Source organism: Populus nigra, chromosome 2 (genome assembly GCF_951802175.1).
Source record: "Populus nigra chromosome 2, ddPopNigr1.1, whole genome shotgun sequence".
Classification (NCBI taxonomy): domain Eukaryota; kingdom Viridiplantae; phylum Streptophyta; class Magnoliopsida; order Malpighiales; family Salicaceae; genus Populus; species Populus nigra.
In genome coordinates, this window is record NC_084853.1 from 45081095 (window position 1) to 45202962 (window position 121868).

At 33.7% G+C, this 121868-nt stretch overlaps 10 protein-coding genes and 1 long non-coding RNA gene across 18 annotated transcripts; 5 read left to right on the top strand and 6 right to left on the bottom strand.

The window, feature by feature from the left end:
- Positions 1-11734: 11734 nt before the first annotated feature.
- On the top strand, positions 11735-13857 carry LOC133681647 (uncharacterized). Its single transcript, XM_062104739.1, has 2 exons — positions 11735-11907; positions 12510-13857. Exon 2 carries the CDS (start codon positions 12567-12569, stop codon positions 13563-13565), a length of 999 nt encoding a protein of 332 aa, XP_061960723.1. The 5' UTR covers positions 11735-11907; positions 12510-12566; the 3' UTR covers positions 13566-13857.
- A 2149-nt stretch (positions 13858-16006) lies between these two features.
- Positions 16007-19487, top strand: LOC133681504 (vesicle-associated protein 1-2-like). The gene is made up of 8 exons (XM_062104555.1): positions 16007-16360; positions 16448-16518; positions 16605-16686; positions 16798-16913; positions 17002-17166; positions 17278-17328; positions 18305-18382; positions 19126-19487. Exons 1-8 carry the CDS (start codon positions 16309-16311, stop codon positions 19234-19236), a joined length of 726 nt encoding a protein of 241 aa, XP_061960539.1. The 5' UTR covers positions 16007-16308; the 3' UTR covers positions 19237-19487.
- Positions 19488-20206: 719 nt separating this feature from the next.
- On the bottom strand, positions 20207-25485 carry LOC133681501 (probable plastidic glucose transporter 1). 2 transcript variants are annotated; one of them, XM_062104552.1, is made up of 11 exons: positions 25102-25485; positions 24501-24701; positions 24249-24348; positions 23822-23934; positions 23392-23485; positions 23129-23302; positions 22740-22848; positions 22578-22651; positions 22280-22368; positions 20951-21065; positions 20207-20679 (listed from the first exon to the last, which is right to left on the bottom strand). In XM_062104552.1, exons 1-11 carry the CDS (start codon positions 25368-25370, stop codon positions 20476-20478), a joined length of 1542 nt encoding a protein of 513 aa, XP_061960536.1. In that variant the 5' UTR covers positions 25371-25485; the 3' UTR covers positions 20207-20475. The 2 variants fall into 2 exon arrangements, with proteins under 2 accessions (XP_061960536.1, XP_061960535.1); XM_062104551.1 differs by having other exon boundaries at positions 22740-22886; positions 23146-23302; positions 25102-25484.
- An 815-nt stretch (positions 25486-26300) lies between these two features.
- LOC133681503 (uncharacterized) lies at positions 26301-30335 on the bottom strand. Of its 3 annotated transcripts, none has more exons than XR_009836530.1 (7): positions 29846-30335; positions 28117-28212; positions 27903-28010; positions 27743-27803; positions 27246-27370; positions 27064-27178; positions 26301-26657 (listed from the first exon to the last, which is right to left on the bottom strand). XR_009836530.1 is itself a non-coding variant. In XM_062104554.1 (7 exons), exons 1-6 carry the CDS (start codon positions 30194-30196, stop codon positions 27119-27121), a joined length of 801 nt encoding a protein of 266 aa, XP_061960538.1. In that variant the 5' UTR covers positions 30197-30335; the 3' UTR covers positions 26301-26657; positions 27083-27118. The 3 variants fall into 3 exon arrangements, 2 of the variants coding, with proteins under 2 accessions (XP_061960538.1, XP_061960537.1); XM_062104554.1 differs by having other exon boundaries at positions 27083-27178; XM_062104553.1 differs by lacking the exon at positions 27064-27178 and having other exon boundaries at positions 29846-30327.
- Positions 30336-46599: 16264 nt separating this feature from the next.
- Positions 46600-49736, bottom strand: LOC133682253 (scarecrow-like protein 6). Its single transcript, XM_062105539.1, has 3 exons — positions 49453-49736; positions 48477-49198; positions 46600-48386 (listed from the first exon to the last, which is right to left on the bottom strand). Exons 2-3 carry the CDS (start codon positions 49072-49074, stop codon positions 46879-46881), a joined length of 2106 nt encoding a protein of 701 aa, XP_061961523.1. The 5' UTR covers positions 49075-49198; positions 49453-49736; the 3' UTR covers positions 46600-46878.
- A 21615-nt stretch (positions 49737-71351) lies between these two features.
- On the bottom strand, positions 71352-73916 carry LOC133681553 (autophagy-related protein 8f-like). Of its 2 annotated transcripts, XM_062104628.1 has the most exons (6): positions 73651-73916; positions 73467-73520; positions 73332-73387; positions 72609-72661; positions 72249-72367; positions 71352-71665 (listed from the first exon to the last, which is right to left on the bottom strand). In XM_062104628.1, exons 2-6 carry the CDS (start codon positions 73501-73503, stop codon positions 71562-71564), a joined length of 369 nt encoding a protein of 122 aa, XP_061960612.1. In that variant the 5' UTR covers positions 73504-73520; positions 73651-73916; the 3' UTR covers positions 71352-71561. The 2 variants fall into 2 exon arrangements, with proteins under 2 accessions (XP_061960612.1, XP_061960613.1); XM_062104629.1 differs by lacking the exon at positions 73651-73916 and having other exon boundaries at positions 73332-73382; positions 73467-73644.
- A 12235-nt stretch (positions 73917-86151) lies between these two features.
- LOC133681721 (scarecrow-like protein 6) lies at positions 86152-89298 on the top strand. Of its 3 annotated transcripts, XM_062104835.1 has the most exons (3): positions 86153-86554; positions 86801-87525; positions 87616-89298. In XM_062104835.1, exons 2-3 carry the CDS (start codon positions 86925-86927, stop codon positions 89124-89126), a joined length of 2112 nt encoding a protein of 703 aa, XP_061960819.1. In that variant the 5' UTR covers positions 86153-86554; positions 86801-86924; the 3' UTR covers positions 89127-89298. The 3 variants fall into 3 exon arrangements, with proteins under 3 accessions (XP_061960820.1, XP_061960819.1, XP_061960818.1); XM_062104836.1 differs by having other exon boundaries at positions 86152-87525; positions 87634-89298; XM_062104834.1 differs by having other exon boundaries at positions 86153-87525.
- Positions 89299-93709: 4411 nt separating this feature from the next.
- On the top strand, positions 93710-94247 carry LOC133681824 (uncharacterized). Its single transcript, XR_009836564.1, has 2 exons — positions 93710-93829; positions 93913-94247. It is a non-coding gene; the product is annotated as an uncharacterized LOC133681824 (long non-coding RNA).
- A 6282-nt stretch (positions 94248-100529) lies between these two features.
- LOC133683081 (phosphatidate cytidylyltransferase 4, chloroplastic) lies at positions 100530-106629 on the bottom strand. Of its 2 annotated transcripts, none has more exons than XM_062106594.1 (7): positions 106208-106629; positions 104643-104944; positions 104325-104515; positions 103556-103680; positions 102733-102866; positions 101718-101836; positions 100530-101042 (listed from the first exon to the last, which is right to left on the bottom strand). In XM_062106594.1, exons 1-7 carry the CDS (start codon positions 106463-106465, stop codon positions 100951-100953), a joined length of 1221 nt encoding a protein of 406 aa, XP_061962578.1. In that variant the 5' UTR covers positions 106466-106629; the 3' UTR covers positions 100530-100950. The 2 variants fall into 2 exon arrangements, with proteins under 2 accessions (XP_061962578.1, XP_061962580.1); XM_062106596.1 differs by having other exon boundaries at positions 101721-101836; positions 106208-106623.
- Positions 106630-111243: 4614 nt separating this feature from the next.
- Positions 111244-114514, top strand: LOC133681814 (spindle and kinetochore-associated protein 1 homolog). The gene is made up of 9 exons (XM_062104969.1): positions 111244-111534; positions 111624-111748; positions 112272-112375; positions 112462-112537; positions 112815-112882; positions 113299-113404; positions 113493-113522; positions 113794-113907; positions 114225-114514. Exons 1-9 carry the CDS (start codon positions 111438-111440, stop codon positions 114303-114305), a joined length of 801 nt encoding a protein of 266 aa, XP_061960953.1. The 5' UTR covers positions 111244-111437; the 3' UTR covers positions 114306-114514.
- A 2629-nt stretch (positions 114515-117143) lies between these two features.
- LOC133681815 (putative lipid-binding protein At4g00165) lies at positions 117144-117778 on the bottom strand. The gene has a single exon (XM_062104971.1). It carries the CDS (start codon positions 117659-117661, stop codon positions 117266-117268), a length of 396 nt encoding a protein of 131 aa, XP_061960955.1. The 5' UTR covers positions 117662-117778; the 3' UTR covers positions 117144-117265.
- Positions 117779-121868: the final 4090 nt, after the last annotated feature.

Consider the following 121868-nt stretch of genomic DNA (forward strand, 5'->3'; position numbering starts at 1 on the left):
TTATTTTCTGATTTTCAAGTTTAATAGCTCAAGTTGTGATGAGCTTGTACTGTTTTGTAAATTTTGGCAATATTTTATTTTCAAATGATTCTATATCAACTCACTGTACTCGGTTATTGTCTTGTAAAATTCTCGAGAGACAATTGTCGTGGTGTCTGGAGTTTATGGTTGCTGTGTGATTCAGCTGCTTGGAGATGTTAAAATAATTTGTTAGCTGGTAGAAATTATGGTGGCTGTATGGGAAATTTTTTAAAAACAAATGTGCAGTTAGTTTAAACCATAGAGAAGTCACTGGTTTGTGAATTGTGATCTTCTTTGATTTGGCAAATGTTCTTATGGCCTTTGTTTTTGTGTTTCGGAGATTGAAACCATATCTTACATGCAAACTTGGTAAACCATATCTTGTATGCATTAGGGTGCTAGAGTTGGCTCAATAAAAATTCTGATCTGAATCATTTAGCGTTCAAAGAATGTGTGGTTAGATTATTATTAACCATTTTTCTTATCTTGATTAGGGTTAATTGATCTATTTATCGAGATATATCGAGTGTCTTTTTCCATGTCTTTTTAGTGAATTTATCCTTTTACATTTATATTTTCTCCCATATGAAAAAGGCCTTCATCACTCCATATGGATGGTTTTATGTTTCCCGAAATCATTAGATGAAGGAAAGCTTGTTTGAGAAGAAGGAGAAGCAATAACGGTTGCGGGAGAAGGGATTTTCAGGAACACAATTGCAGCTCTAATGACTATGCAAGAAATTAGAAGAGGCAGCTCTACTTACAACCATTTCTCTCTGCCTCCTCTGAACTTGCCAGATTCTGATCTTATTCAGTCACTCCACCTCAATTCTCCTATACCCATTGTCTTATAAAAATGGATTTTTTGAAATACTTGATACTGTCGTAGTTACACAACAATATGATGATTGATTAATAATTTATTTCTCTCTCTTTTTTGTATACAATAGTGTCAATGCAGTTCCTAGTGATGATTAACGAATTCAGATTCAATTACGAGTCTGGTGGTACATTAAGTTGAGGAGATTTGGGCCATATGCTTATTTTATTCAGGAAATATATTTTGTTATAAGAATTTGTACTGTAAGTAGACGATAAACTGAGTCATCTTGACAATCCTACTTAATAAATGACCGAAGAAAGCTCCTGTGACTGGGGCTTACGTCAAAACCTTGTCTCGGTGTGCTACTTTGGCATATGTGCTGCTTTAACATATTTCTTAGTTTTTCCGGTTTGTCCAAAACTTGAACTCATCGGAGGTTTGTCAAGTCCCGGGCTCCACAATAAGCAGAAACTTGTTAGCAATTAGCTAACTTTGTCTGCCCAACACTCAGAGAAATGGCATCCATACAGTTCCATTCCTCACCCTTTTTCATTAGATCGACATTTGGGAAAAAATGGTATTAATATAGGATTGTTTGCAATAGGATAATCCTCTTGCCATTGATTAATTTAAGTTTATGCATAGCTGCAAAGGGGCATGGACAGGGATTCTTAAAGGGAAGCTTGCGGATGAGTTATCCAGAAGGGAATTGTATAATTTGATTATTGGGTAAACTTCATTTCTTCCCCTAAAGATTCATCAATGTTTAACTTCTATCCTTCAAGTTTAGAATTTCTCAAAATCACCCTTCTAGTTTTAAAAAAGTAATAACTTACTCCTGATCATTGAATAAGCTACCATTTGGATTTGTTTTCTTGAATTCTTTGAAGTTTTTTCCTGGATATTATAACATGTATGGAGATTTGAGAGGAGTGAGAAAAAATAAAATATGAAAAAGCTAACTTTTTATTTGATAGTATGAACAAAATTGAAGCTTTTTAAAAAAACTTGTCGGAGTAATATCCGAAAGTAGAGCTTCTACCATGGAACACAATTAATTGGAAATAATAATCTCCACGGGGTATTCTGGTTGTTCCTCAACCGAGATGTCATCCAGGAACCGATACCAAAAGCCAAGTATTTTGAATATTAACATCATGATTCTTTGGTAGATCCACAGACAAATGAATTGGACGAAATTACGAGCAACCATGATTGGCAAAATAATCCACGCATCAAAAATAAGACGCCCTAGCAGGGCTGGGAGCAGGACCGATACCAATGAGATCGATGAAAAAGATCCTGCGAAGAAAGCAGCATGACCTGAAAGTCGAGAGTACCAAGTGCACTTAAATCTCATGTTGGCAGCAAATGCAAAGCAATAGATGATTGTTGCCAGCAGAAAAGCCCACATGCTTGGTAAGCTTGTTTGAAATGGAGACTGAGCTGTGCCTTGGAATTTAACTTGAATGACAGCAATTAGCAAGGGATTGAGAAAGGCAAAGACAGCATGGTATGGTGCTGAGAAAATAAACCCTTGCAAACTGCAAAACAGAGTAACCTCATCAAAATGTCTTACAATCTTAATGCACGTCAACATATTGCCTTAGGAAGCGATAAAAGTGGGTGAAAGATTAGTAAAGATGTATGTAACCTTTCCTCACAGCGGCAAAGATTAGCATCGTAGTGACAGCCGAAGTTGTGCTTGCCTTGTCCTTTTCTTTTACGAGTTCTTTGGGAGGACTTGCCAAGCCTTCCAACTGGATAGCCAGAGTCCCGCTGTTTCCTCATCTCAAAGTAGCATGCCTCTTCTCCACGATTGTAAATCATGTTTCGAGACCAGGGGTTTATATAATTAACCTTGATAAATTTGCCGACGTCATGTAGAACTTGTGTCTCGAAGAGCCCAAGACACGTTTTTTTCTCTACAGGGGACCCAGGGACACTTTTTTTTTTTTTTTGCAAAGAGGACGTCTATTTCCCGTTTGCATTGCTGAGGTCGTCACAAGTTCACAATAATACATTCTCATTACACGTCAAAGAATCTTATCAATTAAATTAACAAATGTGACCAAGTGATTTGATACTTACACTCCTCCTCATAAAACATTATTTATTCCATAATTTATAATTTTCCTTTTCCTTGTAGTAAAATACTATTCATTTCATAATTCATTGTAAAATACATATCCTAAGGTACTTTCGTGATGACTTCCTAACCTCTTCCTTTTTGGTTTTGACTAAAATGGATTTTTAGCGTAGTGTTCCTTGTAGCAAGTGAAGCCTTATGGTGATTTTTTAGCGTAGTATTCCTTATGCTAGTAAAATAATTAAATTATTTATAACATTTATAAAACTTTATTTAAAAATAATTTAATCGAACGGGTTTTAAAATTTATTGGACAATTCTAGTTAAATGAAATTTTAAAACCACTAGCTGATTATTAAAAAAAAAGGCTCATTAAGTCCAAATGTTTAAGTAGTTAACCTTTGTAAATTTGCCGACTTAAGCCAGTTACTGTCGTCAACTTTTTTTTGTGTCAACATTTCGAGGTACTTTACTTAAACGACTTTTACCAAGTCAATCACTTGAACCTTTTCCTTTTGGTGAAGAAGTTTTTTGGCTTTATACAAATTTTAAAATAATTGAAATATTTTTTTACTCTTAGATAAGCTAAAATAGTTTTTATGGTATCCTCGCTTTTTCAACGGTGCGTGTGCGCCATCAATTATCTTGAAATTGCCTCCTGCCATGTCAGTGAATACCTCACCACATTCTCTTCCTTTTAAGATGGGAGACCACATTCTCTTGAAATTTGTCGACCATTTTTTTTTATTCTTCAAACTTTTCCCTCTCTTCCATTAAATTATAAGTTTGTCTTCTTTTATTTTTTATTTTTTATTTTTTATTTTTTATTTCAATTTTTATGTTTTTTATTATTTATTTTCATCTTTGATCCTTTTAAAAAAAAAATTATGTGATTGATTTTTTCCCGGTTACATCCTTCGGTATTTGATTTATTTAGGATTGGGCTTCATGGTTTTTTTATTTGTCATGCTTTCAATTTAATGACACGGATCACAAGTTTTAAATGTTAATACGGTTATGAATTTTTTTTCCTCTTTTTTTTTACAATTTTATCATTCTATTTTGTTTTTTTTTTAATGTTTTATGGTTACCTTCATATTCTTTTTTATCGGTTTGTCTCAGTCTCATTATCTAAACAACGAGTTTTGCAAGCTGTTTTTTGATAAAGGTTTTTTGAAAATAATTGTTTTGTTTTGTGTTTAATTTTTGCTGATTTTTTATTTTACTTTATACAAGTAGATTTTGTTTTGTAAAAAAATAATTATTTTGAAATAATATTTCTAATATGTTTGTCCATGCATTTTTTTTCCATTCACTCTATCTCATATATGTTTTTATTTATATTATCTTTTATTGATTTCAATGAACAAATTTAGTGGACACAAATAGATAAATATCTCATTTTGTGAAATCAAATATCTTGATTTATATTTATCTCTCAATTTTTTTTTATTTTTCCTTTTAGTTATTGTTAACAAATTTTTGTATTTATTTACTTAGATGATTAATAGATATTTAGATAAACTTTTTTTATTTACACTTATAATTTTTATTATGTAAAAAGCAATCAAAATAATTTGTATACTCAAGTTTTTTTAGAAAAAAAATTATGACCCACTATGGGGCACAAATGGAACGCAGATCAAATCAAATTTTTAGTTTCCCTTTAATTAATGTTTTTTTAACTCCTATTTTTTTAGATCCTTTTGTGTAATTGATTTTATTTTTTTATTTCATCTTTTGACATTTGATTTGTTAGAGATTCGGTTTCGTACGCTTTTATCATTGTGTATTTGTTTTTTTATTTAAAAATATTGGTTTTATATTTATTTTTAATTTATTTTCTATGAGTTTATCCCAGTATCATAATCCAGGTCACAGGTTTTGCATGCTATTTTTTAATATAAGTTTTTTTAGAGTTGTTTTATTTGTGTTTGATTTTTCAAGATGTTATGCTAATTCATTTAGAATTTTTTTTTTTTTGGTTTTGTACAAATGAAGTTGATTTTAAAAATAAAAAATATTTATTTTTAAATAATATTGTTGATGTTTTTGGTATTGAATAATATTTTTTTAAGGCATGAGTTTATTTAGCTAGTTTCATTTGTGTTTATCTTTTAAGTCATGAGATTTTTAGATTTTGAGTTTATCTTCTATTGATTTTAATAAATAAGTTCAATAAATATAATAGAATGTCTAATTTTATATAGGTACATATTTTAATTTATATTTTTAACAATTTTTATTTTGATTATTGTTAACTATTTTTTTTATCAAATAATTTTATCAAGTTCAATAAACACAGGTACTTGATACTTGACTACCCTGACAAAGCTACGCAGTGATCACCCCCTACTTTTAAAACATCGACTATATTCCTGGAAACAGACTAATAACATATGATTTAATGAACAATTGTGATAAATTAATTATACCAACAGAATCCGTTCTCGTGAGCTAATGTCGAAAGGGCCGCTCATCTTTATCCTTACGATCTCTTACTCAATGAGCCTGTGGCTCAGAGTTACTCTTATATATGTAAACGGGGTGAGATTTCAGTTTCGAGTCTCATTTCTATGTAAAAAGAAAACCCTAACAAAATTTGTCTAGAAAAAAAAAACCAGAGGGAGAGAGAAGAAACTATACCACCCCCCTTGTCCCTGAGCGGCTTAGCCCCTTTAGGCATCAAGGATTGAAATGTTCATGTGTTAATTATGGAATATAATTAAAATTAAAATCAAATTTTAATGTAGGATTGGCCAAGATATTGAAGAAGTATGACAAGAGAACAGGTGGGTTATTGCGCTTTCCATTCATTCAAAAGGTGTTGGAGCAACTTTAACTTTTTTTTATTACTGATGTCATAACCTAATTTTTTACTATTTTATTTTAATTATTATTATTATTTTATTTACTAAAAAGGATAAAAAAAATGATGATAATGATGGAAAAAAAAAGTAAAATGAAATAAATAAAGAATGAATTAAAATTTGGATTAAGGGCAACATGGTAGGAACTTTTGGGGTTTAATTAAACTTTGAAATTAATCTAATTAATCCAATCAAGGGTTTAATTAGAGAATTAATAAGTTTTGAGACACAATTAAGCTTGTAATTAATTTAATTAATCCAATTAAAGGTTTAATTGGAGAATTGATAAGTTTAGAGACTTAAATGAGCTTATAATTAATTTAATTAATCCAATTAAGGATTTAATTAGAGAATTGATAAGTTTTGAAACTTAATTGGACTTGGATTTAATTAAATTAATGAAATCAGGGACTTACTTGAAACATTATCAAAGTATAGGGCTGATTCTTGTCAAATTTGAAAGAAATTAAAACCCAAGGACCCACTTGTAAATGGCGCTAAGACGCAGGGGTTCAATTAAAATTTACCCAAGGACTGGACTGAAAATATTCAAAATGTCAAGGATCAAAACACAAAACACCAAAAACGGTGCCGTTTCTCAGCACTGTTCATCTTCTTCAACGCTTCAGCTGCCGGCCGCCACCGTTACTCCTGCAATAACAGTCGATTGATTACCTGGTAAGGGTGGAATTCTGTGGCTATAAAGCCGGAGAAAACAAAGAACGCGAAAAAGGAGAGGAAAATAAAAGAGGAATCACAGAGGGGGAAAAGAAAGGGCAGAACCAAGGGGGGACGGAGAGAAAAAGACACGAGAACAAAAGGAACAGAAAAAACAGAAGAGCGAGCAGTGCTAGAAACCTTAAACAGAGGGAGAAGAAAGGGCAGAACCGAGGGGCTAACGGGGAGCATGAACGAAAACAGAGAGGGGACCTAAAAACAGAGAAATAGGGAGAGAGCAAAAGGACAGCAGGCCTGCTTTGCCTTTGTTCTCAAAACGCAGTTGAAGTGCAGGGAAAATGCAAGCGTTGGTCAGCTAATTATTCGTCTCCAGCTACACACTCCAAACCATCGGAAGAGAGAACTGAGAAAAACAAGAGAAAAGGCGGAAAAAAAACCAGGAGACAGAGGACGAATGAGCAGAAAAAACCAAAGGAGAAAACACGAAAAAAACCATTAGAGAAAGAGGAAAGCCCAGGAAATAAACACACAGAGAGAACAAGAGAACAACCCAGAAGGACGAGCCCGAATAGCAGGACTATTATTCCCCTGTTTCTTCTCAAAGAAACAGAGGAACGCGTAGACAGTGACGAAAGAGAAAGAACAAACACGGGGAAGAAGGACTAGGGAGCACATAACAGAGGAAGCCAGAGTAGAAAGCAAATAAAAAAACAGAAAGGAAGAGAGGAGAATCTTCCAAAGCCAGTGTTATTCCCAGTCTTTCGCCTCCAGCAACGCCTGCAGATCAGGTAAGTTTTTCGTTCCCTCCTCTTTCATTTTTCATTACAAAGTCATGCAGCTTGAATTTAATTACTCCGCACACACACGTTGCGTGTGCCTGCTGCTGGCCAGCCGGGTCACTGGCTTGGGCCAGTGACCCGGGCTGGCTGGGTCCAGCCCAGTCCCCATTGGGCTGAGCTGGGCCCAGCCCAAAAAAAATAAAAAAACAGAAAGTAAAAAAAGTGGAAAAAATAAAAAAAAATGTATGCATAAATAAAAATAATATAAATTTATTGGTTTATTCATTGACGTCAGAATCAGGAATAAAAATATTTTTATTCATTGTATTTTATTTTATTTAGCTAGAAAATAAAAAAATATGTGCATACGTAAAAAATAATTTTTTTATGTGAATATTCACTGGCGTTAGAGTCATGAATATTATAAGCAAATTATCATAGTATAAACTAATAAATATTTAGCAATTTAAGACAAAACCAGCAATGCATTCTGTCTCACGCATAATGTTTAAAAGGTGATAATATCTTTCCTTTTACGTAACCAATCCCGAGTCATAGAATCTTTAATGACCAATTAAAGCTCATAGTGACCGTAATATTAGGTGGCGACTCTTTAGATAAGACTTTTTCCCCTAAAAGAACAAGATGTCAGATATATGTTCTTTTTCTAGTAATCGAGATTATTTGTGGGTCGTCGCGATGTCGGGTGCGACAACTGATTTAGTATCAAAGCTTGTCAAGCAATGCGAATACATGATAGATACAGTATTTCATGTAGAGGAAGAAGAAAGAGTGAAAGAAGGAAGAGAAGCAATAACAGTTGCGGGAGAAGGGATTTTCAGGAACACAATTGCAGCTCTAATGACCATGCAAGAAATTAGAAGAGGCAGCTCTACTTACAACCATTTCTCTCTGCCTCCTCTGAACTTGCCAGATTCTGATCTTATTCAGTCACTCCAACTCAATTCTCCTATACCCATTGTCTTATAAAAATGGATTTTTTGAAATACTTGATACTGTCGTAGCTACACAACAATATGATGGTTGACAATCCTACTTAGAGGGAGTTTGGCTATGCGGCAGCTGCTGCTTTTTTTTTTCTAAATCAGTAATATAGTGTTTGGTTATAAGTAGTGGTTGTGTTTTAATGGATGGGACCCATAAAAATTGAGGTGTAACCGTAGGTTCAACTGAAACAATATTTTTATGCTTCTTCCTGTTGTGCTGTGTCTTTGTACAGTGAAGAACAAACTCTCCACTGTTCACTTAATTAAGTGAACAGTGGAGAGTAAAACTCCACTGTTCACATGAACAGTGGAGTCACTCTTCACTGTTCCGGCCGGTCCGGGTCCGGTCCAAAGCTAAATGCATTAAACCGTGTCCGACCTAGTAAAAAAAATTAATTTTTATTATTTTTAATTGTGTTTTATTCAAAAAATTAGAAGGCAATCCCAATTTTATTCTTGCCGGGTCCGACTTGGTTAAAAAAAATTTAATTTTAATTCTAATTTTTAATTGTGTTTTATTAAAAAAAATTAGAAGTAAATCGTTTAATGATGTAGCATTTGCAGAATTTAATCACAACCTCAATTTTGTTCTTGATGATATCTTACCTGATGTTGTTGCGCGCTTAAGAAACCATGAAAAATATAGTCATTGTTGGATAGATTTCGTACGTTATGAAATTGCACATAGTTTAATGGAACAATAAAAAATATTTGATATCAATATTATTTATTTCATGATGTAATAACAGTAGTTAAATCTACAATATTTAAATTAAAAACCATCAATATTAATAAATATTTTTTTAATTATTTTATATCCTCAATTTGAAAAGCATTCTTTTAACCAAACACATTAAACTACTTTTTGTTCAACCTCAATTTCAACCACAGTTTTAACCAAACATATATTTTTCCAAACCAACCTCAACTAAAAATACTTTTATAAAACAATTTTTTTTAAACCATAACTAGAACCACTACCACAATACAAAACACACCCTTAATAAATGACCGAATAAAGCTCTGTGACTGGGGCTTACGTCAAAACCTTGTCTCGGTGTGCTACTTTGGCATATGTGCTGCTTTAACATGTTTCTTAGTTTTTCCGGTCTGTCCAAAACTTGAACTCATCGGAGGTTTGTGAAGTCCCGGGCTACACAGTAAGCAGAAGCTTGTTAGCAATTAGCTAACTTTGTCTGCCCAACACTCAGAGAAATGGCATCCATACAGTTCCATTCCTCACCTTTTTCATTAGATGGACACAGTGATAGAGTCAAAAAAATTTAAAATAAAATAATAAATTACTAATAAATATTTGATATTATTTATTGTATAGATATATATTATATAAAGAAATTAATTTGAAATATATGTACCAACTCAAGTCATGTAAAATTAATTTAAAAATATTTTTAAAATAAAAAAACTTACATTATAATTATTCTCTTCGAGATTTTATATTTTAAAACTGCTTTATAATTATTTTATTTTTAGTCTCATTAAAAATATTTTTCTCAATATATATATATAACAAACTTTCATTTATCTATTTTTAAATCTTCGAAAAACTAGAAAAATTCTTGACAACAATTCTATGCTAACATATAGTACATAACATCTAAAATCATAACTTAAAAGGATTGTCACAAATTATGTTGTTCTTGCTGACTTGTTATTTTGTAGAAGTATATTAAATATAAATATTAAATGTATTCTTTTTAATTTATATATTATGTTCCTATTTTTTTAAGTTGTCATGTACTTCATTTTTAATCACTAGTAAATTCATCACCATTATTTTTCATATGAAAATCATAGCAAAATACATATCGAGTCATCAAAACTTATTTTCAATTCATATTCATTAGCATATAATATTACTCTTATTAATTTAACAAACCCATAAATTATTACAAACCCCAATATTTTTAATTTATTTTGGGATAGAATTTCTTCTTCTTTCATCACTTGGCTTTATTTAAAAGAAGTTTCTTTTTTCTTTTTTTAATTTATCCTGTATGAAGCCATTATAGTTTCACAACTCATATCATGAGTTAGACTAGTTTACTTAAGTTAACCCGTGTTTTTTAAATGTTCTTTTAAAATTATTTTTTTTATTTTCATTCTTGTTTTTTGGTATTTGGTTAATCAGAACTAACTTTCATAATTTATTTTGATTTATATTTTATATGGTTATTAGAGTTTCATTATCCGAGTTATAAGTTTTGCAAATTAACAAAGATTAACTTTAACATATACAATATATTGTTCTTTCAATAATTTTTTTAAATTATATCATCAAAAATAGGACATTCTTAGTGTTTTAAAGTCCGTTTCCTAGTATGTATCAAATTTTGGGCTTGTACTATCATTTTTTTTATATAGTTATAAAAAAGATTATCCCACTCGTAGCATAGCAAATATTCAATTTTATTTAAGATTATTTAAAATAAATCAATTAAATATATGCATCAACTTCTCAATTTGAATTTCTAATAATAAAAAAGCAATGTACTCGCTTGCACATTTATTTTTTCCCGTTAAAAGCCATCTAAGATTCCGTTTGTTTTTCACTAGCTTTTGTATTTGCGGTGAAACAAATGTAGAAAGATGTTTGATAACAAACTAAACTGTGTTTTGTATTGTAGGGCCCATTAAAAAATTAAGTTTGAAATACAGTTTTTACATGTTTTTTAACCGAGTTTCATAAAACTCTGTTTGTTTTTGCGTTTCAAAAGTACTTTTTTAAAAAAATTGATTTTTTTTATTTTTTTCTTTGCTTCAAATTGATATATTTTTGATGTTTTCAGATCATTTTTAATGTGCTGATATCAAAAATAATTTTTAAAAAATAATTTTTTTAATGCATTTTCAAATAAAAAACTTTTTAAAAAGCAACCGCAACCATATTTCCACATAACATTTTGTATATATTTTTTGCTATAAATAAATTCTAATAACAATTTTTACAAAATATGTATCTAAATTCAACTAATCACAACTAATTACACTTTTTTTAAAACTTATTTTTTTTAAAATCACAACCATAAAAACTACCTAAAAAAACATACACATTCTAACTAACTAGTTGTGTATAAATTTCATGAAACGGACCAAAGCAATGTAATTAACGTCGGCTTATCGAATACAGGGATGAAAGTGAAAAGGAGTGAACTTAATATTTTTTCCTTATAAATATCTATCAATATTCCCCTTCTATCTTATAGTTCAGAATTTCTTGACGTTATCATCCCTCTTTTCAAAGAGTACCGGTATGATCGCCAAGCATTACATAGTAATATTTTTTCAATAACTTCTACATGTAGGCTATATTTATTCAAAATAGAAGCAAAGCATGGTATAACTCCGTGAAACCACAATCTATCCGAATGAAGATTTGGGTCGCAAGTCAAGTGGGCTGACCCAAACTAACTTTTTTTTTTGTTTAAAAAAATCTGAAATTACATGGGAAACAAAATCGGATTTTTTCGTCTACCCTGTCTCGGCCAAGTTTCATTTCACGAGTTAGTCAGGCCAGGAACTCGGTCCTTCAGAGATTTGAGCTCATAAAAAAAAAACTCTACTGCACATTTCTTTACATCATCAACACAGCAAGGTTTCTCTTCCTTTCTCTCAGAAGGTAAACCTCAATTTCAAGTTTCTTTTCTTTTTCTTTATCTTGATTACATGTTTTTACTTCTTAGATGTCTCTTTTTTCAACGATTGCTTATTATTCGATAAAATCTGTTTCTTTCTAGTTTTTAGAGCGCTTATGGTAGTTGTATTGTAGATTGTAGTTGAAGTTGGTGAGTTGAGATATGGAAGCTGCTTTCTTATTGGGCTTTCAATTCTCTAACTTTTATGGTGGATATTGTTGTTAATTTCTGATTTTGAAGTTTAATAGCTCAAGTTGTGATGAGCTTGACGGTGCTACTGTTTTGTAAATTTTGGCAATGTTTTATTTTCAAATGATTCTATATTAATTCACTGTAATCTGTTACTGTCTTGTAAAATTCTCGAGAGTCAATTGTTGTGGTGTCTGGAATATATGGTTGCTGTGTGATTAAGCTGCTTGGAGATGTTAAAATAATTTGTTAGCTGGAAGAAATTATCGTGGCTGTATAGGAAATTTTTTAAAACAAATATGCAGTTAGTTTAAACCACAAAGAACTCACTGGTTTGTGAATTGTGATCTTCTTTGATCTGGCAAATGTTCTTATGGCCTTTGTTTCCGTGTTTCAGAGATTGAGACCATATCGTATATGTAAACTTGGTAAAGCTTCGATTGCAAATCAAGCTATGGCATCACTAGTTAAAGCTCCTCCTACAATGTCTACTATTAATGCTCACCAAGTCCATCTCAGGAAGCTAAAATTGCTAAGCAACCTAAACATGCATCATGGTCTCAGATTTCCTAGAATTCATGTTAATCAAACCACTGTTTGCTGCACTAAATTGACTCCATGGGAACCTTCACCTGTCACGTATGCTCCTACCATTGATGCTTCTGGTAACTTATTGAAGAAAACTAGCAACATATTTGAAACCTTGAAGTCTGAAGACACAGCTGAAGCACCAGCAACCAACAGTGAAGAGCTTACAGATACAAAGAATCAGTCATTGGTGCAATTTCAGTTTCTTAAATGGCCGATGTGGCTTCTGGGCCCTTCTCTTCTCCTGACTACAGGCATGGTACCGACATTATGGCTGCCCCTATCTTCTGTATTCCTTGGTCCCAATATAGCCAGCCTCCTTTCCTTGATTGGACTGGATTGCATCTTCAATCTTGGTGCTACCCTTTTTCTTCTAATGGCCGATTCCTGTTCTCGGTCCAAAAACCAGGCACAAACCTGTAATAGCAAGCCTCCTTTGAGTTACAAATTTTGGAACATGGTTGCAACTGTATCTGGTTTTGTGATTCCCTTGATGGCGTTATTGGGATCTCAAAAGGGCACCCTCCAACCCCAGCTGCCTTTTATCCCATTTGCAGTTCTATTGGGTCCTTACATGCTGCTTTTATCTGTACAAATTCTGACTGAGCTGCTCACCTGGCACTGGCAGTCACCAGTATGGTTGGTAACCCCAGTTGTGTATGAGTCTTATCGGCTGTTACAGCTGATGAGGGGGTTGAAGCTTGGGGCTGAGCTCAGTGCTCCAACATGGATGTTGCATATGATTAGGGGGCTGGTATCTTGGTGGATTCTAATCCTTGGTGTTCAGCTCATGAGTGTTGCTTGGTTTGCCGGTTTCGCAGCTCGATCACAGCAGCAACACTCTGCTGCTGCTTCCGGTGGTTAATATCATTCACTGTCACCGAAGACTCCATTAAGAGTTGTGGCTTCAAATATGTATTTGGGAGTATACATAATCAAATAATTCCTGGTATAATGGCACCGTTTTCTTCTCTGTTCACAGTAAATGTGTGTTCTTATCTGTAGCGAGCTATGTACATTTGAGCTCCTAGCTCTGGCAGCTTAATATGGGCTGCTAATTTTACACTCAGCTTATAACTGTTTGCCAAATATGTGAATACATTAGTTGTAAGATGTCAATCGTTCAGAACTAAATAAATACAGAGGATATCTATGTAGGCGATGTTCCACTTTCTAGATGCTTGACATGATTAGTAATTAGATATTGACATGGATAGGGAGATTTGTATATTTGGAGTAATGGACTCGGGACAAACAAGTTCAGCTGTAATTAGAAATTCTAGATTTTGGAGCAGTGAACTTGGGATGGGACAAGCAATTCTCAGCATTTCTAAATACACGCGTGTAAAACTTTAAGGTTCCTTCGTCGCGCTCGTTTGAGAATTAACTCAAATTTATGAAACAATGGTAAAAGACGAGAGATATATGCGTGTGGGTCCTGTGTACTCGCAGGATTCACATGCTTGTGCTATTGGTGGTGCATGTGGTTGTGATAAAAATTGTATTTTAAAATATTTTTTATTTAAAAATATATTAAAATAATTTAATTTAATTTTTTTAAAATTTATTTTTAACATCATATTAAAATAAAAAAATTCAAAATTTTATAAAACTTGCACGCTATCCGGAACACACACACCTACGCCATCATCCCTAGCAATGATTCTCAACATTTATTTATTTTTTAATTGTGATGATTCCTTTTTATTTTCGCTGTTGATAGAGATGATTTTCAACTTTATATTATTGTCTTTATTGTTCCAGTTTCCGGAATAAAAATAAAATAAAATAAAATGGGGAAGGCAACGAGGCATGTATTATTAATAACATACCATTCTTTTAGGTCCACATCCGCAATCAACTTAAAGACTAGCTAGAGGGTAGGACCAAAACGACGCTTTCTTCAAGGCAATAAAACTAAATTTACCTTTCCTGTGGTGTCATTTATCTATTTCAAATATTATTAAAATATATTTATTTATAATCCTGTATTTTTTAACTTGATTAATTAATAAGTGTGTTTTTAAAACTTGTCAAGATAACCATTGTGTTTTCTAAATCTGTTTAGTTAATCAAGTAGTTAACTTTTAATCTTAATAGTAATTATGCATGCTAAAGTGGCATTATTAAATATATTTTTTTATTTATGAGATGATAAACAGGGTTTATACCATCATATAAATTATCTTGAGACATTAAAGATATATATAAATCAAGCCGATATAACTTGTATATGTCGTGCAGTAATTTTTTTAAAAGCTAAATAAACTTAAAATAACCACAAATATATATAAATAAATGTACACAAATTTAGCTCAATTCAATGTTGAGACTTGATAGAAGTTAGTTATTAAATTAAAGTAAATCATGAGAATACAAGAATCAACTAGGTAAATTAAAAAAATAAATAAAAACTAATTGAACAAATTAAAAATACAAGAATAAAAATAACAAGGATGGAATTCTGAAAACAGAATATTTTGCCTCCAAGTTTAGAATATTCCTCTGAGGAGATTTGCTCAAATTCACTTCAAAGCTGAGGATATTTTTTCCAGGCAGGCTGGTTAGATACGGGTGTTCTATCATCCTCAGCTGAATCGAAGAAGAACAAGGGCTCTCGAGCTTGTTGACTATTTCACCAACCATTCTCCTTTATCGATAAGAAAAACTTGTCCCAAGGCTTTTTGAATCTTTTATAAAGGAACCTTTTGGTAATGCATTATCTTGTTTTTTTTTTTTTTAAAAAAGGTATTTTTGAAATGAAAGATAGTAAATTGATATTATTTTGGGTTTTTATGTCTTGATGTAAAAATAATAATATATTTTTAATCAAAAATATATTATTTTAAAATATAATGCACCCAAATACCAAACAAACACAAACAATTTTATTAAAAAGTCATAATATTATTTTTCAATTATAAATAATCAATTAAATTACATTTTACTTGAATATGCAACATAATTGTTAAACTTGGATTGATTTTATCAACTTTACTTGAAAGAATTCAAATCTGAAATCTAATATAGGATGAGTTTTTATTTGGATTATATAAGATATTGATTTGATAAAACCTAAATTTTTAATAATTTAATTGACTTGATGAAATTCAATTCAAACCCAATAAAGTCTATTTTAAAGAAAAAAAATGAAATAATACCATTTTAGAAAAATAATTAACATGATATATACAAGTTAGTGGATCCATAATTCATACCCTTTTCAGGATGAATATCCGAATCCGCCATTACAATAATGATATATACAATGCAGAATGGCAGACGCCTTGGAGTTGGATCCATCGGTAGCGATACCCTAACAAAAATTAAGGCAATGTTTGGTTTGGTGTAACGGCAAATATTTTTCAAAGTGCATGCAAGTTAAAAAAAAACAATCAAATTTATGTATTTCCGAGGAAAATCACTTCCATTTGGCGTTACCAAACACCCACCGGCTGTGAGCAACAGGGAAAGTAAAAAAACGCTGTTACTTTACTATTTCTACTTCTCGTCGACTAATCTCTTTCTCTCTCTCATTTGCTCCTCTCTCTCTCTCTCTAACCGTAAAACCAAACTATCCCCTCCTCTCTGTCGCCGATCCCATCAAAATGGTTATCGAAGATCTTCTCAGCATCGAGCCTCAAGAGCTCCAATTCCCTTGTACGAACCGTCTTGTAAAGAACTTATATTTCTTTCCTTTTCTTAGAAGATCTTTTTTTTCTTTTAACTTTTTTATGATTTTTGTAGTTGAATTAAAGAAGCAGATCTCGTGTTCTCTACAGTTGCGAAATAAAAGTGACAATTATGTTGCTTTTAAGGTAATGATTAGTTAATCTCAATTTTTTTTTTTTTATAATAACTGGGTTTGTATAATAAAATTGATTTGCATGTTTAATTATTATAGGTCAAGACAACAAATCCAAAGAAGTATTGTGTTAGGCCTAACACAGGAGTTGTGTTGCCAAGGCTTTCCTGTGATGTTATTGGTTTCTCTCTCTTTCTCTCTTCAACTCTTGTGCTTTAATTATTATTAATTTCGCTTTTCGTATCTTGCTAAATTTGTGTTTATTTAACGACGGGCTGTTTGTTCATGTTAGTCACAATGCAAGCACAGAAGGAGATGCCACTCGATATGCAATGCAAGGACAAGTTTTTACTTCAGAGTGTAATTACAAGTCCTGGAGCTACAGTCAAGGATATTACTCCAGAGATGGTAGTGATATAATTTTCCTGAGTATTTCTGTTTCTGGTTTAATTTTATGGGTTATGCAAATGGGTTTTCAATGTATTGTGTTTTGCAGTTTAATAAGGAGGCGGGGCATGAAGTTGAAGAGTGCAAATTGAGGGTTGTTTATGTTGCTCCACCTGGACCACCGTCACCGGTGCGTGAAGAATCAGAGGAAGGTTCTTCTCCTAGAGCTTCCGTGTCAGATAATGGGAATTTTAGCACTTCCGAACAGTCAGCTGTGAGTGTCTGATGCCCTGGTCTTTGAATTGAATTATGTTCAGGTTTTGTCTTTATGTTTGCCCTCCTAGGTTTAATAGATTGTTTCTCTATCATGTGATCATTTTTGTAGGTTTCAAGGTCTTATGTCCAGAGACCACAGCCTGAAGATAACTCACCTGAGGTATGTCATTCTTTTTCTTCTGTCAATAAATTTTGAACCCAAATTGTTGGAAAAACTTTGTGATGAATGGTTGGTTGGACATGCTAAATGTGCAATCCCTGGTTTCATTTGTTTATCAAGTACTGTTAGACTAATAAGGTCAATTTTCTTATTTTTCTGTTTGACGAGTGTCATTATATTTAAAAAATAGATTCCTTTATTTATGAAGCAGCTATTTTTGGCAGCATTCCTACCCTGTAGGTGTCTTGGTAAACTGTTGTTTTCCTATTTAATCCCAATTCTTAAATTTTTCTTTGTTTTGTTTTTCAATTGCATCAACTTTCAAGTATCTCCCGACTGGGGGCGAATGTGTTAGGGTGAAAAAATGTTGCTGTTATTAGAAGGGGGGACTCTACTTCCTTTTTTGATAGGAGGAGAGAATCCTCTTATTTTGGTTGATTGGTGAATCCCTATGAATGATGGAGCCACTCAGATTCCCCATCTATTCTGTAGTTCGAACCAGTTTTAATAATGAGGGAGTCCTGCCTCATTAGATTCTAGAAGCACGACATTAGATGTTCAGCCAAGCCAGTTCAAACCTTTTTAATAATTACATAGTCCTGCCTCGAATTAGATTCTAAAACACCTCGCCATCAGATGTTCAGCCAAGCCATTTATGAAAGCCAACTTCTCAGCTGCTTATGTTCCCCACTCATTGACAATTATGTAACTAGGATTTGGCCACTATTCTTGATTTCTTACACAACCTCTGGATGATTTTGGTGAGTTTGCACACTTAAGACTCACTACATCATGGGATATATCACAGAGACACCCTCTTCTTGGGTGTTATCTCAGCATCACATGCACAAAAATAAAAAATTTATATAAGTTTGTAATTTTGTTTCCTTGACATTGACCGGACTTTAGAGTTTCTTGTTAAGATATTTGATTGGGAAACTTGGTCATATGCTTGAAATGATAATTCTGATTTCAGGCAAAGGCTCTCATTTCCAAGCTGACTGAGGAGAAAAATTCCGCTGTTCAGCAAAATAAGCAACTTCAGCAAGAACTGGTAAGGCACTCAGCATGTGAATATAGCATGTTAGTGCATGTGCTGAAATGCTTTTAGAGCTACCCTTTACTTTTAGATCAGCTCTCACTGCAAGAAATATTAGGTGCTGAGAAAACAATATACTATAAGGAACCCATATTCTTAGATGAATGCAGTCGGGGAAAGTAAGAGGAAACATATCTGGCAAATGCCACAAATTATACAAGAATAAAAAAATCGTTTCATGACCTTTATCACTTGATTACCTGAGCTGCTATTTACTAGGTAAATTTCATTTAAAAGGAGACAGTGAATATAGTGTTTAATCATGCCTGGCTATTAATGCCAGTAAATTCAGTACATGCGAATAAATGAGTTTTTTTAAGTGGTTATGCTTGATCTTGTTGCTTTTCATGCACTTTTCTCATTATGTAAACAATTTCGTACTTAAGTATGATACCTCGTCATTTCTTGTGTGAGGAAATATCTGCATAAGCCAACACTTTTTATTCTATCTCACATTCAACTGTGAAATGTTATATGAAAGACAACAACCATGATAAAGTTTGTATTTTCCTGTTTATCATCATCATATCTACACCCCCCCCCCCCCCCCAACCCAATATATAAATGAAAAAACTAAAACAAACAAAATCACAGGCTATAGTTTCTGTTATAGAAAATAGATTACCGTGCAGGATGACATTAGTAGCGGTATCAGCAGAGCCCGTGTTAAAAATGACTCTGTGTGCAATTGTATGCAGGAGCTGTTGAGGCACCATTCTAGCAGAAGTCGAGGAGGTATCCCTTTCATATACACCATTCTTGTTGCCATGGTAGGCATCATTTTGGGATACCTCATGAAAAGGACATGACCAAGTGGATCTGCCTGTCAATCCTTCCGCCTCGCGTACCTGGGTTGAAATGTAGAATACTGAAGACATTAGATGTGTGATTGATAGGATGTTACTCCTTTCTATTTTATTGGCTGTATCAACCCTAGGGAGCACATGTCAAATGTGACTGGTGAGAGGGAGCTGCTGTTCCTTTAATTACCCTCACCAGAAATTGACATTAAGGAATTGATTGTAATTGCCGACTCCTAGATTTCTCGATTGCGTGACCAGCTTCTGTCTCGAGGAACCTCATGGGAAACTCTCCAATACCACAATCATCGGTGCATAAAAAAACAAAGAATTAGAGGTAAATACTTAGGGTTTTGAAACATGAGTAAAGACGAGATAATATTGATCCTCGACCTTTCAGACCGCTCCAAAACAGTCTGGCCACCGATGAGAGGTGCAATCAGCTCAATGGACGCACCATCTCATCAGCTCAATGACCAGACCACCAGACTGTTGTCATGGGTAAAACTTTAAGAATGTGGTATTAATTGTTTTTTAAATTTTTTTTATTTTTTAAAAAATTTCGTGGAACCGTAGAGAATTAAAGCTTAACTAGTTATAACTGTATTTTTATATGCCCTTAATAGGTCGAAATTGTCCAGAACGAAATGAAGTTGGGTGCCCTTTTTTCCCCATTATATATAATGCATAAACTCGTCATATGCTAAAGAACATGCGATTACCATTTACATGTCATGCAATTTGGAATCATAAATCATTCAAGGAGAAAGTCTTACTAATAGGACAGGTAGAGGTTTCTTACACTTTCAGTTTAGAAGTGAAAGTTACTAATAGGACAGGCAGAGGTTTAATACACTTTCAGTTTAGAAGTCATCCAGTTTAAAATATATTAAAATAATATCTTTTAATTTTTAAAAAATTAATTTTTAATAAAAATATTTTTAAAAAACACGAGATAAACACTCTAAGCAAATTAAAGTTGGCACCAAATGAAATTTGATTGATGTTACATGAAAGAGCTCCCTGCACAAAATTGGCAAAATGTGAGAAGAAAACCAGATGATTTTTCTTCCGGTCACTTGTGGTATGTAAAACTGTTGCGTACACAGAAATAAGAGTTTACTCGAACACAACTTCACTACATTAGCATCAAGGATCACCAATCACAACCTTCCAAAGAAACATATGTGCAATTGTCCCAGCATTACAATCCCATCTTTTGCCGTCTGTCTTAGCTTTGAAATCAATTTAAGGTCCCTTGTCTCTGACAGAGAAATCGGGGTTCAGAGACATTTCAATCTCTTCAAGAGAGCGTCCTTTAGTTTCAACTAAGAAATACTTGGCATATATTGCTGCTAACAAGGACACACTGCCAAAGCCGGTATAAACAGGAGCAACTCCAAAAATCTCCACCAAGTCGAGAAATAATAGACCCACCAGGAAATTGCAAACCTGAAAGAAGGTACATCAAATGACCAAGGTGAATTCACAAGGGGTGTAAAGAAGCTGAAATTACATGATTCGAAGATCAAAATATATAAGAATGGAAACAGCAATGGTGCTATATCTTTCCCATTCTCTCTTCCAAATCCAATTAGAAACATGGGAAATGGCCAGACAGTACAAATGCTAGATATTTGACCTAAACATCAACAAGACTTGGCAGAACTTGCCTTTTCCTTTCTCTGGGGAATAAATTATGGAAAATGATTTGAGTACCTACCCAATGAACAGAAAAACTGAACCCCATAATCTTCCCTCGCATCTTGGCGCTGCTCAGTTCTGGTATGATGAGACCAGTTACAGGGCCAGCTCCGATGGCAAATGTGAAAATGTACCTATATGCAAGAGCCAAAAGAGTTATCAATGAAGATCTCATTAATGCATAATACTCCTATATTCCAGATTAGTAGGAAAGGATTTTGGACACCTTAAAACACCCTAGTGTCTAGCAATATCAGGATGGTGCTATATGTCATGCTTTGACATCGTCGCGTAGCGATTCATTTCTAATTCTCAAGAGAAAAGGGCAGTACATGTTCAAAAGCAATCAATGCAAGATTCATTTCAAGTTTTCACTCACTATTGCAAAAATCCACCTAGAAATGAATGCAGCAAACCCTGAAGGTAGAGTTGTATTCTGGAGGACAACAGATTCACTTGGGATGTCTGTTAAAAGGGAATACAAGTAGATATTTTATGTATGAATTATTACATATGCATATCCATACTATATGATGCTATGAAGCAAAGCATCCAGAACAATTGCACATCGAAAAAAGATACTGCATGTACTGGAAAAGGTTATAACATGTTCCAAATGCTTATATGCATGGATAAGATAACCATGACATGGCCTTATTAATATAACATTCACTTGTTGATAGGTTGATAGTGATGCAAGCAATATATGGCTGTTCAGCATAGTTCTATATGTCTCACTTGTAGCTCAGCTTTTATTTGGATCACAATACCATGTTGAACAGGCATGCAAACAAAATGCAGGGTTTCAAATATGCAGTGGGTTTTTTCATAGTTTCATTAAGGTAGAATAATGAGCTTTTGAAATAAGAAAATTGCTAAATAAAAGTCACGCTGAATAACCAGCAATCAGGTGGAATCTTTTTCTCTCATCAGGTCATATCTGTAAGCCACAAAAGTGCCTTTTCTTGAGTCATCAATCTAGCATTGCTGGTCATAGGTGGCCCAAGTTCACTTCATATGCCAAACTTATTAACTAATTTAGAAAGTGACAAATAAACCAAGCAAAGGCTAAATCTTCAATTAATTGGGTAGTACTAAGTACTAAATGCAATGGCTTTCAAAACTCTCAGACTGTTGACCAACAAGATGAAACTGCTAAATATGGAGAGGCAGCAAAAGTAAACAGCGAGGCAGCTCTCTATGTTGCTCCGTTCAAAGAACTTTAAATTAATTGGAGTCAGTTAAATGGAACTGTTTTCTCCTTGCAAAACTACCATGGGCTAAAACTTTGTCTAATCTCTTCCCAGATTTTAAAATTATGTGGGGATTCTAGGGAAAAGTTACTTACATCAGAGTTCCTAGTATTGACAAATTGTGACTGAGTTCTTCATCTACTGGAAAACCGATAGCACAAGCAATAAGAAACATTGAAACTGCCTGCATAAAGAAAAATAATTCATAACTTAGATTATCCATGCTGCTATCTTTTTTTTGTAAGTTTTGGTGCATCAGTGGACCAACAAACTAATAATACCATAAAATAGCTGAAATTTCAAACCTCAAAAGAAGATAAAGAACAATGATCATGATGATATTATTTTTTCCAGTCACTTGCTTTTGTACAGGCATATATCATCCACACTCACCATTCCCAAGTAACTGCCAATCAGGAGCTTTTGTCTCCCTTCCTTATCCATTAGGTATACAGCACAAAGTGCACCTGAAGATGACCACCAACTCAAAAACTTCAGACTCAAATGAGAAACATGTCTCAATATAGAAAAGACAAATAGCCTTAGATTTCAAACCTGCAAAGTTGGCAAGTCCAACAAATAAGCTTGCTAAACTGCTACTTGTTATACCGACATCTTTAAAAGTCAACGATGAAAAATAAAGGACTCCATTTATCCCAGCAAACTGTTGCAGTACAAAAAGGGCACCTCCGATAAATGCAACTGCAACAACACAACTACATCAATGTCTACAGACTGAATTTTGTGTGTCACAGACTCAAAATTGAAATATGAAATGATCTAGCTATTTAATAATGCGGAAGAGAAAATGCATGAATTACAAATGTTATTGAAATGTTTCTAGAGAAAGTATATCACACAAACTGTCACACTAACACAACAAGTCCTATGACCCATATTGTATTTCACTATAAATATAACTGAATGAGATATCCAAGAACAACCTTCATAGTCATACAACCTCTAGAATGTGGTTCCTCCAGGAGTTCCAACCATCCACTACCCACATTAACGCCATTATTCTTGATGACTGATTGGAAATCTTGGATTGCCGTTTCAACTTCAGATGATCCCCAAATATTACGAATAACTGTTTTAGCATCATCTAGCCTCCCTACCTACACAAACAAATCATAAAAGCTTCAGGAATGAAATGACAAGAAGCAACATCTAAAGATGTTTGCACAGAAAAGAAAGAGACCCCTACTTTACATAGCCAGCGGGGGCTTTCCACAGCAAACTGCATACCGAGTGCAAGAATAAATCCAGGAGCACTTGCAATGTAGAGTACTGTCCTCCACCTGAAAAAAAGATATTTTGTTAAGCAAGAAAGATCAAAGCCTCCTCCATATCAAGTAAAAGAATAATAATGACTCCTTTGAAAATCTATGAGACAAGCAGATGCCTATGAATGCAAGGCTAAAAAGCAAACTGCAGACGCCAAGTCCTGCTAAATCATGCAAAACTGACTTCCATTGGCTTCCTACTTTATATCATAAAACTTAATTCTAAAGAATGACATCCGCTAAAAGAAAACCTGCACATGAAATTAAGAGAGAGAGCAAGCATATGAAAGTAGATTATCAATCAAACCCAGGCCCGGAACCAACAAGGACCAAAGAGGAAAAGAACCTCACCAGTGTGGATCAGTTTCAGAAGGAATATCAAGGAACAATGATGCAATGATTCCAAGACATGTCCCAATCTGACACAAGGTTCCCAATGAACCTCTGTATTTTGTTGGTGCAACCTATAACATATATAATGCGGAGTTAGATGAGCAAAAATGATTGGGAGTTACTGTCAACACCAATAACATATCTTCTTGCCACATCCTACAAACCATAATAGAAAAATTCAATATATTACAAGCTTCAATGAATGAAAAAATAAATTTGAAAGAACATTGTTCTCATATTCTCAAGATTGGATAAAGAGAGAAATCCCAAGTCTTTCCTCTCACTTCTTCGACACCTTTGAATTGACCAACCCTTGTAACTAACATAAAAAACTGGGAGTTTAACAAATGAAATCAGTAAACGTAGCGCATTGAAAGTAAAGTACCTCTGAAATATAGATTGGAACAAGAACAGTGTTCACACCAATCCCAAGCCCAACAAGAAATCTTCCCCAGAGTATTTCATCCAAAGAGTGCGCTTGCGCACTGTCACATCATGCAAAGTGCCATAGATTAGACTAAACTTTAGAATTATGTACAGTATAAGATCAGAAAATCTACAAACTTCGAGCATGACACAATCTGCAAATGGTAGGCATATCTTCATCATCAAATTATTTACACATACGAATCATTACCTTATAAGTGCACCCAGAATTAATGGTATTGTGTCAAGCTGAAACGTGCGACGACATCCAAGTTTATCAACTAGTGAACCTGATGCCACGCTTCCAAGAAATGCACCAGCAATAAAAATGCTAACCACAAGACCCTCAAGAGTTGAATTTCCTTCAAAACCCAACTCTTTTGCAACAGAAACAATAGGACCATTCATTACCCTGCATATAATCAACAACAATCAAGACCGTTGATCATATATAATGCAAATCATCACAAAAAGCGAGATTAAGATAACATTTGGCACACGGGACTAGACTGGAACATTTTCATTCTTTGTGTTGGTGTTTGGTGTGTACATTGGATAGAACCACTGTCCTGACTCTCCTATCCTATCCTGTCCCGTCTTGTCCAATCTTCAGTCACCTCTTGATCAACAAGACGATTTGGCACAAGGAACTGGACATGAACGGACAAGCAAATTTCATTTGTACTAGTGTTTGGTTGCAAATGGAACGGAACAACTGCCCCGTCTCTTGTGCTGTCTCATCCAGTCTAGTCCCATCATCAAGATAATTTGAGCATAAATATTGTAAAACATGATAAGAGAGAGATACAAACCCTATATGATAACCAAATAGAAAATTTGACATAGAGGCAATCAAGACGTGAGGAAAAGCAGGGAGCCATCCTAAATCAGAACTACTTGGGTTTTTTTTATCAGCCTTCGGCTCGGGAAGCTGCTGCTGCTGCTTTGTTGCTGAAACTTTAAGGTTTAAAGGTCGATACGAGAACCGGAAATGAAAAGAACTTTGTTTAGGGTTTCTTGAAGAAGTGAGAACGGAAAGAACCGGAGGAACCGGTTTAGGAAGTACCGTAGCCACCCACATAGGTTAGGAAGCACCGTAGCCACCCACATAGGATTAGAGAGTGAGTGTGAGGACGGGGTTACTCCTCTTCTTTTCAGATTTTTTTTTTAAAAATCTCTGTGGCTTTTTTTGGATGAAAAGTTGAAATGTGTGCCAATTTTGTAGCTTTCAAGATACTCATTCATCTATCATAAATATCCTAATAAAAAATTAATTTCTCAATAATATCTTGGTCGTTGTAGTAAATCATCGCCAACCACCAACTAGTTGAATATTATTTGAAAAATAACAACTTTTGGAATTATTATTATTATTATTATTATGCATTTAATATGAGCTAATTTTATGTGTTGGGCCTGACCCGGGGGGGTTTACCAAGTCATGAATCTAATGTCATTGCAAGTTACTGGAGCTACGAACGACACCAATGAAACACCTGAAACAGTAATGACAGAATCACTTGTACATGCCTCCTTCGGTTCCATGGAGCTCATTCATTGGATCGTGAAATGGGGTTATTCCTGAGTTGTTAAATAACCAGATAAACCTGGTGCGGTTGCACTGGCTTGGCTTTAGAGCAGCAGCATTTGACAGCTTAACCTAGCTGTTGCAGATAAAACCAGCACCACCCTAAAAAACCTATGGCTATTTTCATAAAGCTAATATCGAAACCATTCAATCAAGGACAGCACATTCACAATAAACAAGGTCCCCAAAAGTGATTAGCATGAGATTGTTTCCTCAGATAAGCTTAGGCACTATATTCTGAAAGGGCCACGCACAGCGTGCAGATTGTCAAGGATCAGCTTTGTATTATAGGTTTGCAGCTGATGCTGTTGTATACAGAAGGAGAATGCTTGCACTCTTAGCTGCCAAAAGTCAGTCTACCAAAACGCTAAAAGGCCTACCGAACTGGAAAACTCACTCCATCTACTTTGCTTACAGAGAAAATTGAAAATATAAACAACGTGCTTTTAGAGAAAATTTATACCATCATATATATACAACATTGCGGGAAGCTACGGTAATTCTTCACATTTTAATACATAGCCCAGATGCAGATTGTATCTGCAAAAGGCCAATCAGAACAAATTCTTAAAGTAGCCATCACTTACAAAGACAAAAAAGAAAACAGAAAGTACCTTAGAAACACAATAAAGAACTCAGAAAGTTATGAAGAGTCAGAGATGCACTTCCTCACATATCTCCACAATGAATGTGATGCCAATATTGTATCCATCATTGATTTTCAGAACTCTGAATCATGTTGCATCGACCAGCAATCTTTCGAAAATCATCAAGACTTAGCTGCAATGGAGCCAGTTAACAATAGATAAGCATCATGCTACTCAATTGGAAATCTTCAAACAACATCGATTAGCATGAGAACATTACAAGTAAATATGGAAAGTTTAACATATGAATTGAGACCTCATCCACCAATGTATTGGGCAGTTTTGATGAAACAATGATAAGAAAGCCATGACAGCAAAGTATAATTCACTTTGAAGCAAGTGTTGAACAGATGGAGAATCAAGCTCTTGAAATAGTCACATGCAAAATGCAATCTTTGAATGTGTAGAAAGTTATCAAGTGATTCGCTAGGCCTAGATAATGTAATTAACAAATAAGGGAAAGAAGTTCTTTGATCATTGATTCAAGATTAAAGTGAGCGGCATAAGAGTACTTGATAATAAGACAAGTTTCCAATTACATGAATATCCTTGACTCACAATGCATCCACTTCGAGCAACAGATCAGCAAACTGTTCAAAGTTCCAAACTAAAACACTCAAAAAGTGCCACGGCATTTGGAAAGAGTCCTTGAGCCTGCCCACAACCACATACTTTTAAGCCCCTTTTCACAACAAAAAGAATGAAGACTGCAAGAACTGACCTTCCCATCTCCATCACCATCAAAGCAATGTATCATATCAGCCAATTCCTTGTCTGTCCATGTAAAATCATGAGCAATTGCTACTCTTCGGAGATCTCTCATCGTTATTGCCCCTTTTCCTGCCTCTGCAATAACATTATCCACCTAAATCACTCCAAGACTCTTTCAGAATATCAAGAAATAATACAGACAGAATATTGCTTTCAAAACATTAAAGTGATAAAGCTTTAAAGTTTAAACAAGGGTGGCCTGATAAAAGATTTAAGGTCCAGAAGCTTAGTCATCTTACAAGGAGTGAGGCATCTTTGTAAAATCAAGCCTTCTGGAGTGATGATAATGTAAACACTTGCTAAACCAGATTGTTCCTCTCTATCTCAATCCCCTTTCTTCCAAAGCTAATGTCAAAACTCACAAAGAAATAAAATTCCCAACTTTCGGTTTATCCCTCTCCCTTCCCCTACAATCCACACACACAGAAGACAGGTTCGCAAAATTACCATCAAACTGAAAGAAATGCAAGATAAGGTCATCCTCAGTCATCTGCACCCGACTACTGAACTGCTGACACGAAAGAGAAATAAAGAAGAAACATAAGAGGAAAGAGAAATAAGTAAAAAAATCTGCTCATCATAAACAACGATCCGAGTGAAAACAAACCGCTTTTTTCCTCTTCTTCCTTCCTGCATCTTCTTGAACCTGAGCATCTACCTTTCTCTCTTTAGGAGTTGCATCATTTGCAGAATCATGCAATGACAGAGCAATTGCCTGTATAAGAGCGCTGAAGAGTTAATTTACCACCATCTCTACAATAATGTGAAGCAGAAATAGTATAACCTGGCAATAAAAGTCCACCATACTCATCAAAATTTACCTGCATTAATTCATCATCATCCCCATAAATGTAATCTGCACCACTAACATGCTTCTGAACAGGAATTTTTTTAGGTTTTGAACTTTTCCTCTTATCCTGAATAAAAAAGATAAGCAAATAGAGTTCCCAACATATCAATCAAAGTATTTCAAGGGAAAGCTCAAAGGTCATGGCCTTGCATATCTAAACCTGAAACACGCTAGACAACACAATCAAATAGTTTCTGACAAGGGTGAAAAATGAAATGTATGCAGGTTCTTTTATGTATATTAGGGTGAGGTACTGAGGTAGAGTTGTGTACAAACAACTCTCAGATAGAGAGGCAGATAGATTAGTACGAGGAGTGAGATGAGAAGTGGACAATCTTAATTGTTATTGGGATTGGATGTACTTGAATGGGAAGGACAAAGCGCACGGATGGTTGTAAGCAAATAAATTTTGAAATGATCGATCTTGGGAGTAAGAAAAAAAACAAATAAATATAGGATGTTGTGACATCAAAACTATTTTGATATGAAGAGAGAGTTAAATGTAAGACCATTTCATTTTAACTTATAGATTATTATTGTAAGGAAAGAGGGAGGTTACATGTGGGAACAAAGATACACACCATGTTTACTAGAGGAGGAGTACATGTCATCTGTCTGAGAAAAGCCTCCAAAGGTAAGTGTAGGTAGTAGCAAAACGTAGAAAAAAATGTACTTAAGATAAATGAAGTGAGGCACACACCGAAAGCATAAAGACCTACCACTGCTCATCTCAAGTTGAGAAGTTCATACCTCAAAATGAGACATGTGGGTGCATGTCTCACAAAGTGATGTGCTCTTCAATTCTTAAATGAGATATGTAAGCTATGTTTTTTCAAGGGTGTATTAGAACATTCTTAAATTCGTAGATTTTTTCTTCCAAGGGTGTACAATCAAAAAATGAAAATAGAGGGTGACATCACACTAGCCTTGTTATTAAAAGGAGGCAAAAATGGATCCACTTCATACAATATCAACGTACTGCTAAGAATGCATAAGAAATAGAATCACTTGTGAGGCACCACTGTATTGCCTGCATGTCTCAAACAAAAAATAGATTGTTCCACAAACATGCACAGATTAAACAAAATTACAAGATGGTTTAACATATGATGATCCATCCAATTTATTGGAACTCATTGAGCACCAAGGCATCTCATCACTGCACAGAGTATGCATAAGCCCAAACATGCATTCCCGGAGCCTCTTTTCACAAGTGCCACACATGTCTATGATTACCTCGTACCTAATAATTCAACACGCACTTGATATGCCACCACGTGACTAATCTTGTGTTAGTCACCCCTTCCCTTTTTTTGGTTTCTCACCCTCCATCACTTTAAAAGTCGAGTGATAATAAGATGTTGACCCGTTTACTCTGTCAGTCAGTTGTAGGTCTCATTATTCAGTCTCTGCATCAACTCATTTTCCTTGTAGAATAATTTTTTCTTCTAAATTTTGTTACCATTTTCACTCATTTTTTTAAGACTTTTCTCAAACAAGTAGTGTGCATTCCTCTTCTACTCGAGTTGGTGTTCACCTTCTGGTTAAATGGCCCATTTTGCATTTCTCTTACTATCAATGAGAAAAAGGACAGCTCCCATTTTCACCCTCCACGGTCCCAATATCATCCATTAACATTAAAATCAAGAAAATGTGAATAAAAACTTGAAACGATTCTTATCAAGGGAAATTCACAATACCTTACTTCTCCGAGACTTCGAAGAAGATTGACCTCCCACAAAATCTTCGTCATCAAAATCATCGCCATCGTCATCACTAGCAGTCTCATCAATGGGCCTATATTCCTCGTCATCAACAAATTTTTGTTTCCCTTTTCGCTGCCTTGACTTCTGAACCGAACCCATCAAAGAAGTTGCCATTTTATTAAGACCCAGAGCCTCCATTCTAGCTTTATTCTCCGCGATTCTCGATAGTCTCTGTTTCTCATACTCCGTTATCCCCTTCAGCTTCCCCACTTCTTCTCCTTCTTCTTCCGAACTTGAATTCTCGCTTTCATCGGGCTCCGAACCCGACAAATCTCGCTTCGCCATTCTGATTTTCAACTCTCTGTTAAAGATCTCAGCCACAGGCGTAGCGAGGGTTTATTTAGGGTGCACTTGCTGAAGGTTTTTTCCCATTGACAAAAATTGCCCTAAAAAAACCGCCGTTTTGGCAACTCGTTAACGATATTTTCGAACTTGCCGCGAGGCAAAGCTTAAACAAGTCCCCCAATTATAGAAAAGGTCTCGCTTAAGTTCCTAAAAGGATTTTTAGTCTCTCAAAAGGTTTTTGTAAATACTTTAGTTGAGCCTCCCATTCAATCCTGCCAAAGAACATAAATCAATCCAATTTAACAACATCGTATTTGGGAAAATTGAGGTTATCTCTTACGAAATTGTGAAGAGTATAGACGGAAAACTCAAAACTCATGATGTCTGAATACCTTGGGAACTCAATTGAAAGAAATAATCATCTGAAGACTCAGTTAATACCATCTCTATAGTTGGGGGGTTCTTGTTTAGGTTTGCCCAAGAACTAAACTTTGGATTTTACTCGGCACGCGGGCACGGAAAGCATTTTCGACCCGCCATCTCTACCAAACAATGCAACACGTATAAAAACCAAAAAAGTTCTCCATCTGCTATCATTCTCTCTCAAAAAATTCCAAAAATATCAGCATTCTTCTAAATTTTTTACCTGATTTTTTTATTGTTCATCATGACTTAGCATTGCAATGAATAAGTATGATTTAATCCTCAAGCTCAGTTTATCCCAATGTGTTAACTTGATAATTTCAAGATTCGAGTTCTAATCCAAGATAAAAATTTAATTAAATCAATTGAAATATTAATCTAATTAAAATCTCCATCCAATTAATTTGATTAAACTCAGATGATGATGTATTGGGATTAAGAAGAAACTAGTGAAGTCAGAATTTCAAGATACTTGAAAGTAAATTTGCAAATTTACCCTTATTTATTTTGTTCTTATTTTGCTTGTATGTGAGAGGTGAAATGGAATTGTTGAAATGGTTATGTTGTGGGGAATCAAGAAAAGTTATTATATTTCAATTGGAAAAAAGGATTCTGTTCCCCAGATCAGTACAGCTTCAGCGGAGAGTGAGTTAATTCAGGAAAAGAGTCATTTTTGGACTTGGGAATTTATATTTTTTCATGCAAGGCCCATGTCAGGCCTTACTGGTGTTGCTTTGCAACGATGAAGTTCATAGTCCACTCAATCTTGTAGGCCCAACACCATTGCCATTTGACATGATGCTACGTTAATTTATGCTGCATTTTCGAATTATCAACATCCCCATTCATACTCATATGAACAGTGAACTCATCTGCTGATTGATTTTAATTTGATTTTCTTTAAAATAATGAACTGGAAGCCTGCAAATGGTGTCCGTTTCTGAACTCAAGGGGATATTCCAGCTGAAAAATCGAATTTCAATTCTCTTGTTCATTACTCCTGCACTAGTTTACCAGGAGCTTAGAAATCATGTCATATGAAATACATTAATTAATCCAGATGATAATCAATAAAAATTGGGATAAGGTAATATGTTGAATTCAAGTAATTATTGTGAAGATGATATTCAGATGACTCACTCACTTCTCTACACCGCGGGATGGTCCAACACATTACTAGAAAATATTGATGGAATATCTCGTCGGCAAGTAAACATCATTATATTGATAATATGAATTTATTGATGGAAACACATCGTCAAACAAGATTTTATTCAGGATTTATTGTCTATCGATATTTTTATTTTAATTGGTAATTAATTAATAATGTGGGTATAAACGTTAATGGAATATATATCAAATCTAAAAAAATAAAATACACCTACTAGTTTTCATTTGTAAATAAATTGCGTTGTCGCGTGTTCTTTGAATTTAAACATTTCACTCTCATGGGTCTAATTATTTTCAATCCATACCTAACTAGTACTTATTTCTACCTTTGACATGCAAAAGTATGGTGTAATCACTTCTCACTTCTCTTATGTCCGTCCTTTTGTTTTAGGATTCAAACCTAAAAAGAGATGGTAAAAAACAAATCCTCATAAATACAGCTATGTAAATGATTAAAGCTCACTGTGATGGAATTTAATATTAACGTGAGAAAACTGGTCTAAGAATACATTGGGCATGCTCCAAACCCTAAAAGTATGGTCTTATGTAACTATCTTATACCTATTATAGTAATAATAATTATGGTTTAATTAATGCACATATCTCTTTCTTATCTTGATGGTTTTGATAATGACTTTGACAAAACAGAACAAGGCCATGCCGTCCACTCGACTATGGCGTCGGCCCCATCCTCAATTACACCAGTTATATCACACTGTCACTCAGCTTCGAGCTGTTGGCCATCAATTTTTTGTTATGCTGTACATTTCTCTTTTAAAGAATATGGCCTCAACAACGCCAAACTTAACTAGTCCAGGAAGAAATTAAAGAGGCCCAGGAACGACAAACGCAAAAAGAAATTAAACCCACCAACCAGCACTTGTTTAGTGGTTTTCAGTGGCAAAATGCAGTCAATATCATTGCTACTTCAACCTTTTTGTGCCGTCCGAACTATCATAAAAGTGAGGAAAACCAAGTCATGATGACTTGATCTCTTATCCCATAGCCGAAAGAGTTCAAATTGTATAATAATCCATAGTTATCCAATTATTTCTCAAGGGCAACCACCACATAAAGACATGGTCCAAAGAGGTTTGAGAGTACTTGCAAGTTCTTGTGATTTCATGTGGACTTGTTTGTGTAATTTCTCCTTCTTGGCCTTTTGTATGCTTCTGCTTTTAATCTTCTATCCAATAATAGATAACACACGGCATGCCTGAAATGTCTAACCCACGGTATGTTCGTCTGCATCCTTTTATTTCCTTTCTCTTTCTCTTTTTTTACTTTTAAAACTTGGCCACAAAATAAAAGACTTCCAAAACCCAGTGGTTCATTGCGCTAGCTGGCTTACGCTCCTGTTAGTTTTTTATGGACTCAATTTATCAACTCTTTTGAGATATTGGAAGAATTGTCACACATGCATGTTGTAGTACTGAATCCTCATGATACTTTTTTTTTCTTTATATGTTCTCAATTTTTTCTATATTTTTATTAAAATAGACCTGACAAGATTTGATATAGTGGGCGTGGCAATTTGCATTGATTTAAGGGATTGACATATATCTAACTAATTTCCAAAGCTCCAGTCATGTATTTGAAAAGAAAAAAAATGTGCATTCACTTCACAAAAATAAAGAATAAAAAAGAAATCCCGGAAGCAAGCTTACGAATCGCAATGGACAAAAGTTTTGTTTGGATGCATTCAGATGACCTCGTCAATATTTAAAACATACATTTCCCTTTGATTTTATTAAGGCATTGGCAAAAACAAGGAAGAAACAATTAGAACGAACCATACTTGACCAAGTTTTATTTCTTAGGAGAAATTAAGAATGACAAACAGCAAGGAGGAGGAGAAGAAAGGAAAGAAATTATGAAAAAGACATGAGAAGTGATGTTGAGTTGACCTTGATGAGACAACCATAAATCAAAAGGACGGCCATAAGAGAAGAAGATAGGGATAGAAAGAAAAACTAAAACCCTTGGTTTTGAAACTAGCCAACAAATCCATGCAAAAGTCCCCGTGGAGCCAAATCTCCACCAAATATATGAGACAGAGAGTCTTGAGCATGAAGAGAGGCGGGAGACCAATAAGATCATTTGGGTTTCTGTTATTGGAGGGCCTACCAACTATGAGTGCTTACTTTAGGGTTTTGGATAGAAAAAGAAAAAGAAAATATAGCAAGAAAATGTGTGGGATTCAAAGAATGCGTTGTTTCTAAGTTGCACAAAGAAAAGGATAGAAAGAGTGAAAATAAAAACAGCGAAGGAAACTTAAAGGAGAGTTTGGGAAGATATGGTTGGCAAGCATCTATAAAAGTATAGAAAGAGATCAAAGCCAAGGAAAAAATTGCATGAACTTTTCTTGCACACGCACACCCATACGCACCTCAAGACCTCGTAAATAAAATGGAGAAATTCTATAGAGGTCTTGGATTTATCCAACGATTTTAATAAATTGCCGCGTGCTTGATGAGATTTTCAGCTATAACATGATTTATCATGCTATTCATTTTGGGGAGCTCAATCCCAACATAACTGCACTAGCTGGCAAGAGATAAAACTAGTATAGGCCAAATGGATTTTGAATTCGACTAGAGGGAAAGGATGTGATTAAACATTTCTCGTGAATATATATCCTTATTTAAACGCAAATGATTGTTTGAAAATTGTCTCGGAAATATACTGATGATTGTAACAAATAGTATTACTAGCTAGATATATGAATAAAGGCTGCAATTATTATTATGCCCGATAAGGAATATATGACAATGAGTTCCTTTGTGAAATTATTTAAGCTAGAATATTAATATTATGCATTCTGTGTATATACAGTTCATCAGTCGATAAACGTTTGGGATGCAAAACAGAACAATCTAGTGGTACCATTAACAGATACTCATCAGCACCCCCAATAAAATAATGATAAGAAGTTCTCGATCAATGAGATAGGGAGAAGGATAAGATTCAGGCAGTGCAGCTCTAGCTCAAGGAACCTCTGTGAAAAAAAGAGGTTAAGAAAGTAAAGATCATAATCGTAACTTTGATTCTAGAGGAAAAAATAAATTTAGGAAATTTTAGAGCCTTCACTAATTATGTATAAATACCCAACAAATCAACAAGAGATGAGAATGCATTTCTAAAGGGGTAGATCCATGAGTAATTATAATTAATTATGATTTGTGATTCAACTGAAACCGTGTTTTTGTACTTAATTATAATAATTTCATATATGGGATCCTTTTTTTTTGTGATTTATGTTGGGCATAAAGGGTTATGCCTGATTGTGCTTTTAGATTAATCAAAAATGGATGTCCAATGAGGGTTTGGTTAATGACCCACCAAACAATTTTTTAGGAGAACAAAAGTTGTTGGTGTTCGTGTCTTTGGCATATTTTTGTTCTTCAAATTTATGAGCTGATCATTCTCTCACCTCCGAGGATGCTTCTTGAAGACGAAAGTGCTTACCTCAATGCCTTAATGAAAAGTTGTTTTTCATTATAGGAAGGGTGTTTTTCTTTTCTCTCCTTTTTATTTAGAACTTCGAAAAAGCCTGCTGCTTTTTTAGGCTTCCATATCTACAAGATGCTCTCATGGTGCTCTCTCCCTTGGCCTCCGAATCTGCTTTCAGCTCTTGAAGTGACCCGAGACACAACACTGCTTAAGAGGTCCATGCAAGGGGACTTTGAATTTGGTTTTGTGAGAGAATGACAGGGGCAAAGCCTTTTTTATAGACGTTTTCCCATGTTCTTTCCCCTTCTGCTGATCTTGAATGGGCCACGTACGCCTCGAAAAAACAATGCATAAAGCTCATGCTGCACTTACTACTTGAGGACGAGCCGTTGCCACCTTTCTAATTGACGAAGAGAGCAAGCATTTCTTGATGGAAAATAATATCACATCAAATAAAACATAAATACAAGCAAAGATTATAAGACATCTGCTTTCCTGTTGTTGCTCAACTTATATTAATATTTTTTATTAATTTATTAAAAGATCTTTGTAGCATAAAATGAAATATTGAGAATGAATTACCACCACACATGTAGTAGTATAGAAAACTTGTAAAATCTTTCAAAAGTAATTAACCCAAACATAACAAATAGATTCGATATTTCTAAGCTTTTGATCGAACTCTCTCGAGAATGATACGATATTTTATTTTTCTCCCACCATGACTCTTCACATAACCACTTATTATGACTTTTTTTCTTGAACTTAATCACTGTTTTTTATTTAATTTTTTTGTTGGAAACTTAATTAATCAATGTTTAATTGGACAAGATGGACAAGTTCTTATCTTCGCTTTGCGTATGATCAAACTCTACTAATTAGGATCAAAATTCGTGTGGGATGCGCAAGAATTGTGCGGAGGGAGATGGTTCCTGCTGTTTCGAGCACTCTATTTAAAGGCATTATTTAATCTGATAATGACTCTAAATTCTTCTTCTTTTTTCTGGAAGAAGTCGAACTCTAAAATCTACATTGCCTTTTAAACGCCTGCTGATATATAGTTATCAGGATTATGATTCCCTTTGTTGCTAGCTACGGCCATAAACAATTGTTCCCCAAATTAATTAACATAATTTTTCTTGGTTTTAATTTCTGATAGAACTTGGATAATTATGAGATACCACACACATATATATCCTTACGATCATCCCTCGAATTTATGTTTGTAGGAAATCATCAATACAAATAAATCTCGTTCGGATGTGATCGGAAGAGTATACACATAGGTATTGAAATTAATTAAGTAATATATGTCTGTCATCGAATATTGATAATGAGTCATAAAATACTACTCAATTAAACTAGAATTATTTTTCAATAATTATAGAATTAGCATTCCCTTTCTCACTTGAGTATGCCATCCATCAAATAACTATGTATTTATCCCCGCCTGTTTGTAAGTCAACTAATTAACTAGTCACATTAGAAAATTAAAATAATTTAAACGAGAAAAATGATAGCCATCTTCTTCAGCATTTGCTTGGACTTTTGGGAATAGCCAGTAGAAATAAACTGGAACTGGGACCGATCGAGCAGAGTTGATGAAAGAAGAAATGTCAAAAGAAAAATCATCACACCCACCAAATGGCCAAACCCGCTCCTTAAAAGTTTTTCCAAGTATAGAAATTGGAATCTCTAAAAGAGAACGTTGCTAGAAAACACCACCTAGTTTAACTTAAACAAGATCAAAGACATGAAGAAAGCAAAAAAAAAAAAAAACCCACAAACTTGAATTTAGTGTGAAATAGTACACCACATAAACATAGAGGAAACCAACTCATTCTTGATCGTCTGGGGCATGAAGAGGACAAGAGAAATTATGGAAATTAAATTTTCAGGGCCATTATCCTTGTCTGAACCACAAACCTTCCAATTCTAAAGGGAAAAGGGTCACCTTGTACGCTTAAACATGGCTGGACTGTGTCTGCTGTTATCACCTGACATTGACAAATGAAAAATAAAAGGACAAAACAAATCTGTGTTCAATTGCAAATCAGCCGCTATCTAAACGGGGGTTGCATTCGGGTGGCTAGATTCTTAACATAAAACAACAAATTAGGCTGTGATGACTACAAACTAATCGGGATTTTATTAGAATTAGAAGAATAAATTATCAGATACTCTGCAAGTTGTACTTCCATTCTAACATAAATTGAAACCTGATGTAATAAATATCGAGAATAAGATTTTAGAATAACGAAAATATACTCTTAGAATGAACTTCATTGCTTTAATTATAATTATATATTTGGAAAAAAATAAAGTTATAATTCTTAATTTTTTTTTTATTTCTTGAACCATCTTGTATATGTCAATTCATACTAAGAAATCTTTTTTCAACAAAAATATATTTCAAATCGGTATGATATATTTAGAAGAATAAATTGTTTTAAATCTTGATCTTTACTTCTAGATTATCAAACTCATAAAATATAAAAAAATTAATAAACTTTTTTAACTATTCAGTACACTGTTTATTCGCTGGGATTAAAGTAATTCTTAAACTAAAATGATATTTTGACCAAGCATGGGGCCAGGTATATATTAAATAGTAAGCACTCATTATTTCTCCACGTAGACTATTAACTAATCCAGTTATTTTAATCAAATGTGTCAATTTTGAAAATTAATAACCAACTTCAATCAAGGAATGAACTTGTGATTTTTTTATTAAAAAAATAGAATGACTGACTTAAGAAATCATAAAAAAAACATAGGGAATAAATTATATAATTTACTATTTTTTAATAAGTCTTCTCTTTTCTTTCATCCTAATTATGCATTATGTATATTTCTAAAAAAAAACAATTATACAATATATATGTTCTTAACTAATTTCTTTCTTGCCGTCGCCATTTAGTTCGAAGCAATAGGCGGATTATTTATAGTCATCTTAAACCGGTTCTGTGTGAAATTGCAAGTATTTCTAATTTTATTTATAGTTAGAAAATAAATTTTAAGTTTTATCCCAAAAGCTTAAGTGGTGGTGAAGATTTAAGATATAATTTATATTATTCTTTAACATACCCCCTCAAATAAAAATCTTTTGAGCTTAAAACTTGTACAAGCTTATATTATTTAATTTTTATCAAATAAATAGAGATTGTGAGATTCGAACTCATGATCGTTTGAATATTATATCAAAAAACCATCTCAACTTAAAAATTTAAACAGTTAGGTAAAGTCGATTTATATTATTCTCTAATAATAATCATATGTTAATTTTTATTAAACATTTAGGAATGTTGTAAACTTTAAATTTTATTTTTAGATGATTATTATTTTGTTTGTGTTTTGTTATTCAAAACTAGTTTATTTTTAGATCTGAGTTGAAAATTATATATCTTGAAATATTATTTTAAATTATTTTTTTATATGTTATATATAAGAACTAGTTCGAAACAAAACATCGAGATGCTCTGGCAACGAGATATCGTATATCAATAAGAAAAACAGAATTTAGAATGGTATCCGAAATGGGATTGAAAATCATAGTTTTAACAGATGGGAGCAGAGAGGTTCTGGTCCAAAATTTATTTATAGCATTTATCATAACTCCCTTTCTGTTATTTTGAAAAAAATCCTTCAAAAACCATCCCAGAGCAGCAGAGATCATTTGGTCAGGATCACTTGATCGTGACCTTTCACCATGGAGGGGTAAAGCTGTAGTCGGACTGTAAAATGAACACGTATCCATCTTCAATCTACAATGGTGGACAGGCACATGGGGAAGCCACAATCTGTTCCTTCTTCTTTTTTCTCCGTAGATTTTGGATTTTAATGATCAAAGCATATGTACTCTTCACCGTACACGTGGCACCCGTAGGATTGTGACCATTCGTTCTTCTTTTTCCGGGTCCCGATTTGCTCACCGAAGGAGGGAAGGAGGTGTCTTTCCCACTTGTCATTTTTCAATGTCATTGTCCCCTAGCAATGGCAATGCATGAGACAACGAGTCACAATCGTTGGATCCATGTTTGGTACTCCCGAAGGACTATGGTCATTTTCTTTTAATTATACGAGATCTAGGTGGTGGTGTGGTGGTGGATTTCTTTTCCTTTCACCCCATCAATGATTAATTTTATTCAGAAAATGCGTAGACAAGTATTTTTTTTTTAAAAAATTTATTTTGCTACAAGCTTGCCATGTAAGAATGATGGGTGTTAGGAGAGGCTTGTGTTGTTTGCATATCACATGTTAGCCGAGCCCGTTGGAGACACCCCCTCGACAATTCCAGCTATTTCAGGTACTTTTTTTTAGCCAAAAAAGAAGAAGGAAGACTCTGAAGTTCTTGGCAATGGAAGCATTGTTAGTGTTGGAGAATGGAGACAGCCATCTTGGAAACTCTAAAATTGTTGGCTGATGGCTATACTTAATTGATGATTGGAACAGGAAAAACCCTTTTTTTTTTATAGGGCGGCGATGTTAGCTCAAAGCGGGCCCTAATTTGCTAGATGCATGGAAGGTAACTTGGCAGCCATTGCTACGCAAGGAATAAATTTATCTAAAGCCATTCGTTTGGCTCAGTTTACTCTGGAAGGCAAGTATACTAATATTTTTGGAATTCAACTGTCCTTTTGAATTCTCCATTTACTCATTTCAATTTATAACATAACAAAAATTATAGTTTCCCATCAACTGAAAGGTTGGATGAAAGGAAATACGTATACATTATAGCATTTGATTAAAAAAAAAACGACAATTAATATTTTATTGCTCCACAAATTATAGTATTGTTTCTGGTTTTTTAAAAGAAATGAAAAGGAATTGCTTTTTGTCCAGAACAATTGTGTAGTTATCATGCCACACATAACAGCTAATAACGTGGATAAACAACAGTCTCGATCATTTTCATAATTAAATAAAGACAACAGAACTTGTATGGATGTTCTCTAGTATAATTGTGTTGCGTGCTCGATCTTATATATTTGCAAATTGCAATTATGTCGATTTTTCTGGCTACCCCATAACTTTTTTAATAATAGGGTGCCCTCTTGTTATGGTGAAATGGTAGTAATGCTTTCCCAATTGGAACGCCTCTTTCCTCAAACATTGGACCAAAGTGCACAATTAAAATGGTGTTCGGAAGAGTGATGACTTATGTGTTTTCTTCCACCTATAATTTATCATTGTTTGGTTACAACTTAAATCATAGGTCCAATGAATGGTGTCAAAGAACTAATTCAATCCAAAAGTTTAAGTTGTTAGGTGAGGTCTCAATATATGATTTATATTATTTTCTAACGCACCCCCCAAGTGAAAGTCTTTTAGGCTTGAAACTTGCATAGACTCACATTACCCTGTGCTTGGTTTTTATTAAATAAATAGGGATAGTGAGATTTGAACTCGTGACTGCTTGATTATTAAAGCACTGATACCATATCAAAGAATCAATTCAACCTAAAAGTTTAAGCTATTAGGTGAGGTCACAAGATATAATTTATATTATTTTCTAACAAGTGGACCTTATGATTAAAGTGAGGTCTGGTTTACGTTAATGAGAAGCATCTTTGAGTTGCTTTTCATGTGAAAAAATGGTGAACCATGCACTTAATCAAACAATGAAATTAGTGGTTGCTTATTATCATTGACAAAGTTGGACAAAATTAGTCTCTCCATCCTAAGAGAAGATCGAAACACTACAACCTATCTGTCCCGAGATGTTTTTTGCTATATCGTCTCCTCCAACCTTGCTTCGTGGTCCCCTCCCTACAAATCTATCTTTCTTGTTTGAAGATCTACAAACTCATCAAAATTTCATAACAAAAGGTGGGAGAACCCGGTTGAGCCATCATTATCCCAAACCCACTCTATAGTTCACTATATTTCTGGTAATCCTATTTTGATTTAGTTATTTTTTAGAACTAAGGGTTTTTTTTTCGGGTTTTTAACAAGAAAGATAGATTTGCATTTGTAATCAAGTGTTAAATACTGATACCAACTAATTTTATATTGGAAATTTAACAAGAAAGATAGATTTGCATTTGTAAACAAGGGATCCATCGGTTTTTAACAAGAAATTTTTCCATGGATCTTACTTATCGTTTAATATCTCTTATAATTGTGAAGACCTTGTTAATGACCATTAAAACCGATGGATCCTTTGTTTATATTGGATCACTTACATTCCTAAATATTAGGTTTCTAGTTTCTTCTTTTTTTTTGCTATCAAAACTAACCTTGATTGCCTTATTCTGTGGTTTCATATAATAAGAACATTATTTAAATTGGATATAGATAATAACATGTGTTTGTTTTGGTCATCTTGATCATCTTTAATTTTTATGGATAGTTGTACCAAAATCAAATTTATGTCATGATCGTGGATATATATCCAGTTGCATAATAACCAAATGTAAAGTATAAGGTTGTTCAAAAACCAATTAGGGATATATATGGTACCAATACAATAACATGATTTTCATTTGGTTATATTAACTAGTATCAATCTTTTGATGTGTATTGTGCACATCTTTAATATTTATTGCCACTCTTAAATGCTCATGTGCCTCTTTGAGGTTGATGAATAAGGATAGGAAACAAAACAATGGAAGGTCCTAAAAGCTCGAATAAAGCACCTTAGACTAATGACATGCTGCATATATTTTGTGATATTTGTATCGTAGCTATTGATAAAGGAAGGAGACTAAACACTTATTTTGATAAAGTTGTTGAAAATTTGTTATGGTTGCCTTCAAAGATAAAACCGTTCATGCCTACACTAAGACCTAACTTAAAAACAAATGGGATGGTGCGAAAAAGAACTTGAGGATTTGGGGAAAAATGATTTCTAAAACTGGTGTAGGGTAGAAAAGTGAATTAGGAACTATTTATTCTAGTGATGAATGGTGGAAAAACAAAAGGTTCAGGTTAGTTATTGAGAAATTATTTGTTTGAAATCCTAATTGTCTTGTCTAGGTTCTTTAAATATTGAGCATGCTCCATATGATATCTTGATTTGATATTTACTATTTCTTTTTATGTAGGGAATGAGAGGGTCCAAAAAGTTTAGGCGTGCTGGCATCAAACCATCACTTTGTATTAAATTTAAAAGAATATTCAGCGATTCAGTGGCCACTGGATAGTACATCTGGACTCCATCTTTAAAAGTGTTATTCGATGATGATACTGGGGTTCATGACACTCAAGATGGTAATGCTGCTGATGATGAAAATTTAGAGAGAAAAAATGGTGATACAGAGGAGGATGACATTATTAATTATACATAGGATGTTTGTAACTTGGTTATTGGAGTTAATATGTCAAACAATAGTACCATACACAGTAGTGGAAAGAGAAAAATAAAAGAACAATGTGATGGGACAAGGTAGAAAGAAAAGAAAAAAACCCTTCTAGATTTGGAGCTCAATTACTTTCATGTTAGGATCAACTAGTTGATAATATTTTGACCAAGAACAATTCCACCTCTAGTAGTAAAGATAAGAAAGGGTGTAGCATTTATGAGATGATTGAGGAGTTACATTCCATAACTAGAATTATTTTTTGTGATAACTTATTGTTTTGCTACTAAGTAATTGTCTTTGAGGAGTAAGAGAGATGTGGGCATCAATTGAAGATATTGATAGGAAGTTTCTTTGGCTTCAAAGAATATAATACAAAGTCAAAAACCTTAGACCAAGAGGTTCATATTGTTTTATTGATGCTTCTAATGATTGTTATGTTTAAAACATTTATTTCATGGTTTATCTAAATTGTTACTGATCTTTTTTTATATATACATTTACCCTAACAGATGAATGTTATGGGTGTGTTATGGTGGTGCCAAATAGAGTACTTTTTTGGACTAATTAGACACCAACTCTTGAGGTAGATGTGTTAAAGTATAAGATCTATGTTGTTGCAAATAAAAAAAGATTTGATGATCATGTTTGTGTTTGATACTAATTAACTTTCTTGAAAATAGGAAAATCTACTTACTAGCTTACTAGAACCATTGTTGTAGCTACATGAACCATTAACGTTCTTTTACTAGTTCAGCACAACATCCAATTACACAAACAAATAAAAAGGAACATTAATTGAATTATAGTTCATTGGCTAGAAACCTTTATTTTTGGGTCATGACAACAATAATGAAAGAATAAAAAAAATGATAATGCATTCCTTATAACCCCATCAAAGCATCAAAATAAGATGATTGTACATAACTAAATTCCAAGGGGATGACTTGTACACACATGGGAAGAGTGGCAATAAAACAATATACTAAGTGCATGAAAAGATGACAAAACACACACACACACACACACACACACACACATATATATATATATATATATGCATTATTGTCAAGGTAGTTCCATAATGGAGCTCGCATATGGTATGAGTATCTTTTGTTATTTATGAAAAATATTTTTACACCAAGTGTTGGCAGGCTTTTATTTATATATCATTTGTTTGATTATAATAATTTGCTAAAATTTGCACATACCACTTTTTTTGTAATATTATTATTTGAAAATTCCTATACAACACATGTTGTAACTCCAATATAACAATCACTTTTAAGAATGTTTCCATAAACTATTACAGGCAAAATTTAGACTTGGGAGCTCCTATATAAAAAAAGTATTGTTACTCTTTTCTTCTTATAATAATTGTTTAAACAAGTTATTATTATATACAATCTTTGTTGTGGTCACCTGTAAGGTTTTTTTTATTAGCAACATCTTAATAGATTATATTTTTTTAATTGAATTTCTACATGTAGATACGACAAATGAATGAGTTAATGCTATGTTAGGTGGAAATTATGACGAGAATTATGATGTCGTATTGAATCGTGTTGTTGATCATATTAATTATGATGATGCTAGTAGTAATGGTGGAGATGACAGTGTTTGTGATGATGTAGATGGTGCTAATGGAAATGATGATGATAATGATGACTAGTGATGATGATGTTGATTCATCTTGGTAATGAGAGTTTAATCGTAAAAAACTATTTGTAAGCATAGTTGGAGCTTTACACGTGTATTATGTTAGTTATATGCATAAGAAAACTTGTATAGTTTCTTATAACACATGAATGAGATGGTTAACTGAAGTATTAGGATAGAAACGATGTCTTAACATGTTTAGGATGGATGCATTAACATTACAAAACCTATATTATGATTTAGAAATGCAATATGGGTTAAAAGCATAAAAAAGATGAATGTTATTGAAAAAGTGTCCATTTAGGTGCTTCAAATAGGCAAGTTCATGAAAGATTTTAATATTTTACCAAAAATGTTAGTGGATCTTTAAATGAAGTGTTGAAGACAATTTGTTCACTTGCAGTTCATATTATTGAACTAGAAGACCCTGAGTTTATAAACACTCCATGAGAAATATTGATAAATCCAAGATACATACCTCATTTTAAAGTCAATAAAATGATGTTTTGAGTCATTAGTGACAAATAAAAATTATTTTGAAAATTTTATGCCTTATTTATGATATGTTGTTTATTGTTTTGTCAAGTAAAGTTTTGTTGGTGTGATTGATGGCACACACATGCGTGCTTGTGTATCTCAAGAAAATCAAATAAAATTTGCCAATAAAAAAGATGTACCAATGTAAAATGTAATGGTTGCATATAACTTTAACATGCAATTCAGGTTTGTTTAGGTAGTAGGATGGGAAGATAGTTCATGATACTCATATTTTTATGAAGCCTATTGACTTATAAAATTTTCGAAACCACCTGAAGGTAAATAAATGACACTAATTAAGTGTTATTTAACTAAAATTAAGTTTATTCAAAATTACTTACAATATTCTTACTTGTTATCGAAGAGAAATATTATTTGGTTGATATTGGATACCCGAATGAGTATGAATATCTAAGTCCATATAAAGGTGAGGGATATTACTTCCAAGATTTTTAGCGTCGAGGACAATCAACAAGTTAGGAAGAAGAATGATTCAATCATGCACACTTGTCACTATGCAATGTGATTGAATGTGCCTTTGGAGTATGGAAACAAAAAAGAAGAATTTTATAGAACATGCTCGCGTATCCTTACAAATCACAAATTCAGATCCTTACAAATCACAAATTCAGATTGTAGTGGCATCAATTGCACAATACAACTATATTAGGAGGAAGTTGCAAAAAGATGTGACATTTATAAAATAGGATCGCAATCCTAATTTTTTTCTAGTGATTTTTTAACCAACATCGTTTCATGTTCACAGAGGCAAGAAAACTAGAGGCCTTGAATGGATTATGTATGTGATGAAATTATAAGTAATTTAATAAAATAATGGAAGTACATCAATGATGTCATTTTTTTTATGATGTACAAAAAAATACAATGCACACTAATATCATTCTCAACTACAAAATTCAATGTAACATACCAAATTAATAATGGGTCCAACCATCTCCCTCACTCCTTTTCAAATGCAACATGCAATGTGATTGGTGTTCAACTAAAAGTGTGGTTAATAACTTGCGTGTTTATGAAGATGACGAAAAAGAAACGGGCTTAAAATAATCAAGCAATGGTACAAGACCCATGTGACTTCATGAGGGGTGGGAATAAAAAACCAAGGGCAAATTCAGTGTATAATAACAAGTGTTAGGATGATTACATAAATATCATGATAAAAAAAATAAAAATCATAGCCCTTAATACTAAATTAAGTATGGATTGCACCGTCACAACAGACATTTGGTGAATAATATAATACTCATTGATGAAGTTGTGTTAAGCATCCATTGGAGAGAATTTAGGCCACCATCCAACCTCTGTGGCCTTCAATGACACAAATCTATGAACCTGGTACACTGTAATTTTATCAACTAAATATCATATTGGTAAGCTGTATAAACACACATGGAAAATAATTTACATGCACATCCGCCTTGCGTTAAATTATAAGGCGGCTAAGGTTACCGTTAACCACAACATGAAAAGATGTCCGGTCCAGTGAAATCTCTAATCAAAAGTGGAGATTTGATGCATACCATATGAATAATAATAATAAAAAACATTCAGATTCTGATAACATTCACTAAAGATCATGGAAGATTCTATAGCATTAACCAAGGATTCTGGTGGTAGTTTGAGAGCAGAGCTGATTATTATGTGGCATGGTATTACAACGTAAATGAAGTGTATAAGCTATAGAGATCAAGAATCGGTGTCTCAACTCTCAATGCTTCCTCAAAACAAGGCATGTAAGAATATAATAATTATGAACATCAGAAACAAGAGTAGCTGCAAGTAGAACTGCTTGTATCAGGAAACTTGGGACAAATTGTTAAAACTAACGAGGGAAAAAACTTGAAAAGGGGTAATCATGTGTTCCACATCTTGTTTTGCCTTGTTGTGAGGTGTCCAACAAACAATTACCACAGCAATAACTAAAGTGACAGAAAATAAGAACTGTACACCCATCCGGTTACAAGAATGTTCAGTTTCTTGATTGGAAATAATAAGCCTAGAGCACATAGACAATTAGCGAAAGAGAACCTGAGCCAATACAAAAGTCAAAAAGATCAGAAATTAAAACCCGGTGTTAGGAGCATGGCGCACCTTATCCAAAATGTTAGTTCTCGTTTCTTAACACCTCCAAGCAGAAGCTGCTATGAGGTCCTTGCGTTGCCAGCAAAGAACAAGCGAAGATTGCCTCTTTTCGACATGGAAGCCCCTAACTGGAGTACGTTGCACCAAATACTCGGCTTGTGACTCGGTAAAGTTACTGAAAGGCAATGGAGTGAAACCAGACTGTAAAAAGAGACTCCTCCAAGGAGAAGTCCTATCAGGGCAACGATGACGACCCAATACAATTTTCTCAATACCTGGCTGCACCAAAAAACTCTCAATCTTTTGCAATGCATCTAGGTTCACATTCACGGCATCCAGTGATTCCAGCAGGGTTGAATAAGATTGAATGGCATGATTTACATGGTGCGCAAATGGGAGGTCGCTTCGGTCACAGCCTCTGTCCAAAGAGACCACGACTTTGGGCGAGAGATGCTTTACAAAGCGAAGCGCCAAAGGAAGAGTTGATGTGTCATTTGAAAAGGAGCCAATTGGAAGATTCACAGCAGTTACTTCCTTTTCCGGCATGCGAAGAGGCATTGGCCAAGAACCAGAACCCAAGGATTCAAGGCTTAAAATTTCAAGCTCGAATGGCATGTTGATTTCACTTGCAAAGATTCTTAAATTTTCTCGAGTGAAACCAAGCTCGAGCTCATCATGTGAGGAAGGAGAAGCAAAAGCTGTGATTTTAAGAGAAGGGGCACCTCCAGTCCTCAAAGCCAGTTCTTGCATAAGAGAAGCCCATTGTCCACCATATCCAATATCAAAATCAACAATATGAATTCTCTCAAAACCCTCAGAAGCCTCGAGAAGAACTTGGTTGCAAGTAAAATTCGCAAACTGAAGGATTGGTGAGATCTCAGAGAAAGATTTATAAGCACCGATCTTGAAAATCAGGCTACAAGCAGTATCAATTGAGTTGTTGTTGCTCGTATGGAGAAGTAACTGCAAGGCATCCTTGAAGTAAAACGCTGTCCTTTGGTAAGGCTTACCGATTGGAAGAGAGAGCTGGTGATTGAGCCGCGCCAATATCCCTTGCGCAAGTACCGGATTCCCAGTTTCGATCAGCTCTGCTGCTTGACATATCGGGTTTATTATTGCCTGTTGAAGCTGCTGCTGGTTTGCCAATTCATCGCTTGCAATTTTCTGACTCGTGATCATTCCCTGCCTCTGCTGCAGCTGCTGCAACATTCGAAACTGATGATTCTGCTGCTGCTGTTGATGTTGATGTTGTCGTGGAAGAAACAACTCTGGAGGCCTCGAATCAAAGACTTTTGGCACATAATTGACTCCAACAGACCCAGAATTAAGCCTTTTCGACGGCGGTGGTGATAAGAAATGCTGGTTATTATGATGCTCTTGTAATTGCGAATATGAGAATGGAAAAGGCGTAGCTGGATTTTGCACAAACTGATGTTGATTTTGGTTGCTTATCATCACTGGATTCAAAATCTGCGGCTTCTCATCTTGATCAAATGCTGCCTGCTGCTGTTGTTGCTGAAACAACCCTGGTAAAAGATTGATCCCTGAATTAAACAAAACAGGATTTGGTTCAGTGCACATATTAGAAATTCCAGTAACATTGTGGTTAACAAGAGGGAAATCAGGCTAAATACCATGGATTGAAGAAGGATCAATGCTGTTGTTGGCAACCAAGTTGGCACTTGCAGAACTCATACTGGATACATCAAAGCCAAAAACTTGATCTACAACACCAAAACCCGACGCATGCTCCATATCTTCAGACCTACTTCCACTTTGTAACAGTTTGTGAAGTCCCACGGATGGGTCCTCAATATCACCCATAATTAGCCTTAAAATTGACTGCTCTTGACTAGGAGAACCTGGCAACACACTCTCCCAATCCTCCATTCCAAGTTGCTGTCCACATTTTTCATCCACACAAGGGTTGCTTCCACCAGCTGCTGCCACACCGTTGGTGGTGTCGGTGGAGGCTCCTCCGCCGCCACCACCTCCGCCTTGAGAAGAAGACAGTGTTGAGGACGATGTTGGTGGGCTTTGTCTGCTTATTGTATCAAGCACAGATGTGGGCTCAGTACTGCCCAAAAAAAAACCACAACTTTCTTTGCTGTTGTTGTTCTGCCACTTCTGGTGGTGTTGATGCAGTGAATCTGGAGAGGAAGTAGTTGACGAAGAGAAATCTAACACCCCCTTCCCTTGAAAGTTCTCGAAGGGTAGGGGCATGGCCTTCATTTAACAAAAGCAAGAAACTAAGAATTCAAGAAACCCGAATATCTCCAGTTGATTTTAAAGAAAATCAAGAAACCACCTCCACCACTACCCCCGTCAAGGCCTAATGCTTTGCAGAAGCAAGTAACTGAAAGACAAAATATTTACGGGGTTAGTTTGAATATATAACAAAACAAGAAGTTGGCACTTCCAACAAGAGACAAAAAAAAAAAAAAACCTTCCAAAATCAAAATCAATTTTATTTTAGGAGGGAGACAAGTTGTTAAATGCACAAAGAGAGAGGTCTGGCAAAAAGGAAAAAAATCCCATTTTAGAACACACAGAAAGCTTATAAAAGAGCTCTTCTTCTTCTTCTTCTTGGGTACTCATCTAGCTAGCTACCTCATTTTTTGTACCATCTTTTATCTCCATGGTTCTTCCAAGCTAGTTAACTTCGTTCAGTTTTTTTGTGTGTGTTTTCTCTCTCTCAGCGTCTTCTCTTCTTCTTCTACTCTTGCCTTCTTATTGTGGCTTTGCAGTACCCTGTCCTCCTCCTATGTGTCTGCTGTAGATGCGTGCAGAATGTAAAAGTGGTGAAGTTCTCTTCAATCCTCTCTCTCTCGTCTTGCTGTCTCTGTTTCTCTCTCCCCACTTTTTTTCTCTCTCTATAATTTCTTTTTTGTTTCAATTTTATAATTGTATTTTTTTTTACGTGGCTTTTGTCTGTAGACGGAGTTATCTCTCTTGGAGGGTTTTCTTTTGTTGATCGCTATCCCACTCTCACTTCCATGGCGGGTGTAAAAGAAGAATGTTACTTTTCCCCCAAAAAAAAAAAAACAAATATGAATATATGACTGCATGGAAAAAAAACTAGTACCGGTTTGGTTGCCACGTGATACAATCTATTCTATTTTCTAAATATTAAGAATTTATTTTTGACATAATTAAATTTATATTCTATTAAACGAATTAAATCTTAACTAATAGTTTAAATTTTGATGATACATATTTTTTTTTTATTTCAATAATCTTGAATTTATTTTATTATTATAAGTTATATGCTAGTTGCATCCATATAATAATATATTTAATTTTTTCTATCATCTATTTTATATTGAGTTGCCCTTGAACATTGAGGTCTTTTGTTTTTATTATCATCTTGTGTTGTTTGAAGATCTCTTTAAAATCTATGACTGATCAAGGCTCGGGTGTTCAAATCAAGAGAGTTTTGGGGGTAATTATGTTAGACACTCGGTGATAGCTTTGTTTCTTTTAACAATAAAATACAATAACGAAGCTTATTTTTTCATTGATTTGGGGTAGGGACGAGAAAAAAAATTAAATAACTGATTAAATAGAAAAATTAAAAAAAATTAATTAAATCAATTAAAATTTTAAATAAACTAACTTGTTTGGTTTCGGTTTTATAAGTTTGAAACCGAAAAAACCGAGTCAAATCGGGAAAAAACAAGCCAAACTAGTTTAAACCGGTTTTTTTCAAAAAAATAAACCGAACCAAACTAAAACAAGTCAGTTTGAACCGGTTTCGGGTTTTAAAAAAATTCAATTTAATTACTTTTTTTAATAAAAATCAAACCGAACTGAAAATAATCATTCTCTAATTTATGGTGACATATTATAGTTCTCAGTAAACAGAATTTAAATGTTTTAAAATATATAAAGTGAAGAAATATTTGCTATTTGGAAGGCTATTTATAATTGTCAAGTCTTTATTTCTTTCAATTAGGCTCAATTTTCATTATTGTTTCGTATAGCATGAAAATTGTGATGTTGTTTCACTCCTTTTTACGTATCAATGAAGTTATATTTTTTAATAAAAAAAACATAGATTAAAACAAAGAATATAATCTTGTATGTATCTCAAAGATTATAAAATAATTAGTTTTAGCACCTGTTTGTGTAGGAAGATAAATTGATTTTATTTATTTCTAGAAAAAATTATCTAGTTTCTTGTAATAAATAAGCATTATTTATTACTATACATTTGACCTATTTATATATATATATTTTTTGTTACTATACATTCTTTTTAATTTGTTTTCTTTACACTTTCAGTATATGTAAATATCATTCTTGTTATTTGCAGTTGTATTTTTTTATTCACTATAAAAAAAAATTAATAACATTTATAAATTAATTCATTAATGTTAGACAAAAATTTACTAGATTTGCAATTAAATAAGTGAAATAGACATATTAATATTATTATTTTTTATATTATTCAACTCACAGTAAAATACCAGCTAGATATCTAATCAACCAAACCCATGTATTCATTAGCTAAAAGAAAAACCATGGTAATCAATGCAAAAAAAAAAAAGAAAAGGGATACATGTTATTATAATTACTATCTTTCTAGCATTTTGATTATTCATTCAAAATAACAACATGAATGTTAAAAAATGATTCAATAACTCATGTTGTTGTTGATATATTTATATAACTAAATAAATTCCTGATATATTTACATTTATTTCTTAGTTTTAATATATTTTGCTGCAGTATGTATTTCTATCTTTTATTTTTAACATATTTATTTGAGTGATAAACGCAACACATTATTATTATTATAGATTTAAATACATGGGACAATGAAAAAAAATTCTTATAAATAGAATAATTTAATGTAAACAACACGGCTAAAATTATAACGAAGAACACCCGGTAATGATTTAAATTTACTTTCTAGTTTTAATATATTTTGGTTTAAATTTCTTATGTATGAAAATTATAAGAGAAAATATAACCATTAAGACACCAACACCAGCAAAAACAAAATTAGATTGACAGTTAAATTAATTTTTTTCTACTGATATTGGTAGCAGGTAGTACATGTTTATACGCCCAATGGAAGCGCGTGAGATTCTCATTCTGAGTGCTCCTTCGATGACAATTTCCTTTTACAGCGACCAGTGAGATAGAGAAAGGTAATCTAGCTAGATTGTTTCTGTAATTTATTGTAGTTTCCAATAGTACCCTTTCCTGAATCTTTTTGCTACGAGGACAGATAGGCATGTACAGGGGTATTTAAGTAACCATGACAAAACAGGTTCTTCTGGCCAGGATTTCTTAAACTGAATCTGACGTCGCGAGATAATGAGTGAAGGCTCTGTGTGGGGTTTGGAAGATATCGAGACAAGCTCAACGGTCATGATCTTTTGTTAGAATTAAAAATGGGAGGCTGTGATCTTACTTTCTGTTCTTTTTTCTTTTTACTTGTTTTTGGCTCAAATAGGAACAAGACAGAAGAAAAATCAGTTTTCGGGTTCCAAGTCCTTGGTTCCGAGTTCTGGGATGTTTTTTAAAATAATTTCTTTTACTGATATTAGACCATTAAAATAAAATAAAATTTAATTTAAAGTTTTTCAAAAACAAATTTTAAAAAATGTAGTACAGCACACTGAGTTGATTTAGCGATGGCTTCTTGATGGACTGTCCCTTTCTGGTTGCTGGTAAAAATGTTAAAAAAAGCTTGGAACTACGCAGGAAAAATTATTATGTCTGGTCAATTCAACAAATGATTTTTCATTTGCGAGAAACAAAATGGTTTTTCTAATAACGCAATCAAGTCCTTAGAAACGACTCTGTGAAATGATTGACAATTGGCAAATCATGACTTGAGCTCGGTGGGAGCGTTTCTCTAATGGTTAAAGCACTTAAAAAGAGTATACTGTTTTCTGTTTGTTTTTTTTATAAAAAAAATCATGATTTCTCTACTTCTTTATCAATAGTTTATTTATAACTGGACTGGAAATACTTTTTAAATATCTAAACTACGTACATATAGCTTGAACCTTGCGTGATCCGCTTCAGGAATGTGGGTTAACCCAGGCCGAGCAACATCGAGGAGAAATGAAAAGAACCTGCCTAGTGTGGATCAGCTACAGATGAGGAACTCTGATGCAATGCATGATTCCGAGACATGTCCCCAGTCTGACAAAAGGTCTCCAATGAACCTGTATTTTGCTGGTTCAACGTATAAAACATATGATGACGAGTGAATTCGCTGATCAGCAAAAGGATTTGGATTTGGGCTTGGGAGCTGTTGTCAGCCGAATATCTTCATGCTGCTAGCGCCACACCCCACAAAAAAGCCACACCCCACAAAAAAACCATAAGGTAAAAGCTCAATGCACTACAAGCTTCAATGAGTAATCAAGGTGAGCGAGCGTTGGTCACAAGGGGATTGTTAGAGGGTGTATATATAGTTGTATCCAGCACAGTGGAGATCTTGTTTCTCTTTCCTCTCTCCCTCCTTACGTGAAGCGATTCTGAGGGCTGATGTAACAGGAAGACGGATACCAGATAAAATTAAGAATGTTGGGATGGTTGAAGAACACCAACACGCCTGGATTGCCACGAACTCGTTATGTTAATATCAGTACAGGCTCGTATCTAGCTCGTTTTCAACTTTTTATAGAGTTTTTAGGACTTAGACGAGAGTTTAAGCATTATGAAATTGTATTTTATTCAATTTATTTGAGCCTAAATGCTTCATTCTTGTTTATTTATTCATTTAAATAACAGCTTCGTTGCATAAAGCAAAGAAAAAACCAAAGCGCGCGTTCCCTCCCCGCTTCATTAACAGCTTCGTACTAATTAATAAATGAATGTTTTTTTATATATTTTTAATATAATTTTTTTGAATACGTGTTTCCCTTTTAACTTTTTTTTCACTTTCTCTAGTATGTGCTTTTTGTGGAGTTTTCTTTTTCCTTTTTCTTATTGTACTAATTTTTCTATCTTTTTCCTTTTTTCTGATTCAATACTCAAAATTGTGCTTTCTATATAATATATTAAACACGCGTTTTCTATCTAACTTTTATATATATATATATAATGTTATGAACTCTTTCTTTTTCAAACATCACTATATATAGAAGAACATTTGATTTTAAATGTACATCAAAACATCATAGAGAAAAAACAATTCATAAAATTTGTAAATTATTGTTTTTAATTTTTTATAGTCAATTCAATAAACATAAAAATAGGACTGCACTGCTCAACAATTTCTTTATATTTTTTATAATCCCGTGATAGTATTTAGCTATATATTATAAATAAAAACTTTGATTGTTTTATTTTTTAAAAATCTTAAATCTAAAACCTTGATGTTATGTTTTTTTAATATAATTTATAAATATAAAGTATTAATATAATAATTTTTTTAACAAAACTCAAACAATTTATGTGTTACAAGATGAGATGTGGGACGTCGGCATCCAAGTTTAGCTTCCTAAGCAACCTCATGCCGTGCTTCCAAGAAACACACCAGCAATAAATATGCTAACTACAAGAATATGAGTTCCCTCCAAGACGCTGCATATAATCAACAATTAATAATCAAATTATCATAAAAAAGAGACACTAAGATAACATTTGATATGCTGGATTAGAACAATTTCCTTTATATTGATGTTCAGTACGTTGTATATCGGATAGAATCATTATCTTGCTAGTCTAATTGATTCTTCACTCACCTCTTAATCAGCAAGATATATATATATTGCAAATTATTTTTAAAAAATTAATATTAAAATACCATTAAAAGAGTATATGTTTATGAGTTACGCCACAGAAATTATATAATACATGTTTTTTGAATATTTATTAGACAAACACCCTTTTAATATAAGAAATTAGATATGATTGAATGATACAATTGGTGCATGGATGGGACAAATCAACTATCTCATATCTTATCTCGCTTGTCTAATACTACCATACAAAGAATAAGATATCCAGATTAATTAGTCAATTAGATAAAGCAAATTTGGCTAAAAAAAAGAGAAGATAATTAAGGTCGGGTAATGATTTTTTATTTTTAATAATTTAAAGTAATTATCCGTATGATTACCCCTACAGTCCCTTGTAGAGTAATTCTTTGACAAATTAACCACACATAATTAAACCTCATTTATGTAATAACCAGATGGTTTTTCTTGTTCTTAGAACAATAATTAATTAGGTGAACTTGACAGTCGACATATTCATTTGATGTACACGTCAAACATGTCTGTTTAAATTCTTTGTTTGCAGACAATTCAATGAAGCATTCCTCGTCGGAGACACGACTAGAAGGCCGTTATAATATGGTTCAAGAAGCAAACAAGTAACGTCGGTATTGCTACGAAATCAGGTTACCAGATGGGGTAAGCAAAGATGGCCGGTTTGTTGTCGTTTCAGAGGTCCTCTGTAACAGAACCTTAAGGTTGTGGGCCTGTGGTTCAAAGGCCTGGAAGCAAACGAGGCAGAAATTTTTGCATCTTTCTTGGACAGCAGATAACATAAAAAGAAATGATATTGAAAAAAAAAAAAGTGAAATTCGGGTGCTTTAAATAATATAACAAGTGGTACCTAAAAGTCTTACAAAAAATTGAAAAAAAATATATTAACTGAAAAAATGGGAGAAATGTTTTTAAAAAAAATTGATTTAAAAATCAAAATCATCTTTTGTTTAATCAGATTGAATCAAATTTAAATGGAGTAAAAAATATAAATACATATATAGAACCTTAATTTAACCCTAAAACATGTTTAATATAACATCTTTCTCTTTCTGTCTCTCTTGTGATTCACGGCTAACATAATTATTTCATGTAATTTTTCTCTCTTAATAGTTGTCATGACTCGTTTCTCTACTCACTCTTCCCCTTTGTAGTCTTTGCTCTCTTGCAAAGTCAAAGAGGGGGGTTCATTGATTTAACTTTTGTTTTAATAACAAAACGAGTTTAGGATTTCAAAGTAAGAAATCATTTGTTGTTTTGGTCTTCGTTTTGGATTTTTTTCGTTGAATTCTTAGGTGTTTTTGGATTTTCCTCACTCTGTAAAAATGTTTTTGTTTCTTAAAATGTTTAAATGAATACCAAATTCTAATGACGTGCTTGTAATTATTTAATATTTAGTGTTGGATTTAAGAGCACAAAGTGTTGATTTTTGAGTTTCTGCTTCGATCAATAGCGAGAACTTCCTATAATGGACCAAGTTATCTGCACAATTTTTGTTTTCTTAAAATTGCTTGTAATTCAAAGCCTGGTGTTGGTGTTTATTCGATTTACTCTATTGGACCAAGTTATCTGCACAATTTTTGTTTTCTTGTTGCTATCTATTCTCCCTGCATCTATTCCTTATAATGGACCAAGTTATCTTCCCTCTCTATTGGTGTAATTTTATTGGAGTTATCGGTTTTTTTATTTTTAAAGCAAAAAAAAAAAAGGATCCAAATTAAACCGAATCGTTTCAATTCGAATCAATTTTCAGTTCAATCACTGTCAAATTTTTTAAAATTACAACTCTCGATTTAATTGGATTTTTAAACCCAAACGGAACCAACCGTGAACACCCATAGTGGGACCAAAGGAGAAGCTAATTAATTCAAATTTGTCAGAAGATCAGGAGGAGAAGTTTATTACATCTTGACAGCAAGCAACAGAATTGCCGATTGCAGCAGGGTTCGATGAAGGTGGCTCTATTGTCTCAAGATTAGACTTGAGCCTCCAGAATCCCTACGGAATCCTTCCAGTTGAGCGCAGCCAATATGGTTTTTAGAAGTTCAACGGATCATCAGGAAAGAGAGACTGGACTTTTATTAATTGGGCTCCAATAATCAACACTTTGCAATGGTTGCTGCTATGATCAAGTTTAAGCAGGACTACTCTTTGCCCAAATTAAAGATGAATGAATAAAACGTGGGTTAGTAATTAATTTTCATTACCACGCCCCTGAATGTGATGAGTCATTTTTTACTTGATATTATATTTCAAAACTTATTTTTCATCATATTTTATGATAATAAAATAAATTTGGAGGATATATGTTGGCAAAACCTAACTCGAACAACCCTTTTTCTATATGTATAAAAGGAAGGTAGGTTTTTTTTTTTTTGATATCTAGTGTTTGTAGTTAATTTGATCAGCTTGTATGTTAATTAAAGTTACATTCTTTAATGCATTTAAAAACAAATTCTCTCGAATATTGATCTCAAGATTTAAATTAGATTTAAAAAAGTTAAACAAAGCAATGAATCTTCTTTACAACCAAACATATCTCCTAAAGTTAAAAAGAAAAAGAGAGAGAGAGAGAGTGTAAGTTATAATGAGAAAGTTAAAGGTTAAAAACTTTAATTTTTTCATTAAAGCAAAATTCTAACACAAATTTGTAACTACTTTTTGATGTAAGTAGAATTTATTTAACTAAACAGATTTGTAATTTTTCGTTCACTAAAAACAAATCAAATCAATTTGTCAAAAACCTGACAACCCAAACCTTAATCAAGTTGTTGTTGGTGTGTATTACGTTGTTTCAACATGTTATTGTATGTTTTATTTTTCTATTCTATATAAACAGCCAATGATCTGCCTTAATCAATCAGCAACAACTTATATATCATCAACGTATAATTAATCACATAATAAGATTCTTCCAGGAACATTTTCATGCATGTAATTAAGCTACGTCGAGCATGAATTACAGAAAGAAGCTTCGATAATATGAGGGAGGTTTATTGGAAGTGTGAAGCCAGCCACCACCAGCCACCAAGATTGAATTAGAGAATGTGAAACCAGCCACCTAAGGAGTCAACAATGGTGGGAGTCAACAATGGTGGTGAAGCCATCCTTCCTTAGTCATAAATTGTAGGCACCAAACTTGTGCCACTTGCCTTACCCCTTGTATTTACATGGATGCTTGCCTATAAATAGGCAATGCATCCAAGCATTGTAAACACACCACAAGAGAGAAACAAGAGAGGAAGAGAAGAGTGAGAGAGGGAAAGTAATCCCACAAAATTGTGAGGTATTTGTGAGAGAGTAAGTGAGGTGTTTTCTCCTATTAATAGAGAGATTTCAGTTGTTCTCCTATTAGTAGAGAGAGGTTGTAATTCCCACATTACTTAGTAAAATCCTTCTATACTTGCCCGTGGACGTAGCCAAATTGGGTGAACCATGTAAATTCTTGTGTGTCTAATTTCTCATTTTATCCTATTCTTTATCTTTTATCTTGTCGGGTTTGCATGTCAGTATCCTAACAGTGGTATCAGAGCCTTCTGGTTGGTGTTGTTAATACACAAAAGTTATTTGTGTATACGGTACTATTCACGTCTACGACACTATTCACCTATACGACACTATTCATCCATACGGTACTGTTCACATACGCTACTGTTGGCGTATATAGAAAGTCAGTGCAGTGATTAAATACAGTCTAGGAAGTTCTGTCTAAGGAGATTGGGTTTTAAGCGGGACCGTTTGTGACCCCTCCAATCTTTCCTGGGAACTTACTTAGTGAAGTATTATTCACACAATACTATTTCTATATACGTTACAGATCTGTGAAACGGTGATAGCTGAATAGATCTCGGTGAATACAATGGCAGCAAAGTACGAGATAGAGAGGTTCAAGGGGAGCAATTTCTCACTGTGGAAAATGAGAATCAAGGCAATCTTAAGGAAAGACAATTGCTTGACAGCAATTGGGGATCGGCCCGCGGAGATCACTGATAATGCAAAATGGAATGAAATGGATGGCAATGCTATTGCTAACATACATTTAGCATTAGCCGATGAAGTGTTATCAAGTGTGGCGGAGAAGAAAACAGCTAAGGAGATATGGGAGACTCTAACAAAGCTATATGAGTCCAAGTCTTTGCACAATAAGATTTTCTTAAAGCGGAGACTTTATACCCTTTAAATGGCAGAAACCACGGCGGTGACTGACCACATCAACACAATAAGAACTCTATTTTCACAACTCACTACGTTGGGTCAACAAATAGAGGAAAGTGAACGAGCAGAGCTTCTACTTCAAAGTCTTCCAGATTCGTATGATCAGCTCATTATCAACTTGACCAATAATATCCTCACAGACTATTTAGTCTTTGATGATGTTGCAGCCGCCATCTTGGAAGAAGAAAATAGGCGCAAAAATAAAGGAGACAGAAATAGTTCAAACCAAGCAGAGGCATTGTTGGTGTCAAGAGGGAGATCAACGGAGCGTGGCTCCAGTGGGAGTCAAAGGCAGGGGAGGTCCAAATTAAGAAGTAAGAAGACTGTGAAATGCTACAACTGTGGCAGAAAAGGGCACTTCAAAAGGGATTGTTGGTTTAAAAAGGGTATAGAGAACACTGCAGAGTCATTAAAACCTTAAGGATGTGTTGCGAGCACCTCAGAAGATGGGGAGGTTTTATATAGTGAAGCAGCGACAATCTCTATAGATAGAGAAGAGCTTACTGAGGTCTGGCTAATGGATTCAGGAGCAACATGGCATATGACTCCTAATCGAGATTGGTTCCAAACATATGAACCCATCTCTGGAGGCAAAGTGTTCATGGGTGATAATCATGCTGTAGAGATTGCTGGCATTGGCACCATCAAATTGAAGATGTATGATGGCTTAATTCGCACTATTTCAGGAGTGCGACATATGAAAGACTTAAAGAAGAATCTTTTGTCCGTGGGACAATTTGATAGTCTTGGCTGTAAGATCCGAACAGACAATGGAATAATGAAAATTGTCAAAGGAGCGCTGGTGGTTTTAAAGGCGAGAAAGACAGTTGCAAACATGTTTGTATTAATGGGAGAAACACATCATGGGGCAGAAGCGTCAATTGCATCAGTCAGTCCTGCAGAAGAGAAGACGTTGATGTGGCATCAAAAACTAGGCCACATGTCAGAGAAAGGTTTGAAAGTTCTCTCTGATCAGAAGTTACTCCCTGGGCTTACAAAGGTTACTTTACCCTTTTGTGAGCATTGTCTTACAAGCAAACAGCACAGGTTGAAGTTTGGCACATCAACAACTAAGAGCAAATGCATCTTAGACCTGATTCACTCTGATGTTTGGCAAGCACCGGTTGTATCCTTGGGAGGAGCAAGATACTTTGTATCATTCATAGATGACTTCTCCAGGAGATGTTGGGTGTATCCAATTAGAAGGAAGGCAGATGTGTTCGCAGTCTTTAAAATTTTCAAAGCGCGGGTGGAACTTGAATCTGAAAAGAAGATCAAGTGTTTGAGGACTGATAATGGAGGAGAATATACCAGTGATGAATTTGATAACTTCTGTCAACATGAAGGTATCAAAAGGCAGTTCACAACGGCATACACTCCACAGCAAAATGGAGTGGCAGAGCGGATGAACAGAACCCTATTAGAAAGAACAAGAGCAATGTTGAAGACTGCAGGTCTAGGAAAGTCATTCTGGGCAGAAGCAGTCAATACCGCCTGTTATGTGATAAATCGATCTCCATCAACTGCAATTGAGCTGAAGACACCGATGGAGATGTGGACTGGAAAGCCAACTGATTATTCTCGATTGCATATATTTGGAAGTCCTGTGTACGTGATGTACAATACTCAAGAAGTCAGCAAGCTGGATTCAAAATCCAGAAAATGTATATTCTTGGGATATGCTGATGGAGTGAAGGGGTATCGCTTGTGGGATCCCACTGCCCACAAGGTAGTCATCAGCAGAGATGTTATATTTGCAGAAGATAAAATGCAAATGGAAGAAAATAATAGCATTTTAAAGGAGACTACAGAAGTCCAGATGGAAAATACTCAGAATCGTACTTCTTCTGAAGCTGCACCAGAGCATGAAGAGCAAGAACAAATAGAGTCTGAAACTCCTGAAGTTCGGCGGTCGACTCGTGAAAGAAGACCACCGGCTTGGCACTCAGAATATGTTACTGAGAGCAATATTGCATACTGTCTTCTAACAGAGGATGGAGAGCCATCAACTTTCCATGAGGCTATCAAAAGCACAGATGTATCTATGTGGATGACAGCAATGCAAGAGGAGATTGAAGCTTTGCACAAGAATAACACTTGGGATCTTGTTCCGCTACCACAAGGAAGAAATGCCATTGGCAACAAATGGGTTTACAAGATAAAGCGTGATGGCAATGATCAAGTGGAGCGGTATCGTGCAAGATTGGTGGTGAAAGGGTATGCTCAGAAAGAAGGGATAGACTTCAATGAGATATTTTCTCCGGTGGTACGACTTACTACAATCAGAGTAGTCTTGGCGATGTGTGCTATATTTGATCTTCACTTAGAGCAGTTAGATGTGAAAACTGCATTTCTTCATGGAGAACTTGAAGAAGAAATTTATATGCTCCAACCAGAGGGTTTTGCTGAAACAGGCAAAGAGAACTTGGTTTGCAGGTTGAACAAATCTCTATACGGTCTCAAACAGGCGCCGAGGTGTTGGTACAAGAGATTTGATTCCTTCATAATTAGCCTTGGGTACAACAGACTCAGTTCAGACCATTGTACGTATTACAAGAGGTTTGAAGAAGATGATGTTTTCATCATTTTGTTGTTGTACGTGGATGACATGTTGGTAATAGGCCCCAACAAAGATCGAGTCCAAGAATTGAAGGCACAGTTGGCTAGGGAGTTTGATATGAAGGACTTGGGACCAGCAAACAAGATTCTAGGGATGCAAATTCACCGAGATAGAAGTAAGAGGAAGATTTGGCTTTCTCAGAAGAATTATTTGAAGAAGATCTTGCGACGCTTCAACATGCAAGATTGTAAGCCAATTTCCACCCCACTTCCTGTTAACTTCAAATTATCCTCAAGTATGTCTCCTAGCAATAAAGCAGAGAGGATGGAGATGTCTCGAGTACCGTATGCATCAGCAGTGGGAAGTTTAATGTTTGCCATGATATGTACAAGACCAGACATTGCACAAGCAGTGGGAGCAGCTAGTCGATACATGGCAAATCTTGGTAGAGAGCATTAGAATACTATTAAGAGGATCTTGAGATACATCAAGGGTACCTCAGATGCTGCCTTATGTTATGGAGGATCAAAATTTACTGTGAAGGGTTATGTTGATTCAGATTTTGCTGGCGACCTTGAGAAAAGAAAATCCACGACAAGCTATGTGTTCATAATTGCAGGAGGAGCTGTGAGCTGGGTCTCTAAACTTCAGACTGTTGTAGCTTTATCCACAACAGAAGCTGAGTACATGGCAGCTACACAAGCTTGTAAAGAAGCAATATGGATGAAAAAACTTATGGAGGAGCTCGGGTACAAACAAGAGAACATTTTTTTGTATTGTGATAGTCAGAGTGCTTTGCATATTGCAAGGAATCTCGCGTTTCATTCAAGAACAAAACACATAGATGTTCAGTATCACTTTGTTCGCGAAGTGGTGGAAGATGGAAGTGTAGATTTTCAAAAGGTTCACACAAAGGAAAACTCAGCAGATGCTTTGACTAAACCAGTCAACACTGATAAATATATATGGTGCAAATCCTCCTATGGCCTAGCAGAAACGTAAGCAGCATGAAGATGGCAAGTATAGAAAGGATAGAAGAATCACAGAAGATCATGTGTGAAGACTTGATTAAATCATCAAAGTCTTCAAGTGGGAGAATGTGAAGCCAGCCACCACCAGCCACCAAGATTGAATTAGAGAATGTGAAACCAGCCACCTAAGGAGTCAACAATGGTGGGAGTCAACAATGGTGGTGAAGCCATCCTTCCTTAGTCATAAATTGTAGGCACCAAACTTGTGCCACTTGCCTTACCCCTTGTATTTACATGGATGCTTGCCTATAAATAGGCAATGCATCCAAGCATTGTAAACACACCACAAGAGAGGAAGAGAAGAGTGAGAGAGGGAAAGTAATCCCACAAAATTGTGAGGTATTTGCGAGAGAGTAAGTGAGGTGTTTTCTCCTATTAATAGAGAGATTTCAGTTGTTCTCCTATTAGTAGAGAGAGGTTGTAATTCCCACATTACTTAGTAAAATCCTTCTATACTTGCCCGTGGACGTAGCCAAATTGGGTGAACCACGTAAATTCTTGTGTGTCTAATTTCTCATTTTATCCTATTCTTTGTCTTTTATCTTGTCGGGTTTGCATGTCAGTATCCTAACAGGAAGAACTACTTGATATATATGCGTTAAGAGAGATTCACGTGGCTTTTATAATTAATAAAAGGCAACCCTCCATTTTTCTTATTAATCCCTTCCATCTTTAATTAATTTCACATCTCTTTGTATCGGCCAAAAACTCACTTGCGCAATTTAATGATATATATATGCATGTGGACAGATTTAATCAAAATTATCTTTGACTTCGATTGAAATGGATAGAAGGATCACGTGACAAAAAAATCATGAAATTAATAGGAGGGTTGCATTTAACATATTAAATTGATGAGGGGCTGGATCAACAAAAATACGATCCTAGAGGGACCAATTAGGATATTTTTTAACCATTTTGAAATGAGGGTCGCCCTTTCCATCTTAAACTAAAATCAAAGAAAACCGAGCCTTACATGGCTGTCAATTGGGAAGTGGGAACTAGTTGGAGTGCACTTCCATCCCTTCGATTGCATGAGAAAATGTTTCATTCGCCGGCACATTGCTCATGCTAAAGTTTCAACTATGGGATGTTTGTTGTTTCCATTACAGCAAGAAAATTTATGTTGTTTTTCTAGATCTTCTTTATTGGGATTTTAAAGTAAGGTTCAAATTACTAGTGTGGAGTCTATTTCTTTTGGGAACAATCTAGGAATTGATGCATCTTATGTCTCTTGTTAGGTCCCGAGCCTGCCTGCCCCCGTACGTGAACCCGCCTACATTTAGCTTGTTGCTAATTAATTAACCCAAATCTATCTGCTAGGAAGGAATTCAGTCTGGGATAGTTTCTCGTAAAGAACATGAAAATGGGAATGAAGATCCCTATTGGCTTTGCTTTGACATGCATGTCAAAACTACTCTAAGAACAAGAAACGACTTGGTCAACCATCATTAAAGACATGATTAAATAAATAAACGACATTTCGTTCGTGTATTTTGACTGTATCTTCTTTTGCCTGTGGGAGTTTTCTGAGTATGAATCCAAGTTTTAAGGGCAGGGAATTCTTTTTGGTGACGAGTGATGAGCATAAATTATTTCTTCACCAAATATATGAGAAATACTTTTCACGAAACAAATTCATGTCCATGTCCATACGAACTAAATTGCTGTGTAAAAAGAAAACAAGTGAGGGGACTAGCCTAGGTTGGTCTAATGGATCAAAGAAGTCAATTTAACTTCGCATGACTTGCCAAGTTTTCCAAAAAGCAGTCAGTCATACAAAAACATTAAATCCCCTCATTCATTGCGTAGATAAAGAAATTCGTTTGCTTGCGACCAAAATACCAAATACCATGTGAGGGGAGAATTTCAAACATTGATTGTAACTTTAGCGACTGGAGATAAACCAGCCGCCCCTCATTTATGAAGAGATCAACTACCACTCCTCAAAAATATGATACCTCGTCTGGTTACTTACCCTTATATCAATGGTTCGTTTAAAACCCTTGAACTTGTAAATTCATATGCATAGAAATTGACTTGGATGAAAATGAACAAGAAATCATATCTCTGTCCAATATATTCTAGCTATATCTCGCTACTATCTAAACAAACACACTGCATTTACAATTAGCTACAGATGCATGTTTGGATTGCATGCGATGAATCGTGACAGTCGCCGAATTAGGATCTTGGTGTGAAATTAGAGATGAACCATTTTGATGTTTGTGTTTGTGCTCCCTGGTGATCATATGAATCTCCGATCATAACATTTTTTGCACATATTAATAATTATATATCAAGCTACTACACCAAACCACTGAAACCTCAGTGATTGCGTGCATAAAGATGAAGACATTAATTGATCAATGACAAAGTAAATATATGTTGTAGTGAATTACTGATCTTCAATCACCTAGATATATAATTGGCATATATGAATTAAGACACTTAAATTACAACACCAAACTAATCTAACTTAGCTGACCAAATAAGTCGGTGCAATAATTACCCCGCGCAGGAAATGCTAGCATGAAAATGATAAAAAGAAAAAAAAAACATGTCTAATATAAGAAGAGATGGCCAGCCATGATCATGACATTGTAAGTTAGTGAAGCAAATTTACATTTTGATATTGTACATCAGCTACAAAGATAGAGAGAGGCTCTTGCCAGTACAGTAAATCTAGCAGCCTGTGCCATGTAATATAATATATGACTTTATAGCTATGCAAAATGCAGCGATTGTTAGAACCCTAGGGTTCTGATAGTCATGAATACTCCATCTGACTTCATATTCTTCATTGCTCTATATATGGCAATTAAATTATTTTTTTTGGTTGAAGCGCTCAAGGATTAGAGAAACAAGAAGAGAAATAGGTTCACAAGATAACCTAGAAAAAGGCAAGTATTCAGTTATGGGAAGGAGGGTGTGTCTTTGGTGGAGAATAATCCAAGTTGAAACCAGGATGCGTTTCGCCACGTTTCTTTTGAGGCACAGGCCAAGAAACTGAAACAAGAGACTCTTTGTGAGCAGCACCTGAATCTTTTACTTTCTCGTCACTCATTGACTTCTGTTTGGCTTTCGAGTCCTTCAGCTTCTGAGAATTATCATCCAACTGATCAGTCTTTGCAATGCTATCTTCTTTTGCCGCTTCAAATTCATTTGACGAAGAGGAATCGGCTTTGGATACTATGGTAACTGAAATCTCCTTCTGATCACTAGTCTGTACAAAACCCAGGAAATATGTTATTAAAAACAACTACCATGTTATACCAAGCAAATGGAATTTAAAAATACAAGAAAAACTAGCAACTGGGTGCACCAACCTGATTAGAAATTATCTGAAATTTCTTCTCAGGTTTCTTATCAATATCAGCAAGTGGTCTGGCATTACATGCATGCAAGGAAATGCATAAAATTGAAAGCAGAAAATAGCAAGAATATGTGATCACTGACATATTAAGGAAGACAAGCTTTAGCTAGCTAGAAAGAGTGTTTTAAGGTTTCAAAAATAACAAAAAAAAAAAAAGCTTCCTTGGAGATTTGGAGAGTAGCGTGGTAGTGGTTAGGGCAGTAGCAATGGTGTTATTTGTAGGAAGAGCATTAAATGCAAGTATAAAGTCTTTGTATTGCAGAACATGCAAGTGTATGGGTGGGGAAAAGAAAGGGGAAAGTGAAAAGAAATGGTTTGTTTTTTTGTCCCTTCTCTTTCACAATTCAATCGATTGGATGACACTGTCCCCACCAGGGAAAGAGAAGAAGCTTAGAACTCTTCCTGTAGATATATATATGGGGGAGAGAAGAAGAGGGAGAGTCCAAAGGAGAGATTTTCCTTAAAATATATCACAATATATAATTACGAAGCAAATGGAAGCAGGGGTGCTGGAATTAATATGCAACGTTAAATTAACATTAAACAAATTCGAGAAAGTGCGCGCACCCCTCATTGTTTCTACCGAAGAACTCCATTCTTTGTCTGTGTTAAATCTTCACTTGTGTGTCAAGAGAGGAAAAACTCAATGAATAAGTCATATATTATTGCATAGTTTCTGCTTCCTTGTTTCTTGCCCCTGGGCCTTCCCTGCCTTTTTTCACCTTGAAAAACTAGTTATGAATATTTTATGAGTCATATATTATTGAAAGTAGGTTACCTTTTTTGCTTGTGTTCTTATATTTTCTCTCCTTGTTTGTCAATCTGTGTATTATACTTTATATTACCTTAATATATAGGGAAAAAAAAGAAGAAGAAGAAGGTAGAAGCACATGCATGACATTGTTTGATGCGTGCACCATTTTTTGAAGTACCAAGAATCAATAAAATTTGAAGAACCGTGAAATATCAGTCCTCGAAAGTCTTGGTAAATGCAATGTGCCTTTTGATACATGTCTTTTCAGTAGTTTTCCGATGAGAAATAGGTGGGCACCGGGATGGGAATATTCCACTCATATTTCTTCACAAGTCTTATGAAATGGGTTAAAAATCTCAATGGCTGCTAATAATGGATTGGGTTGTCCTGACGAGAGTTGTGATGGTGGATCATCTGCAAAATAATTCTCAGTTTTTAAGTTTTTATTATTGAAGGGAAAAGCAAGTACCAAATTATTTTAGTTGGTGAAATAGATGGATTTTTTTTAATGTGTGGTCAAGAAATGAGAGTCTTTTTACCGCTTGATAGTGATTAAATCAATAAATCTTATAGAAGACTTAACTTTTCCAAGACAAAGGTCAGATGTAGAGGCGTAAAGGCTATTTATAGCTTACCCAGTAAAGTGATTTATGCTAAACAAACCCTTACCTTGTGAAATAAAAAATGCTTGATTGGCGGGTTATTCGTCCATTCAAAAGTATAGGTTTAAATATTTTGTATATTGAATTGTATAATGAAATTTATTGTGTATAAAGAGTACTTCAAAATGTATTGTAGAAAAAAATGATAAAAAAAATGTATATAAAAATACACAAAAAGGAGTTGTTGCCTCTGCTCATAGAGAAAGTTTTTAAAAGGGATGTTTGACATAATTTTTATGTTTATTTTTAGGTGTTTTAAGTTTAAAAAAATATTAAATGAATTTTTTTAGTGTTTTTCTATAATTTTAATGTGTTGATATTAAAAATATAAAAAATTAAAAAAATTATTTTAATATATTTTTAAATAAAAAATTATTTTAAAAAAATATATCATGCACCACAATTTCAAACACTTTTAAATATGGTATTAGCAAAGTTTTTGTTGAGAAATCAAAATATCCCAACATATTTTAATTGATAATAATAATAATAATAATAATGATAATAATAATAATAAGTCATACTAAAATCTATTTTGTAAAATAGATTAAGAACTTCCCTTTATCCCGTCATGAAAAATTAACATGATAAAATTCAAATGAAACGCCTAAAGGTTTCAAATCCAAATAAAGAAATTAACAGAGCAGTGTGTATATGTGTTTATTAAAAAAATAAATTATTTCAAAAGTAATATAAAAATCTTTTTAAATCCAATGAGAGTACTCTTCTAAATGAAAAAAGGAATGAAGTTAGATTTCGATTTGGAATAATCTAATTTTTATCAGAACTACAAGAACTCTCTTATTTATGTTTTCAGAATTAAATTCCATTTGATTATAAAGAGAACTATAATTATATATTGTGTGCATTTTTATTGAGAAATTCAATTTGAAAAAATAAATTCGTGAATTTTGTTTTTTAAATTAAAATCAGAAAATTCATGTGAGTTTTTTGGATCTTTAATGAGGATATTGTATATGTTGCAGACGAAGAATTGATTCTCTCTCCATGAAATCTTAAAAGTTAAAACACGAATAAATCCTAAAACAGTTTAATCGGCTGATCAACGATCGTTGACTAGTAGCCACATGATCAGCCAAACATAGGTGGGCCCTGTGAAAAGCAGGGACACGAAGGGGAGAGAGACAGGAGGGGACACTGGTGCATGAACTCGGCCCTTCTCTGTACCTTTCACAAGGAACAGGTAAGAGTGTCCTAACCGTCAACACCGGCCATACAGGACACGTGGAGAACACCCATGTGATTCATTCAACTGCCACGTGGAAAATGTCCGATGCACCTGTATCCCAACATGGTAATTAAACCCTGGTTCACCATTAAAAGGGAAGGAAAATCTTCGGCACACCAGCTACCATCTCCGAGGCATAAAACCAAGAATTACCCGCATATCAGAACTCTTTTTTCTGTATCCACTTCATCGCCTCCTCTTTTCAATTTAATTCATGGGTAGTATTCTTCTTAATTACTCCTTTTACTCTTGTTTCTTTTAAGAAGTAGATCTGATCAAGATGCAAAGACGATTCTTTATCACCAGGGACCTTGCTGGAAATAGACATGTATATATTCAAAGATACCAAAACCTAAAAATATTACTGAAAATGAGAAGGCACAAGGTGCCATGAAAGTTACTGAAAAAAAAAAGAGAAAAAAACAAACGAACAAGATCATTTAGGTTATGTAATTACTCGATTGTCTAGGTTTAAATAATTTAATTATAAATTTAATTTTTTTATGTATAAAACTCCGCGAAGATCTTAAATTATCTGGATTTCAAGTCAACCCATGAAGTCCCTCCAGATTTTACAACCATGTCCGCCAAAGGCTTGCCCATATTGATGCCCCGGTGGTCCAAGAAAAACACACCATAGGTCAGGTGCGGGCATTGTGATCGCCAAGGCCCAGGATGACCGTTGATGGTGACTCAATCTGACGACAAAAAATAGAAATGGGAGAGATTTTGAATGAAGATTCTGTTTTGGACTCTCTAAAATGGTTTGTAGCATTTTTCTTCCCTTCTTTTAAATTAGTTTTTAGCACAATAAAATGTTTTTCAAAGTACCGATTTTTAAATCACTAAACTCCATGAAGTTTATGTAACAGTATATATATATATATACACGTGAATGTTTGAGTTAATTTATATATATCTTAATTAATTTAAAAGCCGTGAAAACAGTTCATATATTTGATTATAGAATACATGTAAAAATTTTATTGAATTGAGAATTGACAAAAATTGACTAAATGTAACACTTCTGGTTGATTCGGGACTAAATGTAATGATTTCTTCATGGTCTCTTGAACCAATAATTTTAGTCTACGGATTACAATATTCCATCCGTTTATACGATAATCAAGAGATTGTACAAGCTGTACTTGGGACCAAATGTTTTTCTTGGATTTAATTCCTATTTTTATCCAATTTAAATTAAAATTTATTTAATATGTATGGGTTATCGGACATGATGTCTTCGATGTATTTTCAAAATCTAGTAAAATTTATCAAAAGATTTGTCACTTGTATTTTTAAATTTTAATTTTAATAAATATTTTCCTTAAGCAATTATAATATATAAAAATTGATTCGGAAATATATGCTTTTTCTTAGAAAAAATATATATTAAAATGATATGGGAAGAAGATCACAAGCACGAACTCGACTCTCCTGTTTGTTTGTATGTTGGTTTGGCGAGTTGTAGCTTCCCCGTGTAAATTTGTAGGCGTTGATGGCCTCCTCACGTGGAGTGTTTATGGTGGATATGATCGACGGCGCGACAGGCTCGGCTATCAAAAATGGCTAGGGATTCGGGCTTGGCGTTGACAGCCAGCTCAACTGGTTGTGTCCTGTAAAAGCAGAGCAGTCTCGGTCGGCTCGCTCAGTTGTCCCCACGGCATCCTCGCTTAATCTGCGCATCATCGGCTTATCGAAGTGAAGGCGGTCCAATATCTACGAGAATTAATAATGTCAGAGTAAGTTCGGTAAGACCATGTCGGTCGGTTGTAGAAGTTAATACTGAAAGCTTGTAATGGTTTCTATGTTGAGACTTCCAACATAAACAGTCCAGTTTGACTTCTTCTCTGTATCTGAAATCAAATGCCCCATCATTCCCGTGTCCATGCCACTTAAGTATACAGTTAATCCTGAATCCATCCGGATTAAAAAAAAAAAAAAAAACTTGCTTAATTTTATTAAAAATTCAGGTTGATCGAATCTAATTTGATCAGGATCCAGCTTTTATTGTTGATTTTTTAAAAAAAATATTTATCAAAAAATGTTGTTTTTATTATTTTTAGAAAAATTTAAAGATTAATTATTTTAACCCGTAACCGGTTTTATTCCAAGTCGATTTCTTTTGGATTTTACAACTATCATGTTAAATGAATTCATATTCTATCAATGAAAAATTATTCACACAAAAAAAAAATGTATAAAATGGCTGTAAATTTTGAACTAATGTCACTCTCTTTTATCTAAAAGGGGCTTTTGTATAGAAATAGATAAAGCTTATGTGAAATAATTATTAAATTCTGAAGACCATTTCGAACTTTAGAGGGCCGAGGCTTAGGTGGTTTGGTGGTGAAATTTGAAATTTCATATCTGTAAAGTTTTAGATTCAACATTTTTCAACAAGTATAAAAATAATTGAGGTCTAAATTGATTTCTCAACAAAACCACCACTTGGAAAGTCAGGAGCCTTGATAGAGAATTCATGGGGTTGGCTTGACTGTCTATTGTTCTGATTGAGCAATCACCTCGTTAAAAAAATTTTCTTTTGATATAAACTATGGATTGATTTTACCCTCCCCGTGTGCCGTAGATGCAGTTTTTCTTTCAAGGCTGCTTCTCTAAACCCGAGAGACTTTCAAATCCGTTGATACCACTTCGATGGATCTCCCCTTCTCCCCTTCTCCTTTACTACTGAGAGCTTCTCACTCTCCAAACCTGAGATGTGCGGTGTCCCACATTGGAAGCCAATTCAACCTTTTCTCCAGATATACCCAATCCTCACTCTCTCCCATTTTGTTACCACTGCATTCACTTCACAGTAATATTTCTAGGCAAGCTTCAAGATTTACTCCAAAGTAAACCAAGACGCCTGCTCCGCATTTATGTGGAGGCAAAAACTAGAAACCAATTAATAGACAAGTAGTAAGCGAGGAAAAGAAAACATGTTTCGAAATTTTTAATTACTTTCAGTAGTTGACACCATTTCAATTTCCGAAGAGCTATACACATGTACAAGAAAGACAACAAGGCCATAAACCACAGGGCATAATACCAGGACTGTTCAAGTCCTAGGAAACGAGAGATAGATTTTAACTCGTAATGACAAAGAATGGAAGACACTGAAAGAACTCGGCTATGGCAAGATCTGGCACCCAAATGTGTTTTCCCCACTGTATGTGACATAGAGAAATGCATCCTCATCCTTCTTTTCATCATAGATTGACGACATTATTGCTCCTGCGATGTGTTTGAATTTACACAATTATTACTCCCAGGTTTCTAAAAAATGTTAAAACACTTTTGCCCGCTATTATAAAACTATCCACCATTTTAAAGGGAAGACGCCAGTTATACAACAAGCAAACACAGACTAAATACACACCAGTTGCCCTGCATATGAACTAATTTGTGCTAAACAAAGTTTAGATTTCTATAGAAATTAATGTTCGTGCATCTTCATGATCGTGCATTTTCAATGAGCAACTTAACAATTTCAGTAAACAAAATGATCATTAGATGCTTTAATTGATAATTTAGTTTCGGTTGAAAAAACATTTCCTTGATCCATTTAATTTGTGATGGACTAGTTCAATTGGTTAGTTTTAAAGGAAAAGTTATTCCATGCAGTAGAGATTCATTGTCAAAAAATCAGTTTAATAGCAGTATCTAAAAACCATTTCACACCCACAGTCACTATTATATATATAAAATAAATATACATATCTGTATCACTAGTTTGAGATTCAAGCTATTTTTGATGAGTTCATAGATGTATTATGCACATTTCATTAGGAGGGGGAAGAGAGAAAGTGATTGATACCAGTTGGTGGGAGGACATTGTCCACAAATATAAAAATTGCCTTTTCTGCACTCAGTTTAATTCTCTTCCGGATCACATAAACAAATTGACCGACTGTCAGGTCAGCCGGGACTAGGTATCTGTAAAACTCAAACCAAATAAATATTATCTTTTGCACTTCAAAATGTATAAATAAACAGAAGTACGGGACATAAACAACCATATGATGCAATTTGAATTGTAAGGGAAAAAACCCATCAGCTGAATTTTTGGAGGACAAGAAAGATGCATTCTCTAACTAACAATACTAAAGGAAGACCCGAACCATATCATGTACGAAACCAAGGGAGAAAACATTTGCAGTATGAAAGCGATTCTTACTTTATCTTGTCAATGTTGGGAATATCGCTTCTCTCAGCCTTCTCCACAATGACCTAGTTGGTAAGTAATAGAGGCTAACTGGGATGAGAAAGGTGCCAAAAGACTTTACCCCTTATTGAAATTAGGTTATCCATTGTAGAACATATATAACTTAAACAGTAACAAAATTCAAGGAAATAATATCATTCAACGTGCAAATGGAGCACCATGCATCAATCCTGAACACATGTAATTAAAATTGAATGGGTAAATGGTGTGATGATCATGGATTTCAGCCCAAAGCAACAAGCAAGCTCGCATTATTAAAGCACCATAAAACCCACATCGAAACAGATACAATATGTACAAAATTAAAGCATGTTCTACCACATAAATTGTTTCAAAATGCAAAAAGCTTCTTTCAACAAGAGAAATAAAAGGCAAGCAAGATCTTGTGTTCTGCTTTCCAGAATGAACAGCAAAATTTTAGGAAGTTCAATCAGATTAATAAATCGACCTAGCCCACATTTATTACCAACAGTCACAGAGTAGAGATAGAAGCTTCAATCAATCGCTAGATGCAAAAACAACCATCATAAATCATCATGTCTAAGTAGCGAGAACAACTCAAGCCCCATTGACAACAATGCCAATATTCATCAAAAAAAAAATTCAGCACCAGCAAAAATAACTCTAGCCCGAACTCCGTCAGCTAATGAGCAACAATTAAAAAAACACCCTTACCGGAATCCTGTCCGGGTATTTCTCCCTGATTCTCGCAGTTTCAGCCCTCCTCTTCTCTAGAGAAAAAGAAATCGAAAATTAGGGTTTCGTAATAACACAGAATCAGGCATGATTAAAAAAAAACATGAAAAATACCGAAATCATGCTCTTGCTTGAAACGGCTCTTAGTCATAATTTTTATCAGAAATTCTGCAAACACAAGATTATCCGCTGATTACGAAACTAAAATCGATCAATAGAATCAAAAGGACGAGAATATCAAAATCCAAGAAGTAATTAAATTTCCTCGGCAACCAAACAGAAGTTGACGAAGACTTACACAGACAGATTTTTTTGTTTGGAGTTTGAAGTGATGATTTTATTAAATTTCGGTTCCTCTCCGATTAATTTGTGTCAGGTATGCCAATGAGTGATTGCCACGTGAATAAAGTGGAGGGGGAAGTAGAGTTTTAGATACGTGGTATTGTGTGTTTGGTTGAGTGAAGGAAAGGTATGCAGATGAGTGATTGCCACGTGAATAAGATGGAGGGGGAAGTAGAGTTTTGGATACGTGGTCTTGTGTGTTTGGTTGAGTGAAGGAACTTGGGAGCCAATCACCGTAGAGAGAAGGGGTAGAATAATGTGGCCAGCTGTTTTCTTCCTGAAGTTAGTATTCACGACTTTATAAACGTGAATAAACGTGAAACGATATCTATTAACAAATTATCAGAAACAGAATAATTGTGGTGTATCTTGTTTTGTGCTCTACAACAGATCTAGTTTGAGTGTTTTATTGCTCTCTCTTCTATGTAACAACTATACTGAGATTATATTTGTTTTCATATTTTTAAAAAAATTTAAAAAATTTTAAATTTTTTTATTTTTTTTTCTTACTTCAAATTAATATTTTTTTTAGTGTTTTTAGATCATTTTAATGCGTTAATATCAAAAATAATTTTGATAAATTTCTAAATAAAAAATACTTTAAAAAACAATTACAATCACACTCTCAAACAAACTTATCAATAATTTTTAAAAAATAAAAAGACTAACACGTGAACTTCATAGTAAAATGGTATTAGATGTTTTTTTTGTGAATCGCATGTTGGAACTCAAGATGAATCCCACCAGTTCTACCAAAACTGTGGTTCTTTCAAAACATTAAGAATATATTTGAGAACGCGTGCAAACCTCGTTTCTAAAAATGTTTTTTTAAATTTATTTTGTTAAAATTTAATGTATTTTGTAGGTTTTAGATCGTTTAAATGTGCTAATTTCAAAAATAATTTTTAAAAAATAAAAAAAATCATTGACATGCATTTTAGCACGAAAAGTTATTTGAAAAATAACCGCAACCACACTACCAAATACTTTTTAAAGCCATTACAAAAATAAATATGTTCTAAATATTTTTGTATTTAAAAAATAAATATTACTACAATATCAGATAAAGTCTTGAAAAAAATGCGGGGACTCTTTATGTTCTCATCACATGTATATTTAAGCCATATAGCATTTTAAAAGAAGAAGAAGAAGAAGAAGAAGAAGAAGAAAGATCTCTGTCCTTGAATGGCGCCAGATCTCTATCCTTGAATTGCGCCAATGCTCCTTTCCAGCCATCTCCAGTGTTGCCTATCGCTGCTTCTATTCAATATTTTGAAGCTCGACTTTGGTAACAAATTAGTCAAGCTATTAAATCACCGAATTAAATAATTGCATTGGTTATATGCATTACAACATATATAATATAAATAAGAAGTGGTGAAGTGGTGAAGTATATATTTTTAAAAATGGAGGTATCGAGGTCAAACCTAGCAAGGCATAACCTTTTTTCCCCGAACCAGGTCATAGGGGTTCCAGTATTTAGTGTCAACCTAGATTGGTTGGATGGCTAGGCCATCGAACCTACAATCAGACCGACCAGTCCAGTTCATGTTCAATAACAATGGAACCCTATTAAATCACAGTGTCTTTTTAGGTATATAATTTTTCTTTTCCCTGGATTAGTGCTTGAAGTTGTAGGCTAACAATCATGAAGCTATTAAGAGTTTGAGTCTTTCTTTGTTGAACTACATGTATGATTAATATCCGCGTAACATACAAAGAAGCGAGTATTTGTTTCTATGTTTTTTTATGAAAAAAAAATCAAAATTAATTGTTTTAGATGATTAATTTCACGTGTTGATATTATAAATAAAAAAAATATCATATATCACATTTCTAAATACACGTATAATCTTTAATCTTTTATGGGTCGGTGCGATGTCATTATCCAGGAAGATGTTGAAATAATGTCATTTTCAACATAAGAATCGGAAGTTTATGGGATTATGTCACGTCAATCTCGTAATAAAATAAAAATCAACTGTTGAAAACAGCTGGAAATGAAATATAGCTAAAAGGATTGGTTTTTTTTTAACATTAATACGGTGTATAGATTAATTTATAGCGTGTATCTTAATTAATCTCATAACTTTTAAAGTTAATGATTATATAAGTTTTTAATGATTTTAAAATTTATAAAATTTAAAGTGATAATTTTAGATAATAAATTTAAAATATGACTGCTATACCCTCTTGTTAAAAGAACTGCAGTCTTACTTGTATTCACTGTACGTTGTACATGGGATTAAACTCACAAAATTGCTTGGAGCATGTACAACGTTTCAAAAGTTTTAATCCCTTTCTCCACCTCACTGGTTGTCTTGGAGTTCAAAGCAAATCAGGCCATGTATTGTGAGTTTACACTCAATCTTGCAGGCTGCCCATGTACTATGAACCCAGGCCTACAGTTTCTCGTAAAAGGGCTAATTAAGTCTGGCCCATCGGCTCGGCGACAAGATTGAGCGCCAAACTGGGCTTTGAAAGACCATCAATAAGCAAAAATGACTGTCGTTTTTTTTTTTTCACTCCATAAAATTATTAAACATGATCTGATATAATTTTTGAATTATGAGTTGGGTGAGTTAATTAAGTTTACCGGTAACCATTCAGAACAAAACAATGTCATTCAAAGATTTATTTAAAAATTAAAATAATATTATTTTTATTTTTATTTTTAAAAATCAAACTAAATTTCCATCCAACTACATAAGTTTAATTGAATAACTCTAATATTTTAGATCCAATCTTGGCTCCATGGAGTTTTGAAATTGACACATCAAGCTAGCTAGGTCAAATTTATTAACATTGATTTTATGGATTTTTATTATTACTACTAGTTAGATATGAAGGGTGGAATGATTTTATAGCTCATTGAAATCATTATTGAAATTTGACCCTGCAATACTTTCAGCAACTAGATATAGGAGTGATTATTTTCTGTTCGATTCGATTTTTATTAAAAAAAAAAATCAAACTGGAACCGGATTAAACCAACCGGTTTCAGTTTGTTTTTTTAGATAAAAACCAATTCAAACCGGTTTGACTCGGTTTTTTCAGTTTTGCTGGTTTTTTTTTAGTTTTGGCTGGGTTTTTTCAATTTCAGACTTGTAAAACCAAAACCAAACCAGTCAGTTTTTTTAAAATTTTAATCGGGTTTTTTTTCACGGTTCAGTTTTTTTAGTTATTTTTTTTTATTTTCTCAGTTTAATTGATTTTTTGAATTTTTTACTCACCCTTATATGCAGGGCTATTTTCTCGCCGTCCTGAACTCTACTTGCTTAATATTTTAATTGAGCAAAAACACGAAGACATGGAGACCTCAAGTTTAATTTTCTTTTAATAGAAACCATCGCCGAAAAAATAAATGTAAAGCACCGTTTACCAGTATAGAATATATACAAACAGCTGCTGATAAAAGACTTTGTCCATAATAAGAGTAATGGAGAAATAGAAGTCAAAAGACAACGCACATCTAATAAGATATATGCATTTGCAAATGCAAATGCATGCATGCATTGTGTACATATATGGTGCAATTTCTATTTTATTAAGCAGTTACACTTAATCGATCTCGTGGCCTATGAGTGCCGCCGGCCATCTAAATTTTGTTCTCTAATCATGGTCTGCCAACTATAGAATTAAAAATTGGTAAGAAAAAAACATTGGTATTAGTGTTAAATAAGGTAAATGATATTCTTGGGTGCACCTAATTTCATGTCCTTGAAATAAATCTTGTTTGAACTGAGGAGGCATTCATTTACAGTGCTCTCTACAGCTCAAATTCTGAGATTTATGGGGTTTTTAGATTGAAATATGAAAGTTATACCATTTGCACTGCTAATTCTCTTTATTTAGATTTTTAAAAAAATACATCTTGCCAATTTGATCTTGGTTTTTCTCTTGTTTGATAAGATAGCGAGGTATTGATTTTCCACCACGCCAGAAGAGCCTGGAACAACAAGGCCCTCGTAACCAGTCAGGACCACTGTGCCCAACCCTTGCGTGCTGACCCAGGCTGGTTAGACTTCAAAGCAATCTGATCAACCAAGCATGTGGCTAGCCTAACAAATACGTTTGTTACATATATATGATTTTAGCATGACGACGACGAGGAGCCTTCGATGAAACAATAGTAACAAGTTCTTACTATTGCTCAATGAAAAAGTATCGGGCTTTAAACTTTAAAGTGCTCTTTTAGCTCTGCTATATGTGGTGGATTAGGGTAGGCAAATATTCTTGTGTGTTTTCGCTTGCTTGAGGCGTGGGGTGTCCTGACAAGAGAGAGAACTTGCGACCACCTTCCTTTTTGGCAAACAAAGAAACAAAATTTGTAGAGAAAGATAAAGAGAGGGATATAAAAAAATTTAAAATTTTGAATAGAAAACTAAGACGAGGGAAGAGAGAGGCAAGCAAAGTGATTTGAGGGGTCACTTTACACTTCATAACAGGAAGAAGAGAGGTTGTTGTTGAGCCTTCACATGGGATGGAAAGGATAAACTAAGCCTTCTTCCTGACATGTCCAAATCATGGTTGCCCTAAAAAATTCTTGACAAACCTAAGCATGCCCCCCTCTATCTTCCCAATTCATCACCCAAATACTGCAATCTTCTCCAGACAATAAAACTACTCCCTTCTTCGAGTTCCTTTAATGCCCGCAGTACTGGTTCCTATTATTGTCTCAGCGTGATCATGCCCTCCTTCATGTTCATGATCTGTACACGTGTGGAATTATCAATTTAAGTACATGGGTGGATGAGGAAAGTGACACTATATTGATTGAACGTGCCCCATTTTTACAAATTTGGACAGACCTATTCTGAATTCTGGAGGGAGTGAAAATGAGTAAACATGGAAAATTGAAAGCAACGCTGAGATGAAAATTAACATGTTGATGAGGCTAGCAGTAATGTGTCGAAGCATGGTTCTAGAAAAAGATACAGAAAACATTCAAAGTCTACCTGTGCTCTGAATTATGTCCCACCCTATAAAAGGACTGTTTCTTCATTATATTATTTGACCCACATGTTGACCACTGCACTGCCTATTCACAGGGTCACGTATTATTTGCCTCTTGAGTACGAGCGAGGGTTGGGTCTGGCAGCAACTGCCTAGTTCTTCTCGTCAAACGAACGCGGTTTGAATTCTTGCTAGCAGTGAAATTTGTTCTAAGGTGGGATTAGTTTTCTAGTCTGGAATTTTGCCTCTTGAGTACCCTAAAACGAGAACTCAAAACCTTTACTTTGAACTTATACGATATGCCCAGAGGAGCAAGTATATTGTTTTTTTATATCTTGTAGTGTATCAAGAAATTCAAAAGCAATATATATATATAAACAATAATTACCACTATTTATTAAGATTGTACACTGTTCTTCTTTTTTTACAAGTTAATTATGGTTTTTTTCATTAATAATCTGAAGTATGTGTTCTATAGTGACATGATTTATGCAAATGAATTAAATTTTTTACATGTTGGTTTCGATGTTTAAACTGGGAATTCATTTAAGAAAGTAAACTTTTAAATTACCAAGTCAAATTCCTCAGATCTATGCACTATACCTTTTTTTATTAACTATAGAGGTAGACTTAGTTTTAAAGTGTAAAAACTAGTATTTCAAAAGGATCACTCAATTGTTAAACAGGAAAAAATTAAATAAATGCAATAAACATCTGTTAATTACGGATGACTCGGAGAAAAAAGAAAAAAAAAAACCATTTCGAACTAAAATATCTCGAAACACAAAAAGCAATAAAGTTCCATCAATATTCCACTCTTGTAATTCGGTGCCTGTACTGGTATCAATTTTTTTTAATCATCCTCATGTGTGTTTACATAGTTTCATCGAAGCGGCTTCCTGGGTACTTGGGCAACGGGAAATTATATGCCAGAATTTTATTTTTTTTAATTAATGAGATCAATATAATATTAATAATTAGCTAGGAAAGAGTGCAGGCAAAGGAGCAATGTTATCTTTGATCACTTTGCGGCCATTAGCTTATGTGCTTTTAGTGTCCTTTTTTGCTTTGTTGTTACTGTTTTTTTTAAGTGGTTTTTATTGAGAAATATATTAAAATAATATATATTTTTTATTTTTTAAAATTTATTTTTATATAAATGCATCCAAACAATAAAAAAAAATTAAATTTTTTAAAAACACCCATTTTTACTGCAAAAACAAATATGCACTAAGATGGTGAGCTGATGGCTGCTGGTATATTATTTCAGAAATTTTAAAGCAGTGTTGTTGATGTACATTTTTCTCTGCATTTCAAAAAGATATTGTCGAGGCCCTGCTTCTTCTTTTTTTGTGTGTAGTCACTATTCATCTACTTCTTGTTGGTGAGCATTATTGTTTGTTTCCATTGATCCGTGCCGGTGTCCTCGTAACTTTATCAACTAGGTTTTTGTTTGGTATTGAGATTGCTGTTATGGTTGTGATTTTAAAAAAATTATTTTATAAAAAGTATTTTTAGTTGAGGTTGATTTGGAAAAATATATGTTTAGTTGAAATTGAGGTTAAACAAAAAGTAATTTAATGTATTTGATTAAAAAAATACTTTTCAAATTGAGGTTATAAAATAATTAATATATATATATTAATGATTTTTAATTTAAATATTGTAGATTTAACTACTGTTATTACATCATGAAATAAATAATATTGATATCAAATATTTTTTATTATTCCATTAAACTATGTGCAATGTCATCACATACGAAATCTATCCAACAAGGACTATATTTTCCATGGTTTCTTAAGCGCGCAACAACAAAAACTGAAGTTTTTGTTACGTCATCAAGCGATCTCCTTCTAATTTTTTGAATAAGACACGATTAAAATAAAAATAAAAACTAATTTTTTTTAACTAAGTCGGGCCCGGCAAGAACATAATTGGAATTGCGATCAAATTCCACAAATGTTATATCATCATGAGATATCCTTCTAATTTATATAGTGTTATTAAATAATATTAAATATTAGTTTTTCGAGTAGAACTCAATTTTTTAAATTTTTTTTTATAATTTCATCACGTACAAAATTCATTCGACAAGAACTACAGTTTTCATGATTTTTTGAGCGTGCAATAAAATTAGGTAAAATATTATCAGGAATAAAGTTGAGATTATAGTACGAGTAAATTTAATTCACCTTAAACTACTTTTTTTAACAAACAAAAAAATATATTGTTCATGTTCACGTGAATAGTACGAATGAAATCAATTAATTGCACTGGTTTTTCAGAAAAAAAAAACCTAAACTTTTCATGTGAACAGTGTGAGTGAATTAATTCACTCGCACTGGTTTTTTGAACTTTAAAAAAAAAAACAAAACTGTTCACTTTAGTGAACAGTGCTGCAGTGGAGCATAGCTCCACTATTCACTGAACATGCTCCACTGTTGATGTTTTTCCCAGACGAGAACCTGCGGTGCCATATGGGTCCTACCCATTGAAAGCATTTTTATTTTGGTTATCAAACGTTTATTAACGTAGTTGCGGGTGAGTCCGCAGCCACGTTAGCAAACGACATCTTAATCCTAGTTGGTTTGCATAGCTGCTACAAATCAAATCAAGGTTTTTTTATATATTAAAAAAAATCCTGGGCGGTGTACTTCAACTTGTCATATTCTAAATTTGCTTCGTAAAAATCACTAGTTCGAATTTCACAAACCTCATGGCTGAAAGCTTACATGGTCGTTAACTTTATGGTCCGTGAGATTAGTCGAGGTGCACGCAAGCTACCCGGACACTCACATTAATAAAAAAAATTCTTTTTTACGCAATAAAAAATATATAAATTGTGAAAAATTATCAGATATTATTATTAAATTTAGCTTAACGGGTAAACTTTGGAACCTTCACAGTCTGACTCCTTGTCCATGGCAGGTTTAAAATTAAATTACATATAAATTGACTTAACATGATTCAATTGACTTGATCAGTTTAAAAACCACCGCAATTAACTGGTTAAAAAAAGTTTAATGATGAAATTAAAAAAAAAATATTGGCTCAATTTTTTGCTTAGTCCATGTTTAAAATTAAAACACGTTAGAGTTGTTCTAACATGATCTAGATGATTTACCTAGTTTAAAGACAATCCTAACAAACACAATTTAAAAAAAAAATACTGAATTAAAAAAAATACCTTATTTTTTCACATTAACAATGGAACTCAAAAAATAAAAGGTTTATTCTTTTAATACATAAAGGTAATTAACAATACAGGTTCAGCTCTTTTTTATATTTCATTTTAAGGTGAATAACAACTGTTTTTTTTTTTTGTCAATTAGGCACTTACGCTCTTAATCTTCTAATAACATCACTAATACTTTCAAATTAAGTCGATGAGCTGGTTTGCTTTCTCCCTTAATTTTCCGAGTTCGAACTTTAAAACCAGTATTCAAGAGATATTATTTTTTAATACACTAAACAATGTGAGATGGTACATTAATTTATAAAATCCATTAAAAAATAATATTGATTTATATATAGATCTGCTCAAGGATGTTCATAACCCGTTGAATAATAAAAACTAGAGATCAAGTCAGGTGAAGAAATATATCAATGAAGTAGTTGTGGATTTGGTCCTTAAGTACCTGTGATTTGTGGTTAATTTTAGTTAAACCCTTGAAGTTCTGGGTCATATACAATTAAATCCTTTATGATTTGGGTTAGTTTGATGATTGGTGTGAGAAATAGATACTTTATCTCCGAGATTTTACAAGTGACGAGCCGTTTCATTGAAGCGACTCGGTTTTTTTAAAAAGGAACTTATTGTTTTTTGGCTCTATAGATTCATCAATATTTCATTTCTATCCCTGTACTTTGAAAATCTCTCAATTTCACCCTATACCTCTTAAGGTGTGTTTGGATTTCACCTTTCAACAAACAATAAATTTTTCCTCTTTCCTTGTCATTCCAGATCTCATTTAAATATCTTACAGAAACACTTCAAAACAAGAATAAAAAACTAAATTCACAAGGTAGATTAATTAGTCTATCGAAGCGTGGAGTGGTTAGCTGATTTTTCAAAATTGCCTTGCTAGATGGCTAGATGGCTAGCAATACACAGTTTACTGCAATAACCATGACCAATCTACCTTAATCATGCACTTTTGACTAACTAATAACTACTTCTATCTGCTTAATTTTTATATTTAAAATTGTATTTTCAAATATATTTACATCCTATCTGGAAATAGCCATGTTTCCTTAAATTTTAATTACTTTTGCTGAAAATAATTTTTTTTACATTTTCATATCATTTTGATGTGTTGATATCAAAAATAATTTTAAAAAAATAAAAAAAATTATTTTAATATATTTCTAAGTGAAAACTATTTTGAACCACCATCATTACTACAATTCTAAACACATCTTTAATTCAATAAAACATTAAATAGATTATTTTTTTTATTAATTGATAACAAAAATATTTTAATGTATTTTAAAATAAATTAAAAAGAAAACACATGAAGCACCCCAGCAAGACACAAGTGAGTAAACCGAGTTCCAAGTGGAAGAAACCTGCTCCAATCAAAGGTTGATCGGTACTGGAACACACGTGAAAAGTATAAAAAACTACTATTCTCGGTAGAAAAATGCTGGTGGACAGATTGACATTTCTCGTTGCTTGTCAATTACGTGAAGGTCACAAGGTGCTCTACAGATAATCAGCGATTATAACATTCCTTTTCCTGTCAATTGATGCATTTTTATCATTCATTTGTCCTTATTCAATGAACACTAAAAATCCAACAATAATTCTACGAATTCATCCTCTCTTCAGTCCTGTCTTTTGCATCGACCTCGGTTTTCATTTTCAAGACAACCTTAAAAGTCATTACACTCGGTTCCGTACCCGAGTTATGAGCTGATTGGATTAATAGAAACAACGCTGATTCAATTTTAAGGAAATTAAAATGACCTTTCCTGCCGATACTCGTATTTAAGATTCTTTCAAAATGCTGCAGGGTTTGAATCTTTGTGTGTCGAGATCAATCACATTTCAAGTCCGATAAAAAATAAATTATTTATAGACTAGCTGGATCCACAAGACAATTTTATTTTATGAATTCTACTCGTAAAAAAAAACCATCTTCTTTTTTTCACTAAATAAAAAATCGCTTTTGAGTTTTGAGGGTGTGTTGATTTATATTTTTTAATGTTTTTTTAAAATATATTTTACTTAGAAAATATTAAATTGATATTTTTTAATATTTTTACGATGTCCTTGTATGAAACATAATAAAAATTATTTTCATATATTTTTAAATATAAACTACCTTTAAAAATCATTAGATATTTGATGAAATAGCACATTTTCATCTTGTTGCACTTCAGAAACGTGATCTTTACTAAATATTGTTACTTCTAAACGTGACAAGATAATTGTTGCGCTTCAAAATAACGATATTTAGTAAAAATCACGCTTCTAAAGCGCGATAAGATGAAACTCAAATTATCTAACTCAACCAGTTGATCAAAGGATCTAGTTGTATGAAACACTCAATATATTCATACAAAAATCATAATTTTATAAAAAAAAATTTCCAAATATATTTTGTGAGTCAAAATATGCATCTTTTTCTGCCGTGTAGATTTAAAAATAGGCTCCGGTTAAAATCTTAAAAAGTCATTGTTCACACAACAACTATCCTCTGTTTTTCAATGTCAATGATGTAGTTGAGCTTACGATAACGGGTGATTATGAATACTCAGATGCGGGTTTGTCATAGCTAAATGAGGATTTGCTCAATACATATTACATGAGATGACATAACATGTGCATTCATGAACCAGTGGTATAGGTCCAGGTATAAGAGGAGGTCTAACCATGCTAAACTAAAGTAATAGCTCAAAATAACAATAACTTCTGATCTAACTGTTGAATTGCACTCAAATTTTTACAGGAATTTATGGACAGTGTTTTTTTTAGAGTAGTTATTGGATTGCTACTCCATCCGTCGAATTTTCATGCTTCTAAAATCTCATACCGGGATCTTGGTTTTGATAATTTTATGATTTTTATAATAAACTAGTCGATTAATTTAACAAGTTAGCTAACTGGTTAACTCTAAATTTAAATAAATATTACAGTTGTTAATCACATCATCAATTAATATTTTTATTACAGTTTCCAACCATGACATAAAAAAGATATGCTATTTGATAAAACTTTTTGCTTCCGTATTATTTCATTATTTATTTGGATTTTACATGCTAATTGCACAATTTATCTTGCGTGGATGGACTTCCTCGCTATATTAGAAAAGCCATTTTGTTTCTTGGATAGGAAAAATAATTTCTTTTTAATTTAATAGCAAGGAAAAATCATCCTGTTGAATTGACTAGACATGTAATTTACCGTGCTTTTTTTTTACTTTTTACCAGCAACTAGAAAGTGACAATCCATCAAACGACCACAAACCCATTGGTTAATCAAAGCTCCAACTACGGGATTTGGACCCCAATAACTGATTTTTCCTTGTTTTTCTATTTGAGCCAAAAACAACAAGAAAAAAAAGAAAGAAAGAAAGAAAGAGCACAGCCACACATACTTGACTATAACAAAAGATCATGGCCGTTGAATTAGTCTCGATATTTTCAAAACCCCACAAATGCCTTCACTCATTGTCTCGTGCCCGTCAGATTTAGTTTCGAAATCCTGGCCAGCAGAGCCTGTTCTCTCATAATTATTTAAATGACCCTATGTCAGCTATCCGTCCGTCCTGCAACCACTTGGGAATGGCAGGGGTGTTATGGGTAATAGGATAAATTACAAAAACTATCTGAGCTAGATCACCTTTTCCCTGTCTCATTGATCTCTGTAAAAGAAAATCATCAACAAAAGACGACGCAGAATGAGAAGCTCACGCGCTTTCATTCGAGTGTATAAACGTGCATTACCTACCGTTAAAAAAAACTGAAATGATAAAAAAAAACAAGTATGAAATATTTAAACTAACTGTTAAAATATTTTCATGTTTAAAGTTTACTTTACCCTCCCTTTTTTTGTTGCATCAATGTGTTCTCGCTAGTTTTTTTTTCATATATATATATATATATATTAATTCTTTGTTTGAATTTTAAACAGATTATTTATATTTACATTTAAATTCTGCATTTACTGGATATTTTACATGATTTAATATTTTTAAATGTATACATGTATCACTGCATCCCGAATAAAATATATTTTTATTTAGTATTGAATTAAAAAGTGGAAGTACATATTATATATATATATATATATTAAAAATATAGCAAATTGTCTATTTAAATGAACATATCATTATTAATATAATGAATTTTCAATTAACTCGTATGAGAATAAGATGATAATGGAAAAATAAAATTTATCTATTTATGTGAAAACATCAATAATGATATAAAGATCTCTAGCTCACTATTAAACATATCATTATGAAAAAACTCTTCACTGTTTTTTTTTTCTTTCAAATCACCTTTCTTCTTTCACACGAGCCATGGAAGGGAGAGTGGAGTGACAATCAATCAAAGAAAACCCTACGAGAGAGATAACCACATCTACAGACAAAAGCCACATGAAAAATTACAAATTAAAAATTGAAAAAAAAAAAAAACTATAGACTATAGAGAGAGAGGAAAGGAGGAGAGAGACAATAAGAAGAGAGAGGGGGGTTTGGAGGGCACTTTACCACTTTTACATGCTGCGCGCATCTACAGCAGAAAATAGAAGGAAGACAGAGTACTGCAAAGCCACAACAAGAAGGCAAGAGAAGAAGCTGAGAGGGGGGAGAGAGAAAAACACAAAAAAACCGAACGAAGTTAACTAGCTTGGAAGAACCATGGAGATAAAATATGGTACAAAAAACGAGGTAGCTAGCTAGACGAGTACCCAAGAAGAAGAAGAAGAAGAAGAACTCTTTTACAAGCTTTCTGTGTGTTCTAAAATGGGATTTTTTTTTCTTTTTGCCAGACCTCTCTTTGTGCATTTAACAACTTGTCTCCTCTGAAAAAAAATTGATTTTGATTTTGGAAGTTTTTTTTTTGTCTCTTGTTGCAAGGTCCAACTTCTTGTTTTGTTATATACAAACTAATCCCATAAGTATTTTGCCTTTCAGTTACTTGCTTCTGCAAAGCTTTAAACCCTGAAGGGGGTAGTGGTGGGGGTGGTTTCTTGATTTTCGTGAAAATAAACTGGATATATCCGGGTTTCTTGAATTCTTAGTTTCTTGGTTTTGTTAAATGAAGGCCATGCCCCTACCCTCTGAGGACTTTCAAGGGAAGGGGGTGTTAGATTTCTCTTCGTCTACTACTTCCTCTCCAGATTCACTGTATCAATACCACCACAAGTGGCAGAACAACAACAGCAAAGAAAGTTGTGGTTTTTTTGTGGGCGGTGCTGAGCCCACATCTGTGCTTGACACAATAAGCAGACGAAGCCCACCAACATCGTCCTCAACACTGTCTTCTTCTCAAGGCGGAGGAGGTGGTGGCGGAGGAGCCTCCACCGACACCACCAACGACGTGGCAGCAGCTGGTGGAAGCATCCCTTGTATAGATGAAGAATGTGGACAGCAACTTGGAATGGAGGATTGGGAGAGTGTGTTGCCAGGTTCTCCTAGTCAAGAGCAGTCAATTTTAAGGCTAATTATGGGTGATATCGAGGACCCATCCGTGGGACTCAACAAGCTGTTACAAGGTGGAAGTAGGTCTCTAGATATGGAGCATGCATCAGGTTTTGGTGTTGTAGATCAAGTTTTTGGCTTTGATATATCCAATATGAGTTCTGCAAGTGCCAACTTCGTTGCCAACAACAACAACATTGATCCTTCTTCAATCCATGGTATTTAGCCTGATTTCCCTCATAATAACCGCAATGTTACTAGAATTTCTAATATGGGTATTGAACCAAATCCTGTTTTGTTTAATTCAGGGATCAATCTTTTGCCAGGTTTGTTTCAGCAACAACAGCAGCAGGCAGCATTTGATCAAGATGAGAAGCCGCAGATTTTGAATCCAGGGATGATAAGCAACCAGAACCAACACCAGTCTGTGCAAAATCCAGCTATGTTTTTGCCATTCTCATATTCACAATTACAAGAGCATCATAATAACCAGCATTTCTTATCACCACCGCCGTCGAAAAGGCTTAATTCTGGGCTTGTTGGAGTCAATTATGTGCCAAAAGTCTTTGATTCGAGGCCTCCAGAGTTGTTTCTTCCACGACAACATCAACAACAGCAGCAGAATCATCAGTTTCAAATGTTGCAGCAACAGCAGCAGCAGCAGCAGAGGCAGGGAGTGATCATGAATCAGAAAATTGCAAGCGATGAATTGGCAAACCAGCAGCAGCTTCAACAGGCAATAATAAACCCGATATGTCAAGCAGCAGAGCTGATCGAAAATAGGAATCCGGTACTTGCGCAAGGGATATTGGCGCGGCTCAATCACCAGCTCTCTCTTCCTATCGGTAAGCCTTACCAAAGGACTGCTTTTTATTTCAAGGATGCCTTGCAGTTGCTTCTCCACTCGAGCAGCAACAACTCAATTGATACTGCTTGTAACCTGATTTTCAAGATTGGTGCTTATAAATCTTTCTCCGAGATCTCACCAATCCTCCAGTTTGCGAATTTTACTTGCAACCAAGTTCTTCTCGAGGCTTTTGAGGGGTTCGAGAGAATTCATATTGTTGATTTTGATATTGGATATGGTGGACAATGGGCTTCTCTTATGCAAGAACTGGCTTTGAAGACTGGAGGTGCCCCTTCTCTTAAAATCACTGCTTTTGCTTCTCCTTCCTCACATGATGAGCTCGAGCTTGGTTTCACTCAAGAAAATTTAAGAATCTTTGCAAGTGAAATGAACATGCCATTCGAGCTTGAAATTTTAAGCCTTGAATCCTTGGGTTCTGGTTCTTGGCCAATGCCTCCGCGCACATCGGAAAAGGAAGTAACTGCTGTGAATCTTCCAATTGGCTCCTTTTCAAATGACCCATCAACTCTTCCTCTGGCTCTTCGCTTTGTAAAGCAACTGTCACCCAAAGTTGTGGTCTCTTTGGACAGAGGCTGTGACCGAAGCGACCTCCCATTTGGGCACCATATCAACCATGCCATTCAATCTTATTCAGGCCTGCTGGAATCACTGGATGCTGTGAATGTGAACTTGGATATATTACAAAAGATTGAGAGGTTTTTGGTCCAACCAGGCATTGAGAAAATTGTTCTGGGTCGTCATCGTTGCCCTGATAGGACTCCTTCTTGGAGGAATCTCTTTTTGCAGTCTGGTTTCACTCCATTGACTTTCAGTAACTTCACCGAGTCACAAGCCGAGTATTTGGTGCAACGTACTCCAGTTAGGGGTTTCCATGTTGAAACGAGACAATCTTCTCTTGTTCTTTGCTGGCAACGGAAGGACCTGATATCGGCTTCTGCTTGGAGGTGTTAAAGAACAAAAAAAAATAGCATTTTGGATATTGTTTCTATGGTGCCGAGCTCGTAATCCCCGGTTTAATTTCTGATCTTTTTTGAATCTTGTTGTCCCTGGTACTCATTCGCTTATTGTCTATGTGCTCTAGGCCTCCTATTATTTCCAATCAAGAAACTGAACATTTGACTAACTGGATGGGTGTACAGTTCTTATTTTCTGTCACTTCAGTTATTGCTTCTAGCTGGTTATGGTGCTTTTCTTGTTTTAAGTTGGTAATTGTTTGTTGCACACTTGACAAGAAGGCAAATCCCAAATGTGGAAGACATAATCAACCCTTTTTAAATCATTCTTTGCCAGATCTGCTGGAGTAATTTTTTCCTTGATTGTCTCTCATGTTCACAGTAATCATATCCTTTCATGCCATGGTTCAAGAAAAGCATCAAGACAATGATTCTTGATCTCCACATCTCATCTGCTTCAATCACTTTGCATGCCCACATAGTACTTAGAATCTTTGGTTAATGCTATCAGAATCTGAATGTTACCCCTTTTGTATGCTTCAATCCCCACTTTGGATTAAAAATTTGACTCTGCCGGACATCTCTTTCCGTCTTGGTAATAATCCCACCCTTCTCACAAACCTAAGTTTATATGTAGTTGTATGGTCTCCGAATATGATAAGATTACAGTGTACTAGGTTCATGGATTTGCGCCATTGAAGGCCACAAGGATTGCAACAAATTGATGCTTGATACAACTTTATCGAAGAGTATTATTATATTATTCACCAGATGTCTGTTACGGGGGTGCAATCGATGCTTAATTTAGTACTGAGGGCTATTTTTTTATCATGATATTTATGTATTCATCCTAGCACTTGTATTATTTTACACTGAATTTGCTCTTGGTTTTTAATTCCCACCCCTCATCAAGTCACATGGGTCTTGTACCATTGGACCGTTGCGTGATTATTCTAAGTCCGTTTCTTTTTCATCATCTTCATTAACATGAGTTATTAATACACTTTAGTTGAGCTCCAATCACATTATTATATGATAAATTCCATGTTGCATTTGAAAAGGAGCGAGGGGTATGGTTCGGTCCCATTATTAATATTACGTCCGAAAAAAAGATTGCTAGGAAAAGCGAAAATCGTCGGCTCTGTGGACTCCATGTTAATAACCCTGCAGATTAACAGCCTATGATTGTTAATATTATTGTGCTAACTAGGGATAATTAATTAGTGTTCTTAATTGTGGTCCAATGTTGGAGAAAAAGCGGTGGTCCAATTGGGAAAGCATTGCTACCATTTCACCATAGCTAGAGGGCACCCCATGTTCAATAAAGGTATGGGGTAGCTAGAAAAAATTGACATGCAGCAGACAACCGTGTTTTTATAATTTTTAATTATTTTTTTAGTGTTTTTAAAATGTATTTATATTAAAAATAAATCTTGAAAAATAAAAAAAATAATATTTTGATATATTTTTAAATAAAAAATATTTTGTAAAATAATCTTTGTATTTTCAAATAAGCCCGCTTAGTGTTTTTTTTTATATAATTTTATTGTGTTAATATTAAAAAATAAAAAAATTATTTTAATATATTTTTAAATAAAAAATTCTTTAAAAAATATAAAGAGTAAATCCATTCAAGTTGTCATTATTAATTATTAAAATGATTGTGTCTGCTGTTTATCCATGTTATTAGCTGTTATGTGTGGCATGATAACTACACAATTGCTCTGGACAGAAGGCAATTCCTTTTAAAAAAAACATAAATAATACTATAATTTGCAGAGCAATAAAATATCAAATGTCAATTCTTTTTTTTAATCAAATGTATAGTTAAATCCCAAAAATATTAGTATACTTGCCTTCAAGAGTAAACTGACCCAAATTAATGGCTTTAGATAAATTTATTCCTTGCGTAGCAATGGCTGCCAAGTTACCTTCCATGCAGGGTGCATCTAGCAAATCAGGGCTTGCGTTTAGCCAGCGTCACCGCCCTATAAACAAAAGGGCTTTTCCCTTTTTAATCATCAAGTGATCGATTGCGTGTAGCCAATAGCCATCCATGTACTAGCCAGCAGTTTTATTTACAGCTTCCAAGCTGGCTGTCTCCAGGACTCTCCATCTCCAACATAAGTGTTTTTGCTAGCTGACAATTCTTCCATTTCAAAGAACCTCGAAGGTTTCTTTCCCCCCTCCAAAAAGTACCTGAAACTGTTGGAATGGTCAACGGTTGTGCTAACATGGAAAACTTAAGAAAAGAAAAACCTTTTAATTTATATTTATATAATTAATCCATATGCTCTCACTTTCATTTTTTTACTTTCTTGTAGTTTCATATATTTAAAATCAAGTCTTTTTTTAAAAATATTTTTCGTGGTTCTCTCTATCTTACATGTAAAATCATGGAATAACTTAAATATCCTTGAAATCAATAATCTTCAACCTGGTTGGTTATTTATTCACTATAGTTATTCTTAAATGTTTAAAATAAAATAAATAGATTTAATATTTAATATCTTAATTTTAATTATCTATTCAAAAATTTTAATTTATCTTTTTTTTTTGTAAAATCCAGTAGCCTAGATACTCTTTCTTGTTCATCTTAAAAAAAAACCCAGTAGCCTCAAAATCTCTTCTTTGTTTTTTTTTTTAATTTTAAAATCAATCTTTCTACAGGTAGAACTAAAATTATGATATTGAATTTATTTTTAAAATTTAATTCTTAAACATTTAATTCAAGTATATTAAAAAATAAAAACTAATTCAAATGTACTAAAAAATAAGAATAAAATTGAGAGCACAGGAATCTAATTCTCAAACATTTAAGTTTTTAGCAATTTAACTTTTTTTTTTTTTTTTAAACCACCATATTCCAGTGAGTGTACCGAACATGGATCCAACGACTGTGACCTATTGTCTCATGCGTCGCCACTGCTAGGGGACAGTGACACTGAAAGATGACAAGTGGGATAGATACATATCCTTCCCTCTTTCATCAAGCAAATTGGGACCCACAAAAGAAGAATGAAGGGTCATAATCCCACGTCGGGCCACGTGTACGGTCAAGAGTACCTATACTTTGATCACTAAAATCCAAAATCTACGGACCAAAAAAAATGGGAACAGATTGTGGCTCCCACACCTGCCTGTCCACCATATTAAAATGAAGACGGATACATTTACATTTACTGTCCGATTAGATATATCACACCTACATGGTGAAACGTCATATGATCAAGTGATCTGACTGCATGTGCTGCTTTAAGATAACTTATATGAGGGATTTTTCAAAAAAGTGATTTATATGATTATTTTCTAAATATAAATTTTGAATTATAACTCCTCAGGAAGTTTCATGATGCTCTACTAATAATTAGTGATATATTAATGATTATTTTTAAAATTTACATTAAAAAAATATAAATAAAATAGAGAAATTCTAAATAAAAATATTCTTATTATTTTTAATGAGTTATATATATATATTTCGTGTTGTACTTTAAAAAATAACCTATTAATTATTTCTTAATCACCATGAAGTTTTCCTAACTTCTCAACTAAAATTAATTAAAAGTCTAAATTATGAGTGTTTAATACTTGGGTCCAAAGCCAAAGATTTCATTGTATGATACAACGATTCCTCTAAGATTTTCCTAGAATATATAAATAATATCGAACTTATTCGAAGAGCAATTATTAACTATATATTCTCATATTGCACTCTCTTCTCTAGTATGAAATTACAGATTTTGATGAGGGTAAACTATATGTTTTCCCTTATAAATTCACCGATGTTTCAACTTTATCTTTTATAATTTGAAAATCTTCAAGTTTACTCCTTTGTTGTTTTTTTTTTTAATTCAAATTTACCCTTCACTGCTAACTAGGTAAAAATATAACCAATTTTTTATATTGTTATTTTACTCACTTTTCTAACATTTTTTTTCTTTGAAGTTCAAATATATATATGATATAATATTTACAAACATTTAGAAAGCTAAAATGACTCAAAAACCTAATTTAGAAAATAGGTTATTTAATGATTAGAGGTAACGTTAAAACTCTTTGAAAAATAGAAGGGTAAAATCGAAAAACATTAAACTATAAATATAGAAGTAGAACATATATTGTGTTTTTTTTGGTAATCAGAAGTAGAATATTATTGAAATATTAATGTATAGAGGTAAAATTAAAGTTTGCCCATTCATTGACGATCGATATATATGAGAAGGGAAGTATGAAATTCACAGTATCTAATATTAATTTCTCTTAATTCTATTCATATTTTGATTGGTGGTAGCTATGACCACCTAGTTTGTTTCGAGAAGATGTTTTATGCGGTGAATCTAGCCATTGAAAACGAAGAATTAATAGAATAGCTGATATGCAATTAGACACGATTAATTTTATATATTTCATTGGCTAATCAAGGATTATGAGAGGTGGAGGCCGGTGGTCCAAATTGAAAATTACTCAATTAATTTTAATGGATAATAATTATAGACATAATCCAGGAATGTTTAAGTCTATAACGATGTTTATTTTGCCCTTTAGAATTGGAAGGAAAGTCCTTCAGGAAAGGATAATATGGGCCCTGACGACTTGATTTTCTCTCTCTTGTCCTCTTCATACCCCCCCATATGAACAAGAATGAGCTGGTTTTCTCTATGTTTCTGTGGCATACTATTTCCTACTAAATTCAAGCTGGTGGGGTTCCTTTTGTTTCTTCCTTGTTCCTTCATGTCTTTGCTCTTGTTTAAGCTAAACCAGCTGGTCGTGTTTTCTTGCAGTGTTCTCTTTTCAGAGATTCCAATTTCTGTACATGGAAGAATTTAAAGGAGAGGCAGTTTGGTGCATGTGATGATTTTCTTTTGGCTCTTCTTCTTCATCAAATCTGCTCGGTCCCCATTCAATTTATTTGTACCGGCTTATCCAAATTCCAGACAAGCATCTAGAAGAAAAGAACAGCAATCATTTTTCTCATTCTGTTTAGATTAATTTATTTTGAGTCGAGATTGTTTTTTAATATCATAATTTTATTTATTTAAATTAGTGTATGATATTGTAATAATAGTTTTTTTTCAAAGATTTTTTGTTATATCAACGTAATGTTTTTATTTATTTACCGAATAGTATTTGAACTGCGTCTCTAAATACCGTCTAAATATTTAAGTTTTTGAACGGAGATAATTGTTTCATGAATATACCCTTCACCTCACAACTTAATTATTTATATTAATGATTTTTCGTTACCGACACGAGTATTTGTGTGTGGTGTCATAATTATATATTATCCAGGAGGATAACCGGATAAGTTTCAGAAAAACATTGAGCAATGGGGAATAATTATCCTGATATATGCAAGCAGGCTTTTCAAGAACAGCAAAGTAGATTGTAGAGTCATTATCAGCTCAAGGAATTTTTACTAAATGTAGCATTTGATTCGTATACAAGCATAACTTGACCATCGATCTATGTCCAATGAACAATGATGAAGTTCAAGTAGAAGCAAAAAACAAATAATAAATTAAAATAATAATTAATATAGTAATTAACTTGAGGAATCAAGAGTTAGATAAGGAAGAAGAAGACATATATTTGAGTCGGGAGGCCAAGATTTATCAAATGGAGGTTACAACGACCTCAATAGTTGTCGAAAACTGGCTTTTCAGCTAGCTTTTATCTCCTTGTTCATTTTTCTGACAGGGAACTGCCTCTCGCTCCAACCAGAGATATGTTCATACACCGGCTAATTCATGTAAAAGAATCAAAAGTGGCTGTGCTAAAAAGAAAGACGAAGGTGAAAATTCAACTAAAATAACATCGTGCTTTTGTGGGAGGGTTACAGTTAAAAAATGAACAGTAAAAGAGAGAATTGACTGCGGACTGGAATAGTAGCTTCAAACCAAAGAACATGAGAGCAAATGTGTTAAAAAAAGAGGCTTTTTTCCCTATCCTATCATTCTCTCACAAAACCAAATTCAAAGCCCCCATGCATGGACCTCCGAAGCAATGTTGCCTCGGGTCACTTCAAGAGCTGAAAAGCAGATTCGGAGGGGAACAGAGAGAGAGAGAGAGCACCATGCAAGCATCTTTCAGATGTGGAAGCCTAAGAAAGCACAAGGCTTTTCTGAAGCTGTAAATAAAAAGGATGGAAAAGAAAAACGCCCTTCCTTGGAAAAGTATATAATGATACACAACTTTCCATTAAGAAATTGAGGGAAGCACTTTTGTCTTCAAGAAGCCTCCTAGGAGTCAGGGATTTTATCAGCTAATAAATAAACTTGAAGGGCAAAAGGTGCCTCTTACAATGTCCCTCCCTTTTAATATTGTTGGATGAGAATCATTCGATTTTATCTTTTAAAACAAGAGAGCCAGCGACCCCATGTAAACCATTCGCTTCCATTTCCCAAATATGCAATAATAATAATAATAATATTTTTTTCATAATTTTAAAAAAAGTATTTAATTTTAAGTATTCAATTGGGACTGAAAATTAATACAACAATTTGTTTACCAGTAATAAATGAACACGCATCCACCTCTTTGAAAAGGTCTAAGGTTCAAACCTCTCCTTTTTACTATTTTTTATGATAAAAATGTCACGGTTTATTATTTGACTATAAATACACATATTTTACTGTGTAAAGTGATTTTTTTAGTTTTTTTTATTTAATTAACGTTCTACTTTATTATAGATATTTATATGATGTATTCATTTTATCATAAACATTTAATATTCTACTTTATTATAAATATTTAGCATCGCAATATGCATTATGAATAACAAGTGGGACTGTAAAGTCACGGTACTGTAGAATTAGCCGAATAAAAATATGCTATATATATAGGCAGCTTTGTTATCTCCAAAAACTCTTTGGTCGGTCATTGACCAAACCCTAATTGGTCATCCATTTCTGGTTAATCTAAAAACAAATTATTCTACTGGATAGCCAATGGGATCCCCACTATACTTAGATTTTAGAAACTTATAGCCAATCATTTCTTCTTCTTTTTTTCTTCAAAAAATAAGTTTCCTATATATTTTCCTCTTTCTACCTAATTAACATTGCCCACTGCTTTTCTAAAACCCCTTTAAGTCGATGGGTTCGAATCCAAGTCTTTTTAAGAGTATATTGTCAGAAGTATTGCTTTCAATCAAGAACCGAAAGAAGTTGATTTTTTTGTTGAAAGACAAGTCATAGTTAATTAGATATTTACCCTTTAAAAAATTCATAATCATCCCTTATAGCTAGATTATATATATAGGTGCGATTTGATAAATAGCTAGGTGCTTCTATAGATATTTACTCATGCTAGCTATTGCGTGTTAAGACTCTAAAATTAAAGAACGAATATTTTCTACATTCGACGCATTTTCTCGAGAATCGAAGTGCAGTATTTATAATTTCTAATTAATTTACGTTTTTTATACAACAATATTGTTACTCGGATTTATGCTACCTGTATCATATCCTTTTGGGGCTTTATTTAATATTTATACAGGATAGTTTTTTTACTGAGAAATTCTCTTATCGCATCCTCTCATTGAATTCGAAAATCATAGTGCGTTAATAGTAAAAAGAAAAATCAAAATACAATGTAAGGCCAACGCCAAAAACATTTGTATGGGAGAGGTAATGAAAAGAAAAGCAAGATCAGATATGGTGTGCGGGTGCAACAAAAATTCATGCAATCTTTTCCTTGTCTAATTCGATCTCTTTCTATGCATACTTTTATAGATGCTTGCCATCCATATCTTCCCAAACTCTTCTTTAAGTTTCCTTCATTGTTTTTATTTTCACTCTTCCTATCCTTTTCCTTCTTCAATTTCTTTATGCAGCTTAGAAACAACGCATTCTTTGAATCCCACATATTTTGTTGTCACGACTTTTTTCTCTCCAAAAACCCAAAAGTAAGCACTCATTCTTGCCTTTTTTTGGGTAAATAAGCACTCATTCTTGTCAAAAGCCACTTCGGTAGGCCCTCCAATAAGAAAAACCCAAATGATCTTATTGGTCTCCCACCTCTCTTCATGCTCAAGACTCCCTGTCTCATATATTTGGTGGAGATTTAGCTCCACAGGGACTTTTGCATGGATTTGCTGGCTAGTGTCCAAACCAAGGGTTTTGATTTTTCTTTCTATCCCCATCTTCTTGTCTTATCCCCGTCCTTTTGTTTTATGGCTATCTCATCGTGGTCAACCCAACTTTCATTTCTCATGTCTCTTTCATGTTTTCTTTCTTTTTTATTCCTCCCTCCTTGATTATTTGTCATTCTTTCTCCTGAAAAAATCAGACTTGGTCAAGCCTGGTTAATTCTAGTTGTTTCTTCCTTGTTTCTGTCAATTCCTTAATAAGATTAAATTAAGGGAAATGTATATATGTTTTAAATATTGATGATGAGATCATCGTGCATCCGAACAAAGTTTTTACGCAAAAAAAGTATAATCCAGTCTATTACGATTCGTAAGCTTCCAGGGATTATTTTTTTATTGCGAAGTGTTTGCAAATTGTTTTTCTGTTCTAGTTTTATGATTAGCAGCCTTGGTGCTTCAGAAACTTAGCTTGCAGTGTCAATCCCTGAAATACATGCAAATTGCCACGCCCACGGCGCTATCAAATTTTGATAGGTCAATGTACGTATAAATATAATGCGAATTCAGTACTAAAACATGCATGTGTGACAATTCTTCCAGTATCTCAAAAGAGTTGATAATTAAATTGAGTCCATAAAAACTAACAGGAGCGTAAGCCAGTAGTGCAATGAACCACTGGGTTTTGGAAGTCTTTTGTTTTGTGGCCAAGTTTTAAAAGTAAAAAGAGAAAGAGAAAGCAAATAAGAGGATGCAGACGAACATACTATGGGCTAGACATTCCAGGCATGCCATGTGTTATCTATTATTGGATAGAAGATTAAAAGCAGAAGCATACAAAAGGCCAAGAGGGAGAAATTAAACAAACAAGTCCACATGAAATTACAAGATCACTTGCAACTCTCAAACCTCTTTGGACCATGTCTTTATGTGGTGGTTGCCTTGAGAAATAATTGGATAACAATGGATTATAACAGTAGAAGAACTCTTTCGGCTATGGGATAAGAGATGTAGTCATCATGACTTGATTTTCCTCGCTTTTATGATAATTCCGACGGCACTAAAAGGTTGAAGAAGCAGCGATATTGACTTCATTTTGCCTCTGCAAACAAGAATAGGTTGGTGGGATTTCTTTAGGGTTGTCCCTTGTGGGCCTCTTCAATTTCTTTCGGGATTGATGAGGTTGACATGGTTGAAGCCATTTTTCTTTCAATGAGGAAAGTGATGGTATAGACAAAAATCTGATGGTCAACAATTTGAAGCTGAGTGACAACGTGACATAAGTGGTGTCACGGAGACGGGGCCGATGTCATGTCGTTTTTAGCGTTGGAATAGACGGCATGGCCTTGTTGTGTTTTATCAAAGTCATTATCGTAACCACCAGGATAAATTATTATTGTTATTGTTACTACCATGATCAGCATTGGAATCGTTTTATGGTCATATTTTTTGAATTCGAATTGTCAGGGCATCACAGTCCAGTTTCAATCATTCGGAGAGCATGATAAATTCTTATTTTACAAATAATTTATTTATTTTAGATTTAAATTAAGAATGTATTTTGGAAACCGTACAAAACAGAGTTATAATTGAAATTACCATGTTAATTTTCTAATCCAGGTGGGTTATAAATAAATACAAGAACAAGAAAACCCAAATGATTTTTTATATTTAATTTTTAACATCAGATGATATCTGTGGTATCCATTGAAAAAATTAGCCCGTGAGAGTGCAATGTCTAAATCCAAAGAATAAAATGCATTCTATTGGACCTTCACGCATACAGAAGCGACCAGGTCAACTGAATCTCGTCCCGCAATTATTACTTGAAATCGACGTATTACCAATTAAAATTTTATTTATTATCATTGGATTAATTGATGTATCTCAGACATGTTTATTTTTTGAAAAGGAGTTTTTGAAAAATTATTTTTTAAATTATTTTTTTTATTTATTTACTATTAAAAAAAGTGATCAACGGAAAAAAGTTTTTGGTTAAAGAAAAATACTTTCCAGTCAAAGTAAAACACTTTCCAATCAAAAAAAGATTTTACTTGGTTTCAAGAACGTGTTTTCCTTTTTGTCTGTATTTGTTTTCCAGAAAATAGTTTCCTGAAAATCACTTTCCAAACTTTCATGTGTTTATTTGTCATTAGGAAAGTTGGTCAACGAAAAACACTTTTCAGTCAAAGAAAATTTAGCTCGGTTTTCAGAAAAGTGTTTTCCTGAAAAATTTGAGTAAAAAACATTTTCAGGAAGTTATCACAAATTTAGAAATGTTATTATTTGTTGATTATATCAAATTTGATCCTCAAACTTTTGATTGCTACATATATTTTGTTTTGAATATTTATTTTTTAATTTAATCTCTTAAAATTTAATTTTTATATTAACTTTGATTTTTATTTTTATAATTGTTATTTACATATTCCTTATCATTTTTTTATTAAAATTTTTTATTTATCAAATTTAATCCTCATTCTTTTGATGGTTACTTATTTTATTTGAAATAATTTATGAAATGTTAATTATTATTATTTTAATTTTTTCATCTTTTAATTTTTTTAATTTTTTATTTGATCTCTATTATTTATTTTATCTGAGATAATTTATGAAATTATATTTTTTTTTCAATTTTATTCTCATTTAACTTTTTAATTTGCAAAATTTATTCCTTATTATTTTAATAAACTTGAAAAAAATAAAAAATTAATAAATTATTTTCCAGTTTATTTTTCATAACATAATCAAACACTGAAAAGTGTTTTCCAACTTATTTTTTATTACACTACTAAATATTAAAAAATATTTTCCTTGAATTCACTTTCCTGAAATTCACTTAAAAAAAAAAACATGCCATGACCAGTAATTTCCATGCTGCCGGAAAACTAGTGGACAAGTGGTGAACAGGAGAATAAACAAGTAAGAAATTCTATTTTTTTTCCAGCAGAAAGATCACCAGGTTCAGGGGGCAAAAACTAGATGATCTCAGTCAGGTCACCATTCGTCAGGCTTTATAATGAAAATACAACAGAATACAAAATCTAGTTATAACTCAACTGCATCCATGGCAAACAAAGTCCTCAAAGCTGCATGATTCGCAACACTCCTACCTGGACTGATGGAGAGAAATTCTATAGGTTACGCGACAACTAAAATTACAATGATGGTTAGCTTAGGCTCCGTGATCAATGACAATTTAGTAGAGTTCACTGTTCATATGAATAAAATGGGGAATTTTGATAAATTTGTAAATGCAGTATAACTTGATGTATCATGTACGAAATGGAAATAGTATTGGACTTAAGAGAATGAATGAACTGTGAACTTCATTATTGCTCAGAAATACTTGCATCAACTCTGGTGAGGGCTGCCTTGCATGAAATCAATGGAAGGCAGCTCTATCCTGGAGATCAACATAAATCCATGGTAACGCAGAGGTACGCAATGTATGAATAAACAGTGAAGTACAGGGAAAATTGAAACATTAGTATATAAGAAAAGCATTCTCTTGCAAGGGTTTCCAGGGAGAAATGTTGAAGAGACCTGGTAGAGTTGCAAGTTTAGCCTCATCGTCCTTCTCTGAGGTTTTCAGAACAAAAATTATTTTCATCTGCCCCGCACAAATTCCTACTTTCATGTACGGGCTTCTTCATGCTCCTGGATTTCTGGAGTTAAGAAAACCTAAAAGCTTTGGCTCTGTTCTCTTCTCTTGTGTTGATAAAAAATTATCTCAAACTCCATAAAGTGGCAGGAAGGCTTTAACGAAGGAGTACGCAAGTGCACCAGTGAAAATGTAACTGTCTGATCTGTCCAGAATCCCACCTGCGGGCAGTATCAGATGTTAGACAATCATTTGAAAAAAGGGGGGGAAGCAATATCTAACTTGAGTTACAATCAAGATCGAAAGAAGAACTCAATAAACAAAAAGCATCTGTTCAGAATCTCTATGTCCAGGGATAAGATTAATGGTGCAAAATTAGATAATGAGAAATGGTCGTAATAATGTATGCTGGGTGGAATTTTTGTTGTAAATTTAAATAAGTTAAAAAATGAATGGGCGAGATCTGCTTGCGCAGCTGCCATGGAGATAATGACCATTATAGAAATGAATCACCAACATAAGAAGGTTCAATGTATAGGAAAACTGAAACCCTGTAAAACAATGCTGATATATGATGGTAATGACCAATTTTTAAACCATATTACAAATTACTTGAAAGAGTTGACAGGTGAAAAACTTGGGGATAGGATAAAAGGATTGGGAAATAGTGCCCAAGGGAGATTCTAGAAACAGCCAGGCACGCACAAGCTGAAAGAATGATAACTATTGAAAGAAGAAGAAAAAAAACCCTCACAAAGTTGCACCAATCATCTAAATAACTCAAATAAAAGGGGCAACACAAAAAAATGCAGCCAGGTAGGTTCGGCACGTCAATAAAGAGTGGAGAAAATGAATTGGTGTCTTATCAGATAACAAAAGCATGAGCAAAAACATACTACCATGTCCAGGTATTAATGAGCCAGAGTCCTTGACTCCTGCATCACGTTTGATCATTGACTCCGTGAGATCACCAAAAATAGATCCGAAGAAATTTAGAAACCCAAAAGCAATTGCACTGAAAGCCAATCAAGAGAAAGTCAGTTTCACATTAACAAACTCTAAAATTACCAATGATGCATATTCACATAAAAACAATATGTACAGCAAAAAGTAGTACATATTTCAACTATCTTTTATGTTGATTCAAGCTGTTCTAATGAAAGACATAACAAAAAATTTAGCTATTATTTTCCAAGAACAAAGAAGAAGCCACAGTTTATTTTATTGACCTCTCAAGATGAGCGAATGAGATGCATATGCCAGTCAGTCATAGATAACCTCATTACATTTTCAATCCATTTAAAGATGTGCAAATGGGCTGCACATTCTAGTCAGTTGACAGATAATCTCATTACAATTAAGCTGCATGTCGTTTTGTTCGTTGCCAAAAGCCATCTATATCTACCATTAAATGTTGTAAAAGAGAAGAGAATTGAACTGCCAAGACACTTTTTCTGAAACAGCAACCCACCCCAACTCTATGGAGGGACATAAGAAAAACATAAATAAAGCAATAACTCATAACAAAAACAAAGCCTTGCAACACTAAATTAAAAATGAGAATACATGTCTCACTCCCAAGTACCAAGAACAGTTTATTTAAGAAAGTCCACCCAACATTCCTCTAGTTCATTTGCATTGTTCATAATTTCATTTTGTGATGGTTAGAGATTAGAAAAAAATTGGGATTCCAAATAATAAATACATGAACCTTGTTTATACACTAATATCAATCAGTGAGAAATCCATGAATAGTAATCCTGGTTAAGATGATCCAACATTTCTGCTACATAATTGATAATTTTTATTAGCCTCCAATTCTATGGAGTTGAGACACATGAATAATGGACTGAAAAGTATAAACATGAGAGAACATACTGGTCCTGCTTTTGATCAAAAGCTAGTGAATACCTTAGCAAGGATGTTGGCCAGCAAAAAAACTTTGACAATACCACCGAAGTGGCTATACAGCCACCCAAGCCTACAATTGTTCCTTCCCATGTCTTCTTTGGACTAATTCTAGTTAGGAGTGTCCTGCCAAATGCCTGTATCGGATTAGCAAAACTATCTCATGCTGCTTTGTTGATAGGACAAGGCAGAATTTGAAAACAAATAACATTGCTAGAAACTCAGGTTCTTGAGAAAGCTCATCACAATCTTGTATCCAGCAACCTTATTAATGGAATATCAACATCTTTCTACAAAACTCAAAGACGAAAGGAGAGTAAATTCTGTGAGGATGTATGAAACATTGAAACTGACTTGCTTATTTATTTTCTGGAAAGAAGCATCACATCTTGATACTACAGTATGTATTTATGTCTAAAAGCAAGATTTTTCTTTTCTTTTCTAATTTTTTAATGATTTACAAACTCAGTAATTCCTTGAAAACTGTCTGCTTAAATCCAGAAAACAAAAGGATTCATAATTGCTAAAAGCTCAGAACTGCAGAAGCCACAACTTCAGCAAATTATGACAGAATGGCAGACTCATGAGTTTATGTTACAAGATATCCAACAAACACATATGCATACAACACTTCCGTGCTTAGGTTGATTTTTAGTTATTTGAAGCATATGCACCAATATGGAAACTATAAATCAGAAGCAATCTATGCTTAATGCCTTTCGGAATAGAAACTTGCATATAACACCAAATGTGTTAACTGTTAAACAATAGTTGTCCATTAACATTCTAATAGAAAATAGAACTTGGCTGAACAGCAATCCAGTACCTTGCCACCTATAAAAGCATATGTATCGGCTGCAATGATGCTGCTCATAGAAATCAAGGTTGCTACAAGACCCACAGTCCAATGAGCTTGTCCTCCAAGAAGAACAGGCCATGTTGTTCCTATTCCTGCCAAAAATAAAAAGTACAAAATCACTTTGCTAAAAGCACCAAGTCCTAGATCAGGTCTCACATATGCATATAGGAGAACTGGGCTCACAATATGGCAATAGGTTGATTTTACGTAAAATATAGCTAGTGCTTGAGGATACTCCTAAAACACTCAAACGTAGAAGGAGAAGTCCATGCATTTTCCTAAGCCATATCATGTTCCATTTATAACAGGTGAAGTTGTCAATTTACACTTGGATGCAGGCCCACAGAACCTAAAAGTCATAAATGAAAGAGAGAAAGGTTCAGGCCCCACAGACATAAACTAGTCTGACATGGGAGTCCATAAACTAAAGTCTAATGCCATACTAACACAAAAATCTAAAATCTCGAGTTGGATGTGAACATCTCCGTATTTAGATTGCTCCATATGTTGTTTCAGTTATTACCCTTCTATCTGGAGACTTACATTTAATGCAAGATACCATATTCATTTTCATGTGTCACAAATATCAGTAAAATAAATGGATAGTCCTTAATTCATCAGCATAGCATGTCATATGACATCTCAATTTGACAATATGGCATACACGTTCATTATTTGATAAGCTTACTAAAATCTAGCATTATCATTACATAAGCATAACAGTGCAGCTTCTTACTTGTGTTCAAGGCAGGGGCTGCTAAACCACATCGAAGCTTCACCCAGAAACAAGGAAGATATCCACAATAAAATAGCCCAAATATAGTACTACTAAGCTGAGAAAAACGAGGATTCCCTCTCTGTAGAAGCAATGCCATTGCCACAACAAAAGCAGCAAATGTCACTGGAATATCAATCTGACCAAAACACCTGACCAAATTTTAGAAATACTAATTAGCAACTGAAAAAAAAAAAATTAATACTTGCAAGAATCATACGATTATCACAAGTTAAATGCATGTTCGAAATATAAATAAAGATAAATCACGATCTTTACAAGGTAAGAACAGGCATGAAAGCACAAATAACAGAGCAAACTCGTGACACATATCGAGGAGGTGGAGTCATTCCTGCAGTGATTCCACGACTTCTAACCAATTCAAAGTACTCACGCGCACCAACAAATACAACGGCTGCTAAAGCTACAGTGAAAACCCATCCTCCAGCTAATACTATGCCTCCAGCAGAAATCCCAATCCCAAGTCCAAAAATGATTCTTTTCTTCAGTTGAGTCGCTTTTTGTTGAAGTTGTGAAACAGAATCCTCCTTTGCAGGTGAAATATGATCTTTCTCGATTTCCTATAACATAAATATTTCAACAGTTCCATTTAACCTTGCACACAAGCAATATAAGAACAAAATAAATAAATAACATGCACACAAAAGGCACTAAATTTACTTTTAAGTATCCTGAAATCTCAAATTTGCTAGTTTCTTTGTACCTCACCATTTTTAACATTTGTTTCTTGTAAATTGCATATTACTCTTACTTTGGATGGTGGAAGGTGTGGCAAATTATGACACTTATGGAAATAGAAAACTCTTTTGTACCCAATCAATGTCCTTTTCCAATTTGAAAATTAGCACACTTGAATCTGAGAGTGATTTTGTTAATGACAGAGATGATTTTAGCAATTCCAGAAACTAGAGATTAACACCCAGACCCCTTTATCAAGTTTATTTTTGCCTTTTTGCAGAGGCACCTCTAACATGTAGTAAAATCATTGGGATCCTGACAAGGATTCTAAAATGATTTTACAGCAGGAAAGACATGTATGAGGTGTGCAAGACAATTACTATCCAAAAAATAAATTTGCAACACAGATTGCATATATTAAAGCACTTACAATCACATGGGCAGACAGAAAATCTCATAAAACTACCAGGTCAATAAAACAGAATGCCATATATGTTACCATCCTAGAGAAATACTAGTGATAACAAACACAACCAAAACCCTTTCAATACTTTTCCGTCAAAACTCAGAGTCATAGGAATTAGCAGAGTCTGTCACCACGTAATACTCTCCATCAGGAATAATACAGAAGTGAAAAGAATTATGAGTAATAACTACTAGCAACTCTTAGCACTTCCAGGTCATAAGGAAGGAGGGTATTCTTTATGTGGCATACAATAGCAATTCCTTGATTCATCCGCGTGCTAACTTTGGATGTAGAAATATGAAAAAGGGTCATTTGCTGCATTTTGTTTATTGACTTAGCAACTAGGTAGGAAGCGCGTGTGTTCTTGTCGGTACAAGAAATTCCTTGATTCATAGCAATTCCTTGATTTCATCCGCATGCTAGTTTTATTGACTTAAAATTCATGTTTCTTAGCTTAACTATATTATTGCCTTGGCACTGGGCAATAGTGATGATAAGTGATTTCAGGCTCAGCTTTACTTTACATAGCAATTTTTACCATCAAAAAACACAATACCTCCCCCACTCCAACTCGTCTTCCTCGACATAACACTATTAAAGTCTAACAATTGCTAGAATAAACTTAATTACAGAATTCCCAGTTATCAATGAGCGTCAGTTATAGGAACATTTTTATTACCTCTTTGCTGCTGTCTTCGTCGACGCTGTCAGCCTCAGCTCTGGCCACGGACGTAATTAACCACCGCTTCGCCGTCGCCCTCTTAGCGTGAACCGGAACTGCGGTTTTGGATCCATTTAAGAGGAGATCGAAATTGAGTTTCTTTCGATTGAGAATTAGGGAATTTTTAGATAATAGAGGACGGTGGCAGGGGCAAGTTACTGACAGTACTGGTATCAAATGGAACCGCTCAATTTCTACAAACGAGGAGGACGCCATGGAAATTGGAATAATTAAAATTTTAAAGCAGAGAAAATTAAATTAGGTCAAAATTTTGTAAGCATGCTGATTTTTTTATTTATTTTTTTTAAGATTATATGAGGGGATATTTTGATAGAGAATAGAGATAGTGAGGTTGGCAATGTATTGGACGCGTTGTGTACTGCGCGTCGCATAGTGAAATCCTAATGTGTGTAAACCTCGTAAAGATCGCCACAGCGGGATGGTCTCTTCTGAGTCTCAAGAATTATTTCTTAATTCTAAGTCCCCAGAATACTGAGGTGCTGTGAAGTAACAAAAACAAAAAAACAATTTTTCTTTTTTATTTTCAGTTTTCTTCTTCTTTTCTAGTTTTTCTTCTTTAATAAAAATTATATTGTTTTCCATTTAGGAAAAAACAATAAAATATAAATCGTGTTCTTATTATATTTTTACATTTTAACATACACAAATATTTTATTATTATTATTTGTTATTATTTTAAAAAATATTTTCACATAATTAAATTAAATAAGAACAAGAATAAACATAACAATATAATTTTTTCATTGTTAAAGTGTGTTGATAAAAAGTTTTACATGAATAAAATTAATTAAAAAAATAAATTCTTAATAATTATTATAATTATTTCATAATTGATATACCTAACAAAACAAATTTATTGTTGTTGAGATATATTTTAAGAGGGGGTGTGGTAATAGTTGATTTTGAAAAACTTTTTTTTAGAAATATATTAAAATAATATTTTTAAAAAATTATTTTTTATAATATATCAAAAAAATTTAAAAATATAAAAATTAATTATAAACATAAAAAAAATTAATATTTAGAAGAATATAGTTGGGAACGCATAATCAAACGGATCTTCGTTTAGAAATTCCAATCCTTCCCTACGATCAGTTATATCTTCCATCCTAGATCACGAAACAAGTTCACGGAAGGTCTTTTTGTTAGGACAAGAGATTGAGTCGGAAATCCGGCATGGTTTCTCCTGCTCACCGGTGCTTCAAGATGCAGAAAACCACAGAGATTAAATACTCTTTTCGACATTCCTTAAACATGTCTAGTAAACATATCTGTGTCTGGTTTAGTGTTGGCTTACCTCTTTACATGTTTCTGTTACCTTTACTTGAACATGTTGCCAATATTCGGAGGACTTGTAGGATTTACAAGGATGTCAGTCATTTCTTCTGTGGGGATTGCATCGTCTAAGCCTTGTTCAAGATCCTAATTGCACTAGAAGAAGTTAGAAATACTGATGAAACACTATTACAGTAAAGAGTGATTAGTTGTCTCATGATTGGTTGCTCCAACTATTCAATTAACTTGTGAGAAATACGATGCTAAAAATGCAAAGATTGCTAAAAAGCTGAGAAACTTCACTGCTAGGCTGATGAAGGGATGCAATGACAGTTCTTCCAAGTCCATCGTTGTGATCTAACCTTGCAATCCATCTCATGACATAATATGGTGCTTCTCTGTAGAAAAACTAGTCAGCATTTGATTGGTGAGATCTTAACTCATAATTGCCATGAAACTCTAAAATTGAGATAATTAATAAACAAGTCATGAACCCATATTGTTATTTTTCTTGAAACGATTAAGGTTTGTTGTTTTTTAATATTTTTATTAGATTATGATCAAGGAATTCTCTTAACTGTAAAAAGAAAATTGGATTTCGTAATTAAATACTTGTTGCTTATTATGAATTCACGTGTTTAAGAATATAGTTCGGTTGTTTTTTTTAAAAATAATTTTTATTCAGAAATATATTAAAATAATATTTTTTTTATTTTTAATATCAACGCATCAAAATGATCTAAGAATATCAAAAAAATATTAATTATTTGAAGTAAAGAAAAAAATAAAAAAAATTTAATTTTTTTTAAAAATACTTTTAAAAAAACAGGGAGCAATCGTTAAACCATGTCGGCAAATACATTAGCAAAAACAATAAAAGAGTATTTAGTAGTTGCATTAAAGGGCATTTAATCTTGCAAACAAGTGCTTTAAGTAAATTAGATTGCAGTGCAACCTATTGATTCTACTTTCTTTTGTTATTTACGATGCATAGACAACACACCAAGAGAGCAAATTATCCGACACAACACATACACATATACAATAATTCTTAAGGGTTTTTTATTCAATTTTTCAATTTTTATTTGTTATTTAGCATTAAGTAACTTATATTTTTTTAATAAAACATGCTGGCAGTATTTTAACATTATTTTTTAAAATATAAAAGAAATTAACTTGACTTATGACGAGGCGTGGGGCACCTGTCTAGCAATTAACAAAAACTTAAAGAGAAGGGGATTTTATTATACCCCTCCTTGCAAGACATTACTCATTGTAATAATTTTTTTTTTGATTTTTTTTTATTTTAATTACATCATTCAACATTATATTTATTGGAAATTAAGATTTATAATTTATTTCAATTTATTTTTTTATTAGGTTATCATAGTCACATGACCTAGACCGCGAGTTTAATAAATTAAATTGGCTAACTTGAGTTTTTTTCCTTTTTTTCTCAATTTCATCGTTCAACATTGGATTAATTGAGAATTAGGCTTCATGACTTGTTTTTATTTTTTTTTATGAGGTTATCTTCGTCTTATAACTCGGGTTATGAATTTTACGGACTAACCCGAATTGGCTCGAGTTATTTTTTTAGTCATTTTTTAAAAAAAAGTCTTAATTTTATTTTTAAACACTAAGTTGGTTGAGAATTAAACTTCATATTTTATTTTAATAATTATAAAAAACTAAAAGAGTAAGGGTTTCAATATGCCTATCATCACAAAATACTATTCACTATAACAATTTTTTTTCTTTTTTTTTAATTTTAATTACATCATTTAGCATTAGGTTTATCGAAGATCGAGGTTCATTATTTTTTTTGTGAGGTTATCTTAGTCTTATGATCCAAATCACGAGTTTAGTGAGCTAACTCAAGTTGTTTTTCCTCTTTTTCTATTTTTTATTCTCAATTTTATATTTCAATATTAGATTGATCAAAAATTAGGTTTCGTGATTTATTTTAGCCTATCTTTTACGAGGTTACCTCACTAACCTGGACCTTCTTTTATTATTTTTTCTTTTATAAGAAATGGACAACCCTTATTTTTTGAAAACAAAAAACACACCTAACATGTCACTTGTTATGACAAATGATACATCATTTGCTTTTAAAAATCTGACCATCATTATAGTGGTTAAAAAATAAAAAGCTTGGTTTTTTACCTAGAAAATTATTTTCAATTTATTTTTTTTCCAAAAAAAAACAAACCTAGTAACATTCTTAAAACCATCCAAAACCAATTTATTAAGAAATAAGAAACATAAAAGCAGCAACAAAAATACAAAATCAGGAATCTGTTTTTGGATTTCGAATGAATAAATGTTCTTTATATGTTATACTATTCAATTATTAGATCAAAAGTTTTTTTTATCTCTCAAGGCCGATCTAGTTTTTCAAGCTAGGTGAAGGCCAAAAACCATTACGTCTAGCTCCTCTCATTAAATAAAGCTCCTTGATACAAAGCTTGCTTATTTTGATTGTCGCAAACATGATAATCAACAACCCTTTCCTTTCCATTGTCATCTTGTAACAAATTTTTCTCCTTTTTAAAAATTATAATTGAAAAATAAAATTTTTTGAATTAAAATGAAAATTAACGTGAATATAAAGGAAGTAATGTATTTTCTTTGTGTTTTACTTTTCAGTACTCTATTTTTTTAATTTGGTATTTGTTTTTCATAATTTTAAGCTTAATTTTATTTAATTAGGCTATATAAAAATTCAATTGAAAAAAGAAAATATATAAAAAAAACTTTACTATTTATAGGAATAAAAAAGCATCATAAGAAACCTATATCTTAGATAATTGCTTATGAATAAACATCGAGCAACACTACAAGAGTTTAGGCTCGTCACACAAAAGTACAGAGTATGAACAAACATTTGCTTAGCTCCTGAGGTTGATGACTAAAATGTTGTTTTGATGTTTATATTATAAGTCCAGTTCATATAGTTTTAAAGCTTGTTTGACAGTGTGGTTGCGGGTGTTTTTTAAATAATTTTTCATACTAAAATATATGTCAATGATGTTTTTTTTTATTTTTTTAAAATTATTTTTGATATCAGCACATCAAAACGATTCAAAACATACAAATCATATTAAATTTTAATAAAAAAAATTTAAATTTTTTAAGAACGCGGGTTGAACCGCGTTTCCAAACATGCTCTTAAAAGTCTTATATATGTCTAGGATGATTTCCATTGAAAAAAATAGATTTATTTAATTATTGTAACTAATTTAGATAATAATTTTTTTCAAACTGTATGAAAAACAAACGACTTGGGTAATTATTTAATTTTTTTAATTGTTATTTCTTTTTTTTTTTTGAAAAAAAACCATGATTTGTCATTTTTCTTGGATAGAATCCATTTCCATCAAAGTCTAACATTCAAGTTTTACTAGATCAGTCCGCATATCAACAAAGCTTAAGCTTATCCATTTCCAAAATCAAATATAGTCCTCAAACCTTAAGTTTATTTTTATATTTGTCCCTCGAAAATGATTACTTGCTCCCTCCACAAATTTTCAAATATTTAATAATATTTCTCAAGTATAATGATAATTCTAACTTCCTCCGCCCAAACATTCGGTCCAATAAGAAAAGTTTTCATTAATTCAATGCTATTTGACTGAGTCGGAAATTTTAATTTGATTTTGGTATGCTTTTCAATATGTTTTCCTGAAGAAACCCCATATTTATAAGGAAAAAAAAACATAACTAATTTTCATAAAACGGCACCCTTGACTGCGTTTATCCCAAAATTTTTGAAAACAAAACATCCAGTTCCCACCAAAATCATTTTTATGAAATCCTAGAAATACAAATCCAAATACTAGAGAGAGAAACTGCAAAATTGAAAGAAAACCTAATCCTGTAGAGAGAAATGGATGTGAAGCAAGCTGGTTCATCACTCGATTCACTGATTTCTTCATTCAATACTCGAATCGCTGAGTTACAAGAACTCGTTATTGCCCGAAACAGTGAGTCACCGAACTCGATATAAAATTCTCCTGTGACATTTTGTGTTTCATTTTCTCATACACGGAACTGAAATTTTTTGTTCGTGCAGTGTATCCAGCGAGCAGCGTCACCGATTTGAAGGCGGTGGACGCAGCATTGAAGGCGATGGAGCTGCAAGTGCAAGCCATCAAAGACCGCTTGCGTGAGGAGACCTTGGCGATCCCTAAAGCTAAAGTACTACACCTTTGCTCTGAATTCCCTGTCTTTGTTTTTTCAGTCCGAGATTTGTTTTGTTGATTGTAAAATTGAATAACCGAAATCGAGTATCATCTAATTACGGTTAATCATTTAGGTTAAGTTGAATTATTTATGATTATAGTTTTTCTGCTCTGCTTGAATGTTAAGGAATCGAGAGAATTTAAGAAGCATTGGAAGCGTGCATGATTTCAAAAAAGAAAAAGAAAAAGAAAAAGAAATAATATGTTTTTTGATTTTTTGAAATTGATTTTGCTGGAAGTCATATACGGATTAAAGAATTAATAAAAAAAATAATTAATTAGGCTCAATACAATCATTGTGGTTTATTTAAGTGGAACACAACATTATCTCGAAGAAAAAAACTTGAATAAAACAGAATTTTATTGTCTCTAGGGTTATAAAATAGAGGGGGAGCTGTTTTAGTTATGTTAATTAAGCATGCGCATTTATATTTTGTTGTTGTAATTGTTTTTTGTTTTGTTTTGTTTTATGGATTCAGAAACTAATTGAAGCATCACTAAGGCAGCAGAAAAAATTGCAAAGTATGTCTGTACATGTGCCAGAAAGAACAACCTTCTCGAATTCGGAAATTAATAATAGAAGGTACTGGTGTTTTTATGCGTATATTACAAGTCTGCGAGTCTAAGGTTTTGAGCTGCAAATGTGCTTATTTTATTATGTATTGTCAGCATTCTGCCAGAAGCATCTAATCAACTTCCTGGTTTTGGTCCATTGAAACCTGAGGAGCCTGTAGCAACACACAAGGTATGTGACTGTAATGGAAAATTTACGTTTTAATTTCAATCCGTAAATCTATGGGGATACGGATTGTTGACGTTTTGTATGGCTCAGACCAATAAATTCACTTTCATTCTCATTTTGAATTTAATGAACCTGGAAAAACTAGATGGATAATGTATAACTGAAATAAGGGGAAAGTAGTTTGCAAATGTTCAGTTGCTATAATTTTCATAAATTTTTGCTGCAGCTTGAGTGCGAGGGAACTATTTAAATCACTGATCAAGATTTTGTTAAATTTCAGGAGAAAAAGGGTCGTAGCTCTCCACCATTGTGGTATATAACTGCTGCTGAGCTGGATTCCCTATCTTCGTAAGTTAATCTTTCTTTTCTTTCTAATTATATGGTTTTTCTTTGAAGAATCCATATTCCATTCATAGACTACTTACATGCCACTCAGTGCCATTCCTTGATATGTCACTCCGAGCAAGGTCTCTGTTTTGAGTCTTTTGACATGGCTCTAGCTTTCCAATGACATATCAAATTTCACACAAAGCAGTAGTAGTGTATTTCTGCAAGTATAGGACTAGTGTTTACACTAGTGTCTCAACTGAGTTTGAGGCGTGGCACGATCTTGGTCTGAGTACTTTTGCACAGATACTAAAACCGAGGCCAGTATATGAGGTTTCATAACATAGATTAGTGGGGAAATGTTGGGAATGAAGAATCCCGTCTAGCATTCATATTATAAAGCTCCCGACCAACTCCAGTGCTATTGCTGATTGCAGATACATGAGAGGAAGGCTCACCCTAGATAAGGTCAATGCAGCTATTAATGACATGGCAGCATATGCTGATTCAAATTCTCAGCTTATTACAGCCCCAAAGAAGAAGGTCTCAATTCAGTACTTTTATCTGACTTCCATTAGTACATGCTTAATTTTGCAACTATTCTGATTTTTTTCAACTTTCCGCTGTGAAGCTGGCAGAGAATCTCTGGGAAAAAGCATTGGTGAGTGAACTTTACTGCTGGGTAGTATAACCCTAAAATTTCTTTGTTCCCCTTTGAAGGTTAAATATTTCTTTGAATAGCAGTTACCTCCCGAGTTGTTACACGATAAGGTTTTCCTAAACTAGGAGGTGCTTAGTAAAAAAATATGCGGAGTCAAAATTACACGATGTGTCTGTGATTTATTTCAAATAGTTGGCATTCAGCATTGTTTTGTATTCATAGGCAAACTGACTGTTATATGCAGTTGATTTTAGTGTCTCCTTGACAACAGGAACTAAGGGATATTGCGATGACAGAATCAATAAAGGGAAAACACTTTTTTCTTGAAACTGACATGAAAGGACCTAGCATGAAGCTTGACAATACAGGAAAAGCGATTTTGACTGTAAGTTATGCCTCTTTTCTTTTTCTCCTTTTGCTAGATAAATTTTCTACCCATAATCTAATCACGGAATACAATGACTAGTTGCATGCTTAAGAAAGTCAAATAACAGTAACTGCAGTTCCTTTTCTATATTAACTATAAATTTGTCAGATACATGGCATGAACTTTGATACACGGTTTACTTGGCATTAGGGAAATAGATCCAAAACTTAAAATTCTTGGAAACTTGTTATGCTGTTATTTTGACAGCATAAAATGGTAAACACTGTTCAGTAGATTCATACCTGTTACAGTAGATTCATTCTGGTCTTTTACAGGTTCTTCGCCACCTTGGTCGCATCAGTGAGACTCGAATTGGGCATCATCGTGTTATCATTCTTTCGAAGCCTCAAACTTGATGACATCTAAAGTATGAAACACATCATGAATATAATAACTTCAAGGAATGTAAGTGTGTGTTTCATATGTGAAAAAATACAGAACCGTGGTCAAGGCAGGCTATGCACCCTCTATGAATAACATCTTCAGTTCCCTGCTTTTGTTGCTCATCATATTTTACAATTTCTTGAGTCTCTGGCTTCAAGAACTCTCTTGCTCGTTTCCTCTATTTTATCATTGTCTTCTTTGTTTTCACAAGCAGTTCGTGGCATGGATAGTTATAGACCCTGCTCCAGCCTCAGATCCCTACTGGCTTCCAATAATAGATGTCCCTTTATCAATCCTGCGAGGCTACTGCATTTCCTGAAGCCACCTGCAATCCTTTTCCATTTCCTTGAATGGAGAGGCCTCTATCCCATTACTGCATTGAAGGTTATGTGAACTGATTGCAGCATTGCATTTGCTCAATTAGTTATACATGTGCTATGGATAGAATCAATTAAATCTTTCTTTGCTTTCTTTATAATGGAGTAAGTGTTTAATCGTGGTGCGTGAGAGTTGGTCTAACTCTTTTACCGTTGAAAACAAAGTCTGAAAATAGTAGATATGCCATCGATAATGCCATAAATATTACAAGTCTGTATCCCTGTAGCTACATGTCACCGAAAGAAGCCAGACATCGTTCGATCATCACCGGGTGCTCATATATATTACTTTCTCCGACTCTTTCTTATTTTTCTGACTTCATAGCATCCCTCGACCCAGTGAAAATACTAGAAGTCTCCTCCCTGCTGAACGCCTCACTTGGCCCTCTAACTCTCCCAAACCCATCTTGTTTACTCTCCAAATGATGCTTTTTCTGGAAAGAAAAAACGGTCCCAAATTAAAAATCTTGAGTTGTTATGTAAAATTCTAAAATATAATTCATATAATTTTTTAATATAAAATTTGTATAAACTTATATTATATTGTGTTTAATTTTTATTAAATAGAATAAAAATGATAAAATTTAAATTCATGACCATTTAATCAATAAAATTTTAATAATAGAATTAAAAACTATCTCAACTTACGTAAAATAATTCTTTCATAGTTTCACCTACACTTGCCGAGTCTAATGCAGGTTATGGTCGCTTTGCAGACAGTGGAATCAGTGAAGTTATTGTATCATGTACGAGTTGCTAGTATCTGACTCGGTTGTATCATCGCTGGCTTTGCACTTCACTTTTTTAACTAATAAAGGATTTTGTATTGGCGTGACTCGAAACCATACTGTGCCTGATGGAAAACGCGTCTCTATGTTCATCAATGCATATGCAAAACATCAAAAAAGTAAAAACCCTTACTGCCTGAACTAAGTACTAACCCCCTCTCTCAACTGCGCGGCTATCAATGTTCCAGCTGGGCTAGAGTCCGCATGCTTGAACTACTGGCTAGCCACACCAGCTGCAGACTTGAACTCGGTTATCAAGTGTGGATTTAAATGCTAACAAATCCTGTAGACCCAACTTGGTTCGAACCGCGTTTCAGTTGCCTTGTGATGCCATCATGTTACCAGCGGCAAGGTTGAAGCGTACCAAAAAAAACTTCGCCTGTCCTCATATTTGCTTCATTTATCCATACCAAATCCAAAAATAGATCCCTGACCCAAAGGAAAATTTCCTTAATTTGTTACTTTATTTATCATTTTTTACATTCTTTCTTTTCTATAAAACTATCTCCTTCTTTGTACAGTCATCTAAGTATCAGCTAATCGTCTTTTACGTGCGCTCTTGTATTGGTTTGTCTGGTGAGAGCAGTAAGAGCTGATAGCAACAAAAGGGTTTGCTTAGTGTGTTTGGAGGATTTTAGGAGTCGCTTGAACCCTCAAGTTCTGTAGAACTAAAACGCATTCTTCCCAGTTGCATGGTTACAGAAGCATGACCTTTTATGGAGGAAAATGGGGTTGCTATTATTTCAGAGAAGCTTAGTGATTTCATAAATGGATTGGACGAGGAACCTTTTCAAGGAGCAAAGGTGAGGATTGCAACGTTGAAGCAAATGGGACCAGAAGTGCTGAAGTTTGGGGTTGCTTGGTGGCCAGCGCTTCGGTTTTACGGATTGGATTTTGGGTGGGGAAGTGTGAGGTGGAGATCACACAGAGATAAAAAAAAGAAAAGAAAGAAGAAAGAAAAGACACTGACGTTTTGACAAGGCCAGAAATGGAACCTTTCGTTGAATGCTTCTCTCTGGAATTGCACTAGCCACAAAAAGACACTGACTTTTGTAATCAAGTTCTGTCATTGAAATGTGCATTTTGGTGCTTTATGGGTTCTTCGTCACCGTTGAGACTGCAATTGGACATTATCATACTGTAATCATTCTTTAAGCCCCAAACTTAAAAACATGTCAAATTGTACATTATCATACACAATTATCATTTCAAAAACATGCTTTCGATTAGAGAAAGCCCTGCTACAAAAATCCGTTTGCACAATTGAGTCAAAGCTTCAAACCTTAGCTGCTGCACTGGAAAAGGAGTGCTCCTTTGGTGATTCAACGGACTATGATGCCTCCTACGGGCATGTTCTACAAGATTTAAACCCCTTGGTGCTGGGGGCCGTATGTTTCTTTTGCGACGCTTTGCTGAAAGGTTTTACAGGATGTTATTAGCTTTTTTAAAATAAAATAAAAATTATTATTATAAAACAGGGTAGATGATGAGGATTCTACTGATTCTCCTGCACCTTTACACGTTTAAAGTGAATGAATTAACCAAAATGCTTTGCAGCTCTTAAGCTGTAATCCAGCTTCGACATGTTTTTGCATTTTGCCATTATTTGTCTCAACTCTTTAAAACAGATGCAAAGCAAAAGGAAGACACTCAAAACACATTTTATTGAAAGGTATTCAGCTTCGCTTCTTATAGGAAAGCGAGTTTTACAAGAGCAAACAAGTTTCAAACGTAAAACAAACATCAATGAACAGAAATAAAGGAGTTCTATGCGCATTTAAAGCCTTCAGGAACTTTCTTTCCACAAGCACTTAGGAGCAAGCTAACTGCAACGGGAACTTTGAGCTTGACAACTCCCAAGACATTGGCCTTAATAGCCGTGCATAAACACAATGCGGCTTCAAGATCAGCAAGACCCTTGATAAGGGTACAGCATTCCTCGCTTGGAGGGGTCCCAAGAGCCTCGTGAACCAACCCTAACCAGCTGCCACAAACACCGAATTTAAGGGTATCTTTAGGGCATTTGGCTGGCTTCTTTGGGGCTGGGGGAGCTTTTGGAGGACAGGCCGGTACGTTATGAGATGAGACACAAGTGAAAAAAATGACATTGAGCAGAACAAAAATAGCTGCTGCCTTAGAACCCTTGAAGGCCATTTCTTTCATGCAACACACACGTTATGGAACTTTCAGTGCTCCAAAAGAAGCTTTATATAGAGAAATACAAATGCATAGACAATTAAATACTGAAAATAGCAGGCAGCCACTACAGGAGCAGTGGCCAATGTTAAGCCATGAATTAATGATGTGTGCTTGAAGCTGGATTTTTATTCAATTGTGTGAATGGCATGACTCAAAGTAGCAAAATCTTTGGCCCATCGCCATGTGCAGTAATTGTGTGGCCGAGATAACTTCTTGCTTATCATTTTGCATTCTATTTGGTGTTTACATTCGTCCTCTTTGTTCTGTCCTAGCAGAAATTAACATTCCAGGTATCTCAAGGTCCCAGTCTTGATTATCGAGAATTTTATTACTAAAAAAAACACTAGGTAGGTGCTCGCCCTCCTACAAGAGCTTAAAAACAGGATACTATCCTGGGAAGCATACACGACAGAAGACTAAGTCCATTTACAGACTCTGACCGAGAAAATTATCAGCAAAATCCCAGTGATTATGTAACAAATCATATCTGGGATTACTGTTCATAGCATTTCTCAGCAGCGTTGTCTTACGTAATCTGTACTCAACAGATTGGAATATTGGATAATTTGCCTTGGCAAAGTAGAGAAATCCGAAGCAACATTCTCACGCGCTTTCTTATCTCCCTCTTGCAAGCAGAATAGATATAGCTGGCACCAAACTCCTTTCACCTCGGAACAGCTAAAGAAAACAGGGTCCCTATCTTCTGATTTGACCTTCATGGTCGTCAGCCAATTTAGGGTAGATTTTAATCTCCGGTTCATGTATTTTTTCAGTTTCATCTAAAACTTTTGATTTGTTTCGATTAGACCTACAATCTTTATTTTTGTTCCGCTGTGTGTAAATTTTAATTTCATCTCCAAAGTTTATGGGATATCTCAATATAAATCAAAAGGTAAGAACAAAAAAAAAAAAAAACTGAAATTGAAAAATCATTGAAGAAATACATCTTTTCTCAATTAAAAAAAGAACGATAATTTCTTTTGCATCAACACTATCTACCAGTTATTTGACAATACAAGAATACAATTAGGACAAAAACATATTTTTTAATAGAAAGTATCAACCATCATTGTCCCTATCTCTCATACATTCTCTCGCTAGCATATGATATCTATTTTTTTTTAGTTTAACATGAATATCCGGGCCAACTTGCACGCACCTCAACTAATACTATGATATTTATATTTTTAATCCAATTCATTCAATTCTTCAAAAACAAATCTGAGAAAAATAAATAAAATCCCATATGAATGGATAATAGTTTAAGAACATAACAAGTTTAACATCACCTAAAGCATGATCATTTACACATATCAAAGATACGATTTAAGGAAAACATAAAAAAAAAAAAGTTAATTTTCTTTTCCTTTATTGATTCATTCTTCATTTTATTTCCGAGGAAGTCCCATTAATGAGAGCAAATTCATTGATTGTTAGGGGCTGGTTTAGACCACAAATGCTAACGCAAATTCATTGATTGTTAGGGGCTGGTTGATTGTTAGGGGCTGGTTTAGACCACAAATGCTAACGCAAATTCATTGATTGTTAGGGGCTGGTTTAGACCACAAATGCTAACTGACCCAGTTAAATTTTCACCTTATCCACCAAGTATGGATGCCGCCATCTAGAATAAAATATTTAACACGGCAAGACAGCGGGGTTGACCCTTGGAGTAGAGGCTAGGTTTATTTAGTGAAATCATTTGCAAAGACAACTTGGGCATCAAGTTGTGTTCTAAAGTCAACAACCTTTATAAATCCCACCAGCTCAATCGCCTAGTTCCCAACACCATATCTATTCTTGCTCTTGCTTTTACACAATATCTAGAGAAGAGTTTATAAACAAACAACAAGGGAGATGAGGCCTGTTTTTGCCTTCTTTATGGGAACTGTGTTTGGAGCCTTCGTTACGAGAGGAGCACAACGTTGGGAAAATCCTGAAGCTCACCGGAAACGGACTTGTCCTCGTCAAGCACGCAGGGCTGCAAGCCCAGGAACTGAACAGGCAACAACCTCGGATATGCCACATGCTAGTAATTGAAATAATAATTAGAACGCTAATGAAGATTTATATTGTGTTACTTGTTAGAATCCTGTATTGTTGTTTGGAGGTCAGTTTTGCTTATAAATGGTTTGATGATGTACTGTGTTAATTTGATTTACTATGGTTTTTAATTAAATAGTTACTTTATTTTTTTTAATTGTCGTTCTACTTTCAGATCTTGGCATGTAGATTACGAATCACATCATATGAAAATCTTCCTGCACCATCATCTTGAAATATAATAGTTGGATTGAGGATGTAACTGATAAAAGATTTTATAAGAAGAAACAAAATGGAAAGTATAAAAATATTATGATGAGTGGAGTTATTAAAACCAACATCAAGGACTAACATTTAATTTTTACCAAGACCTCGGGAATTGGAAAATAAATATCTGATTTCTTTGAAACCCTGATAAAATCATAGTTTTAAAACTCAGCCCGGCAGGTCGGCCCGGGACCCGGCTGACCCGGAACTGGAACCGGGCTGATTTTATGAAAAAATAGGGGTAGTTAAAAACCAGACAAACCCGGCAGGTTGACCTGGCAAGACCCGATCAAAAACTCGGTTGCAACCCATTGATTATTTTTTTATTTTTTACCAAAATGATGTCGTTTTGATTTATAAAAAAATAAAGTTGACCCGGGTGACTCAGTTAAAACCCGTGACTCGGGCCTTGGGTCGGGTCAGCCACCGGACTGGGTTTAAAAACACTAGATAAAACAGATGATATATTTAGTGGTGAAATCCTTGGGGATGATTAATATTTTTATTTGTATTAGGATATTTATCTTATTGTATTTTCAATAAATAATGTCAGTTTCATTTTAGTTAATAATGAACTTTAATTATATTTTAAAAAGAGGCATTACTTTTTATGATGGAAATTTATGTCTGGCAAACAGTGTAACAATGCACATAATTTTCAAGAAAAAAATACTTTAAATATTTGACATTAACTAAAGCTAATGTCACTATAATATTAGGTCCAATAGACATGATTAAAGCCTCTAGAAAAACTAATATTTTGTTACCAAATAACACAAAATTGGACAGTAAAGATGCATTATATTCACCCGAGTCTCGAAGAAATTCACTCGATTTTAAAGATACACGTGCTAATGGTTATCATATTGAAATAATAGATGAAGACAAAAAATAATATCTTTATATTTTTTTCATGTATTTCAGGCCAAAAGCTTATACTTGAAAAATTATCTGCTTTCTCTTATAGAATTTATTACACAATCATGAAATATATTGAAATAAATGTTGTGACACACTAGAAGTGTTCTAACCCAAAAATATTTATGCTTTGGCATGATTGACTTGAACATCTAGGTACAATAATGATGCGCTGAATTATTGAAAATTCACATGGGCATCCTTTAAAGAATCTGAAGATTCTTTTACCAAATGAAAAATCATGCGGTCATGTTCTCAAGGTAAATTAATTACCAAACCATCTCCATCAAAGATTGTTATAGAATCACTATCTTTTCTCGAAAGAATTCAAGGAGATATATGTGAACCTATTTATCTACCATGCAAACCTTTTAGATATTTTATGGTATTAATTGATGCATCAAATAAATGGTCACATGTTTGTTAACTTTCTAGTCAAAATATTGTATTTGCTAAATTAATAACACATATTATCAGACCACGGACACAATTTCCTAATTATTTAATTAAGAAAATTTGATTGGACAATGCTGATGAGTTTGATAATCTTTGCATACTCAAGCATTTGATAATTTTTGCACTTCTATTAGATTTGATGTTAAACATCCTGTTGCTCATGTACATCATCAAAATGGTTTAGCAGAATCATTTATAAGCGCCTTCAATTAATTGTTAAGCCATTACTTTTGAAATAAAAATTGCCTACGTCTATTTATGGACATGCTATATTACATGTTGTATTATTAGTTAGAATTAGACCAAGTGTTTACCATAGATATTCTTATTTGCAACTTGTTTTTGGTATACCACAAAATATATTTCATTTACAAGCTTTTGGTTGTGTCGTATATGCGTCAATAGTGCCCCTACAAAAGACTAAAATGGCTCCACAATATAGAATAGGAATTTATGTTGGTTTTGATTCTCCATCTATTATTAGATT

Bases quoted from the DNA above. Each gene is read 5' to 3' on its own strand.
- LOC133681721 (XM_062104834.1), top strand. From the start codon at position 86,925: ATGAAGGCCATGCCCCTACCCTCTGAGGACTTTCAAGGGAAGGGGGTG. The intron at 87,526-87,615 runs GTATTTAGCCTG...TGTTTAATTCAG, and splicing joins TGATCCTTCTTCAATCCATG to GGATCAATCTTTTGCCAGGT.
- LOC133681647 (XM_062104739.1), top strand. From the start codon at position 12,567: ATGGCATCACTAGTTAAAGCTCCTCCTACAATGTCTACTATTAATGCT.
- LOC133681504 (XM_062104555.1), top strand. From the start codon at position 16,309: ATGGTTATCGAAGATCTTCTCAGCATCGAGCCTCAAGAGCTCCAATTC. The intron at 16,361-16,447 runs GTACGAACCGTC...TGATTTTTGTAG, and splicing joins TCAAGAGCTCCAATTCCCTT to TTGAATTAAAGAAGCAGATC. The intron at 18,383-19,125 runs GTAAGGCACTCA...AATTGTATGCAG, and splicing joins AGCAACTTCAGCAAGAACTG to GAGCTGTTGAGGCACCATTC.
- LOC133681501 (XM_062104551.1), bottom strand. From the start codon at position 25,370: ATGTGGGTGGCTACGGTACTTCCTAAACCGGTTCCTCCGGTTCTTTCC. The intron at 24,349-24,500 runs GTAATGATTCGT...ATGATGTGACAG, and splicing joins ATTCTGGGTGCACTTATAAG to TGCGCAAGCGCACTCTTTGG. The intron at 23,486-23,821 runs GTGAGGTTCTTT...TCTTTTTTTCAG, and splicing joins TCTGAAACTGATCCACACTG to GTGGAGGACAGTACTCTACA.
- LOC133681814 (XM_062104969.1), top strand. From the start codon at position 111,438: ATGGATGTGAAGCAAGCTGGTTCATCACTCGATTCACTGATTTCTTCA. The intron at 112,538-112,814 runs GTATGTGACTGT...GTTAAATTTCAG, and splicing joins AGCCTGTAGCAACACACAAG to GAGAAAAAGGGTCGTAGCTC. The intron at 112,883-113,298 runs GTAAGTTAATCT...TGCTGATTGCAG, and splicing joins GAGCTGGATTCCCTATCTTC to ATACATGAGAGGAAGGCTCA.
- LOC133681553 (XM_062104628.1), bottom strand. From the start codon at position 73,503: ATGACTAAGAGCCGTTTCAAGCAAGAGCATGATTTCG. The intron at 72,368-72,608 runs GTAAGAATCGCT...TGAGTTTTACAG, and splicing joins CCCAACATTGACAAGATAAA to ATACCTAGTCCCGGCTGACC. The intron at 71,666-72,248 runs GTATCAATCACT...AACACATCGCAG, and splicing joins CAATGTCCTCCCACCAACTG to GAGCAATAATGTCGTCAATC.
- LOC133683081 (XM_062106594.1), bottom strand. From the start codon at position 106,465: ATGGCGTCCTCCTCGTTTGTAGAAATTGAGCGGTTCCATTTGATACCA. The intron at 104,516-104,642 runs GTAAAGATCGTG...AAATTTGGTCAG, and splicing joins TTCATGCCTGTTCTTACCTT to GTGTTTTGGTCAGATTGATA. The intron at 102,867-103,555 runs GTACTGGATTGC...AATCCGATACAG, and splicing joins ATGCTTTTATAGGTGGCAAG to GCATTTGGCAGGACACTCCT.
- LOC133681815 (XM_062104971.1), bottom strand. From the start codon at position 117,661: ATGAAAGAAATGGCCTTCAAGGGTTCTAAGGCAGCAGCTATTTTTGTT.
- LOC133681503 (XM_062104553.1), bottom strand. From the start codon at position 30,196: ATGGCGAAGCGAGATTTGTCGGGTTCGGAGCCCGATGAAAGCGAGAAT. The intron at 28,213-29,845 runs GTATTGTGAATT...TTTTTTATTCAG, and splicing joins CGAAGTCTCGGAGAAGTAAG to GATAAGAGGAAAAGTTCAAA. The intron at 27,804-27,902 runs GTTTGTTTTCAC...TCGTGTCAGCAG, and splicing joins GGAAGAAGAGGAAAAAAGCG to TTCAGTAGTCGGGTGCAGAT.
- LOC133682253 (XM_062105539.1), bottom strand. From the start codon at position 49,074: ATGAAGGCCATGCCCCTACCCTTCGAGAACTTTCAAGGGAAGGGGGTG. The intron at 48,387-48,476 runs GTATTTAGCCTG...TGTTTAATTCAG, and splicing joins TGATCCTTCTTCAATCCATG to GGATCAATCTTTTACCAGGG.